This window comes from Pagrus major, chromosome 16, assembly GCF_040436345.1.
Source record: "Pagrus major chromosome 16, Pma_NU_1.0".
Classification (NCBI taxonomy): Eukaryota; Metazoa; Chordata; class Actinopteri; order Spariformes; family Sparidae; genus Pagrus; species Pagrus major.
Genome location: NC_133230.1, coordinates 19,851,770 through 19,992,196, shown reverse-complemented (window position 1 = coordinate 19,992,196; position 140,427 = coordinate 19,851,770). Strand labels below are relative to the sequence as shown.

The 140,427-nt window shown below is 41.1% G+C and overlaps 10 protein-coding genes across 11 annotated transcripts; 4 read left to right on the top strand and 6 right to left on the bottom strand.

The window, feature by feature from the left end:
* The first annotated feature begins 871 nt into the window (after positions 1 to 871).
* Positions 872 to 14,826, top strand: znf292a (zinc finger protein 292a). Its single transcript, XM_073483487.1, has 8 exons — positions 872 to 1,021; positions 3,999 to 4,153; positions 5,768 to 5,846; positions 6,207 to 6,342; positions 6,459 to 6,661; positions 6,998 to 7,134; positions 7,977 to 8,118; positions 8,264 to 14,826. The coding sequence occupies exons 1-8, from the start codon at positions 872 to 874 to the stop codon at positions 14,393 to 14,395; spliced, it is 7,134 nt and encodes a 2,377-aa protein (XP_073339588.1). The 3' UTR covers positions 14,396 to 14,826.
* A 1,292-nt stretch (positions 14,827 to 16,118) lies between these two features.
* orc3 (origin recognition complex, subunit 3) lies at positions 16,119 to 23,129 on the top strand. Of its 2 annotated transcripts, none has more exons than XM_073483488.1 (20): positions 16,119 to 16,283; positions 16,437 to 16,488; positions 16,602 to 16,699; positions 16,993 to 17,131; positions 17,454 to 17,558; positions 17,701 to 17,861; positions 18,296 to 18,429; positions 18,583 to 18,742; positions 19,356 to 19,469; positions 19,568 to 19,701; positions 19,833 to 19,896; positions 19,980 to 20,096; positions 20,212 to 20,291; positions 21,074 to 21,207; positions 21,389 to 21,483; positions 21,605 to 21,702; positions 21,799 to 21,940; positions 22,289 to 22,405; positions 22,628 to 22,707; positions 22,874 to 23,129. In XM_073483488.1, exons 1-20 carry the CDS (start codon positions 16,260 to 16,262, stop codon positions 22,977 to 22,979), a joined length of 2,154 nt encoding a protein of 717 aa, XP_073339589.1. In that variant the 5' UTR covers positions 16,119 to 16,259; the 3' UTR covers positions 22,980 to 23,129. The 2 variants fall into 2 exon arrangements, with proteins under 2 accessions (XP_073339589.1, XP_073339591.1); XM_073483490.1 differs by having other exon boundaries at positions 16,143 to 16,283; positions 21,392 to 21,483.
* A 501-nt stretch (positions 23,130 to 23,630) lies between these two features.
* On the bottom strand, positions 23,631 to 26,107 carry LOC141010411 (akirin-2-like). Its single transcript, XM_073483364.1, has 6 exons — positions 25,941 to 26,107; positions 25,424 to 25,603; positions 25,085 to 25,228; positions 24,819 to 24,968; positions 24,419 to 24,490; positions 23,631 to 24,258 (listed from the first exon to the last, which is right to left on the bottom strand). The coding sequence occupies exons 2-6, from the start codon at positions 25,599 to 25,601 to the stop codon at positions 24,248 to 24,250; spliced, it is 555 nt and encodes a 184-aa protein (XP_073339465.1). The 5' UTR covers positions 25,602 to 25,603; positions 25,941 to 26,107; the 3' UTR covers positions 23,631 to 24,247.
* A 1,306-nt stretch (positions 26,108 to 27,413) lies between these two features.
* On the bottom strand, positions 27,414 to 30,025 carry LOC141011080 (cannabinoid receptor type 1B-like). The gene is made up of 2 exons (XM_073484302.1): positions 29,810 to 30,025; positions 27,414 to 29,166 (listed from the first exon to the last, which is right to left on the bottom strand). The coding sequence occupies exon 2, from the start codon at positions 29,100 to 29,102 to the stop codon at positions 27,684 to 27,686; it is 1,419 nt and encodes a 472-aa protein (XP_073340403.1). The 5' UTR covers positions 29,103 to 29,166; positions 29,810 to 30,025; the 3' UTR covers positions 27,414 to 27,683.
* Positions 30,026 to 52,079: 22,054 nt separating this feature from the next.
* On the top strand, positions 52,080 to 55,547 carry LOC141010584 (peptidase M20 domain-containing protein 2-like). The gene is made up of 7 exons (XM_073483619.1): positions 52,080 to 52,496; positions 53,104 to 53,252; positions 53,338 to 53,480; positions 54,010 to 54,164; positions 54,479 to 54,605; positions 54,750 to 54,857; positions 55,030 to 55,547. The coding sequence occupies exons 1-7, from the start codon at positions 52,098 to 52,100 to the stop codon at positions 55,167 to 55,169; spliced, it is 1,221 nt and encodes a 406-aa protein (XP_073339720.1). The 5' UTR covers positions 52,080 to 52,097; the 3' UTR covers positions 55,170 to 55,547.
* Positions 55,548 to 58,226: 2,679 nt separating this feature from the next.
* On the bottom strand, positions 58,227 to 67,323 carry LOC141010823 (gamma-aminobutyric acid receptor subunit rho-1). The gene is made up of 8 exons (XM_073483937.1): positions 67,290 to 67,323; positions 66,353 to 66,420; positions 65,833 to 66,056; positions 64,898 to 64,980; positions 64,098 to 64,238; positions 61,816 to 61,968; positions 60,794 to 60,990; positions 58,227 to 58,529 (listed from the first exon to the last, which is right to left on the bottom strand). The coding sequence occupies exons 1-8, from the start codon at positions 67,306 to 67,308 to the stop codon at positions 58,227 to 58,229; spliced, it is 1,188 nt and encodes a 395-aa protein (XP_073340038.1). The 5' UTR covers positions 67,309 to 67,323.
* Positions 67,324 to 76,526: 9,203 nt separating this feature from the next.
* tonsl (tonsoku-like, DNA repair protein) lies at positions 76,527 to 88,212 on the top strand. The gene is made up of 28 exons (XM_073482839.1): positions 76,527 to 76,760; positions 76,875 to 76,970; positions 77,720 to 77,862; positions 77,999 to 78,182; positions 78,299 to 78,428; positions 78,569 to 78,740; positions 78,828 to 78,942; positions 79,060 to 79,211; positions 79,336 to 79,488; positions 79,695 to 79,820; positions 79,946 to 80,144; positions 80,234 to 80,289; positions 80,380 to 80,469; positions 80,581 to 80,653; positions 80,744 to 80,907; positions 81,159 to 81,282; positions 81,379 to 81,617; positions 81,735 to 82,221; positions 82,304 to 82,506; positions 83,530 to 83,636; positions 83,892 to 84,048; positions 84,233 to 84,311; positions 84,401 to 84,708; positions 85,973 to 86,144; positions 86,370 to 86,545; positions 86,638 to 86,711; positions 86,819 to 86,952; positions 87,970 to 88,212. The coding sequence occupies exons 1-28, from the start codon at positions 76,736 to 76,738 to the stop codon at positions 88,167 to 88,169; spliced, it is 4,338 nt and encodes a 1,445-aa protein (XP_073338940.1). The 5' UTR covers positions 76,527 to 76,735; the 3' UTR covers positions 88,170 to 88,212.
* A 4,590-nt stretch (positions 88,213 to 92,802) lies between these two features.
* Positions 92,803 to 96,072, bottom strand: LOC141010299 (antimicrobial peptide NK-lysin-like). The gene is given in 6 exon segments (XM_073483175.1): positions 92,803 to 92,841; positions 92,843 to 92,903; positions 93,064 to 93,218; positions 93,303 to 93,380; positions 93,961 to 94,046; positions 96,030 to 96,072. Coding segments are annotated over 6 exon segments (462 nt in total).
* A 1,551-nt stretch (positions 96,073 to 97,623) lies between these two features.
* Positions 97,624 to 99,118, bottom strand: LOC141011105 (antimicrobial peptide NK-lysin-like). Its single transcript, XM_073484334.1, has 4 exons — positions 99,076 to 99,118; positions 98,906 to 99,003; positions 98,685 to 98,768; positions 97,624 to 97,938 (listed from the first exon to the last, which is right to left on the bottom strand). Exons 1-4 carry the CDS (start codon positions 99,116 to 99,118, stop codon positions 97,756 to 97,758), a joined length of 408 nt encoding a protein of 135 aa, XP_073340435.1. The 3' UTR covers positions 97,624 to 97,755.
* Positions 99,119 to 102,426: 3,308 nt separating this feature from the next.
* Positions 102,427 to 132,086, bottom strand: stac (SH3 and cysteine rich domain). The gene is given in 12 exon segments (XM_073483957.1): positions 102,427 to 103,879; positions 105,588 to 105,725; positions 106,439 to 106,490; positions 109,448 to 109,545; positions 113,159 to 113,226; positions 114,198 to 114,279; positions 115,170 to 115,276; positions 115,443 to 115,524; positions 120,146 to 120,279; positions 128,712 to 129,027; positions 129,029 to 129,046; positions 131,852 to 132,086. Coding segments are annotated over 12 exon segments (1,308 nt in total). The 5' UTR covers positions 131,966 to 132,086; the 3' UTR covers positions 102,427 to 103,780.
* Between the last annotated feature and the right edge of the window lie 8,341 nt (positions 132,087 to 140,427).

Genomic DNA, 140,427 nt, shown 5'->3' with positions numbered 1-140,427 from the left:
TAGGGATGATGCTGGAGATGACATGTACTCTGAGCCGTGTGGAGGAACAAGAAGGACAGGAAAATCTCATCTTGTGGAAATACAGCAGAGATAAGATCTCAAATTGGTTTGAAAAGATGTTATTATCACCTTTGACGCAGGGTGCACTCACTTCAGATGAGGTGTGTGCTTTTAACTCAGCAGCTGCGGTGAAGATTTCAGCTTTTCAAATCAATTGTGGATCTTGGGGCTTTCAGGGACTTGGATTTCGCTGGACGAGCTGCATGGAGGTTTTCTTTCTTTCTTTCTTTCTTTCTTTCTTTCTTTCAAAACCAGTAGTTTTACTTGTAACTGAGTAATATTTCAGTAATGTAACTGTTCTGGTAGCCTGCTTGAGTACAGATGTTCAGTACTCTGTCCGCCACTGCTTTCCACTGGCATGGGGGTGAGAGGAAAATGGCTGAATTTTCATTTTTGGGTGAGCTTATCCTTTAACTAAGGACTGGAGTAGACCTGACCTGCACAAGACAAAAATGACTGGGAACCAGCTTGATACTTGGACCAAATGACTTGAGTCACATGTCTGCTGCCTGGAGGTCATGTCTGACCTGCAGTATCTGTGGATGGATGGTGTGTTCAGGGGACATCCAGCCATCCTGCGATCAGCTCATGAAGCAAACATCTCACGTCCAGCCCTGTATGCGGAGTGTGATTTTCTGTCACTGTAAGGTCATGGATGCTTTGTTGACATCAGGGGTGTGTGTGTGTGTGTGTGTGTGTGTGTGTGTGGAGCACACGGTGTGCTCACCCTTCCCCACCCCCCTGCGTGCGCGTGCGGGTGCGAGTCTGGCAGCGTAACATCTGTGCGTACGCGGTCGTGATTGTTGTGAAGATGGCGGAGGGGGAGACAGAGAAGGAATATGACACACGGAAAGCTATCGAGGAGCTCCGAGAGCGGTTCCAGGGTTTGACCACAGCTTTGAAAGAGAGCTCGCAGTCTCCGTTGGAAGCCTCGCTGCATTTCTGCCAGGAGTTTTGCCAGGTTAGCCCGTCCTCCTGCTGCTCATCCCGGGCAGCCTGCAGCCCCTCTGGCTTCCTGGCCGAGGATGCGCGTCTACGTTTGCTACAACAATGTAGCTAAGGAGCTAGCTGCCTAGCTAGCTGCCTGGCATTTCAAGATGGGGAAAAAAACTCCTCCGTGGTTTTCAGCCTTTCCCACAATGATGTTTGCCTCTGGCATGCACTTATGTGCAAAGTCTGACTAACCACGCGGGGAGAAGTCACGCAAATGTGCGCGCGCCGTGCTTGTGTTACTCGTATTTTCCAGGCCAGATAGCTAATAGCAGATGGATGTTGCTAGCTGTTATGCAGGGTCCCCCTGTCCTGTGCAGTGGTCATGCTGTGCAAAAAATGGATAGCTACGTTAGCGAGATTTTACAGAGCGATTGCATTGATAGCCACTGAATTATATGGTTGTGCCCCTCGTAGAAAATACAATTCAGACGTTATAACACTGCATCTCCATGCTGGTTTAAGTTTTAGCTTGGTGTAAAAAGGGGTTACTTTTGTGAAGCTGCTCTATCGTAACGGAAAGATCAATGATTTTTCCAAGGTGCTAGCCCAGGCCTTGTGCACTAATTAATCCAGCTCACCACATCATCAGCGGAGATGTTTATTACAGCCACATAGTCAGCGGCGGCGAAAAGATGTTGAATTGATGTCAATGTTACAACAAGCGATCTGTCTGCAGCTGGCTGAGATTTAAAAAAGGGAAAGTGTGGCAGCAGTGGTCACTGACTCCATTACACATCCTCCTCATTAATGTGCCCTGACCACGTAAATTTCACGCGAGGTCTCCGTTTTTACCTGATATCAGTCTCACACCGCGATGATTGCACCAAATTACAGTGCGAGTTGTTGGTTTGTGTTTATCTCACGGCTGAGAGCGATTCATTCAACTTTAAAGTTATTTGTGGGGGGAAAAAATGGGACGAGCCTCGGACTGAATGCTGTGGTTGTGTGCAGATGAAGTCCTGATGGAGATTTATCTCATCAGAAAATAACTGCAGGAATAATAAAAGTCACTCGGGGTGAAATGGATCTGCGTGAACATTGTGTGTGTGTGGAAGAAATGGAGGGACTTTTCAGAGATGAAGGTTAGGCGTCACTTGAGCTGAGTGAAAAGAAAAAAAGAGGGAGCTTTCTTTTTTTTTTCTCTTTCTTTCTTTCTTTTTTTTGTACAGAGCTGCATAACTTTGGTGCTTTGTTTGGTGTCCACATCTTGACTGAATTTTGTAATCAGTGTGTAATAACATGGTTAATATTTATACAAATTTATTTTTCTCATCCTTGATGAGATTTTTCTTTCTTCGCTGAAAAAGATTAACTGTGGAGCACCCAGAAAGCTTAAAGTTTCACTGTATAAATGCATGCTAAATTACTATCACATCTTTCAGTCCTAGTACGCAGGAATAAAAATCTCTTTTTCTCACTAAACATGTTTGATTTTCTTTATAGAGGAAAAGTCCCGCCCCTAGTGTAGTTTTCCCCATTGGACCTTATTTCGGAAAAATATTCTACTTTTAATTTGTGATTTATAATCCTGTTTGAATTGTGCCATGAAGTACACATATGATGTTGGTCAATTAAAAAAAAAAAGAAATTGCAATATAATAGATGCAAGTTGAGAAATGACTTTCTCAACTTGCATCTATTATATTGCAATTATTTTTGTAGTTTGTTGTCAGTTTGTTGCAAAGATAGTAAAATATAGTTTTGTGTATAATTGCTCAGTGAGCTACCTCGTCTCGCTCATTATACGTCACCAACACCAACATGGCCGTCACCTCAGCTCAGAAAAAAAGTGTTAGAAAAGGTATAAAATCAGAATAAATCTGGTCATACTGACAGCTGCAGCTTTGCCAAAGATAAGTTAGTCAGTTTTGTGAGCTTACTAATACACGGGACCAACTCTAACAGGTTTTGATGAGTGTTAAAAGAGAAAAACTTGTATAACGAGTATGCAAATGATGTGTAATTCATGACACAATGCAAACTGAATCAAAAAATGTCACTACCATACATATTTTTTTTCTAAAATAAGGCCCCCTGGTTGTCCAGCGGAAGGGGCGTGACTCCACCTCTCTATAGCCTCTATGATGACAAAGTCTATATTTGGTCTTTTTGCTACCATGATCAAAATTTGCTCGGCTTATATTATCGATAAAGGCGACATTATCATTTTCATTATCGATTAATCTATCAGTTATTTTCGGGTCTATAAATACAAAGTTACGGCTGCACGATATTGGGAAAAAACTGACGTTGCAGTAGTTTGGTTTTCTGCGGTTTGTATTGTAATATGAAAAAATATCTAAATTTCCTTTAATAGCTCTATTTGGAAAGAATTATTCAGTAATGATGGGTGATTTAACAAAGGGAGTGCATTAAAACATTTCAAACAACCAGAATGCACAAGCTCACAAGCAACAAACTCAGTATGCAATATAAGACTGACTTCTCTTGTAGATTAGTCATGGAAAATGAGAAACATGCGAGTTTTAGTTTTGTGCCAAGCAGCAAAAAAGTTTTTAGCATTAAGTACTTGAGTTAATTTGTCTTACTTGACACAGACAGCCTGTTGCGCATGCACATATTGCGATATTGATGCTGAAACTACATATCGTGCCGCTCTATATTAACGACCTATTGCAGTCTCCCAGTGTCGAGGCTGATGTCTCCAAATTGGTTGTTTTATCCAGACAGTTGCCCTAAAACCCAAAATTCAACTTACATTTATTTAAATTAGAGAAAAGCAGCGAATCCTCAAGTTTGAGAGGCTAGAAACATTTTTTTTCATTTTTGCTTAATGAAAGACTAGATATCAGTGATTAAATCTTAGATTTTTATTTTTTCCACAGCAGTCTGTCATTTTTAGCATCAGCTCAACTTTGTCTGCCTTAAAATAAATCAGTCTGAGAGTGAGTTAATTCTTATTGTAACCTTTTAATGTTTTCCAGGTCCTTGTGGAACATGCTGGCCGTTGGAAAACTGACGAGGATCCACTGCCTTTGCTGGAGGTCTACACTGTGGCCATCCTCAGCTTTGCTAAGGCCGCCTCCTGTCTCTCCTCCGAATGTGAAAACGCGCCACTCCTACTTGAAAAGTTAGCACTGTGAGTAGAAACACACTGCAGAGAAGATCTCTCAAAGTCCTGTAAAATTCATTATTGAATATTATACATAGGCCCATATATTAAAATTTTTTCAAACGGTGTCTTTATTATTAACTCGACTTGTATTAATGTTACACAAAAATGACAGAAATATAATGCTTAAACTAAAGAAGAATTTCACCGCTGGAAAGATGGCCCTTGCATAAAACTGGGCTGTCAATGCAGTAGAAAAGTGTAGATATGTTTGCAATTGGTGCAACATGATCAGATAAAACACAGGAAAAGAGCTATAGTGTTCCCTTTTGCTCAAAAGAAAAAACACAACGTACAATAACCAGAAGGCACTGAGAGTGATGTGTGGCACACTTCAAGGGCGGTTATTGGCTTTGGCTTGGTGTTGGTTTTGAAACAGGAAACAGCAAGGTGGATTCCTGAAAACACATAGTTGAGAAATAAACAACAAACAGGATTGGGTTCATATTTGATCAGCACTGCCACGTTTTACAGTCAGAGATTCTTCAGCATTCGTTTTAACAAAACAAGAGGCGATACTGAGGCCACTTTCTCAATCTTTCTTTATTGCAGATAAAAAGTATGATAAAATATGTTATTGAAAACATTTTTGACGAGAAATAGACAGTGTAGTAACAGATTCTGAGTTTATAGCTTATCAGGGCTGCCTAGTGTACACAGTTTGATCAGAGTTTAGTGGGACCCCCTCACTCAAGTGTCTCTCTCTCTCGATCCGACTGTAATTTTTGTGTCCGTGGATGTAGGCTTGAAAAAATGCAGAAGTACAATCTGTAGTTGATAAAACAGCCCTAAAATACACAATGTGCCGCTTTTTGCATCATTTATCGGGGGCTCTGGGTGCAAGCAAAATAAGAGAGATAAGTTTACCATTGTTCAGTTGCATCTATTTAAAATTGGCAAACGTCCAGTTTAAGTCTAAGCTTTCCTGTATTAGTTGAAGTGGCAAAGAGAGGGTTACAGGTTTGCTTTTGCAAAGTTTGCTCTACTGTCCCACTGGTGTCGTTCGGTTTGGCTGACAGTGATCCCTTTAGATATTACATGAAAGATGCACAATATTTGACAATAAGAATAAAAAAAAAAAAACCACATCCAAATCCCAGAGGAAATTTAGATATGAAAAGTTTGGAAATATGCTGCAAACAGTATTCAGGAGCACTTCAGCTATTCGCACAATGTGCTCTTGAAGCAGTTGTGGAGGCAAAGTCCTCGAGGCTGTAATACAGAACAGAAATGTAGGCTACCTCTTGGGGAGCTTCGACATATTTGGGATGAGCTGCACGCGGAGGTGCAGTGCATACACAAAATGAAGGGAATCAGAGGCAACAGTTATCACTGTCAAGGATGTAATTTAATTAATTATTGATCACAGTTACTGATCTAGCTATTCTGAGCTTTTGTCTTTACATATAAAAAAACAACAGTGACTAAATCAGCTTCTGATTTACACCTCTGTCTTTACTATATTCAAAAATCCCACTCTGGCTTCACAGCAGCACATTTCATGCTCCCCTTATTTTGTGTAGCGTGTACACATCCTTGACCTAAATGTGGCTTTAACAAATGACTGTGTTGGATTCGCAGGAGCTGTGCGGAGCTGCTGCTCTTACTGCCCCAGCATGTCCCTGGTGCCTTATGGGAGGAGTTTCAGTCCTCCATGAAGGTCAGTATCCCCCGTGCTGTTAGGAGACTTTTTCTGAGGCTTATCTCTGCAGCGATAAGCAAAGAAAAGCTGTTTTAGTTGTTAGAATGCATTTGGTTCGGCTCATTGTTGTAACGTAATGAAAATAAATGAGCTAAATGTTTGGATCTGTAGGTTCATTTTAGGTAATGCTCTGTTAATTGCTGCTTTTTTGAGAAATGTAAACCATTGAATGGTGACACAAATTCCTTCAAGTAACATAACAATTGTTATAACAATTACTTTAGACTCTTGACTGTAAATGACTATTAACATTAAAAGCATGACACATTGAGGTTTTAGTAATTTATTTACTACATATTTATTTATCTTCTGTTGCAGTTGGCACACAGCCTTTTGCAAGAAAGTGGGAGCACACAGCTTTGCCTGCTCTCAGTTCTGGCACAGGAGGATGGCGTTTGGTCCAACACCACACTAAGCAGCATCATGTCCAATCAAATCCCGCAAACTGAGCAAGGTTAGTTCTCACTTGTTCCTAACTTGTATAGTTGTAACTGCATGAGATTATAATTATTCAGTGTGTGTATGCAGTTTCTTATCTTTTGTCTCTGTCTTCTCCTTTTTGTTCCTTAGTTCACGAGTTTCTTGAGTTGGAAGGTCCCACACTTCTGAACATGAGAATAAAGCACCTAATCAAAGTGGACAATGTCGATAAAGCTGCTGTCCTTGCAAAGATATGCTCAGAGTATCCGGGATATGAAGGAAAAGGAAACTTCAAACAAACCTACTTGGTTTGCATCTGCATGACAAAAAGTCAGGAGCAGCTAATGGAAGAGGTAAGAAATGACAGAGTGCCAAGTGCACACAAAGTCATCACATCTAACACTTGATAATGTACCTATTACAGTTCTTACATCTTTAACCCTGCAAATTACCCAATAATACGACAGGAAATAGAAAAAAAATATGTTTGAAGGTGTTTTTATATTAAACAAATAGACTATCGGACTGAAAATGAACTGAAATTGAATCTAACGGCAAAACCCATTAGTCACTCATTACTTATTTGAGTTTTTAACAATAAAAAGGTCCGAACAGTGTGTCAGATAGTTATTTAATTTCATTTAAATTGACTGTGGCTTTATTTCTCTCTATCTCTCTCTCCATAATAGATTGCGTCAATAGACTGTAAAGATGCTCTTGAAATGATCTGCAACCTTGAGTCAGAGGGAGATGAGAAAGGAGCTCTCTCCCTGTGCTCTGCCTTTCTCAAGCGACAGCTTCTCCAAGGAGATGTTTATTGTGCCTGGTGAGTGTTGCTGTTTGTGTCAGATAAATACTCTTAAAACACTTGAAAAATTACCCTCAGGAATACAGTGGTCATGGAAATGATTAATTATGCAATTGGGTGAAGCAATCTCTGCAATAAACACAAAGTTCGCAGAGATACCGTCACTGTTGAGCAGTGTTGCAGATGCTGACTCTGAGTGTGTGTGTGTTTGAAGGTTCATGTCTCCTAATAGCTTAATACTTGAGGGACTGTAGACCGACTGTGAATGAATGAGTATAAATGGTTTGCTCTCTACAAGCCATAACCGCAACAGCAACGGTCTACTTAAAACTGTGCAAGTACATCTTTAATTTGTGTAATCGGAATATGTGTACAAATAAAACTGCAACAATCAGTCACTTTACTTATTTCTAAACTGCTTTGATAATTGATTTATCATTTACATCGTTTCTTTAAGACAACGTATCAAATATTTGATGGTTCCAAGTTGTCAGATGTGTGAATTAGCTGCTTCTCCTTGTCTCATATTATAGTGAAAGCAGTTTCACACCATTGGATGCGAAAATGTGGTGCCTAGTTGTCATACAGAAAATCCGTGTATGATTTTTCTGCATGACAACAAGGCACACCAGGTCCGGTGCAAATTATCTGTGGTGCCGTCTACCATTTTTAGCCCTGATTTTTTTGGACAAAAATCTATGCTTGATGTGAAAAGGCTTTAAGATGAGTGTTTTTTGGTCTTTGGACTGCTGTTCCGACAAAGCAAGACATATTATAATGTGATGGGTATTCAATGATTTAACAGTAATAAAAATATTGGTGAGTTTTTTTTTAACAGTTGTGTTTGTGATGTTTTCCAGGGAACTCACACTGTTCTGGAGTAAGTTACTCATGCGTTTAGAGTCGTCAGCTGATGCATTTCTTGGACACAGCAAAGAGATGGCTCTCCTCTGTAGAAGCGTCTGTCATATTCTGTTTCTAATCAAAGTAATCCAAAATGAGGTAAGAAAAATAGTCCACAGATTTGTGGCAGAACAATTGCTCATAACCATTCACACAAAGAATGACTCAGACTCTTAGGATACTGCATCTGTTAAAGGGATCTTAAAGTCAAGTCTTTGGCATTTATGTTTGTTTATTTCTGTAGGTTGGAGAGGTGGGGCTTCCAGTGTGCGTGGAAATGTGCATTCAAGCTCTGAAAATGACCACCAGTGACCACAAGGATAGCAAGTCTACCATCTGCAAGACTATTTCCTGCCTCTTGCCAACTGATCTAGAAGTTAAGCGTGCATGCCAGCTGACAGAGTTCCTCCTCCAGCCTACCATTGACTCGTATTATGCTGTGGAGTCACTGTACAACGAACCTGACCAAAAGCCCGAGGAGGACGGAAGCCTACCAGTGCCCAATTCTTTACGCTGCGAGTTACTGCTGGCCTTGAAGACACAGTGGCCTTTTGATCCAGAGTTCTGGGACTGGAAAACACTGAAACGCAACTGCTTGGCACTGATGGGCGAGGAGGCAGCTATTGTGTCATCTATTGACACACTCAATGACACAGACGAACAGGAGGTGGAAAGTGCACTTGGAAAACTCCCTGAATACAGAGACCTGGAGGATTTTCTGTTAACCACTACAAATGAACTCAATGAAATCACAGATGAAAGAGAAAAAAACAGAGAGGCTAAAAAACTTCGGGAGCAAGGTTTTGTGTCTGCTCGGTTCAGAAATTGGCGAGCCTACATGCAGTATTGTGTTTTGTGCGACAAGGAGTTCCTGGGTCACAGAATAGTTCGCCACGCACAGAAGCATTTCAAAGATGGAGTGTATCTTTGTCCTATTTGTGCTGACAGTTTTGAAAGTAGGGAGGTTTTAGAGCCACATGTAGCATCACATGTAAAGCAATCTTGCAAGGAGAGACTAGCTGCAATGAAAGCTGCTAGGAAGGTAACCAAACCACCTCAGTCGCCTAAAAGTCCATCAAAAAATACAAAAGTTGCTGCCAAGATGAGCATTAGTCCCGTTAAGATTGAACCCCAAATTGGCGAACAATTGGCCTCTCCTGTTAAGATAGAACAAACTACATCTGACACACACATAAGTCAAGACTGTTTCTGTCCCGTCAAAAACTGTTCCAAGGCTTTCAAATTTTTCCGAAACCTCATGGCTCATGTCAGATCTCATAAGGATGACGAAGAGGCCATGAGGTTTTTAGAGATACAAAAACAGAAGGTGGTGTGTCAGTACTGCAGACGGCAGTTTGTTAACGTAAGACATCTTAATGATCATTTGCAGATGCATTGTGGCAGCAAACCATACATCTGCATACAGTTGGATTGCAAGGCCAACTTTAACTCCAATTCTGAGCTTCTCATGCATAGAAAAACACATCCTGAATTTAAGGCCCAGTGCATGTTCCCTAACTGTGGCCAAGTTTTCAGTGAGGCCTACTTGTTGTATGATCATGAGGCTCAGCATTACCTTACCTACACCTGCCAAACTGATAATTGTGGCAAAATATTCTACTCACAGTCTCAATTCCTGTCTCACCAAGAGAATCATAGTACAAATGATGCAGTAAAGAGTTTGCCCATCACAAACCAAAACCCTCCTGTCACTCCAAAAGTACAACCACCATTGGAGAGCACCCCGAGCCTTGAAATGATTGATACAGATGCATATATGATGGAGGCGTCCAAGGCAAACACATCACCAAGCACATTACCAGAGGTTGCTAAAGATGCTGTTCCTGTGAGAGTGAAACACTCGATTGAAAGCATGCTGAATTCTGCAGGAGAGCTTGAAATACAAGAACCAGAGCAATGCTATACTCCTCTGACAAACCCCACTCCAGCACCAGCTGATGTGACACCAGCACCTGAGGCTCCTCACGCTCCCCCGAATGTGGTCGGGCAAGGTGAAATCCCTCCAGTATATCCTGTACCCAGTGACACAAATCCTGTGGCAGGTCAACAGGGAGAGGTTCTTGATAACGTCCAAGGCAATGAAACTCCCAAAGCGATTACACAAATAATTTCTCCAAGTCAAATCAAGACAGAAATTCCCTCTTCGCTGCAAGGATATCCTTCCAGCACGCCTGCTGTAACTGCTGGAAACGAAGAGAATCTGCATTGCTGCCCATATAGTGACTGTACTAGGGCGTACAGTACAAACAAAAGTCTGTCTAGGCATGTGAAGAAGCAACACCCTGAAATATTTGAAGACTGGAAATTGGCAAAGAAATATAACAAAGTGGCCAAAATTACAGCAAAAAAGGCACCAAGTGGGCCAGCTTCACCCAGTCCGTCTCAGAATGTGTGGAACAGGCAGTCAAATCAGCCTGGAGTACTATGCAACAAACAGGGGATGCAGCAAATGGATTACCAAACGGGATGTTCGACCTCACCTGCCCAGTGTTATCCTGGATCAATGGAGCCTGTGCCTATCACGCCAATGGTGAACCCCACACACTACCCTTCATGGGGAAGCCCAAATAATCCCAGCGGAATGATGCAGTCAGACGTGTCCCAGTCATGGTCTTCACCTCCAGTAAATAACTGCTATCCAGAAGCCTTCAACATGAATGAGTACCCATCTCGCAGCTATCCTCAATGGCAGGCAGACCCTTATCAAACCACGGCGTCTGTCCCATCTGACAGAGATCATTCGATGGCAGCTATGCATGGTCCCACTACGTCACACGCTCCTTCAGATTCAAGTTTGATGTCCCAGTATGTGTCAAGCTCTCTGATGCTTGACAACGGAGGGCAAATACATAATGGAGGGCATCAGTATGGACTAATGCATCCAGAGGGCAGTGGAGATACTGTAGATGTGAGAAAAATTAGTCCAAGTATGACAAGTCAGTTGGATAATGGAAACAGTCTGTCAACAATTGACAGCCTCCCTGAAGGAGGTTACCACACTCCATATGATCAGCGAGAAAACTCCTGTCATACTCAAGGCTCATCAGTTGATATTCCCATTAAATGTCTGACCCCAGAAGCCCAGATTGCATTAAAACCTTCACACGACATCATTAAAAGAGAGAATATGTCCACTCCTGGTTATGAGCCTATGGACAACTCTGTTGATGGCATGCTCAGTCCACCAAGTGTCACTCAGACAGACTTTCCTTATGAAGAGGGCTGTCCGAATGCTGACTGTGAGGCTGACGCCGTAGAGGAAAAGGCTAGTGACCCTGAAATGCAGAAAGGAAAACGCAGCAGGCTGAGCAAGCGAACCAAATGGCCAGCCATCATTAAAGATGGCAAGGTCATCTGCAGGAGATGCTTCAGAGAGTTCACAAGCACCAAGTCTCTTGGGGGTCACTTGTCGAAACGCTCACAGTGCAGGCCTGTAGATGAAATAGACCTAACGGCTGACCTGCCAACATCTTTTCTTGATTTTCTTAATGACCCCCATGTCCCTGACAATAACGTTGGAGTATTCAACATGTCAAATGGTGATTTCTCACAGGAATCTTGTAGCTTGACCACTTTGACTTCACCCATGGTGTTGAAACAAGAGCCCCAAAATACAAATATAATGGACTTTTCAAACTCAATGTCCATTACCCCTGAAAACCAGCAAGACAAGGCAGTAGAGTTGGCTAATCCAGCCCTCGCTGTACCTTATCAGGAGGATCACTTGATGGAAATCTCACATGCCTTTCAAAGGCTTGATTTGATTGAGGCTGCACAAGAGAAGATGCGGAGCGCTCTTTCGTTAGAGCAAAATGTCAGTCATTGTGTTCCAGCCCCTGAGATTGAAAAAAGTAAATTACTGAGTAAAAGTGATGACAAGCCCTCTGAAAAGGTACCCAAACCTTTTAAATGTGACCAGGATGACTGTGAATACTCATTCATGACAAAGGAGGCATTATTCAGACACTTGACTAAAATGCACGATTACTCTAATGAGATGATAGAAGAACTTAAAAGAACCCCATCCAAACTGTCTCCATATCCTTGTCAGATTTGCCCCAAAACATTCACAAGAACGACAGGTTTGAGAATTCACTATGAAAAAGTGCATCGATTGTCAAAGGCAGAGATTCAGAAGCTAAGGATCAGTGCTCGAAACAGGCGTGCATTTAGGCTTAACAAAGATAATACGCCTGTTAGCCGTGCACCCACTGATGCCAACAGCAGTCACACAACACAATCTGCCATGGTGTTAACTTCTATAAAACAAGAACCGCTTGACATTGCAATTGCACCTCAGACAGACAATGAGAACAATCCAGAGGTTCCTCAGATCACCTCACCAGGAGATTCAGTTACACAGGGCTTCATTCCTGACGCATCAACTGTTACACAACTACCATCACCTCCCAGCTATTTGACTGATAGGTCATTTGGTGAGTTGGCACCATCAGATCATGATAAAACCCCAGAGCGGCCTAAAGTGGCCGTTGTAAATAAGAGTCCAGATGTGAAACTCAAATCCAGAAATAAAAAAACAGAAATACAAGAGAATCTCAGTCCGGTTGGCAAAGCAATAGAGCAGCAAGGACGGTCAGATGCATCATTAAGCAAAGTCAAAGAGCCAAAGTCCAGCCCCGCTTCTGCATCTGCTTCATCCTCCCCAGAGAAACCTAGCAGCTCCAAAAACACACCAACGAAGGATGAGCTCCATAAGAAAGACAAATCTCAGAAAAGGTTGAGTCTCAAAATGTGTGAAACAGACGCCTACAGTCCATATAGACCATATCGCTGTGTTCATGAAGGGTGCACTGCCGCATTCACCATCCAGCACAATTTGATCCTTCATTACAGGGCCATGCATCAGGCAGCCCTGCCCCCCAGTAAACCTGAACCTGAGCCTGAAAAGACTCCTGTTAAACCTGTACAGGAGAGCATTCAGAGTATAAGCAAAGATCATGAGGTCAGGTGTCAAGTGAAAGACTGCTCAAGGGTGTTCATGGGAATCACAAGGTTAGTGCAGCATTACCTCTTACTTCACAAGTTTAGCCGTGACAAAGCCACCGCAATGATGGCCAGTATGACCATAGGGACTTTCAACTGTGATCGGCCAGAGTGCGCGCTCCCCTTCAACAACGTGGAAAAGTACATCGAGCACATTAAGAATTTCCACAAGGAAATCGCCATCTCTGAGAGCGGCTCAGTTGATCCAACTTTTAAGTGTGAGTATGATGGATGCGACCGTGTTTACACTACAAAATCGAACCTCCTGCGTCACCTGATAAAAAAGCATGAATACGTTTATGACCCTAAAACAAGTGACGGAAGACGGACTAAATCAGTAGGGCTGTTCGTGGCTGTTACTAATGGGAAAGAGAATGTGGAAAGTAAATTCAAAATGAAGAAGAAAAACACTAAAAAGAAAGATGGGAAGTCCATTGAACACTGGACTAGTTTTGGAAAGCCTACACTAAAATCCCACGAGGAGGCATCAGCCATGTGCACCAAGAAGTCCACCCTGCAGTACCCATGCATGATAATAGGCTGTGATGCAGTGGAGCGGGCTGAGAGAAGTATATTTAAGCATTACACCACTCATGGCCTCACAGAAAGATACATTGAAGACCAGAGGAGCCAGTTCATTTTCTGCAAAAAGTACCCGCGTGCCAGATTCAAAGACTCCAACAAATCAGAGGGGGCGTCAAGCTCATCGTCTGAGGAGACCGAGCCAGAAGAAGGCGAAAAGCCCAGTGACGAGAAAACAGATGAGCTGGTGGATCGAATAGGCCAAGAAGACAGCAAACTGTCCAATGACGATAGTGCAGAATCTCAAGCTTCCACTGGGACAGAAGGGGGGACTAAAAGAGGCCGTCCCAGAAAACCTGCACATCCTACACCAGCTTGTCCAGAGAGGATGCAGACCCTTAGGAATCGTACGACTGTTAACAGTTCCAGAGAGAACTCAAATCCTGGTACACCGACAGCCCAAGAACAACGTGACGACGGGGTTACGTCAGGGTCTTTCAAGCCTTTAGGACTTGAGGACTCTTTTCTTAAGTTCTTGGAAACCTCAGAGTCAACACAGACTTCCAAGCGCAAATTAAATGACAAATCTAGTGCTGAACTGCCGTCCAAAAGACAACAAACTCACAAACAGAAATCTGCAATGAAAAGCAAAATAACTGGTTGTGAAAATCTGGTAGACTTCAGAAATCCCCTGAATCTCAAATCAGCTAACAATGTCAAGATTGTCATTGATAAAACATTTTCAGACGGTGCTGATCTTTTGCTAAAGCAGCTACAAGACATGAGGCCCATAGTCATAATAAAAAAGTGGCTTTATAGCGGATCATAGCCCACTATTTTGTGTTCAACTCAATCTCACTCAGGATTTGAGAAGTTATGCTGCAGAATGGTTTGTTTGTTAATGCATCAGATTTCCAACTGATAACAGTCATGGTCACAGTAAACGATGATATGGCCTATTTTGTACTTAATGAAATATTGTCTTGGATGATTTTAAGTATGTATGTTAGCTATAATAACCAGGTAATCTATAGGGCATAGATTTTAGAAACATGTTTGTATTTATGCTTAGTACTGAAGATGTTTTTTTTCTTTTGCTAAATGGAGACTTTTAAAGAAAAACAATGTTTTTATATATCCCTATGGGATTTCAAGTTCTGTTTGTATTTATTTCATCCTTTTTCAACACTAGTAGACCTATCTGTAATATTTACATGTCTTCCACAAAGTGTTCAATAAAATGATACTGGTTTTTGTAAACTATTGTCCTTTTCTTTTTGTGTTCAATTTCGGATAGAAGGTAGACATATAATGGCCAGCATGTTATACCATTGCTAAATTTATGATGAAACACGACAGCAAGATTACTTAAATTAATCTTCTTGTCTGCAAAGTTTCTTTTCACAAAAAATTACACCTATCTTTTTGTAACTTTCTCCAGCAGTCTAGCTTCAGTTGAAATTCAGGTTTCAGCATACACTCCAAACAGGAGCCTATGGTATGAATGCAAATTAAAGACAGTAAATATTTTTAAAAAGGGCTGAATAAAGTCATGACCAGGTCCCTGTTTTTGTCAGAGCAATATTAGAATATCCATTGACACTGGAGAGATATAGATAAATATTAAACATGCCACATAGATTACTAAACAAATACAAATTAAACATTACAGTCATTTGAAGGTTCAAAGCTAATACCATTATATAAACTACTACTTAAAATACTACTGTTGAATATTATCATCAGTGATATAATGTAACTGCTCATTTACTCAAGTACTGTACTTGAGTACAATTTGAGATACTTGTACTTTACTTGAATATTTCCATTTTCTACTACTTCATACCTCCACTCCATTTTGGAGACAAATATTGTACATTCTACACATTACTATTATTTGATGACTTTAGTTGCTAGTTACTGTGCAGATTGCATGCTGCATCAGAACATATCTAAATGATTTATTTTTTTATCTATATATCCAATCCGATAATCAACCAGGCGGCTAATCAGTTGATACAAAATATACAGTATACACACACATGTAAATATATGTACAATTTAGTTGTACTTTTTTTTAAACCAAGCACATTTATAGCCAGAAAATGCCTTTTGATACTTAAGTGCATTTGATATCAGATGCTTTAAGACTTTTACTCAAATAATGACTTTCACTTTTACCAAAGAAAAATAATTTAACAAGATATCTTTACTTTTACTCCAGTGTGACTTTAGGGTGCATTAAACAACACCGATGATCATAACTTCAGCGTTAGGGAGCATTTTCCTACGCATGTCATTTGTGCACATGAATATTAACGGAGGGTGTTCAAGATCAGCAATGTTGACAAATTCCACCGCGGATAAAACAGGAGAGAATGGTAATGTAAAGAAACATAACGGAAGTTAAAAAACTTTAACATGGCTTTTCTTTTACACATGTTTATGATAGTTGATGTATTTTATCAAACCGGATAGCTTAAAATGTTTATGAACATTTATGAACATGCCTAACCAAACCTGACCTGAACACAACCACTTCCGTAAACGTCACTCTGGCGGGAAGTAGTAGCTGCTTTGTAAGGCGCTGCACAAGGAACATTTTAAACAAATAATTAGCCTTTAAACAGGCACAAATCCCTGACTGAAGTATCCTGAATACAGAAGTATCGTTACGTGTAGCGACTGCTGACATGTCTACTTCCTCTGTGTCAAAGGTAATGTGATATTCTCCCGTTATTCAACCTTATGAACCTCATGAAACCAACCTGAGATTGGGAAAGTCGTGAAACAACATGGCCACTTCGAAGTTAAGCGTCTGTGTAAAGTTAACGGGTACTGTTTGTAACGTATTACTGTTGATATTTCAGGGCTGTTTTGTTTTCAAGCCAAGTGCGAAGAAGAAAAAGACGCTCAGTTTGGGTGAGTTGTGATAATGTTTACAACAGAGTATCCACAGCAGCTGTAAATGAGCTGTCAGTCAGCTGACTTGAAATGTCCTCAGTTAGTCTCACTGTGATGCCATTCCTCCACAGAGGATCACTTCAGCCATGGCTGTGAAGGTGCTGAGAACAGTGAAAAGCGATTCAAGCTTTGTCAAGATCTATGGGACAAAATTAAATCGGACACAGAGGTAAGAGCAGATGTTGTTGTGTTGTTATCTAATGATGGTGTCATCATTAAACATGATGTGTTTTGGAGCTATCCTAGGCCTGTTAGTGGCCATCTATAATACAAAAGCAAAGCCAAAACAGGTTTCACCATTCAACGTTGACAGTGCATTATTGTAAACAAAACCCTCTGAAACCATGTATTCGTAAGGAGGCAGTAAACAGTATTAACTGTGAACATGGTCTCACAAACAATGAATGGATTTTATTTTTTTTAATAAAAACCTTTAATGACAATGTCTTTCCTGTCTGTAAGGTTTTACAGGATGACCTCAACAGGAAAATCTTGGACAGTTTGCTGGACTTCACGAGGAAGTGCTCGTCCACTCGCCAAGACAGCGATTGGGCATCACAGATGAGGGCCAGCGAGATTCCCACAGCGGCTCTTGTGCTCGGTATGTTGGTAACAGTGCTATCAAAAATACTGATATGTCAATATATATTGATTGTGAATATTTGGAATTATTTCACTGCTTATTTTCTGCAGTGTTGATATATTTGCACAAGCTCATTCTCTTCTCTCTGACAGTGAGCTGACATGAAAGAGAAAAAAAACCTAACGCTCATAAAAAAGTGTGATATTTAATGTTTTCATCAGTCTTTCTGCTGCTCTGTGCTACTAGCCAAGAAAAGAAAAGTCATCTCTCTTTATTTACAGTCTTGCTATTCAGGGTTTCTCAAAGCCTAAACCGTTATGGTGTCATACATCCTCCATAGGTGTGAATGTCCCAGACCATGACATGACCTTCCAGAGTTTGTCTGAACTGCTCCAGCAGTCTGTCACCCCTCATGTGGCCTCTGTTCAAGCCAAAGAGTGTGGAGGTAAGGGATTTGAATACTTAAAGACAATCGTCTCTTTGTATCTTGGAGTTTTAATGGGTAGTGGCCTGATAATTACTTTATCACGTACCCCCAGAGCAATTTGTGCTATTAAGTCTTTATATTGTCCACTTTATCATTTCAGCATTGAAGCATTTGATGAAGAGGGTCCTGGAGAGGTTGATGGGCACTGTTGTGACTGTAGATGATGAGGAAGAGGAGGAGGCTGAGCAGACCGGCACGCTCCACAAGAGTGTGCACTGCTCCCTCAGTACGCTCTGCAATTGGTACAATACAAAAACAAAGGTGGGACCATGAAGCTCAGTTAGTGTAAATTATTTTACATTTGCAATTAGGTAGAGCTGCAACCAACAGTTTTTTTTAGTATCGATTAATCTGCAGGTTATTTTCACTATTAATCATCTAGTCTATAAAAATGTAAAAAAGATTATGAAAAATGCGAATCACAATGTCCCAGAGCCCAGACTGATACCTTCAAATTACTTATTTTGTTCAACCAACAGTCCAAAACCCAAAGACTCTTCATTTACTGTCATAAACCACAGAGAAAAGCAGCAAATCCTTACATTTAAGAAGCTGGAACCATGATTAATCATTTATCGAAATAGTTGGCAATTCATTTTTGTTTAATCGATTACTCGTCCAATTGTTGCAGCTCTACAATTAGGTACACAAAGAGAGTTTCATCTCCTAAATGCAACATTTTCCCTGTATTTTAGAAATCCAACACTCCTGGAAAAAAGCGAAGCTCTCCTTCCAGGGATGATCCACAGCAGCCTCCCCTTGTAATTATTTTCAAGGATTTGGAGGCTTTCAACCCAAAAGTTCTTCAGGACTTCATACTCATCTGCAGGTAACTAGAAACTCTCAGTCCAACCATTTTAACTGCTTCTTTGTGAGTTCACTATCGCAGCAGCCTCCTCCTGTTTATGGAATTAGAAAACATAATATAGTTTTTAAAGATCTGTAAAGTTCAAATGTTAAAACGTTGCTCTCTGTTCAACAGCCGCTACATAGAACGTCTTCCACTGATGTTCATCTTTGGCATCGCCACATCACCTAGCACCATCCAACACATGCTGCCCCACTCTGTCTCGTCCCTGCTGTGTATAGAGCTCTTCCAGTCACTGTCTTGTACACAGCACCTGGCCACAGTCATAGACAAGGTAGTTTCACTTTCACTCATTCTTTACTCAAGTAAAAGTACAGACTTGTAAAAGTTGAAGTACTGATGCAACTTCTCTTACAAAAGTAAATATCAGGCTCTGAAACTGAATCAAAGCGTAAAAGTAAAAGGTTTCCCTCTGAGGGACATTTCTACCAGCTATTTCTGTGCAAAGCTAACTGAACCTCATGTCATATTAATATAATTCAAAGCCTATAAAACCTAGGCTTAAGTACTTACAGGTAGAATCAGTAGGATTAGTCCAAGCTGTTTGTAAAACGAACCAGAAAGATAGTTAATTGTTGAGTCTCAATCCCAGGAAGTCAAATACCAACATTTGTGTGTTTCCATTTAGTCACGTCTTTACGTCATTTCTTCTTGCTATGGCTGCCATGCGTGATATGCACAGATAGGTTGAAATCAGTCTTGTGATGTTGGGAAGGTGGCGTGCAATGAAGCAAAATAAAATATAGATAATTCCCCTCAAACACATTAAAACTAAAGAAATGAGCCTTTTTAGTATGTACAGATTTTTCTTTATTAGGCTGTTTTGTTAACTTTTAAATGAAATCCGAGGAAGTTAATCGCATTTTTTGTGCTTTATGTTCTTCCAGTTGATCCTGACACCTCACTTCCCTTTTAAGCTCAACGGTAAAGTGATGCAGGTGCTGATCAGCATCTTCCTCTACCACGATTTCTCAGTAAGAAACTTCATCAAGGGCGTTCAGGTACAGAGTGGCTTTGAAATACTTAACCCATCATGTGTCTTTTTCTGTAGATGTAATTCAGACATGTGGTAAACAAACTCTGCTTTGTCTCGCTGCAGTTGGCCCTGCTGGAGCACTTTCACTCTCAGCCTCTCAGCGTACTGTGCTGTAAGAAGAAGGACGCTCTGATTAATGTGATGCAGCTCAGTCACAGCAATTTGGAGAGGATCAGGCATCTGCAGTCCTTCAAGAGGTACAAAAACACACCATTAAAGTTAATCTCTGGGTAGATAAAGAATTGAACTTTTGTTTTGTAGTGTTTGGCTTATCTTTTCAAATATAAACCAAGCCTTTAAATCGAGTCTAACCTGCGTGTTTTTCCAGGTATGTAGAGAAGCAGGAACCTCAGGAACAAGTGAACCTGTCTACGGATGACGATCATTTAAAGGTGCATTCTTTGTTTTGTCTCTGCATTTAATGAGCATGCATACCTAGAAAGAATCTAACGCTTTAGGTTATTTCTGTTTTTAGGAGGTGTGTCAGAAGCTAATAAAAGACCTGCGCAAATACCACAAAAACTACTATCCCGTCCTGAGGTGTCTCCACACTCTGACCTCGTCTTTGCCTCGGTACCCCCTTGGAAAACAGGCAAGAAATGACTGCTTTATAATTGGTTAAAACAAAATTTGGACAAAGGTTCAAGTAATAGCGTCATCTTTTTTAAACTGGCTTGATGTAACTCTGAATTGTGTGTGTATGACAGATCAGAGAGCTTCATTTAATATGTCTGGAGAAGAATGTGTGGGAGAATGAGGATTACCAGACAGCCTTGAAGCTTCTCAAGTAAGTCTGGATATTTAACCTGTATGTCAGTAAATGGGACCAGCAAACAGGTGTGCCCAAATGAGGGGAGTAACAAATTAAATGTAGAAAACGGGTAAAAGAAACCAAAATTGAATCGTTTATGGCCAATTTTTAAAAAAGTAACAAATGAAAAAAACTCAGAAGTCTGCCTACAACAGAAAGAATAGATAAAGTGAAATTATGCTCAAAAATCAAAGTCTAACATCCTCCCTCCAAAAAGAAAGCACCCACTGATCAAAGGTATATAAGACGCACACAAGGTTGCAACCAACACACAGCACAGCTGCTGCCGTCTGGCCCACTGCCAACCTGCTAGTTAACATCGTCATGAATTAGTTGTAACATAATAATGATGTTGTCAAAATGCATAAAGACCCGATGCAAAGTATTTGACCGTAGAAATCTAGTTTACCTTTACGCTCATTTATAATTCAAATTTGGAAAACATCATCGATCTTAAAATATCCAAGTGTTATTCTTCTGTGTATGTCCTTCAGCCCACTTTATTTACACATTTCACCACCAGACGGCAACAAATCCATGGATATTTGGAGGATTATTGCTCCTCCAGGTGGACAAATAGCTGTCAATACACAGTAAAATAGTATTTGCCTTTGTTGTTGGATACTGGAGGTTTATTTTGCAGGAGCTCCCCTAAACAAACCAGACTTGAGTCTAACAACAACAATCTAGTCTAAAGTTAGCCACTTTGGGTGTGACTGTACCATTCAGTGTATCCCTAAACTGTGTTTTCCCTCCAGGATGCTGGCTAAGGATGAGCTGGTCGCTTTGCTACAGAGGTGTGTGGAGATTCTGCAGCCTGTCAAGTCGAAGAGGATGAAGAACGCTTTTCTCCAGCTGACAGACCTGCTCACCAAATTCAAGCAGATGGACAGTAAGTCGTGAAAATGAAGGCAGAGCATCCACATAAGGTTATTTTGTGTGTGTGGATTTTACTTTCCCCCCATTTTGCCCTGGGATATCCTCTTTTCTCAAATAATTATTGGGAAAAGGCAGTGGAAATGTGAAACATACATAACACCCCTTGAAAATCTTGTCTTTTGTCTTCTTATCAGCAGTAGCTGCTGAGCCTCCCCCCTGTGTGGAAGAACCCATCACCTCTCCAGTGAGGAATCTTCAAAAGAAAACAGATCTGTTCCAGCTGCAGAAGGTTTTTATGGTTTTATGAAGAATGTTATCGTCACAGCATTTCTTTGAAGAGATTCTCCACCTTGCTGATGTGTTGTAATACCTTGAGTCATAGATGATCTGGTTATTCCCATGTACTCTAGACGCTGCTGGAGATGAACGAGTCTCGGAGAGCCAAGAAACTGAGTCCGTTTGAGGTGCTGAGAAACGAAGCTCTCGAGTTTCTCGACAGTTTAGTGAAGTAATACATTTCACCATCCTGCTTTACCGAATTAAATTACATTCTTCAAAAATAGTAGAACTCCTTCTCGGGCTAACACCTCTCTCTCAAACCTAGGAGTCACCTGTCTCCCCCCGAGTCTCACACACTGAATGAAGTTTGCTACTACAGCTCTTCTGCCACTGTGAGACGCCACCTGAACGCTACACCTCGCACCTCCATTCAGGCTGCTCTCAGCAGTCCCTACTACTATCTTCAGGTACAGCTAGCCAATATTATTATATTATTAAGTGTGAAATGACCTTAACATGAGGAGAAGCCGAAAGTATTTAAGTATAGTGATAATTTAACTGTGCTATTATCTTAAATCTTTGGAAAAACACTTCACATGAGCCAACACATATTAACCATTAACTAGCTTCATATTAGCATGTGTATGTGTGTGTCTTCTTATTAATGCCTTATTAATAAGTTTTTCAGAAACCTCCTCCAGCTCAACACTCGGCCTCCGTCACCACTAGTTCTTTTATGTCGGCATCTTTTGTTTGAGCCCTGATATGCGTTTCCTAAAAAATCTAAAAATATGTCTTCCCTCTGTCTCTTGCAGAATGACAGCCTGAAGACTGTGGATGGGAGCGTCTCGAATTCTGCCCCCGATATCTGCATTGCGTACAAACTCCATCTGGAGTGCGGCAGGCTGATTAACCTCTACGACTGGCTGGAAGTGAGTTTATATGCTGAATAAATTTGATATTTGGCTGATGACGTACAGCACCTTTCAACTTTTCCTTTCAAAGTTTGACTGTTGGAGAGTTTGTTTTTCACTCTCTAGAGGAGGCTGTATTGATTCTGTGGATCAATGCGTCCCGTTATTGATCTGAAAATCAAATATTGGCCAGGAGTGGACAGGATATTGACATAATTGAAAACCTGTGCTTGCTTTCAGGCCTATGCCACGGTGGTTTCTGCTGCTGAGGGTAACAATCCAGATTCTGACAATTTCGGGAAGGTGGAGGAAGTCAAACAGTATCCTTCCATAAGTTAATCTACCAACTTTTCTCCTATCAGGGCCTTTCAGCATTACTTTGAGTTTTTGATTCCTTTAATTGTCAAGCTTCACAGTAGATGAGGTGTTTGGAGATTTATTTGAAATCCACAGTGAAGAAATATTGTTCCTCAGCTTGTTGTCCAGTGCCCGTTTCATCAGAGCTGTGTCCGAGCTCGAATTTCTGGGCTTCATCAAGTCTACCAAACAGAAGACCGACCATGTGGCTCGACTCACCTGGGGAGGCTGCTGACCCAAGAGTCCAAAAAGAAACCATACACTTCTTAGCATACACCTGTGGCTGCTGTCTCCTTACATTTAAGCTCTCATCACATTTGATTCATATTTTGTATTGTATTTTCCCCTCAAATAAAATATATCAGTAGTGCCTGATAATCGTGAATGTGTTGTTTTTTTTCCATAGCTGTGTAGTAAAGGGCAACTCCACCAATTTTACACATTAAAGTGTATTAAACAATGCTTAATACAAGTGTAACCCATTTTTTTAAACATTTATATTTGTTTTCACTCGAAACAACTGGTAGATGAAGTGTATCCTTATGGCAGGCCAACTTTGGCCCACGGGCCGTAATTTTGGCAGTCCAGAGCTAGTTACATTACACTGGAGAAAAGGCAGACATGTCTACAGCAGATATCAACAAAACTATCAAGATGGATAAACGGCAATAAAAGAGGAAACATGGAACGTTTTGGTTTTAAAGTGAACTTTCCCTTAAGAACCATTTTTAGGGAAAAGTCTGACTTTGACAAATCTACAAGAGGATCAAGATTCTGTAGTGTAGTTTACTTCACTTGAGCCAAGATTTATAAAATAGTCGAGGACATCAGTTCATATAATGTACATATACCATTGAAATGTCTCAATTGAACATGCCTCAAAACATTTCAAGTCTTAAAAGATTTTTATTGTTTTGTCCAATAAGATACATTGGTTTCAAAGTTACCAGCAAAATAAAAGTCAAAATAAATAAAAACACTGGTAGGGAGGGGAAAAAAAATCAAATTAGCCCACTTTATGCTCAATTTAAAAACACTGAACTGAGGAAAACTGCAAACTTATTCTCTCCGTTCAGCTGTGTTTCTTCCACTTCCTCTCAGATTGACCAGCAAACTTTAAGTAAAACTCTGCGCCGCTTTATCATATTTACATGTAACAAACAAGAAAACAAGTGACAAAGCCTGGAATGCTGGGAATCATTACAAAAGTGAGATAACTGTAGATTACACGTACAGCAGGAGGAACATAGGCCACTGGTAGAGATAGGGTCCATTAATTTACATTAGGAAGCACCTAGTTGCTTACAACAGAGTGGTAACAACTGACGAAGCTCCATATAAACCTTTGCCCAAAGACAGAAATATGGCACAGTAAGAAAAGTTTCATTTAAATTCGCTAAACTGAATCTCTTACAATGATGAGCTTTTTTTTTCCTTTCTTGAGATATCACATGACAGCTTGCAGCAAGAGAAGGCCGTCTTGCAAAGATTTCTGTGCCACACTCAGGAAACATCTGGAGAGAAGAGAGATGAAATAAAATACAGAAAAGCAGACTTGTTACTTCAAAGTTCAAAGGCGGAGCTCAAACCAAGATCCAAGACTTTCTCACACACAGGGTGCCAAGAGAAACAGGAATGTGGAGCCATAATTTTAGATGAAATGAAAGAACTCACAGCTTGCTGGTTGCTCCCCGAATCGTCGCATTAACTGATCATGTGTGAACTTCACAAAGGTGTCATATTGTTCTGAAATGTACAAGACAGGAAATCAGTTATTATTGTACAACTTCATGCCAAACCTTAAGGACAATGTGCATTGTTGGAATAAGACTCCTATTTTGTCTTGACTTTTTAACTATAGTACTTCTCACATTACCAACAACATTTATGTAGTCAGGGACGTAACGATTAATTGATTAGTTGTCAACTTGATTATTAGAAAAAACCCTCTCAGTGACTCTTCCTGAGAGTTTCCTTACCCACATCGAGAGTCTAAGCACAGATTGTATTGTACTTTAAGGCTTTTAAGGTGTTCTGAGTCATAGTAAAGTATCCTTGTTCCTTGTGTACCAACCTGCCAGTTTCGAGGTCATGGTCTCCTCATATTCCTCCCGCACTTTCTCTTCCCTTTCTTTCAGCAGACGTTCACAGATCATTCCAACTTGTCTGAGGGTGAATAATGGCTGTTCTTTTCTAGTGGGAGAAACGCCTCCAGAAGACGTTCCTGTACAAGTCAGACAGAAATGTAAGAATCGTGGTGTTTGGGTTTATCTGGTGGTATTTCTAATTCTGCCAATTCTGGACCAGTCTCCCCTGTAGGCAGTGTGTTACTCAACCAACCTGGCATGCTGGAAACATTCATAGTAGACGACTGGGATGGGGATTCTGGAGAATAGCAGCACTCTGACTGTTGGTAGCCTCCATCTAGATGCTTCCTCTTTTGAATGCGTTTGTACTCCTGCTTGATGCTGTTGAGGATTTGTTCTAGTGGGACAAAAGATAGCAAAAAAGACGGATAGGGGTCTATTAGCGAAGACAAAAGACAGCTGTCATGTTAGAAGTCCGCAACTAAACTTGATCACTGGTGAAGTTGGTTTTTTTCTGGTTTCATATAATGTGGTTAAACGTGTTGCTAATGGTCAGCAAGCAGGCCAACTTGGCCAACATTAGTACCACTACCTGCACTAAGTGTTGACGACGACTCTCCAAATGGCGAGGGCTCCATGCTAAGATACTTCCTAGGGGATGAGGATGAGGACGATGGGGACACGGGGATGCATCTTCGTCTTTTTGGGGACGTAGGACTCATCAGCGGATCGAAATCCATGGTCCTCTTCAGGGTGGCTCCACACGCCATGACTTCAGTTTGTCAAAGGGAGAAGGGGGGGTCAAAATACCGAAACAAGACAATAATGAAGCGATAACATCAGGTATTTCAGATAACTGCTAGCTATGGCTATTCTTTCACACGACTAGCTAACAACAGTGTGAAATGTTCCTCTTACATCAGTTTCCTTCCCTGAGGAATACATTCTGAGCATACTGCGCAGCTGAGGCTTTAAATATTTGCTAGCAAGCTAACGTTAGCTGTGCCTGCTAGCTAATAATCAAAAAGAAAACAAAGCTAACGTTAGCTTTGGCTACCGCTGCTAGAACTGTGCGCTTTGGAGTACATTTGAATAAAAGAGCTTATTACCTTCTGGGGAGAAAGTTGGTCTGTCCGACTAAGTTGAGCGACTCGTGTTGTTGTAAAAGTTGCTTCCAAAAAGTTGAAGTGACGATCCGCCGGCTGCGGGCCAACTGTCTAAAGGGGAGCTAGCTAACGCAACTTAGCTGCTTGTTTTTGATATGAGGCTGTCGGCTTCTCCGACTCGTGACGTCACGTGTGAAATACTCTGCAATGCATTCTGGGTCATGTAGTGAAACGGTAAACGGCGATAAATTAAAGGTTAATTAGAGCCCGAATCAATTAATCAGTCATAATTATATTTTTTAAATTTAATTTGGTTGCGAGACAACCTCAGTGTGTATTCAGTGATCTACAGCTCCATTCATTAGTGTGATCTGTCCATGAGAAATAAAGGACAATGGATGGATGATGTGTGTTTTATATCCACAGGAGGGCAGTGTTACACAAAAAAACACAGGTCTTAACAGCTGTGGGTACCAAACAGTCACACGGTGACTTAATTCGTCATAAATAAACATCTAGATTTGTTTATCTGAATCTAAAAGTATGCAGATTACTCAATAGTGCTTCTAAAATGTTTGTGGAAAAACATTTTCATCTCTGAAAGCCTTAAAGTCCTTAAAAATTCATTATTCGTGTCCACATTCAGACCATGGCCTGCGCCCTGCGGTCACAACAAGACTTAGCTTAGGGGCAAACAAGCCAAAAATGATTAGGCCCCTGGCTCTAACATAAATATAATCAACCCCTTTTTCTTTATCTCATGTGTACTCAATTGGCTGCAGGTGCTGATGTGATGTTTTGCTGGGATTTTACCATTTTATTGAGAAGAAAAGACACCAGATACGCTGACAAAATTAAGATAAAAATAGACAATCTTCATTTCTTTATTGAACTCATGTCCTTGCTTACACACACCGTCATGAGACACACCGGCACAATGGATGCTTCACAAGTGTAGCTTCTCACAAAACGCTGTCACTGTACCATAAGCACATGTGTAATAAGCAGCTATGTTACAATCCCGACTCACTACGGACTAAAGTTTTGATTTGATCAAAAAGCTGTTCATGTTTCAAAGTGTGACTCACCATTTTGCTTTGCAAAGTAAAAAATGAATAAATACAATAAATAAAGTAGAATAACGTTTAAATGCCAAAGTTTCACAATATCATGGTCTTACAGAAGCATCGATAGTTGATTTCAAATCACTAATGGGATGCTAGTTTTACTTACAAGCAGTGCATTGTCATTCAAAACTGACTTTTTTTCATGAAGGGAGACACAGTTTCACCTTGCATTACCACCACAATATTGCCTATGATGTGGAAAAAAGAAAAGGAAAGAACAAAACGGAAATGTTTTCTGCCTTAAAACTGAAATCTGCAACTTTGTGCACACTCAGACAGGAAAGATGACGGAGCGGAGTGTGAAAAATATGCCCTTGTGCCAACTGGTTCTTGTGAATGTGACTGTTGTTCACTGATAGAGATGAAATCAAATTGGCATTGTCAACCAGACAAATCATTTCTCAATAACAGAGTAAAGAAAGCATCTCAATCGTCACACTCCGCTGTAATAACATAGAAATATTACACATGTCAGCTTTAAAGCAACAAAAACTTGTTTTTCAGTTCTGTATCGAAGCCATTTTTTGGCACATTTCACAGTAACAGAGCAGTGCACAAGGAGGGTCGGGGATACTCTACAATATCTTCACAGTTGTATCAGAGCAGTGCAGCTTGTCTCTTAGACCGGCTCCGCTGTAGAAGTCTCAGTTCCTCCAGAAACAGTAACCTGGGCGACTTTTACTCGAGTCTTTCCACAGCCGGCTCCATCTTTCCCCGCCCCGCCCGCTGTGCCCCTCACACTCCTGCTGTTCCAGTCACTCTCAGCGCTGTTGTCCAGAGTCGACGACGCTCCCCGGCACATATGGCAGATGTTGACGAAGGCCCTGCGCAGGTCCTTGCTCCTCATGGCGTAGATCACAGGGTTCACGGTGGAGTTGAGCAGGGTGAGCATGCTGCAAAAGGCGAACACAGTCTTGATGAAGTCGTTCACCTTACCAAAGAGGTCGTAAACCATGATGGCTAGAAGCGGGCCCCAGCAGATGATGAGGGCCACCAGGATCAGAACCAGGGTTTTAGCCAGACGGAGGTCCATCCGGGCCTGCTCGGGCCTCACTGTCTGCACTTTAGTCCCCTCTGCCGTGTACACAATCACACTCCTCTGGGAAGTGCGGCTCAGCATGCGGACAGCATGGTTGTGGGACTTCCAGAGGATGAACATGTAGGCGTAGATGATGAACAGGACCAAGACGCTCGTCATCCCGATCCAAACCATCAGGTACTTCTGGTCGATTAGAGGGAAAATGTCTGAGCAGACGGAGTTGAGACGCTTGCAGTTCCACCCCAGCAACGGCAGCAGCGAGAACACAATGGAGATGGTCCACATCACACTGAAGGCGATGACTGCTTTAGTCTTTGTGACGATGCGTTTGTACGACATGGGCCTGTGGATGGAGATGTAGCGGTCGATCGCGGTGAGAAACAGACTGCCGACAGAGGCAGTGAAGGAGGCGATGACCCCGGCCAGCTTGAAGAGGAAAATACTGGGGCTGTCCTTCCTGTGCAGGACGTGAAAATCCAGGAAGCTGTAGACAAAAATGATGCTGCCTATCAGATCAGCCACAGCCAGGCTGCCTATGAAGTGGTAGGATGGTCGAGATCGAAGCGTCTGGGAGTGCAGAATCACACACAGCACCATGAGGTTCTCCAGCACCGTAAATGTTCCCAGGGTGAGCGCCAAGATGGCGATCACGAGCTGCTGACCAGGAGAGAGGATCATAAAACACTCCATGTTGTCCACCATGTCCTCCCCGCACTCGCTCTGCACAGAGGTGCCATTACTTAGCAGAAAGTCTGAAACGTTGGTGGGGAAAATGGGAGAGAGTCCGCCGTAGATGACCTCCTTATTTCCAGGGACGACTCCGGGGAAGGAGTGGCTTACCGAGGCAAAGTGAGGTTTCTCAAAGTTGAATCTGCTCTTGATTAGAGTCGAGTCCATGGAGGGGTCGTCGTAGCTGGCGTCGTTGGAGCCGAGATACTGGACGCCTGTCGTGAGCGTGCTCATTGTGGTGCCTGCTATCCTGTGCAAAGCCAGCTTCATGGCTGGTTTGTGGCTAAGGAGATGCTCAGTGGAGAAACAGCATTAGACCAGCGCAAAAGGAGATCTATGAAGAAAAAAAAGGAGATTTTTTTCCCATAAAGAAAATTATTAAACACATTAAATGTGCTGAATTGAATTCTTATAAATATCTGAACACATGAAGCAGCATCGGTGTTAATTAATGAATAATATAGTGGAAAATGGATTTGCTGCTGGGAGATATTGGGGGAATCTGTGCATCAGCCAGCTGACTCCAGAGCAGATGCATCCCAGACAATAGTGGGAAACTGAACAGTTGATGACAAACCTGTGCAGCCTCGGGGGAAATCATTGCATTAAGTATGTAGGACAGCCAGGCTTTCTTATTAATTAAAGGAGGTCATTAAGCATTAAGCTGTTTTTTTTCCTCAATAATCATTGGATTAATTGGGCATCAAGGGAGAAACAAGATTAAGAGCGCACATGTCTTGTCTAACGATCCATTTTACACCTTTGATGCCAGTGATGATAATATTAATTATTAACAATCAAGTTTACACGAAGAGAAGAAAGAGCAACAATGCAATAAGACATGACCCGTCGAGAATGAGACAGTTTGGATCAAAACTATGAGAAGAAATAAAAATGTCAGAGAAAATAAAAAACTAACACGAGGAACATTTATTAGAAAAGTATACAAAATAAATAAAAAAATTTAAAAAACGTACCTTGATTTTCTCAGCGCAAACATCTTCCCTCGATCCATGATGATCCGAAAAAAATAATACTTCAACTAAACTGGGAGTAAACCAGTATGTTGTTGTTGTTGTCTCCACCAACAGTTCACTCAACTCCTGGAAGCCGGCGTGAAATGTGAATAGTTGTTGTTGTTGACGAGTTGTCGGGGGATTTGTCGTGTGTTGGCTCCCCAGGCACTGTCAATGTCAAACACAGTGGAGGCAGACATGTAGCCGGTGGAGAGTGAGTGTTTGTGGGAGCGGGCGGTTATAAGGCTGCTTTTTGTGCGCCTGCTGGTCACGTGGTTGAGGTGTTGGAGCGCAGGAGGAAGTGCATCCATCCACACCTCTTTACACGGCAGCCCAACAGCTGCTGCAGGCGACACACGAACACCAGCCTTGACCCATGAGGTATAATGATTATATTATTTCAATAACGATTTTTAAAAATGTTTTCTTCTGAAGAAATCTATTATAATTGCGTGTTTTTGTTTGATTTTTGTTTATTTATTTATTAATTTTTACCCCAAATAGGGAAATATTTAAAGGTTCATTGTTCAGCTTTATTCTCATTACGCAGTATAGGATTGTACTTGTTTATTTACAGTGTTGTTAAAAGCAGGCTACCCAAAAGTCACACTTGAGTAAAAGATATCCTGTCAAAATATGACTTTGGTCAAAGTAAAAGTCATCCATTCATCTAGTGCTTGAGTAAAAGTCTTTAAGGGGCACTGTGGAGTTTTGGAGAAGGAATTCAAACTCAGAATTTTAATATCGACAATATTAATAAAGTAAAAACACAAACTTAGACATATTTTTTCCCCATAACTGAATAAACAAGCTGCTCTCAGAGGATAATAAGGTCCCCAGAACACTGTTTGAAGCTAGAAAGGTGGCAGGGTCCGCCACATATACAACAACAATAACAACAAAAAAAACAGTATGAAATTGTGTTGTCCTTTAAGGTCAGTTTGTTTATTCAGTTTATTCAGTCGTGAAAATAAAGAGTTGGTTAATTTAGTTTGATTAGGCATACAAAAATTATACATAGTGCACCTTTAAGGTATCTGCTATTAGATGTACTTAGCAATAAATAATAAAGTATAAGTAAAGCATCTTACATAATGTGTCTTTGGGTCGACCGATTATCAGCCTGGCTATTCAGCTTTTTTTCCTTTTGTTGTATTAATCTGATAAAATTATAATTAAAGTTGTGATACTGTGGCTCTGATGCAGCATGCAAGCTGCAAAGTAACTAGTAACAAAAGTTATATAACAGTTGTAGGTGAGTAAAAGTATGGTATTTGCCTCCAAAATGTACTGTAGCAGAAAGTGCTCAAAATTGTATCGTACTTGGGTAAATATACTTCACATCATCGCTGTTTATATGTTTATTCATATTTTTTAAAGCGGAAACAGACAACCTTTTAATGAAGTCCATCCGTTCACTCCTGTTTTGCCTCAGTTCCTATCGCTCTCCGTCTTCGCCCTCTGTGCCTCCTCCGTCAGCGTGGGTTCTTCTTTTGCAGTGTAGAGTTTCCACAGTTATTCCAGTTGTTCCACCGTTACCTGGGAATAGTGACTGGGGAAAACCGTGTCTCTTCCTGTTGTTCAATCACAGATGCGCATCCTTTGAGGTGTAATTTGTCCTTAACTTTTGAAGGAAAAATCGAGTCCGGCGGCAGACTGCATGGCACAGTGAAAGCGAGGTTTGTAGGGAACCAATGGGCAATACGGGTCATTTTTCTACAGCCATTACACTTTGCAAAGCATATAAGAGCATCTAAAAGTAGCACTAACACTGTTGCTGATACTTCTATATGTTTATTTTTGGTAGCCGGGCATTTCCTTATAAGACGGTATTTTTACATTGTAGTATTACTACTATTACTTGAGTAAAAGATCTGAACACTTCTTCCAATGCTGCTTTTAGAATATGAATATTACAGTAACCTCAAGCTGATAGTAAGATTAAAAAAGACACCGTACAGCGTGGGCGGCACAGTGTTGCAGGCGTCAGCACTGTTACTTCGCAGCGAGAAGGTTCTAGGTTCAAACGCTCCGGCTGGCTGGGGCTTTTTTTAAGAGTTTGCATGTCTGCGTGGGTTCCCTCCAGGTGCTCCGGCTTGCAACTTACAGTGAGCATGCAAGTTTATATGTGTAATTGTGACAATTAGACCTTGGGACAATTTCCAGCTGTATTTGTGATGACAAAAAACAGGTATTTTTGACAAGTCGGGACATCTGCAGCTGTATTTGATGCGACCCAAACAGGTATTTTAAACCAAAGCGTGATGTGTTCCTAACTGGTTGTTGTGCTTGAACCTAACTGAGCTACCTAAATGTGTTTCAACACATCCATGTTTTGCAGAATTGTACATTTCTGACATTTATTCTGGCAATTGGGTTTCCAGTGTCAGCTGGGAACAGCTCAAACCCTCGGCGACCCTGCAAATATAAGTGGTTCTAAATAATGGAAGATGGAACGTACGGTGTAATTTTCATGCAATTTTAAGTCACATTGCGACTGAAAGTCCATTCTGAATATCCTCCACTATTTATCTATTTATTTACTGCAGTTGGGGGTCACATGCACACACTATTTAGAGTCCTTTTCCTGTCCTGCGCAGCTGCGCAATTATTTCCACTATGCACTCCCAGCAGAGCTATCTCCCAAATTACATGTATCTTGTTGTGGAAAATACATGACATTTGGCGATGCAACATCATGAGAAAACAATGAAAGGCATTGCACATGATGCCAGTGCCTCCAGTTTTGGCAGAACAGAAGAGGCTGAGGAGTCATCCAACTAATTACTGAACACTTGTTATGCTGTGCTTGAAGCAGATTCAAGCAGCCATTGATCACTAGAGCATATCCAATATGTACATTTTTATTAAGATAGTTTACACTTAGTGAAACATCTTATTAATGGCCGTTGATTGTGGAATTCCTCTGTAATCCTCTATCTATAGGTTTCATCGCTCTGTGATGTTTTTCAGGGTAAAGTTTTGCTGCGACTTTAGCTTGAAAGCAGCATCTATCATCTCTCAAAGCAGGGGGCAGAGGAATCCACAATCCACATCCATCATAATAATTATCATCAATATTTCAGTGTCATCCTCACCAAAGCGTCAGCGAGAGAGACAAAGCTGTCTGCGCTGACAAAAGGCCTCTATATACGACTGTAACAGCGAATCGTCAATTTTTCTAAATCCTCTTCCACCATGTGGGCCGTGCAGTTATGGGAGGCTGCTGCTATTGTTTCACGTCCATCTGTCTTTGGTGCCGAACATTGCAAGTTATTTACAGTGATTGATTTCTGGGAGGATTCCTCATGAAAAGGCACCACAATGCATCTTGTTAAATATCGATCCTCCTCAGTTTACAGTGAGTGGCTGCCTGCATTATGAAATCATTTCTTTCAGACTTCAAATCCTCCGAAATAGAGACATTTCAAGCAAAAACATGTGAATTAAAAGACATCTTGATGAGGAGATCATTCTGAGGGAGAAGTCACTTGTAAAATCAGAGAGCAAGAGCCATTTTGGTGATCGAAATGTAGTCATTACACACAGCACGTTGCAAGACAAGACACTAAAGCAGGCTGTCTGTCTCTGATGTGTTTGTGTCGAGAGGTTGGAAAATGGGAGAGTGTGGGGAGGGAGGGTGGGAGGGAGGGAGAGGAGGAAGAGATGCATAAATAGAGAAGGGGAGGAGGTTGTGGCTGAACACTGACAGCTCTTAACAGTTTCCTAATCTGCCACTTCTATATTCTGTTCCTCCCCAGCTGGAGGCACTTCATGTTGTAGCCATGGTGGCACACCAGAATGAGACTGAGCTCGATTCAAATCAGTTCAGCGAGAAAAAGCCCAAAATGTGATGTTTACTCAATTTATTCAATTTACACGTTTCCCCAATCTCATGCACCGAAGACTCGCGTGCATCGTCACCAGCTAGCGTCAGTCATCAGCCGCCTGCATGCTCATTATTCACTTCATCAAACAATTAGATGGATCAACCTGGCTTCATTGAGCGAATCAAAGGTGTTTGTTGATCCCTCTTACCAAAGACTTTTAATTGAACAAACAACTCCACACCCAGGAAGTATCATCAGAGAAAATAACAGGGAGAAGTGAAGTGCGGAAGTTCCCCATCACGTCTCTCTGCTGCATCAGATTTCCAGGACAGATCTTCCTCGCGGGGAGTAACAGCACAGCAGCGAGGATGAAGAAGTTGTGACTTAGTGCCTTCTGTGAGCGAATTTCATGCTGGAAAGAAAAAGAGATCAACTGTCTCCGAAAAATACCAATAGAAAAAGAAAGACGGAAGAAAGAAAGAAAGAAAGAAAGAAAGAAAGAAAGAAAGAAAGAAAGAAAGAAAGAAAGAAAGAAAGAAAGACTATATAGATGAAATGATAATTGTACTTCCGGGCATGTATTTGAGTATTTAACTAAACTATTAAAGGTGCTATGTGGAAGCGGATTCCATTTCCAAGCTAACGTTAGCTAGTGTTGCGCATTGTTTCTTGGCTGAAGAGTGTGTCTAAAAGTCCCGTCCTTCAGATTTTCCTGGAATAACTTTCCTTCAAATAGAAATTAGTCCACATGTTGTTATAGGCAACAGGGAGAGCTGGGGAAGGTTTTTAAAGCTGGGGTCGGTAAGAGTCACGTTTACAAAAACAGGATCCAAATGCAGGCACGGAGGCGTGCAGGTTTACATCACAAAGCGAGCTTTAATGAGCGCTGAACACCAGTCCAATAATCCAAAATTAGATAAACAAAAAGGCAGGCAACAAAAAAGCTGTCAACAAAGACAATCCAGACAACTTCCACAGAATAAAACAAGAAACAGCTAAACCAAAAATCCAAAGCATGACAGGGAAGATTGTGCGAACAAGCTCAATTTTGAAAGTAACCGAACTATCAGCAAAAAAGCCACTCCTCCAAAACTCAGCAGGGAGATGTATCAGCGGCTAGATCGCTGTGTTCAGCGAGCTCTTGCAGCTCTTTTAGTCTAATAAAATATATACAAAAATGACTTCTGATAATTGCCATAATCATAAAAACACAGGCAAAATAGCTGTCACAAACATACCTCAGTCTGAAGAAGGCTCCCTAGTCCAGCAATAACTGCTCTTTGCTGTGGGTGTATGTGCTTTTTGCTAGCCGTGTTAGCCATTGTGATGGCCACAGGCACCGGATTTTTCCATTTATTCTCTGTGCATTTGATTTATTCATTGCTGCCGGGTGTTCAGAGGTTCTCTACAAATACAACGAAAAATGTGCCTCTAAAATAACTTACCAAGCCCTTTAGATTGTGTTCTAATCCGTTGACACACTGGCAACACAAAGCGATTAGCGCATCGAAATTGCTTCAAACAGTTTCTTTTAAGCTTTAAACAATTTGAGCGAGTTGATTAGTTCGATTCCATGAATTCCCGTTGCAGAAATTAAGGCTTTTGCAACAGAGCAGACAGAATAACAACATAATGGTCAGTGGGTAGAGTCCCCTTCATGCACCATTTAGTCATATAAAGACCTTTTTTATCTCAGCAGAACACAGCGGTAATCACAAAGACTTAGCGGGTGGTTCAGTGAATGCTCACTTGTGCAAACACTATGCAAATGAACGCTACAGGCACAGATGAGTTACTCAGGCAGCGGCGCAGAGCGTCAAATCACAGCTCCGTTGAACTGTTTCTCTTAGTGTTATTCTTCATGGTTTTCAGGTGATACAGTACCTACAGCAGTAGCCTTGTGGCCTCAGAGGAAACTGCAACCCAGAACAGCGATGATCTCTGCTCGCCTCGCAGTGTCAGTGGACTGATTCAGAGCCAGTTAATAATTCATTTGCCCTACACCCAGCTGCAGAGCTGCCGAGACTGACGAGAACCCCAAATGGACCTGACTGCCATGAGACCAGCAGTCACCTGTAATCACATGGCAATTTTCTGTCGGGAAGAAGAGGAGTTGGAAAATTGAATTTATTTTTAGCTGTTCACTACCTTTTATACATGTCTTTTTTCTGCTAACACTCAGTGTTTGCAGTCCTTTAGCACGACTTAATTACTTAAACCTGAAATCACTGATCTTTGGGCACCTCTGGTATTTAATGTTAAGTTGATGTGTGAACTTTTTAGTAAATTTCCTGTTTTGACTTTCAGCTGAAAGGAGCACCATTGGCTTTCTTCTGAAGTTGTGTTTCTGGCCTCTTAATGAGTGTTAATTCCAATATTCAGTCTTCTTTTAGCTCTGTGTTTGTCTCCATCAGCTCCTGAGGGAAATGTCTGCCTCTTTAGTCGCTAAATGCTTGTTGCGCTGGTGCTGCTCCTCGAAATTTCCATCTTCATGGTTGGCGAAAAATTGTGAAATGACAGAAGAACAACTTGAAAAAATCAACATCACTTTAATAAAAGTAATGATAATAACAAATCGGATCCCAAATACCCACAGCACCTGAGTACATGTGCTGTACGTCGTGACTTTCCACCGCTGTTGCATGTTTGAGCTCGACTCTGACATAGCTCTTCCATGAGAACATTTTGTACCGACCAAGGTAACTCACGCATCCTTATTCTGCTCCCTGCATCATGTTTATTCTCCTATTACCGGCAGAGGCATCCAGCAAACAATATCAGAGTGCACTAACATCCCTGAAGACTTTCTTTCATCACAGAGATACTTTGTGTCTGCAGCTTTTAGCTTTATCACACGATGAAAAAGACTCCACAGCAAATGAGCTGGCACCGAAGAACAAACAGCTTCAAAGTGGTTTGAAATGTTTTTTCCCCTTCATTTCTTCCTCATGCAGTTATAACATTAGTAACAAGTCATTACAGTGCATTTATTTTAATACCTCTCTCTGCTTTTAGTGCAATGAGAGGAATTTAAATGCAAAGTAAGGGTTTGTCAAAAAAAAGGTACAAGCGTACAGATTGCAGGAAAAACGAAGCACACAGTGTGTCAGTGAGTCCAAACCCATTTGTGGTAAGCAGTACAGTGCAGTTTGACTTAATCTTTGATGGATATTGGCATGTGTTTTGCCATCAATTGCACATGAACCATTAATATTGATTGTTGTGGGATGTCTGTGTACTCATCAGCTTTAAGAGAACAAAACCAAAACTGACTAATGAAAGGAGAAAAAAAGGGCTCCAATTTCTTAAAGTCGTTCTTCTCCCTTTTTAATATTTGGCATTTTCCCTTGAACGTTCTATTAAAGCCTCCCCACTTTCATGTACAAAAATATGTCTGCAAACAGATACATTTAGATTTATTGTGCATTCAATTATGAGAAAACTCTTTAACGCAACAATCTATGAATATTTCATTTAAGCACAGTCCTCTGGGCAAATATAGCAAACTACAGGGGGTTGAATAGAGTCTGAGGGTCAGGATGACAGTATCACATAAACTGTATGCCATGGCCTTGTTCATAAAAGGTTGGGGTTAAAGATGAACAGGTGGCAGATGACATTTCAGTGACATTTCAGGGGAAGTTTCAACCACCACTGCAGGAAACCGTACTAGTACTTTGTACTTTGTACTTTGTTCATCTCATTTTTTAAGCAGGGTTTTAATTATGTGAGCTTTCTTTTCTGAAAACCAAATAAACATCTGCAATTGCGTAAAATGAGCATAGTGTAATGTGTTAATTGTGATTTTAGGTAGTGCTTTGTTTAACTGGGGCTTTATTTTGTAAACACTTCTTAAAAATGTCTTGAAAGTTTCATGGAAAGAACTAAGTAAAGAGATCCTGCAGAGAAAATATAGAGACTAACTTGATTGATTGTTATTTTATTTGAATTGTGTGGATTTTAAAGGTCCAGTGTGTAGGATGTAGTGGCATCTCCTTGCAACCTTCCTCTTCAGTTGCTGCTAAAAATGCAAAAATGTGAAACATTTGCACATGCAACATGTAAAACACCCGTCTCTAGAGCCAGTCTTTGGTTTGTCTGATACATTTGAACCTGGAACACCCTGAGTGTGACATTAGAGGAAAATGGCCACCGTGTGAATATGGTCAATGGAGAGGGCCTGCTCCCTCAGTAGATTTTCTAATTTCTTAGTTTGTACATCCTCTATTCCTTTCCTTGCCTCCTCTCCTCAAGTCTTAGTCCCTCCCACCTGAGATGTGAGGCAAGGAAGAGACACTAGAAGAGAGGAGTCGAGGGAACAGGCATTTAACAAAATGAGACATCTGCGCTTCAGAGCCGTGTATTAAAGCAGCGTCTACTAAATATGGCGCGTTGCAGAGCTGCATCATCTCCCTTAAAATAAATCATTACACATCGAGGGAGTGAACCTTGACAAACTCATCTATGTCCGCCTCACAATTTAAAACACATTTTCGTAGGAACGCTTTGTGCGTCTGGTTTGTTGCGTCTTTTGCACCATCGCGTGGGCTGTAAGTTTGTTGATTGTTTATTGTGACAACAAAAGACCATTTTTGATGTACTGTAAGGTCAACAGGCACCAACAATCAGCAAACTGTCAGTAAAGAAGCAGATTTTTGAAAAGTACCAGCTCATAAAGACAGATTTGATTATAATCCTTGTCAGGTAGAGCTCATATCTCCTCCTCCTACAGCTATCACAGCCATCTGGGCTGGAAAATAGATTGATGGCTACAGAGCATAAACAGCCCTGCTGGCAGCCAGCCACCAGCCATCATGCTGAACTTGGCGAACAGAGACGATGCCTTCACTTTATACCTATAAACCCCCCGCTTCTTATCACTTCACAGCTTGTGACCTAATTGACTTCAGGCCTACACGTATGTGGACTAAACTTTGAATCATCTGTGGATATGACACAGCAATATATTACAAAACCAGCATTAGTATGTGATATAAAGTTAAGGCGCCAGAAGTTTGAGATAGAAAGTAAAGACACTTTTAGAAATCATTTCAAACTTTCAGCTATTCACGTTTTCTGTGTTATTTCTCTGCTGTGACTTTTGTCAAATACTCATAAGTGATTCGGATGGAACAAATATTTTTCAGGCTGCCTTAAAATCTCTAATTTTCTTTCCTTTCCCTGATTTGTTTTCCACGCTGTGCTTGCAATATTATCATTAATAACAGCGAGGCCCTGCAGAGAACTCAGACAATTATCAATCTTATTTCTGACTGGGAAGCTGAGAAGATTGTAAAAGCTGCACCGTGCCTTTGTTAGTGTTTCAGGTGCGTCACCATGGAGACTCTGCTGCACAAGGTCACCTGGCTTACACCAGTGTGTGCCGCTGTGCGTTTAACTCTGCAGAGACTCTGAGACACAAAAGAAGTAATCCACAGTTGGTCTGATGATAGTGTCTTTGAAAAGCAGCAGATGAATGTGTCGTGTTCAGTTTCTGTTATTATACGGGCCTATCAGCACGACAGGATTGCTGTCATCTTTCAAGCTAGATTGCTTTTTCTTTGCTGATTGATGCTGTGTGCCTGTTGGCCTGTCATCCAAACGCCTTCCTCTGCCATCCCTCCACACCGTGCGGAGCCCGAGATGTACAGCATTACTGATAAAATCATTTCTCATCACCGTCAGTGCGATTATTATGGGATTGGGGTGCATTTTGATAAGCAGGTTCACCTCCATTCATCTTGAATTATTTGTTTGCAACATGTTATTATATTTCTGTCAGTGGCTCCTTGTGTAAATTCTTTTTTTCAGATACATGAGAGCGACAGATCAAGTTATTATGTTAGCTGCTCAAGGCCATGGTGACACACTGCTTTAAACACTTGCACGCGTAGAAATATTTATGGTACGTGTGAACCCACTGTAATGTCATCTATTGGTTTGTGGACCACCACAAAGAGTTAAACAGTTTTGCATTATGGCCATCGTTATCTCTGTTTTCTAGGAGCTAGAAGTGATCATATTTGGACAGGAGGGTAAAGCGGGAGGAAATCCTGATTGGACATTCCTGAGAACCTGCAGGCACGCCCTGGTTGTGACCAAGCGGGAAACTCCTGGGCTGAGAATTGAAGCCAATGCCAGTGTACCAAAAACTGCAGTTCCTTAAATAGCCACTCAAGGCTGACTCCAAAAGCGAGTCAATCCCCATGATAAAATGCCCAGCTTTACAGCAGAAATAAACATGTGGTTTAGATACCTATGGGTGGCGTCGTGGTGGCTCTGTCCACAGTTATACAGTCATTGGTTGCATACCCTGCTTTATCATCTATTTCACTCTAAATGGGACCATAAATGACAAAATAAACATCACGCTGTATTGAAGAAGACTTGAAAATAAAGACTGAGACCATAGACTCATTAGGAAACTGTTTAACTGAGGTAATAAATCAAGTGAGAAGAGGGTTAATTTTCTCATAAGGTTGCATACAATGTGAATTATTTTTGAAACCAGTGGAGTCGCCCCCTGCTGGCCATTGGAAAAAAAAAAAAAGCTTTAAGGCACTTGTGCTTTGACTTCACTTTTCAGACCCCAAAGCTCCGTAAATGTTTTATACAGTCAGTGGTTTACAGCTTGTGTGCACCATGTGACCAAATAAGAGTCAAAGAGCATAGTAAACATTATGCAAACAGGGGCTAATTGTGTATCTGTTAAGGACCATTTTCAGCCGTAGATTTGGGGCTCTAGTGTGTATCTATGTCCTCAATAGGCCTACGTGGAGTTCAATCAAAATAAACTACAATACCCATGTTCATCGTAATGAAGGAACCTGGCAGCCAGTGCAACAGTGTGGCTCATTTTTGTGATTTTAATTGTTTTTGGCCAACCATGGCACTCTGTGGCACAGAGGAAGAAGCTAAATCGGGCTTTGGCCACACAGACTGTAATTGTCAGGAGGTTCAATTCATTTTTGGTTTAGTTGGTCTTTTTATGGCATTACAATCTTTATTTATTATTCTAAGTCACAACACAAAACTTGTTTCTCAAAAAGAGGAATATAAATACACACCATGTTGTATCTGTAGGGCTTGCCTCAGTCTCTTCTCAGAATATAAGTAACATTAGGAGGCATGTTGTATTAGTTTTGGGGTTCACACAGGTTCAACCCCCATCAGTCTCTCTCAAGAAATGGTCATGGATGAGGTCAAAGGTCATTGCCACCAGAGTCAGGAGTTCATTGTTAAGTTGTGATTGATTAATGATGTGTCAAGCAGCAACACCTGTTCCTACAATGAAATCAGCATTTTAACTGTTTCATTTTCTGATCATCTCCCGAATTCAGATTCACTGAATGCGACGCTTTCATGTGCATTTCACAGCTTGCTTTGCCAAGAGTGTGTATCTGTGTACGTGTGTGTTAATGTGCGAGAGAGTTAGTGTTAGGATGTCTGCGGCATCAGAGAAGGTGTCTAAATCATTTCTTTGATGTATGAGCGCTGGGAGCTTGGGACCGAAAAGCCTAATATTACATTATCAAAGCCGACAGGTTTTGGCTATAATCATTAGAGAGAGGAGTTCATGTGAAGTCTTAATGCGCGCTATAAATGTATTAGAAATGATTTGTTTTTCGTCTCATCTTTGAGGTGTCATTACTGTCCAAACAGCCATCTGGATGTGATTTTAAAAAGCTAACATTAACACTGATCACAAAATAAATGCTAAAGTATGTCTTCCATTTTCTTAGAATAGAGGTATAATAATGTTATCTACAAAAAAGCTTCAAAAGTTCCCTGTCCTTGTCTTGTTTTTATTTTTTTATGTGTGTTTGTGTGACTTTGTATGCTACTGCTCACATCAACAATGCCTCTATTTGTATGAAAATTGAATTTTTATTCATTCCCAGAGAGTTTTTGTGTGTGTGTGTGTGTGCAAATACAAACCTACAGGGATGCCAGCAGCATGACCTCCAAAAGGAGGACACCTATCATTCAGTCCTGAAAAATAGCCATAGAGATGTTGAAAAGATAAATACAGGGGGGGTTGGAAACAGAATTGCAGGGGAGGTTGGAAGCGGTAGTTGATAAAAGCTAGGCTCTGAAAGTATCGCCATTTTGTTCTGTTTGTCTCCTTTTTGTTTTCGAAGCCGTTTTACCTTGAAACTGAAAAAATAGAAAAAAAAAAGAAAAGCGAAACAGCCTCCTGAAAATACAAAAAAATCTGGTAATTGTCAGAAAAACAAGGCAAAACACAAGGTTGTTTATTCCACTCTGAAGGTACAAAGAACATAATTTTTCTCCAAGATCTGACAGTCTCAGAGTGAGAAGTTTATTGTGAACGTGGCGCTGGACCGTGGGATCATTAAAATTGAAAGGGTTCATCTCCTTGGGAGCTTGAACGTGCTCTGTCTATGCCATCTGTTCTTTAGCGTGAGATGCAAAGTAGATGTTTTTACCAAGCAGACCAGTTTTACAACAGAGTGTGTCACAGATGTCAGTGTTACGTTAGATAAAAATACATGAATGCATGAAGGTGCAGTACCAAACATAGTATAAAGTGTGACAGAGGTCCATGTAGGGAGTCGGGGTGGATGGATGTATCGAACACGGGACTTTCCTCCAGGGTTCAAGTCCTGTGTGAAACCAAAAGTCAACTTGGCTCATTTTAACTTACAAATTTAAGTAAACTTAACTAATGACAAGTACCATGCACTTTTCCTAGAGATGTGGACCAAAAGATGTTACAGAACATAAAAAACACTTAATGTACATTTAACTCAATAACACAAATAATGACGGTTCAATTGCTGATTGTTTACACACAAAACACAAGACAAGAGGCTGGAATTTAACAGGAACATCACGACCACAAGTCAGATACACAGCTGAGGGTCCTCACCGGACACGTTTAGTTGTTTTTTTTTTAATGACATCGATCTATTTTTTTGGAGGGATAATCAGTGAAAGCAGGAAACATTTTTCACAATAGGCTTCATATCTGACACTGCTGCTTCTTATTTTAATCAGGCTGTGAACGCCGTCCTGTGGTGAGTAACTTTGCCTCCACATCCTGTATGATGATTATCTGATTGTTGAAGGCTGAGTTTATGATATCAATCAAAGTGTGAGTGAGTGAGTGAATTACAGCTGCAGCAACTTGCAACTTGCAACTTGTTGTCTTTTATTTTTCTTTATTACGTCATCTAAACAGGTATTGCAATTAAAGCACACTATTATATATATTATAATACTGCCAAATTATTGGACCACCTATAGCTGTGTTGTCCCTGTAACAGTAGCAGGAGTATAGATCTATTTATTGAGTTCACCAAGTAAGTAATGTAAATATCTAATTAAGTTTCCTAAAGCATGCTTGTAAAGAGCAAAAATCCAAACCCAATGCATTGTATTTGTCTGTCTGATAATTGTTATTGTTTCATATGGTTTGCGTAAACAAAATGTTATGGGATAATAGCTTATAAATTGAAACACCATGTCACTCAGACACATCAGGATGGTTTAATCTCCATCAAACGTGCGATCAAAACAAATGTAAAACTGGCGAGAATGATTTAGCTTCTTGTGACAGAATCTTTCACAAAATCTAATTAGGCAAAAGCAATTTCATGAGCGCACGTTATCTCACTTCAACTATTTCATGCACGCAAAGATTTCACTTCTCAGCTTCAGAAACAGGACCTCTGGGCCTGTAGGCTGCACGGTAGAAGCAGGATATGTGATAAATTAAGCTAAATCAAATCTTTGCAGAGTGAAGTTAATTAAATTTTACTCAAATAGGTACAAATCCCATCACTGAGCTGAGCAGAGGAGCTTGATCGATGAGATTCAGGTCAAAACCAAATTATGTACATCGTTGTGTCATAGAGGATGGAAACCTCTTCTTACAGCGAGGTCAGTCTCTATTATCAGGATCAGCCATTTGTAATTGAGCACGTTTAAAGGAACAGGTTGACATTATGGAAGATATGCTTAATCGCTAACGTCAGCAGCCTTATATCAACATTATATCTTGTTTATACCAAAAAAAATGAAGAAATAAAAAAAGTAAAATGAAATAACTTGACAAAAGGCGGCCAAGTGGGCAGGCACTAAAAAAATACTTGCCTTTCACTGTCTCTATCACCGTCTACCATGGGCTAACTTCACCCAATCATCACCTCACCAGCGTCTAGATCACTCCCTTCAGTGCCGTCTCTCGCTGCCATGACTTCCTCAGAGGACACTGATTGGTTGGACGCCTGTAGTTCGGCCACAAGCACTAGTCAATAGTCTCACATTTATATGGTAACTGGTTGAATGAGCTTAGCATAAACACTGTAAACATGGGGAAACAGCTAAAAACTAAGCTAACCGGCTGCTGGCTCCACTGTGCAGACATGCAAATTGTATCTTCTCACACAACTGTTGGCAAGAAAGCAAATAAGCACATTTACCACAATGTTGACCCGTTCCTTTAGCCTACGATTTATTATACAAGAACATTAATACAACTTTAAGTGTCAGAGGAGGACACGCATCAAAGCTGGTTTCATTGAGGCTAACCTTGCAACAGGGCAACCATCACAAAAGACAACATACCTCTGGGCCTGTGGTAGTACAAAGAATCCAGTTGTGTCAGCTGGGGTTTAATTTTTTTTTGAACGCTTAAGTATTATTCATGCACAACAGGTCACAGGAGTCTGAAAGGAATATTAAGTATATTCATTATTCAGGAGGAGCTATGAATCCGACAGAGCCGTGGCAATCACATTAGCAGATAAACACAGAGGACAAGGAAGACGCCTACGAGTTCCCGTGGGAGAGCTTCCAATTAACACTCAAGCTTTCTCCCTGACATGTTAGCTGGCTCGAGAATGTGAAGAGCTGGGAGACAGAGTGCTCAGGCATACTCGGAGGGAACGCATAATTTTTTAAAGGTGAAATATGTACATAATATATATGGTGAAAATTATGCCATTTAGGTTCCAGAATTAAGACACCAGAGACACTTTGAATTTATATTTTTCTTTTAGATAAACAAGACGTGCATGGTGTGATCAACCTTGACCTTTTTAAGTCATTATTTCTAAGAGCTTTTCCTTCTTTTCACTCTTTAGTCTCAGTAGCTGTCTGTCTATTCGAGACTGAAATATCTTTATTACTATTTAATGGATTGCCAAGGTCCCCCCCCCCCCCCGGCCTAGCGCCACCATGAGGTTGACATTTGCTGGTTTAAAGTGACAGCAATAGACGGCCACAAAAGTTAGTCCTAAAACCAGGAAATGATTTAGCATTTTTGGACAGGTTCCCTTGTTTTAAATAAGTGGGTGTTTTTAACGGGTTTTTGGTTCATTGTAATTACTTTTCTTCCAGGTTTCTGACCAAATACCTGCAAAAACGATGATATTCCTAAAATGGTGAACATTACCTGCTAAAATGAGTGTGTTACCAGTGTCATGAGCACGTTAGCATGCCTGTATTAGCATGAGCTCAACTGCGCCAGCATTCTGGCATGACTCTTCAGTAAGTCTTACTCTATCAAAACAATCAGACAATAATAATACAAATGAAGTCTATTTAAAGCCTCAAAGACATTTATTTTTGTAATTTTGATAATGGTAGGTGACACTGGCCAAGTTTTAGTAGTTCATTTTTAATTAAAAAAACTGCCTAATGAGTAGGATCCTCTTTATCTACCTGTTTCTGATCAGCTCTCTGTTTTGCTTCATCGTCAAACATAACCGTGGGCAGATCTACTGTTCTGACGAAGCAGTTTCCCTCCTGCTCCTTTGAAAGCGTTGGAAAAAACTGACATTTCTCTTGTTGTTGTCTGTGGCCTTTTCACTATTAGAGACAAACACTGATTCCCACTTGATCTCTGCGTCATCTCTGCAGACTCTTGGCCCCTCAGTCGCCTGGCATCACCACAGTCTATGTTTTATTTAAACGCTTTCTGCTCGTGGCAATTATCAGCGCTGGGGATCCTCTGAAGAGAAGAGAGGGGGGCGTTTTTTTTCCCTCCTGTGGAGCAGAAAACTGAAATTAATCCTGCCCCTCAGGAACGCACAAAATACATTTTGAAGACTACAAATTAAGCTTATAGTGAACCGAGGAGAGTATCAACCTTGCAAATGCAATACATGTGGGTCATATGAAAAACAGGCTAAGAAGCAGTCTCCTTTGAACTGCCAACTGCTCCTTGGTTTAGTAGTGGTTTTCAACAAGTCTCCCCCTTTTCAACTACAGCTTCCTCTTACTGATGTAAAAAGAGGTGTCATTTAAACTTTTACAAACCTAAATGAGGAATTAAGCACTTCAGTTCACTTACCCTTTGTCACCATGCCCTCATGATGCATTTGTTTTTATTCTAAAAGACCATCCAGCACAACAACTCAGTCAGATCACATTTTCAAATCTGCACTTCAGCTCCACTTTGCACACACCCTGCTGATAGCGGTTTCCTCTGTGGTTCGAGGGACTACTTGTACTCCCACTGTTCACCACACTGCCCACAAAGGCTGATGTTATTGAGGCAGACAGCAGCCTTTTCAGCGCTGTCAAACAAAGAAAGGGCACCGCTACGGCAGTGCTGCCTCTGAAGCAGCGAGGGCAGCTGTGTGGACAGACAAGAAAATATATAACCATAACCCAAAGACAGGAAAAATGGGCTCTGTTCAAACAGTAATCTAGGTTTGTGTATATACTGGGACATCTTCACTTTGCACTAACTGCTGTGATGTTTTCGGACTGTCTGGATCTCTTTTTCCATATCCTTCAATAATGGCTTCCCCTGCCTGTGCAGACTATCAAGTTCTTCCTCTATCCATTACAAACAAACACTTAATGGGTGTTGCAACCCGAGATGAGAAAACGTGCCACTATCTGTGTGCCAGAGGATTTTTTTTTTTCTAACAAGGGTGTTAGGAGCAGAAAATATGAACGTTTTTATTAACTGCAAATGAGTTGAAGCAGTAATAAACATTTTTTAATTTAAGCTCTGACAGTGTAAAGAAAATATTTAGACACCAGGATGAAGCTACGTTTCCTCATAAAAACAAGAACAAATGCTGTACAGTGTAATCCCACCCCCACTCCACCCCCTGAAGATGCAGGATGACTTGATAAACCGAGGTGTTAATGTATTCCAGCTTGGAGAACGCAGAAGCACACTGTGTGCACTGATGTGACATTAATGACACAAACGGGACTGTCAAGTTGCACATTCACCCACACATGCACACTCACAGTTCTGAGGCCCGCTGGTGATATTTTCCAACTACCGAGCAGCTTTCTGTGTGTGATATCGACTGGATTTCCGGGGGTCTCCTCTAAGGGTGCGTTTTTGTTTGATAGTGATGCTGACAGGACAGAGCAAGCACGACTGACACGTTGTCAGTTTCCTTCAGTCAGCTGGAACCTCATGTTTAAAAAATCAGGCTCATCAACAATTTGTCAGGGCTCATATTTGTCTGTTGGAAGCTGGTAGAGTTAAGGTTAATATGAAAGTCCATTTATTCCAGGAGAGAAGAAATAAGATGAACACTTCAATACGCTCAAATAAAAGTATATTCAAATGTCTAGCGTGGTTTAGAAAATGGTGGCTCAAGGACATAGTTTTTTCTTTGCAACAATGGAGAGAAACACATAATAAAGGAAAAGTTCACCATAAAAAATGTTATTCAGTCACTGAGAGGCAGCATTCTCCTTGAAGTAGATGGGGACTCGTTTTGGAACGTAAAAAAACAGCTTGATCCAAATGTCTGGAAGCCCCGAGATCCCAAAGTGATTTGGAAAGATGTTATTTACACTCTCGCGCTGTCGAGTGTGCTGACCCACCTCAAATTGGGTGTGCTAACGCTTTTAGCTCAGCGGCTACAGTGAAGATTAACGCTATAAAAGTGTTATAAAATCGTGTTTTCAAATCAATTTTGGATCTCGGGGGATTCTGTAGACTTGGATCATGCCGGATGAGCTGCATGCAGCGATTTTATATATTTTTCAGTTGTTTTTTTTTCACATTTTAAAACAAGTCCCCATCTACTTCAGTTATTTAGCAGAATGCTGCAACATTATTTTACCGTGAATCTTCAGAAATGTTTTGTGGGATGAGAAGATAATGATTTTTGGGGGAACTTATCCTTTAAGCACCAGGGTCTAGGGTGTTTGCTTGTTTGTTTTTTTGAGCCTCGAACACAAAACTTAATTTCCCGCATTTTGGTGAATTTTTATACACAAAGTGTTGCCTTCTCTCTATCTATTTATGGTGGAAATGTCTTTTGTTATGGAAAGGGAAATGCTATATTCAGGTGCAAGTTGACAATTCATTACATTGTGTAATGAAACGCAGTGAGGCTCTCAGGCATTCTGTCTTGCTTTTCTCCTCTCGATCAGCTTGATCATTGTCACTTCATTTAATTAATTAATTAATGTAATGTCATTCATTGTTTTCCCTTCTGAGTCATGTTGGCATGATTCACTCCTCTGTCCTCTTTTATTTTAATTCATTATAAACCCCTGGACGTTAATAGCTCATTTGTGTCTCAGCCAGATTTTTTGCTCATGTTCAAAACTCTTCTGCACATCAAAACATATCCCACATATCTGTGTTCTGGATTGATTTTTAGAAATATTGAGCAAAACAGTTTTTCTCTTGTGCTTTTGAAAGTAGATCAATGCTGTGTTACACAGTGTGAAATTGCCCAACACTGTGAGCCATTAGCTGAAATTGTTGCGCTGACAGGGAATGTGAAACTTTTTGTTTTTGACAGTTTTTGAGAAAAAAACTGTCCTAATAAATCAACGCCTGTAACTGTGTTGTAAAGTTTATTTGATTTGTAGTGAATTGGCTACTACAGTGGTTCCCAACCCCCACAATGGGACACAATCAGCCCAGTCACCAGGACAAAATGTTGGCAGATAACGATTCTGCAAACAACAGATACATCCAAATGTGTGCTTGTTGTAGACTATGTACCATATTGACATGTAACCAAACATGTCATGTAATGTCACACATTACATGTTTATCACATGACTTTCACATCGGGTGGTGGAGGTGAAGTTGGTGGAGTTACAGGAGGCCATGCTGCCAAGCCAGTGACCACAGTTAGAGTCTACTTTTCGACATTTGTTGGTGTGACACCATCCAACAATTTCCAGCCGTGTTTGTGGCTACAAAAACTATTATTTTAAACGAAACCGTGATGCTTTTCTCCCCCTTAACAAGTGTTTTTTGGTCTTAATCCCAACCACAGCATTAACACAGGGTTGTGACATAGGAAATATTATATAAAATTGCACCTAAAGAAACTTGTGTGGTTTTGCAGAAATGTACTTTGCCAAAAAATATTCTGACGACTGACGTAAGATGAATCTGAGGGGCCTCCTGATGATTAACAAGATATGAACTGTAAAAAAACACATTTCAGACAATTAATAGACCAAAACAATGAATCTATTTATCAAGAAAATAATCAGCAGATTTATTGACGATGAAAATAATTGTTAGCTTTAGCTCTAGTCCCGGGGGGAATTTGAAAAGTTATCTGTTTTCTGCTATAAGTGATTAATAATGACATCTAGCATTTACAAAAATCACTCTGAATAGTTCAGCTCTTCATAATTGTGGAGAAACCTTGAAAGCCACAGCAACACTGCTGCACATGCTCACAAATGTTTTATCATGAGAAATGTTTTTTTGTCATCATGACTAACATTTCATCCGACTGTTAGATGTGTGCTTCCATAGATTGATGCTGAGGTAGAGGCGCAAACACATTAGTATGTGTCCCACACTTTGGCTGTGACCACACAAACAACCACCCAAGCAAAGTCTGTCGTTTGTTACATCTCCCGGTTCAGAGACATGCTGTCATCAAGAGCACATCAATTCATCGAAGCTGTCAAGCTAGCCTTCCTTCGGGGCGTCCTGCTGTTGTGACGCCTTCTCGCATATATCATAAGTCATGCATCACTCCGGCTTGATGTGATGCCTAGTGGCTCAACCTAAAACATCCACGCTGCTTGAAATATTGAGCGCTTGTTACCTCATGTGCCATGGGGGCAGACAGAGGCTTTATTTGTCCACTCAGTGGGTGCAATCACTTTTACATTTGTCAGAGTGCAATTGTTTTCTGTTCCTCCTCTGAGCTGGTGTGGGTTTTACTGATGTACTATTTGAACAATCACACACACACACACACAAAAATCTCCTCAAGTTCCTCGTTTGTGGAAGCACTGCACGAGGCCAGAAACATGTGTAATCATGTGAAATTAAACACATGCTCTCGGGGGCAAATCCCTGAATAAGACAATGACTTGACACATGGCTGCCTCCCTTCGATGTCACTTAATTGATGCACAATGGAGAGTGTCAGCGTCATCGGCGGGGCGTAGAGTGAGCTGACAGACAGGCCATGTCAGGAGGCAGCCTTGGTGTCAGCTTGCCGAGCGCTGTTCAACATGTCTCCTCCTGTGACTGACAACCGCCCCCAATTAACCTACAACTCACATACAAGCAGAAAACACATACATGTACACCTGCTCTCTCTCACACACACACAGACACACACTCGCTGGGTGTGTGACAGCTGTAGAGTTATTCATTCAGCGCTAATTGACCTTGTTTTTACGGGGCCAGATCCCAGTTCAAGGGAAAGCTTTGTTTGCTTGCTGCATGTGTACAGTCATCTGAGTAGCTACAGGCAATGCACAGAAAATAAATAAATAAAATACCCCCTAGATAATATTCAAGGTTTTCTTCTTAAAGGCCCATTCATTGTCTGCTTGCTGAACTGTTTAAGATAGAACATGAAACGCAGCAGAATACTGATTTATTTTCCACTGCAGATTTAATAAATGCAGAACTGTGTGCAAAGGGAGACTTTTACCAAAGTGTGTCACTCTGGGTCCCTCTAGTGTGCTAACAGACTGATGGGTAAAGGATTTCAGTCCCAGCCTCCATTTACTGTCATTCACTGCAGCACATCACATGTTTTATCTTGATGAAAGTAAATCCCAGTGGAGGAGCATCATTTTGACATATCATGCAAAATTATGGATGGGTTTGTCTCTGATTATGAAGCTTTACCTTTACTGAAGTCTTGTAGTTGAAGGCTTCAAAACAGAACGTGAGAGACTGATTCACGCCAGCAGATGGCGACCCGGCTTCATAGAGGCTCAATTAGGAGCTTAACATACTTTCCCCCTGTTTTCTAATTTTCACCATACTGCATTAAGGAGGAAGAAAGCAGTGTGTGGCAACACTTTATTTCACAGAGCAAAAAATGTCAAGAGAAGTACGTGTCATATTTTATTGAAAGTTTCCGCAACATTTCCAGGAAACTTCCAACTGCTTTCTGCTTAAAAGGTGCAGTGAGAATTCAAAATTAACTAAAATCATCAACAGGCTGGGAAGAAATAACAGTTTGGAAGCTATGATGCCTGTGTTGCAGAGATATCTACTGAGGTTAGCATGCTAGCCAGTTAGCCCCAGCCTGTCCCAGTCCAAAGCTCCTGTGCTGTCCTATCCTGGACCGCTAGATGAAAGGCTAACCGAGCTAACTAGCTAACGGCAGCTACAGTTAGCAGCAGTTAGCGGTTGTCCTGATGATATGCTGCCGCCTGTTTGTTTTCAAGTATGAATTCGACAGGTGGTCAGTTCTTACATACTGCATCTTTAACTTGTACTGATCATGCCATTTTAACTTGTGTCTGTTTAACTTCCCCTCGGCAGGCCTCTGAACTGAAGTGAGTGGTTGCACATTGATTGAAGACACTGACTGATGATTTATATCCACATCATTGACCATTTTCAATGCTTTTTTAAATAATTTAATAGTTTAGGATGTATTATAAATCCCTGACATGTATGAACTTAATATTTGCTGAAATGTGCACAATTCTACAAATGAATAGACCCTGAGTCCCGGGGGGAATTTGAAAAGTTATCTGTTTTCTGCTATAAGTGATTAATAATGACATCTAGCATTTACAAAAATCACTCTGAATAGTTCAGCTCTTCATAATTGTGGAGAAACCTTGAAAGCCACAGCATCCATTTTTCCATTATATATATATATATATATATATATATATATATATATATATATATATATATATATATGTATATATATGTATATATGTATATATGTATATATATATATATATATATATATATATATATATATATATATATATATATATACATATACATATGAAATTAAATGGTTTTGTTTGTTTTATTTGTAGCTATCTCTTTATTTTCTCCTCCTCAGCACATGCCGAGTTGTGTTCCTGTATTATGCCAAGTACTTGTTGTTTGTAATGATCCTGTTCAATAAAGCAAAAAAAAAAAAAAAAAAGAAGAAGAAAAGAAAAAAAAACCTTCATGTTGTCAGTACATCTTCGCGCAACCCCAAATACACATGGACAAGCGACAGCGGATGAAAGACGCGGTGCAGCTGTGCGTCGACGCGCACAAAGAGGAGCTGCACAGTCTGAGTCGGGACATCTGGAGACGACCCGAACTCGCTGGCGACGAGACGCATGCGCACGACAGGTTGGTCCGCTTCTTCTCTCAGGGCCAGACATGGACGGTGGACAGTCACTACAATCTACCGACCGCATTCAGGGCCAGCTGGGGTCCTGTCGGCGGCGGGGAGGGCGAGCCGGCTCTGAACGTGGGCTTCCTGTGCGAGTACGACGCGCTGCCGGGTATCGGGCACGCGTGCGGGCACAACCTGATTGCGGAGGCGGGAGCTGCCGCCGCTGTGGGGCTGAGAGCCGCTTTACAAAACCACACTGAGCTCCCTGTCCCAGTGAAGGTAACACGGGGACTCATGTCACACTCACACAGACAACACACTGTTCTGATGATTTAATAAAATCCCCACAAACGCTTCAGTCAGCTCCTCTGAGTCTGACTCAACAAAAGCTGCTCCTGCAATCTTTATTTTATAGCCTATTTAATAATAGAAATGGATAACTTGTGCATAAATGTAGGCTATTGTTTTTTTTAATTAACTAATATCACTACCATAGGCTGCATAAATATTTAATTACACAGATGACCTGATAACAAGCTGTGCTGATGAAACGTTGTTAAAAGAAATGCAGATATTATATATATTTTAATACATCTTTTTTATTGTACTACCAGATTGCTTTTCTAAACAAATTATTAGACATTACAGACAAATGTGTGTTATATTCCTCAAAGTTTGGCAGGAAACTAAATTTATGGAAGCTAATTTCTGCCATAAAAAAATGAGATGAAAACTTGCATGGTTAGTCATAATTAATAAGTCAAAAAATAATAATGAACAGTTTATAATGATGAGATATTATGTAAATCATTTAATTAAAAGTCATAGTGATGAGATTCAGAGTCCAACACATGAAAATGACTGTATTAAACACTTTCTAAACCAGATAACTGTTCTGGGAACTCCTGCAGAGGAGGACATCGGAGGAAAGATCGACCTCATCAAGGCCGGCGCCTTCGCCGACGTCGACCTCGTCTTCATGGCTCATCCAGCTCAGCAAGATGCGTCCTTCCTGCCCTGTGTCGCGCTCACTGAGCAAGTTTCTTTTCATATGGATTCATAACTTTCAAGCTCCACTGACTACATTTATCTGTTAACCTGCTGTGTTGATGCTTCATAGGGTGAATGTGAAGTACCATGGGAAGGCATCTCATGCTTCTGCGTACCCTTGGGAGGGAGTGAATGCGCTGGATGCTGCTGTGCTGGCCTATAACAACCTCTCTGCTCTCAGACAGCAGCTCAAACCAGAGTGGAGGCTTCACGGTGAGGCAGGAACTGCGATCAAAGTTCATTCTGAACAACTCGCCTCAAAGTCCATTTATATTCAAACCGTCATCGATGAGAAGTCAGCTGCTGAGGTCTTGTCCTTGGTATTTTTTCTGGGTTTTTCAAAAGTTTTAATGTATAAATTCCCAAAAATGTTAAATTAAAGTGACCAATTGTTAAAACTAGCCTATGGCACAGGACAATTCAGCCATTCATTTAACCCTTCCTTCAGATCAAACACACGATAGACTCAGGCCTGTAGCTCGGTATCCTCAATGTCCCACAGCCACCCTAATTTTCACCTATAGCCTCTAATCTAACATCATTTTGATGATTATACATGACCTCAGTACTTCTAGGATCCTGGCTACGGCCCATTTCAAAGGCAGAGGTATGTTTATCTCTCTGTTGGAAATCTGAAATAAAACACATCCTTGGCACGTAAACCCACACAAATTGTGTAATTGTACAACATTATGGATGCACGCCCTCTTATCCTCCTTTGTGTTCTTGTTCTCTTCTACAGGCATCATCAAACACGGAGGGGTGAAGCCCAACATTATCCCTGCCTACACTGAGTTACAGTTTTATATGCGCACCCCGCAGATTCGGGATCTTTGTGACCTGAAGGCCAAAGCCGAGGCTTGCTTCAGGGCTGCTGCTGTTGCCACGGGCTGCCAAGTGAGCTTACCTAAAAAACATTGTCTTCCATTTGTTCCCCCTCAGGCTGGACACACACTATATCCCTGATGTTGAAGTTGACTCCGCTGTTATGTAACACTGCCCTTTATAACATATTCCTATAATTATGCTCCGAGCGACGTGCTGCTGTTGCGTAAGTCACTGTTGTCTTCAGGCCGCTTCTCTCCTATGTCTGCACTTGCTTCAGGCAGGTTTACCTCAATTTACAGAGCATGCACAGAACTCCGTATACTGTGTGAAAGCAATCTTTTTCTATGTTGTGTGCTTACATTTTATGATTGTGTTTCCTTTAGGTGGATATAAGCTACCCGACCCATGACTACTGCGACATTCTGCCTAACACTTCACTGGCAAACCTGTATGAAAACAATGGAAAAGCTTTGGGGATTCAGTTCCAAGAGCAGCCAGCCAACTTCTCTGGTAGTGGAAAATTGTACATTGTGCAAAAAAACACAAAAACCCCAGGACTGTGATCCCCCCCCCCCCCCCGCAGATTGTTTTTTTTTGTTGTTCACTGAGCCAACAAAGAATAATCATCACAGTGATTTTATAATTATCTGGCAGGCTCTACAGACTTTGGCAACGTATCATACGAAACGCCAGGTATCCATCCTTTCTTCTATATCGGCACAGACGCGTTTAACCACACCGAGGAATACACCGAAGCAGCAGGTACGGCAGCATGCGTCTATTGAGAACAGATGTTGTTCGTTCTAATGAAACTGAGTTGCATCAGACGATCATCAAACGTTTTCAGCCCTCACCTCTTTCCAGGTCACTTAGTTTGTCTGTTTAGTTTTCTATTTACTGACTGCTTTTTTTTCTTTTTTTTTTCTTGTGCCAGGAGCTGAGAAGGCCCAGTTGTTCACCCTGAGGACAGCCAAAGCCCTGGCTATGACAGCTGTGGATGTAGTGTGCTGCCCTGCTCTGCTACAGCAAGTGAGGGAGGACTTCAGGCTCGCCAAACTGAAGCTGGAGAAATGACTAGAAGGCAGCGGTGCAGCCTCGACAGCTCCATGAAAACAATGACTTGATTAGTAAGAGTTTGAGGAAATAAGTAGGTGTTTCAATGGCTAATTTAACATCTGGTTGAAAACCCTTTACTGTGACACTGATTGATATGTATTGTTGTGTATTACTGGAGTAAATAAATAAATAAATAAATACATCCAAAATATGTATATATTTATGCATAAAATATGCACTTCCACTGTAGAAGTGCCTGAAAGCTGAATTATTTCTAATGGCCAGTAGGGCGCGACTCCACTGGTTTCAAAAAGAACTCCAGTGGTATGTAAGCTTATGAGAAAATGACTCCACTTCTTACTTGATTTATTACCTCAATAAACAGTTTCCTAATGAGTTTTTGGTCTCAATTACTAGTTTCAAGTCTTCTTCAATACAGCATGATGTTAATTTAGTAAATTATGGCAAACGAGACTAAATGAAGAACGAGACAATGAAGACAACTCACATGATCTCACGCTACTTTAGTCTAGTGGCAGAAATGATATCAACAGGTCCAAATTTGTATTACTCCAGTACTTTGGTTTATAACCAAGTACCTGCAAAACTAATCACATGTACATCATCCTCAGATGCAGTCCATAATTAGTGCTAATGGGCAAGTGTTAGCATTTACCTTAAAGCACCACTGTGCCTACACTCTGAGTTGCTGGCGTGACTGTCGTAGTTTTGTTTTTAGACTTGAAATGTTTTAACTGATGATGATGGAGGTGTCATTGTGTGTGGTGCGATGTCTCACCCATTCAACTGCCCTAAAATCTTTGCAATCTTTATATCAAAAGGCCCAATTACATGACCTGATCAGGAAGTGGCATTGCTTTGAATTTCCATTGGTCTCTTTACCCATTCAGATTTCTGAGCATGCTTTCACAAGCGCACACGGGTCGATTAAAGACTTGGATTCCCTTGGGAGGTCACAGATGTGCTGGAAAATTCATGTCCCTGACATCTTTTTGATGCTTTATCCCTTTCATGTCTTTCTGCTGCAGTGAAGCCTTTGTTCATGTTTTTGAAAGGTGATCGTGCACAAAGTCTGAATTGTCACCATGCCCGTTATTTGGATAAAAAACAAAGTCAAAAGAATACAGAAACATCCTTCAACATAATGCACACTTTTGATTTAAGGAAGCAGAGCAATGGTTAAAAATGGGCTTAATGTAATACACATCTCCCTTTACATCACATGTGAGCAGTTAATGGTGTTACAGAATATGCAGTTTATATGATTTGGTATGAAAAAGCATCAGCAATCAGACCTCTGCCAGAGATAGAAGAGAAGCAGCTGGTAGCAATCCAATGTCTAATAACTGTGAAAGCTCATCCTCCAGCACTGTTTAAATATACTGTATAAGTGAGCGGGAAGGAGGATAGATAATTTGGGACTTTAAGGGTCATACCAGAAAAATGTAGCCGAATGCTTCAACTGACATGAAGTGTCTGTTTGTGTTTTGTTGTTGATTTTAATGTCATCTGCAGAAGCAATATTCAGAAAAAAAGCAATAATCAGCCATGCATCTCATTCCATTGCCATTTGTACAAACTACGTGTATTACATGTTGTTTAGCTCTGTAGCTCTGCTTAAATCATTTTCACATTCTCAGAAAAACAAAACATTTATTAAACATTTTGCCATATATAACATTTTTCCAGAGTTTAACTTAATATCTGTGTGCTTGGTCATTAAATTGTCATAAACCACCAAAGGATATTTTTAATATATCTTCTGCTGAGCAAAGTAGAGTTGTTTCAAGCTGAAAAAGACAATAAAACTAGCAACTAACAGGTCACAGTGAACCTCAAAGCCTCACAACACCAAACAGAAGGGATGAGCTTCAGTTGTATTAAAAAAAGAAGAAATAAGGACGTTTAATAAAAAAAAAGTCAATACCATAATCAGTGTCTGGGATTTACTAAACATATACTTTTTTACATTTGTGATTTTAATAGACTGCATTGTTTAAACTTTATCAAATCACACAAATGCAATGCAGGAAGTAGCTTGACAGCAAAAATAATGGCATTGATACAAAGATCACAAGAAAATACTGAATCATAATAACGTGCTGCAAAAGAAAAAGAATAAGAATAATCTGATTATCAGGTTTTTAAAGGAATAGCTCCACACAGATAGAGATGACAATGGCTTTCTCACCAGGAGTCAGATAAGAAGACTGATACCACTATGACATGACTGACCAGAAAATATGTAGCCACAGCCGGGAGGCGGTTAGCTTAGCTTAGCACAAAGATAGGACACGGGGAGACTCAGACTCTGTCTGAAGGAATCAATGTACCAGCTGCTCTAAAGCTCCCCAATTAACATGTTGTATCTAGTTTGTTTAGTCCACACAAAAAGTGAAGCCTTTGTGCTAAGCTAACTGCCTTCTGGCTAGTAGACAGCTTTATATGAAACAGACAGATATCAGAGTGGTGTCAATTTTCTCATCTAACTTTCCACCAGAAAGCAAAGAAGTGGAACTATTCCTTACCAGTTTTTTTTTTTTTTTAATCACTGATTGTCAAGTATAGTTCATGAGCAAAAGAGAAGAAATCTGTCCGTACGTTGGCAATGTCAGAAATCCATTTTTTTGAGTTCACAATATCAGTTTTGAAAATGTGGTCAAAGATTCACTGCATCAAGAACTGAAACGTAGCTGAGTTCAGCTGCACAATTGCACAGGTCCATGTTTGTGCATCTCTTCTCTGTGCAGTGCCTCCCCAGACGACAGCAATACCCAAACGTCCTTCCATCAACAGCACAACAGTTACAAAATGAAACCACATAGATCTGATGGAGTGACGAAGCCAGCGACGATGACTGTCCTGTTTGTCATTTTTAAACTCTTCAGTTTTAAGTGGCTGGGTCAAGAAGGCAGTGGTCCCCAATCTGTCAATGGTCCCCATGCATCTTATGAGCAGTTTGTCTGTCTGAAAAGCATCAAATGTGATGTTATTTTCCTGCTCTTGAACAAATGAGTCGCAACTCTCACAGAGGATCTACTTCTGCATCCCGGGTTATGAGTAGATGGACCAGTAGATGATGTTAAAGAGGATGTACGCTCCAGGAAACACAACCCTCGAGTACTTGTCTATGGCGTGTGTGTCTATCCAAATGTTCACGTAGCCTCTGGATGGCTTCACCTGGCCTGTGAGCTGCGGGTCATTCAGTGCCACCTGGGCCAGCATTCGCTCCTGGCGGCCGCCGTTCTCTGGCATCCCATAATTCCCTGTGGTGTTTATATCCATAGACCCGTAGCCAGTGATCTGGGGGTCGATCATCATGTCGTCAGGGTTGCCAATGCCGCATGTACACGGCAGCTAGAAAGGAGACAAAAAGTCATTTTGAACTCTGCTTATTGTAAACGCCACATTCTGTAAAGTCATCCAACAAACTAAAACATAAATACATTCGTTTTTTTTTGTTAATGTTTATTCTTTTTGCACACTGAGGGCATTTAATAGCTTTGGCATGAAACATTAATAGACGGATGTTTGTGCTGGAAATGTTCCTCGGGGTACGTGGGCAATTTGGCTCCATATGCTGCAGCATTTGGCAGATGAAGAATAGCAGTATAGTACACAAGCTGTAGTCCCAGAAATAATTTCCCAAAGCCCCGAGAGCATAAAGAGAGCCAATTTAGAAAATATTTATGTGTTTATTGGAAATGGGTATAAATTATTAATTCATGTTTCTACCAGTTTAGGCATATTTAAATGTGTAAAATACTTTAATGTAAAATCAGGTCAGCGGTGTCCTGTGTTGACTTAGAAAGTGCTATTCATGTGTCTGTCTCCTTTCTTGCTCTTAATGAATAAGTACTTCTTATTTGCAACTTTTAGGACATTTTAATCACCCCATAGAGAGCTGGAAAATTAAATGAACTCCATAGCTTTGGGTTTGATTTTAGATTATCTTTTTTTTTTTTTTTTTTAAATAATGATGAATTTTATTTAACCTTCAACCTTTTACCACCCACTGTTCCACATGTGTGACACTACTTGTATGTAGCAGTTGAACAGATTGCTTGTGCAATGGAAATCTACATGAATGTGAACATGTAATTTTGTGTCTGAGTTTATGTCGAAGTGACAAATGGGGACAACATTTTTTAAAAACCGGTCCCGCTGCAGCCATCAAACAGGCTGCGATGTAATCCCTGTGGGTAATTGCGTAGCATCAAAGCATCAAGAATTAAATCCACAGAAAGTTCTTGTTTTTGCCACTGAAAGGCTCAGATTGTTATTCTCAGGGTGTCTGACAAGGATCCCAACAGAGATAGGCTTTTTTGATAAAGAACAAGATCCTACAAACAGCTGCTCGCCAAGGCCACCAGACTCCATTTACAGAAACAGTAATTTAACGATGTAAAACACACTTCATTCAAACTCGACAGAAAAAAGAAATAAATAACACCAACACCACCTTGGTTTGTCTTTCCACTGCTCAAACAGTCACTAACTTTGCTAAACTTTTTATTCACTGCATTAGATGTGAAAATATTCTGGCTCCACACACTGTTTTTCCCTGCTGCTTCTCTGATGTCTCCGCCCTCTGTCTCGCTCCTCTCTCCTCTGATATTTTCACATCTAAAGTCGTAAATCAAAGACAAACGAGACTCGTGATTGTTTGAACAGTGGAAAGATGTTCTTTTAAAGAATTTAAATGCAGAGTGCTTCACGATGCTAAAATGACTATTTCTCCAAATGAAGCCTGGTGGATTTCACAAGAGCGATACAGCAGCTGTTTCTGGTTAAAAGAAAATGACATTACCCTTTGCCAGAAAGGTCTATCTCTGTAGGGATCCTTTCCATTATGTTGTCAGACACTTACAATAACAATCCTGCAAGGATTACACTGCAGACTTTTTTTATGGCTGCCAGCTTCAACAATGTTGCTCATTATTAGACCAATTTCAAAAATTGTTGTTGCTGTTTTTTGCCTAGCACCTGTACCTGCACCTGCTGGATGTATACACTATCTATCTAAAAAGTTTGCCCTGTTAGAAAAGTACTCCAGGTACTATGCACAGCAGATACAATATGTTGTGGAGTAGTTTTTAAAGGGTTAAACTATTATAAATGTAAAGGTTATGATGTCCTCTGCATGGCTCCAGTATATACAGTTTGTGGTGAGGGGAATCCAGGGAAAAACAGCATCTAACAAGAAACATATTTGTTGCGCAGTCCAACTATTTCAATTAATAATTCATGAAAAACATCAGAGCAACATTTGCCTCTTTAACTTTTCTTGCAAAACAAAAAAAGGAGGAATGAGCCACTCGCACATGCATTATTTACTCCCTGTATGAAGAAGAAACACTCAAAAAGAATAATGCTGTTTACTTTTAAAGGGCCAGAATCCAACTAAATGTTGTGTAGCTCTAGTTTTTGCGAAGAAGACGCTCGTTATTGCAACACTTTGGCCATAAATTGGCCAAAGAACCCTAGCAATGCTGCTCTGGAGTGTTACATTTTTAAGAACTTTATGTCTTTAGGAGCAGAAAAGCAGACACTGCTTGTAAATCATTAAAAGATGAACACCTAATAGCTCCAGAGGAAGATCAGATGAAAAAAACACTTACTCTCTCCCTTAGTTTCCTCTCTTTCCTCTCTTGGACGGTGGAGAGGTAGTTGACTGCCGCGTACTCTATCACCGACAGGAAGACAAAGACAAAACTAACCCAGAGGTAAATGTCCACTGCCTTGATGTAGGAGACCCGCGGCATGGAGGCGTTGACCCCTGTGATGATGGTGGACATGGTCAACACTGTGGTGATGCCTGGAGTAAAAACACACAAACACATTAGTTGCAGCAGAGCTTTTATTTAAGGTATCACTAGGTTGGGACGCTAAAACCAAATGCTATAAAGCACAGAAAGGGAACATGAGACACTTATATTTTTTTCATTTTGTGCTGCCACAATAGATTTTAATGTGTATTGCGGTAACAGGTCTGTCTCAGCTGCAGAAAACAGACTTATTGACAGGATAGATGCTTCCTTTACGAGAGTCATAATCCAGAACTTCCCTGCTCACTATCTCTGCCACCAGTTCCCACAGGAAACATGGGATGGGTCATGGGATGTTTAACAGATAGAAAAGCACAAAAACCACACCATATTTTTGCTGTGGAATTTATTTATCTGATTTTTCTGTCTGTTTCCAGACATTATGCTAAGATAAGCTAACTGGCTTCTAGCTGTAGTGTCACATTTACCGTAAAGACTGGTATCCATTTTTTCTCATTAAACAAATAAGAATATTTCCCAAACTTTTGCCGGATACCAGTGTGGTTGACGATCAAACAATAGGTGAAAAGTTGACCCAATGACACACTTACATTTAAAAGTGGATAAATTAATAAATTAAATGGAAAAGTAAATAAATAATTGAATCAATAAAAAGTTAAATACAGCATATTAATGTATTTATTGAGTCATTTATTTATTACTTTATTTATTTTTTATGTTGGCAGTTTCAGTCCTCCATATCCTACATGATGCTACTTATTTTCCCTGCATACTCCTTCATTTTTCAAACCAAATGATCTTTTAGTAGAGCTAAATTGCTTAGGCTGAGCTCTGAAAATGAGCCTCCATCCTACCGAGTGGTACCCTGGCAGGGACGGCCCTGCGGTCGATCCAAAACGACACCCAGGACAGCATGACCATCAGAGTGGCAGGGAAGTAGGTCTGCAGCAGGAAGAAGAAGATGTGGCGCCGCAGGGTGAAGTGGATGTACAAACGATTGTACCAGCCTATGGAAGAGACATATCACCGTTACACACACATTGTCACATGTTCGCTACTGATACACCATACACATGCTCATAGCAGGGGTCGCAGCTATTGTGGCAGCAATAGATAGGACACAAAATCCCTTTTATGCTTCAGGTTGCTCTTCTGAGCTAGAAGGTGATGTGTGGTAATAAGAAGGTTGCACAGCTTTCACAGTGGCTCTCCAGCAGCACACACAAGTGGTGGGCAGTAGTTAGATTCATTTCATTTCGCAGTAAGGATTAAATATTAGCACAGCTCTACTTGGTGTGACGTTCAAGGGACATCGATTTCATGTAAGGAATAGTCGATCCTTTAGTTGGAAAAGGCTTATGAAGTAAAATGAGACGCATTGAAGCTGTAATTCTTTGTGATGTAGTTATTACATGCTTGATGCTCACATTTGGTCCATTTGCATAATCAACTCAGTTTCGGCTTTATAACAAACTTCTGCAGCTAGGTTTCCATCAGTCTGTGTCTCTGGGTCCTGGACTTCTTACACAGTTTGTCAGAATTAATAATAGATTTTCAAACTCATTGACCTCTGAGACGTGTCCTCTCACTTCTGCTCTACTCATTATGCGCAGATGACTGTATTTCACACGCTGACTCAGTGAAGATGACAAAGATACAACGCTGGTGGGACTGATTTCCTGTAATGATGACACTTATCCTGTAGCCTGGTATGACAAAAACAATCTGGAAAATCAACAAAACGAAAGAAGTTGAGGTGCACTTCTATAATCGTCAAAAAGAGCTTCTAACACTAAAGATGTTTTAGATTTAAACTTGAACTTAGTCTTAAGATCACATCTGTCGGTGTACCTAACCCTTTCACCCTTGAAACGATGCAATCAGGCATCTAAGAATAGATTTCGTGAAATATAAATATGGTGTCTTGGGTTTGGGTTCAAATCTTTTTATATGTGTTTTCAAACATATTTGTGAAGTGTCAGGATTATAGTGGATAATGCAAAAGCCCCTGACAACCATAGGTTCAAGAATTGTTTTAAAGCCGAGATCACAAGTTCATTATTTATAATTATGAATTATTCATGATGTAAACATCCTCAGATCAAATCAATAGGTAAAACATTCAAATGGCAGATGGTTTGCTCTGAGACTCTTAAAACCCACCACACAGGAGTGTGCGTATGTAATGGTACTCTCTAATGAAGCTCATGAAGTCGTTTTCTCATGATAAATGATGTCATTATCTCGTAAACCAAAAATTGTTATGCTGTGAATGACATAAAGAACATAAAGACTATTGCCCATGACCGTTAAGGGCCTCTTTAGGATATAGTAGAGAATATTTATGCATATATTTTTCTTTTGACAGTCCTAAGGTGTTGATTTAAGGACTAAACAGCAGGGTTAAAGAGGTTTAGGTCGATTCATAGCAGATGCTGAGCATATAAAACCTTGCTCAAGCAGGCTCTGAGAAATCCATGTGTAATTTAAGCACCTGTGTTATTTAAATCTTGGATCATCTTAAATTGACGGCACCTGCCTTGCCATTTACCCCGTCTATAATGCCACTTTAGTCAGGAGTCCCAATGGGCCACAAAAGATGGTAGTGAAAGTAGGATTGTATAAATAACTACACATGGTTTCCTGCTTCATACTTAAGAACAAAATTGGTTGTAAGTCCGTTTTATAACAAAGGTCATCAACAACTCCACCACCAGTGAGAAAAGAGCTCCCCGAAGACTATTCTTACTAAGAAGTTTTGCTGGGTTTAAACTTTGCAATGTTACAGCTCTACAATGCAGCAATAAAAAGTGTGCTCGCTTTCTCATTAAATGTGTGGTATAGCAATCCTACAGCCCACGAGAAAAAAACCTGACAGACAGAGTCGTGCACATGGCTTCAAAAATAATTGGCTGTGAACTCCACACCATTCCTGAATTACACAGTACCACATCTACATTCAGGGGCACGGTTCTACAATTTTAAAGGACTCCTCTCAAGCCAGCCAGCCCTCTGTTCAATCGGGTTAAAGACTCCAACATATTCAGACCAGAACATCTCATATAATAAGGCAATACATGAATACTGAATCTTGAATCCTGAATATATTAAAAGTGTGTGTTGTGGATTACAGCACCTGTGCTGCTGTAGAAAGCCAGCTTGGCAGTAGTGTGAAACTTCTGGATGAGGAACTGGGACAGGGATATTCTGTCATCAGTGTTCAGGGATTCATTGCCTTTCTTCCAGTGCAACATCAGGTCATCATCTGTGTACGCATCTGGAGGGGAAAGACGTAGAAGTAAATTAAGTTAATGTGAACAAAATGTGTGACAAAGAAGATTTAACAAGACAAGACTTCAATCCTACAGTAAGTCCTCTGATTTTGTGAGTCCTTCACTGGTAGAGGAGCTGAGAGGATGATGCTAGAGGAGAAGGTCTTCACAGGAATGCAATGTATTCTGTTGGAAGCATCGATGTGCTAAAACATTCATGGCATGTTGTATCTGAGAGTTCATGAGACAACTGGTGAGCAATTTGACATTTGAGCCGGAGGAGTAAAGATCATATAGAATCCAAAATGGAGGTGAAAAAGGAGTAGGAATGTGGTCAGTTAATACCGCTCCAACCTGGACAGCAAATGTTGTCTTTGTTTTCTTATACGTTAGCGGCCCTTTCTGTGCAAAGCTACCTGAACCTCACATCACATCAATATAATTCAATGCCTATAAAACTTAAAGGTACAATCAGTGGGATTTGTCCGAGCTGTTCATAAACGCACGACGAGGGTAGCTGATTGTTGAGTAAAGGAAAAGTCTAATCAAGGCCATGAATATTCATACGAAAGTGGCTCAACAACATCATAATGTCTGATGAAAGGATGAATACGCATGTTGTCTAACTGAATTATTTGTTCACATTTTTACTAAATCCACTCACAGCTCTCAATCTCCAGCGAACAGGTTTGGGTGTCCAGAGGGAAGCGGCTGAGGTCCATGTTGCACATGGCAGTGACAGTGACCCTGCAGGGGGAAAAACAGTGACATGAACAAAAACACACACTGTATTTATCTCAACGACACATTTTTGTGTATATGCTGATTCATTAGTCAACCAAAGCAAAACAAAGGAAAATATTTTTTTCCTGTTATTTATGTTTTCCTGTTGTTGCTGCTTTCCCTGCAATTTCCCATCCAACAGCTTGATCCCTCACTGTCTTTGTGAAAATGAATTTGTTCATAAAGCAGAGGGTGATTAAAATTGTGCAGATCATCATTGGTACCCATCTATGGAGCAACAGAGATATCTGTGAGGTCAGGTGTCTGCATGGAGCCCAAAGGATATTAAAAGACAATATCCACCGGAAATATCCGCCGCCGTACCACCAGAATACAGAGCAGCTGTTCAACTCGTCCTCCGCACGCCACCATAAAAATTACATACATTTGTGGAGCATAAAGGGACGAAAACTTGCATTTAGTTGTGCAACTTTGTGTTGGAGAACAAAAAATAAATGGCCGTTGAGATGACAGGCCTGATTAAATAATTGTTGAAAAGTCCCTGCGGTGAACTGACAAAAATCACAAGCTTTTGGCCTCTTTCCTCTTCTGATGAACTTTCACACATTCGTCTGCTACACTGATTACAATTATCAAATGATGCTGAAGTGTTATTCCACAAACTGCATTATCAACCCGACCTGAGTATTTCTACTGACCGCTATGTCAAGTGGTGCCTCCTCGTGTTGTTTCTCAGTGTGTGGCATGTCTCTGTTGTAAAAAGCTTTTTTTTATTGTGATCTTTAACATTATTTTTACTGTTTAACTGTTTTTTGGCTTAGTTAAGAGTACACAGGCTCGTGCCAATGTGTTCACCTGAGACTGTAGAGGACGTTGCCGTCGGGGTAAACCCTCAGCATGACGTTATCAGTTGTGGTGTCGTGGATAAAAGAGCGCTTGGAGTGGACAAAGAACATGTCAGGAACCCAGATCTTCTTCACCAGGCGGCTGTCGAAGGTCATGCTCTGGTTGTTGGTGCTCGGGAACGACAGCCGCTCGTCCTTCCAGTAGTGACGCAGGTACAGAGTCATGGTGAAGTCCTACAGGAGGAAGAGAAAGCGTGGTACAGTGGTGGAGGAAGTACTCAGATGTTTATCAGCTACATAAAAGTTGTGTTTGTGCAGTAAAAAATCCCCCCTTATTGATATATTATTACCTGTTGCTTGTTTATTGGTTGGTTTGTGAGCAGAATTACACAAAAACTACTGAACAGATTTCCACGAAACTTGGATGGAGGATGGATCTCGGCCCACAATAGACCCTATTAACTTTTGGGACTGATTCAGGAATTTCTTACTTTCATGCAGAGCCTTATAAAAGTCTACTTCATACTTACCATATCCACCTCGGAGATGGTGTCCAGACTTTCAACCTGAACATCTACTCCAACAGGAATTGGAGGACCTGAAAGAAAATGGAGCAGGTAGAAGAGTCAGCACGACCATTAGAGAGACGGAACCTTTTTGCTTTGGAAATCACGTTTCTAAAAAACAAAAAAGCAAAAAACAAAACAATGAATCACAAAAATACAGAGCAGCTGCTTGCATCACGACTGTGCCGGTCTGGCTGGGATTCTAGTTTTGACCTTTTTCAGGCTTCCTCCTCTGCATCATCATCCACCGATAGTAGACAAATACAATTAGGTCACGGTAAGTTGATGCAGCTGTGGATGGAATCCAGCTCTGTTTTCCACATCCAGCTGCTGGAAAAATGGACGCAGCAAAAGGAGGCTGCGAAGGTCACTTGGTGCGTTTTCAGCAGCAGATTGTCGTGTGATTAAAAGTGAAAAAACAGCACGTGTTTCTCTCCTTGAACTGAAAGCCCTTGTGGCTGTTTTTTTAGTTGAACACAGCTCTCGTGTTTGTGGTTATTTGCCTTAAAAGACGAATAGAAAGATAAAGACAGCTAAAGGGATTAGGAATGTATATATTTCATTACCATCTTCTTGTAAAACAAAAGCCTTTTTCTCAGCGTAATCCTACAGTGCACAAGGATGACATCAAATCCCTCCAATGTACAGTAAAGCAAAAGACGAGTATTAACACTTTACTGAGCTGCAATTGGAAACTCCAGCACAGCTTGCATGGACGGTATCATTAAGATCTCCAAGAGCTTAATGCTTATAGGACTGTTTGTCCCAAACCAATGATCACTGCGTGAGGATCTTATCCGACTTGACACACATGCATCGTCGAACGCATCCAAGTTGCAATCGTGCACCAGGCATGTCTGAGCAACATAAATAAAACACAGTTCATTTAAACACTCCTGACCTCCGAACGCTGGCCTCATGGTGAAATCGTGGTCGTCTATTCTCAGGAGCTGCTCAGATTTTGTCATCGGAGATTTTGTCATGTCTGGACTTCGTTTGTAAATTGGGCTGTGAAACAAGAAAAGGAAGACGTGAGACTAAGAATCCTGATTACTGTGATAATGTTTTAATGAATTCATTAAGATTTATAAAAAAAAAAATCCACTCACCTTCCGGATTTGTGACCTCCACCCCCATCCATTCTGGTCTCTCTTCGTGACCTGATGGTTAACAACAGCAATTAATAAATTAATAAGAGCATCTGTCACATATAGCAGCAGCTCTAAATTTATTTTGACTAAATGACAATCCGTATCTTAATGACCCATGCAATTAATAGAAAACCCAGCAATTATGATAATCAATCAATTAAGTCATTTTCTGAAACAAAAAAGCCAAACACACGCTGGCTGCAGCTACACGATATCTCTGGGATTTTGGCTGTTTCGTTAGAAAAAACAAGCAATTACAATCTCACCATGGGCTCTGTGAAATCAAATTAGGCATTGTTCAGTATTTTCTGAGATTTAATAGACTAAAAGATTAACTGATTGACTGAGAAAATAGGACCCATAATGAAAATATGTTGGCTGCAGCTTTCAAGTTGAAGATAATGGTTGTCATTTTCAAGACTAAATCTACACGGGTTTAAAGTAGGAACAGTTATTTGAGACTTTTTGTCTCGACACTTCTCCACTTCTCACTTTGCACTAAGAAGATGTGGTACATCCTGTTACATCACACACATTTGATCCACAAATCATAGAAAGGGCAAAAGAGCATTTCAGCACCACAGCCACCACTTTAGAGAAAGCCAACTCTTCCCTGTGTCAATTTTCAAGAGGGTTGCCTCTGGTGTTTAAGCAGCCTTTTCAGGCCACGCACAGACAGACAGAAAAGAGAGGGAGAGAGACACAGAGGGAGGGAGGGAGAAAAAAAAAGAAGAATTCCAAAAACCCTAAAATGGATTATTAGAGTAGAGCATGCTGTGACAGACAGGGCCAAATCCCTGTGACAACCACAGAGATGCATTTAGGAAATACCACAGAGGAAGAGAGAGAGAGGCGGGAAGAGATGAAGGGACTGCACGGACACAGAAAACAACAGAGCAAAATATAACTGTGAGAAGAGGGTTTCTCTGGCTGTCGCTATTCTGATGGGCAATGGGTGCTACTTGTCCCCGTCCATACAGCAGCTGGTTCCTAATCCTCTTGGCAGAAATGCCTTTCCAATCCCCCTCTCTGCCTGCCTACGCCACACAGCAGACCGCCGCCTGTCTGCACACACACTGCTCTGTATCGCCCGATGCTGTTTCTGATCTGCAGCCACGGACCTGCATGCATTGCAGCACAGCAGGGGCTGCATCAGGGTTAATGGGCCAGATTTATGCACATACTCGAAGTCATTCTGTACACATAAAACTATGCCGCCATAAAAATGGAGAGATAAGCCGCTACCAAAAAACACAAAAAAGGGGGGTTAAAGTTTACAGCCTGTCTGGTTGTAACAGATGGAAAGGATGTAGTGATGTGTTTTAAGACTTAGCCTTTACAAAAAAAAACATGACACAGGCCGGCAAACCTCTGTTAAAAAATAAAATGCATTATTTCCACTTTCCATTGTCCATTTTCTCAGTAGCAGTAGTAGTTTTACTTCTCAATCCACATGACCTTTTTGGCATTTTTTGCACAATTAAAGGGACTCTGTCGAACTTCTGCTTTGTGCCGGAAGCAGGTTGTTAGCAAGTCGTTAGTTTTGCGTGTTTATGTGGATTTAGCTGCTGCTTTAGGGGTTAAAAAAAAGGGGTTATTATAGGGTTATTAGGAAGGGAGGGATTAAGTAAATTTAGCTTTAGTAAAGGTTAGCTGTGGCTATCACGCCAGCTAAGTTGATTTGGCTCTCTTGCTTTGGCTGCATTTACCATTTGGGTCACTTTTTTGCTGTTTTGTGGCCACTGCACATTCAGCATTTTGTTTTCATTGAAAGTTTACATTTCTGTGTTAAATATAAATGGTAAAATAAAAATCAACAAGTGAGATTCTGGTCTCAAATCAGTTTGTGCTAAATATGTCACTAGCTAGTTCAGGTTCCTGCAGTACTGTATATACCCATGATATTGACTGGCGCTTTAAATTTAGATTTAGCTGACTTTAACAGTTTGTATTCTTGAGACCTGCAACTATTTTGATAACTGAAGAATAGTTTTAGTCATTTCACAGGCAGAAAAAAAACAACAGATTTGCTGGTTTTACCTTCCATCTGCTTTTCTTTGTCATACGTGATAGTAAACTTTGCGTCTATATTTAACAGGCCTTTTTCACTATTTTCCAACATTTTGGTGACAAACTAATTAATCAATAAATCTAGAAAATAACAGATTGATTCGTCCCTCTTGCTTTAGCTGCCTAGTTGACCATTTGGTTTGGTTCTGAGCTGTGTTTTGTGGTAACTGCACATTTAAAATTCTGCTTCCACACAGAAATTAAACATTTCCGTGTTATATTAAAAAAAACATATGGCAAAATAAAAATAACAAGTGAGATTCTGCTCTCAAGTTTTGTCTAAACATGCACAGTAGCTGCTAGTTACTGCATTTTGGCTTTCACAGCAGTATGCACCCGTGATACTGTGGGGTGCGTTTAATTCGGATGTGTTACTTATTTTCTATCCTTTAGATGTTTTAGTGGGAGTGTTAAAAAAAATAAAGCAGAAGAAGGTGGGAAATCAATAAAAAAAACAACAGAATTGAGCAGAAAAACCAACTCATCCAGCGACCACTTGAAATTATCCTTCAAACCTCATAAAGGTTCTCTTCTTCCTCCTCCTCAAGGCAGCGAGGGGGAGAAAAAAAACATCTAAGTAGTGAAAACTCCCACAACCCACGCCAGCAGCATCCAGCCGCTTTTGCAATTTCACACTCAAGAGAGGAGGAGTGGAGCGATGAGAAACGGGGAGAAGAAGAGTTCGACTTCTGCATAAGTATAGGGAAATGTTCCCTCTGCTCAAAGAGGAAGGATAGATTTACATTTGATTTGTATTCTCAGACTGCGTCTGTCAGCAGAGAGAAGAGTGATGTGAGAGGACTTTAAACTAGTTGGGGGGGGGGGGGGGGGGGGGGGGGGGGAGAAGCAAAACAGTGAAGCACAGATTTGATAACAAGGCGACGCTGGTGTTTAGAGATTACAGTGCAGCTTTGAGCCACTTGTGCTTTCTGTCTTTTGAAGATTTTCCACAGATGATTACGATTGTGCTCCTCTTACTTACATACTTCACGATCATCTCAATCACCTTAGGGCTGAGATGATCACGTTAAGTGACTGTAATTTCATAGAGGATTGTTTGGATTTAAAAAAGACAGCTTTAACCTTGCCCCTTCAGTAAGATCGCCCCTGCCTTGTCATGCACTCTGACAGTTTAGTAGATACATAACATCAAACACGTTTATCTCACTCAGATGGATGAGAATCTTGATCGTGAGCAGATTGTTTGACATCTCCTCTGATCTATAAATAACAACAGTTATAGCATGGAAAGTGATACTGTATCTAACGGCAGAGGGATTATGATTTGACAGGGTTTGTTTGAATATCTTAAGTGGATGCGAATCATTCACTGCTGATAGCGTTTTGAAGCGTTCAGCGCTGTACGTTGCCTGCTTGGGGTAAATCTTATCATCTTAACCAGAGATTAATGCAAGGACAGTTTGTGACTTGAGGTCCTCGGGCTAACAGTTGAACTGTGCGCTGATATTTTGACAAGAGGATAGTTGTGTTTGGAGATGTAAATGCTGGAAAAGGGAATTGAATCTACACTGGTCATTTTTGGGAGACTTTTGACAGAAAATGTGTCTTTGTCATTTCATGTCTCTTCATTGGAGCGTTGTTTCTCTGCACATGCGGCCATCTTAAGATGTTAACATTGTACTAGGATGAATCAAGTAGTTGCTCTACAGGCAGCAGATTAATAATAAATTATTTTCTTCTAAAGCAAAACATTTGGTGGCTTTTCTTTGTCTTTTGTGATCATAAATTGAACATCTCTGTAGTTTTGAGGAAGAAATTTTAATCAGAAGAGAAAGATATTCATTGACTGAAGTTTTACATTTTTCTCTTTGCTTTCATGACTGAAAAAACTGAATAAGCTTTGTTGTTATGTGGCGGACCCTGCCACCTTTCTAGATTCAAACAGTATTCTGGGGACCTTATTTTCCTCTGAGAACAGCTTGTATATTCAGTTATGGAAAAAATGAATATTTCTCAGTTTGTATTATTACCTCATTCATACTGTAAATATTACAATTCTGAGTTTGAGCTTACTCTCCAAAACTACGTAGTGACCCTTTAAGTTTTGGACTGTTTTATCAACCAAACGATAAACTAATTGATCGGGGAAGTAATCAGCAGATTGATCCAGTGCCTGGATGCAGACCTGATGTGTTATTTCTCTGCTCACAGAGCTGATATTGCTCTCTACAGGTGTTCAGAGTCACTCCAAAGACTAAGTCTTGGACAAAATAAAATTATCATGCTCTTACATTCAAATTAATTATGACAATTTTGCATTGACAGCAGTGCTTTCATGCTTCAATCACTATAATAATGAGAAAATTAGCAATTCTAAGTCAAAGCTGGTTTTGTGGTGTAAAAGCAAACATTTCTTCCCCTGATCAGAGCATTTGCTGCTTTTCTTTGACTTATATGACAGCTAACTGAATACTCTGGGTTTTGGACTGAACAAGGCACAGTAAGCTGGCACTATTTTTACGCTGTTTGAACACATTTTATAAACCAAACAATGAATCAAGAGAATAATGAGCAAATTAACCGACTATGTACTTTGCACTTCTGACAAATTTGCAGTGCATGTTCAGCTTCTCAAATACCTACGTGATCCTACATCTGCTTGTCTTTATGCCCCATTCTGTGCTCCAAATTGAATTATTGTAAGTAATGAGCATTTCTAACATGAGTCATAAAAAGATAACAACGCTAAAGTCTTTGGTCAAACTGAATTTGTAGTTTGGAGCACTAAATGTCACATTTCTATTTAAATCAGTCCTTTCTATTTAAATCACTTCTGTCACATTAATTCCATCAATAATATGTAGAACTGAGGACGCTTTAACGATTCCCCGATCTAGTTCAGTCCCGACTAAAACATTCAATCCAATGGACGCATTAACAAGGCAGCAATTAGCCTAAATAATCACCTGGAAATGACATTGACTACAACTGCTGCCAGCAGGGAAAACATTAACTGGCCTGCAGCAGTTGTGGGGCAAGAGAACACAGCATTCACCAGTAGTACATAAATAGATGTGGGGATTTAGGTCTCCCTCTCTCGCCGCTCTCCAATCTGCCGTCTGAATAAGTCTGTTTTCAGAGGGGGAGGGAGCAGCACAGGTGACACAGGAAACACTGGACAACATCGTGTAAACCTAAAAAAACATCTATAAGAACATAATCATGAATTAAGATGGCGATTTTGCATCAAAAGCTGAATTTAAGCCTCCAATAAAAACATGCACTCCAGTGCTTGTCTTTTGTGACTCCTTTGACATTACCTGCTCTGTTTGTAGGTCTCCAGCTTGTGACCCCTCGACTGGGCCATCTTCCCAGCTGCGCCCGCGAGCCAAACACAGAAGAGCACAAGAACAGCATCCACCTGCATGGTTCACATTCCCCAGAGGACGGACCTCTCCTGTCAGTCAGAATCTACTCCCCTCCAGGGTTTGGAGCACTCTGCCTTCCTGAGACATTCCTTTCTCCAGCGCCGGAGCCGATAAGAGGGAGGAAAAAACAGCAGCAGCAACAGCAGCAGCGGCTACACTTGGCTATTCTACGGCCTGAGTGGAAAACATCCTACGGTGCTTAATCTCCACAGTGGGAAAAGCAATTTTGACTAAACCCATAAATCCTTGAGCGTCAGATGGTACAGATTTGATCCCTGCAGCGGCGGATGTGCCTGCCTCTCTGTGCTCTGCTGTGCTCAGATATATCCTGCACTCTGATGTGCTCTACTCCACTTTGCACCGCCCAGAAACACCAATTCTCACAATGATGCAGCGCGCTCATTTGTAAGGTCAACAGTTTAGAGATACAGGCTCGCAGAGGCTGAGAGGTAGCTCTGCGTGTGTGTGTCTGATGCAAAAAAAGGATTCTCGGCTCCTCCTGATGCTGCAGTCTCGAGTGGCATATCAAAAATGTTTTCACGCTTTCAAATCGGCGTTTCTGCTCGTTGGTGTCTGCAGGATTTCAGCGTTGCTTAATGTAAACTTGGACAGTGAGAGCAGGTTTTTTTTTTATCATTGCGGAGTTATTTTCTCGCTGGAGGCTGTGGTGTTTTTCTCTGTTTTTTCTCAGGGGAGTCAGAATTGGGAATATTTTTTGGATGCTCCAGAAAATGAATACACAGGTGGTGTGTTTGCAAATCCATTTGAAACCAGGCCAGCAGAGTTTTTAAACAAGAGATCTACAAATGTAGAGCATTAAGAGGATGTATAATATGAAATAAAAAGCCCAAAAAGCAACTGACTTTTTAATGTTTAGAGTGTTTTTTACACTGATTTGGTCCTCTGTTTTTACACATGATGCATAAAAATACTACATGCAGTTTGATCATCGCACACTTACCAATCAGAGGATAAACAATCGGTGTGTTTATTTCTGTTGTTTAGTGAAAAATAGAGGCTGCACCATTATTTGTCTGCCAAAGCGTGCTGTCCGTCTGAAAAATCCAATCAAAAAAGGTCTCAGCCCTGACGTCACCATCATCCAGGCCATGTGTCAGCCTTTTTTTTTTTTTTAGCAGACTGAACAGTTGGATTATAAGATCATGAATTTGGGTTAGCTCCATGGACGTCAATCTGAAAATTGGTGTAAGTAATGTTAGGCATTGTTTGTGTTTCAGATTTGTAGGTCCTTTTTTTAGAGTAGTCCCACAGAGCGGGCGGATGTATCAGCTACCGAGTGCGCCAACAAACAACAAACTATTAGGAATGTGCTCTTTCCTATCATAATACTTTATAATTCCTGTTCCCCAGATGTAAGAAATCATGTTTATTTGGAGCTTGACCGATATAGTGGTTAGCCAATAACACCGCCGTACCCTATCACAGATATATCAGTATCGCTGTATATACTGCATGATATGTACTTAATATATATCCTGGTAAGTTTACTGTTTCAGTCCGCTGATGTCATTTTGGACACTAAAGTTTACCGTCAAGCGGAAAAACAGACAGCTTTTCAACTTTACCTCCTCCACTGTTACAAAGACAGCCAACCTTAAGAATCCCAATTTGACCTAAAAACCTCAATCTCAGTTTTATGGAATATCAGAGGAAAACATCTGGTTGTATATGTAAGTGGGCAGGTTTTGTTACTTACTGATCTAGTAGAAATAATGACGTTTTTTCATATCCAGGTCGGGAGGGGAAACACATATCAGTGTCGGAACAGATTTTGACACAACACCGGCGCTCTCCATCTTGTGAATGCCTGTCCACTCTTGTTTTACCTCAGTTTCTATCCCTCTCCCTCTTTGCCTACTTTGCCTCCTCCATCAGCGGAGTTCTCTTTGCTGTGTAGACTTTACACAGTTATTCCAGTTGGTTCACCGTTACCTGGGGACAGAGACCGGAGAAACACAATGTCTCTTCCTGTTGGTTGCACAGTGGCAAACAGGCTTCGTCAACCTTCGTCTTTCAATATTGAGCATGGTGGCAGACTGAAGAGCACAGTGAAAGTGAGGTTTAAAGGAAACCAACCCCCCCCCCAAAAAAATAAATAAATAAAATCCTGCCTTCATTACTTATCTTTGTCACGTGGTTGATTTACATTTATACATATTGGCCAATATACCAATATCGAAATGTTTCACTCCTGAATATCGCTATTGGCATCGGCCTCAAAAGTCGAATATTGGTCAGGCTCTAGATCATGATTTTTTAAGGGGGTTTTTTTCCCGTGAAAATGAAAACTGGGATGCAAAAATGATTATTTCCCAAAAAAATGGGAAATGATTACAAATGTAATATCGCTCAAAATAATCGCAACATGGTTTTTAATCAAATCATACAAGGATATAAATGTTATAAGTTACAAACAGACAATAATATCGGCCATGATAATATATTGGTCGGTTTCTAATGATTACAAGCTGCTACATATTTTATATATTGTGTTTTGATATGAGTCACTAACAATTACAGTGGGAATGGTAATTTTTGCATTTCATTTTCACCAACAAAAAACAATACAAAAAATTAGAAACGATCATGTGTGAGAATTAATTTGTAATGGTAGGCCTATATTGTGATGCATTTAACATTTGTCAAAAATATTGCAGCTCCTGTGATTTAGATATATAGCACTTGGTCATCTTGTGATAATGGCATATCTAAAAAAAAAAAAATCTATCAATTCAAATACTCTAAATAAATATATCTATATCTATATCTATCTATCTATCTATCTATCTATCTATCTATCTATCTATATATATATATGTATATATATTCAGAAAGGCTATATATATATATATATATACAGCCTCTATCTCTGGCAGGAATGTTCCATTCCAGGTGTTTTCAACTGAATCATTGAATCAGTGTGACTAAGGATTTAGATGCGATCATTTTCTTCAACCTTAGTTTAGGAATTAGAGAGAATCTTACCTGTTTACCTTTTAACCTGATTGGCTTGACTTGGCCCAGTTTAGTCACTACTTATTACTTCTGTACAGTCACAGTGCGTTAAAATGCTCTCACAGTGTTGTTCTACAGCATTATGTGTCTAAAATATGCGTTTTAACAACAAGAGTTGTAAATAAGCCATAGTTTCTATGTAGAACTACGTCACTCTCTGGTGTTAGCCAATGAACGGTCAGCATTTATCGTGGTCATTCTTGTGCCCTGAATTCAGTCTGTTAGACTGACAGGCACACGTGTCCTTTTCTGTACACCAGCCATTTAAATGTCAAGAAGTCAGATGCGATATGCCAAGAGCTCGGTCACAGCAGATGATCGGGGCTGAGAGGGCAGACTCGGAGACACGACCTTTACATCCTAATGAGTGAGGCAGGGTTTGTGCCTGAGAGGCACCCACCAGGGAAAAGTCGATCTCATATGATGCAGTGAGGTGATTGGCTGGAGCGGTACTGGCGCGGGGTATTGTAAAGTTCAGAGCCAGAGGAAGACGACGATCCCTGAAGTGTTTACTTTGTTGAGCTGATCAGTGACACATCAGACACGATCTGATGTTATGACAGCGAAGACATCGATGGACAAGCAACACATCTATCCGTGAAAAGCTTTTAAAGTGACGCGCGCTACTGTTGTGCCATTTCCTACCAGCTGCAATTTAGCTAGCTTAGCTGCTAGCCGCCAGTGCTCCGACCTGAATCAACATGAGCTCTTCAAGGGAGATAAAACGTAAGTATTCATTCGCTTGTACGGTGTTTGCAAGTCGAAAAAGCCCCTTTATTTCTCTGTGTTTACAGTGTTGTTAATGACGTACAGTTTAATGTGTGATTACTACGTATGCAGAGCTGCAGAAAGCAAAGAGCAAAGCGCAGAGCAGCAGCAACTTAAAAGAGGAAGCTAACATCTGCAATCTGCTTGGAGAGCTGCTGTCCAGAAATGGTAAGTGGTTCATAATAATAGCAAATGATCACAATATTGTACTGACTCTCCAAAAAAGAAATGTATAATGTACAATAGGCATAGACATATATATTTGTAAATAGACATGACTCCTTTTAATTTCAGCCTGTGTGCATATACAAAGTATACATGCATTTATTCACAATAACTTTACATAATAAAGGTCATGCTTGCTCCTCGATTTCCCTCTTAGTGTGCATTTACAGTGGTTTAAATATCCCCTGCACACATGCATCAATGCAAAGGAAAAAATCCCAAATGTGTGGCTGACATGGTTTTTGCAGACAGAAGTATAATTTCCAAATTAAGATTCTGCAAATGGCTTCTTTTCCTTCTCCAGAATATATTAATATGCAAATATTTCATTTTAAAAGTTAAACTGTTGTTTAACTGCCTGACGCTTTAGTATATGTCCACTGGATGCTTCAAGTTTCCACTTCAGTCTTTCTGAATATTGGACCAGGACTGCCCTCCAAACTATTGTGTTGAACTCTGCAGATACATCATTCCACACAGTGAAGCTCAAACATTCAACTGTAGCAGAAAGAAGAAAAACATATATGTTAAATACTGTGTCCTATTTTAAAACTTCTCATTGATCCTCTTTCCCATTTCTGTTGAAATTGCTTCTTTTTTTTGCTTAATCCCAGCACAGTTGACACTTTTGATTTATGCCTTTTTAAAATTTGAATGAATGATTTGTCCCGTCTGCTCCTTGTTTAAACCAGGTAACTACGAGGCTGCCATCAGCGAGCACCAGCAGGAGTTGGCTCTCTCAGAGGTGCTAAACGATGTCATTGGACGAGCTGTGGCCAATCGTAAGATAGGAGAGTGCTACGCAGAGATGGGCAACATCGATGCTGCTTTGAAAGTGAGTAGATTGGAGTGCTTTATTAAAGATTCATTTGTGGCGATAAAACCAATTCTTCAAGATCTTTATGATAGTGATTGATGAGCAAGAATGTTACCAAAGCATTTAAGGGGTTGTGTGTATGTTTCCTCTTCAGCACCAGCGGCGTCACCTCGACCTGGCTCGCTCTGTCAGAGATCATGCCGAGGAGCAAAGAGCACTGGCCACTATTGGTCGAACCTACCTATTCCGTTATGAATCGGACCAATCAAGGAAGAGTTTAGAGCAAGCAGAGGAAGCCTTCAGGAAGAGCCTGGCCATTGTGGATGACTGTCTGGAAGGTCTGCTTGTTTGTATCCTCTGGGATTTTATGAAGCCTTTTAAATTATACTACTGCCCCTATAGTTTTTGTATTGCCTGTTCGTGCTAGCATTTTTTTCCTTTCTCTCACCTCTAGGTAATGTGTCAGGGCGAGAGATAAGTGAGATGAAGGCGCGTCTCTTCCTCAATCTCGGTCTGGTTTGTGATCATCTGGGCGAACCCAAGCGTTGCAGCGAGTTTATCAGACGGAGCGTCTTTATTGCAGAGTAAGTATCCTACTAAACTTTATCTTCATGTCAACACTCAGGGTGGAACATGGGTACTGGCACATACAGTAATTGCACTTTATCAGTCAAAAGCTTCCCATTGTTGCTAATTGTGGTTTCTACATTCTTATCCGGTAAAGGAAGAGTGAGCTGCTGGAGGATCTCTATCGTGCAAACTTTAACCTGGGCAACATCTACTTCCGTAACGAGCAAAAGTCTAATGCCGTGCGCTGCCTTGAACAGGCCAAAGAGTGTGCGAGGAAGATTAAAGACAAGTTCAGCGAGAGCGAGTGCTTCCACTGCATTGGCAAGGTATGAACTCACTCTTGAGGAAACAATAGCTAAAATAAGTCCATTTGTGATCATGTTTAGGAACCCCTCCATGACATTCATCCACAGGTGCAGCTGTCTCTGGGTGATTTTGTAGCGGCTAGACGATCTCTGAAGAAAGCTCTCTTGCTGGGTTCCCAGCAGCCTCTGGACAGGCAGGCTGTGAAGAAAAATTTCAAATATGGTGAAAAAGTTATTTTTGCTTATCCGCTCAGTCTTGTTGATTATTTGTATTTAGTCAAAAAGATTTTTTTCACTAAGGCAGCTGAGTTGATGGCATGTTTTTGTTTGATTTTCACAGCGGACCGGGGCTGTAAATTAGAGGAAGAGCTCGGGGAGGATCAGGGCAAAAGACAGAGCTCCCATCAGGCCGTGGGGCTGGCAGAGCAGCTAGGCGACCTTTACTGTAAGGTTTGCTGCTACAGCAAAGCTCTGGATGCATATCAAGCTCAGGTAAAGATTGTTTTAAAGCGCCTAATATTTGCTGCGTTTTAACTCCTCTCCAGTTTGGGTTTATTCACATAACAGTACGTCACCACAATTCATTATGTTAATCTCTGTTGTCTATGTGGTGTAGCTAAAGGGGGCTGAGGCTTTGGGAAAGCCTCCCAGGGAGCTGGCTGTCATCCACGTGTCCCTGGCTGCGACCTACACAGACCTGAGACAGCACAGCAGGGCAGTGGAGCACTACAGACAGGAGCTGGCTTTACGACAGGGCAGCTCGAATGAGGTATGCATGTGCTAGCTGTATCTTCACCTAACATCACTTTCTTGCTGGGCAGTATATCAACTTTCTTAAACACTTTTAGGGCATAAAAAAAAAAAAAATCAGAATATATATACAGATATATTTTGTGTATCGCAGTATAGCATAAAAATATTGTCTTGATAGGTTGTTATACATGTAAATAAAACACTTGTCTGTGTCTGTATCAGGAGTGTAGCACTTGGCTGAACATCGCAGCAGCTCAGGAGGAGAGCGGCTGTTCTGTGGAGGATATAGACGGCAGCTACAGTAAAGCCTCACACTGTGGTCAAAAGTCTGGGCAGGCCAGACTACAGGTGAGCACGAACAAGCAGCTGAAAGTTGCAAAAGCCTCCTATACCATGTTAAAGAATAATACTATGATCACTGTGCAGATACTTCAGATGTCTGAGCATCAGATGCTGTGTATGACCGCCCACAGAAACGCGTGTTGAGGCTCTGGCTGGCGTCCCAGAGACGATGTGGCTCATCGACGGCAGATGACACCGAGGCGAGGCTGCAGGAGCTGTGTGCTGCCGAGGGCTGGAGGCCAGACGGGAGCGATGGTGAGGAGGATGAAGAGGAGGAGATGGAGAACAGTGAACCTCTGGACGATAGTGACGTCGTCCTCTCAGACTCAGGTAGACATTATGCCCCGCTGGCATCTCTAGACAAATGTCTAATATTTAAGTTATTTCATGTTTGCCTTGTGTGACTTTTCATATTGCAGACGATGATATGGAGGGTTATGACAAGATGGTATCAGGAAGGAGAAAAGCAGGAAGGGTGAGTCACATATCAGTCACTTCTCATCTTTGTTTTCCACGTCTTCAGTGTTTCACCCTCGGCCATTATTGTATCAATTTCCTTCTTTAGTGGAACAAGAGGAACGAGAAGGGCGAGACATCTCTGCACAGAGCGTGCATAGATGGAAACCTGAGGCAGGTCCAGTATCTGGTGGAACAGGTGAGAAAAACAAGACTTGTGGTTTCAAAAAATACTGCAGTTTTTTCATTGGAAATGTGCAAAATGGAGACGCAAAGATAATTAACGATCACCTGCTTGTCTGTGTGTCAGGGTCATCCGGTGAACCCCAGGGACTACTGTGGCTGGACTCCCCTCCACGAGGCCAGCAACCACGGTCACCACGGTAACTAATTTGACCCCTTTAATCTCGTTTAAAAGTTGTTTTGTGAAAATGAAACAACCTCGCTCATCCTTTTGTCGTTCTCTCATCCAGAGGTTGTAGCCTTGCTGTTGGAGCGCGGCGCTAACATCAACGATCCTGGCGGCCCCTTATGCGACGGAGTCACTCCTCTTCATGACGCCCTCGCTTGTGGCAATCTCAAAGTCGCCAGGCTCTTAGTGGAACGAGGGGCTTCTGTCACCCAGCGCAACTCAAGGGTAGGTGGGAATCTCTGAGCATGTCACAACTCAATTTGATTCAGATTCAGAGGGCTATGATGCGATTAGAAAACTATGATCGATGCATTTTTGATAATGATAAGTTTAAAAAACAATGGGGTGATTTTAAAATGGGGTTAAAATCACTGACGGCTAATATTGAAATCACCATGACTCCCCGAAATCAATAAATCCTGTCCAAATGGGGCTAACGTGTGCATCTATCTCTTGCTTTCACCTTCCTCCCTCAGGGTGAAACCGCCATGGACACCCTCCGTCAGTGGCAGAGAACGTACAGCAGAGAGTTGGACCAGGACACCAAGCAGGAGTGCGTCACTACAGAGAGACTGCTGAGGAAGGCGCTCACAGGGGGAGGTGAGGCATTTGCATTGTCATAGAAGTTTATCCTCGGTTCGCCTTTTAAACATCCTTTGAAACCCTCTTTTCCCCACTTATCTCTGACTAACACAGTGCCTGCTGCTCCAGCCCCAGCCAAGCCTTTCGATGCCCTGCAGGACAGCCAGCTGTTTGATGCTGAGAACTCAGAGCCACTGTTGTCCTCTGGAGGGGGCTGTTCCTCCAGCCAAGACTGGCCCTGCGCCAGGAACTCAGAGGTGAAGGGAGTACCTGCCAGTCCCAAACGGTGGCAGAGCAATGGCTCAACACAGCGCCACAGAGCCAGAGGGACCGAGGCTGCTGTCCTGTATGGGGTAAACATAATTGCTCCTTACAAATACTTTGGATTCATTAGGATTATACAAACTCTTTCTTTAGGATTCTCTAGATTTACAATTACACTTCATGTTTTATGTGTACACATTTCTTAGAATAACAGCAGCTCCTCAGACGACAGCGATACTGACTGCCCGGTTAGTCCTCTCCGCCCCGTCCGCTCCAGAAGCAGTTTCCCAGCAGCCCCGAGTCAACAGGAAGCTCCCCCAAACAGGGAAACCAACTCCATCCCAAACTCAGGTCGGGAAAATGTCAGGGAGGCTCCTGCGCCGTCTGTTTTTGCGCGAGAGGAGTACCAGAGCGCCATCCGAGGCTTAGGCAGCGCCAAAAGTCGTCTCCAGGGTCTGACGCAACCTCAGTTCTCCAGCACACCTGCTGTTTCAGCCAGCAACAAATCGGCCCTGGTTCCTGAGGAGGAATATCTGGCTGACGACTGGTTGGAGGATGACTTGGAGGAAATCCAGCCGAAGAAGAAGAGAAGGCTTAGAGAGGAACAGAACGGGATTAGAGGGGAGGGCGCAGCCTTGTCGTCAGCAGCAAGAGGTCAACACATGCACATAACCTCTGACACGACCTCCAGAGGTAATGATTTCACTCTCTTAATCTGTTTTACTCCACATTTCTTTGCTTATTTTACCTACATTTTGCTCTTCTTCTACTTCAGGCTCTGCAGTTCCATCCTCTTCCAGCAGGGGTCTCTCTCTGAAAAAGAACAGCTCCCTGAGGCCTCACCAGGTCAAAATGACTCAAATGCCGGGGATGGTCAGGTTGGGCCGACGAGAGGTCAACAGGTCACACAGTCCCACAGTTACAGATGATGAAGACATGAGACCGGCGACGCCTCCGCCTCCACAAATACACATGCAGGTCAGGAAAAATCTCTGCATCCTACACTTTATTCTGATGGAGTCACATCTAGAAAAATGCACGTCAAAGCAGTATTTCTTGCCTTGGACGAAGAGAAAGGTAACATTCCTTAAGAAGGACTAATTTCAAGTTCAGAAGAGTCGAATTTCAGAGAGAGATTTCACATTACTGATTCAGTGTTGACATCTGCCAGACGATTATTAATATCACAGGGAGCTGTAACTGGAACGTCATTTTTCAGGAAACTGTCGTCATTCTTGATTAACTTCACACAGTGATGAATGTGCTGGTAAATGAGAGAGGCGATCAAGAAAGTAGCTCCATTTTAAGACACTGCCGCAGACACTGCCGCAGCCTGATCACCATCTTATCTTGGATCTTAACCGCCTTTGTGTACTTTACATCATGGCTTTGCATGAGTAACATCGCACAGTTTGTGTTTCAGCATTTGCAGAACTTTGTCTTGATTTACTTTTCAGGATTTTGATTCAACTTTAGGACTTCTTCACAGATTTTGGTGAAACTGGATCATAATTTATGGAGAAAGTATAATCTGGGAGCTGCCCATAGACATATCCTAGTCTTGGTAGAGTGTGCACTGCACACATACATTCATACACTCCCATACATTCCTCTTCCTCATCAAAATGTTGTGCAGACATTACCCACAATGCCACAGCAGTCCTGTCTGAGATTTGTGTATGTTATGTAAGTAGCTGCTCGTGCAACCTGGAGTTGCTCGCCTCGAGCAGCATGAGGAGCAGGCTACAGATGCCCACGAGGCCCCAGTTTTGTTTTGCTCGCTTTTTTTTCATTTTCAAGCTTCTGCAGACTGAACCAAGCTGTCTCAAATGACATCACTCAAGGCAATTTATTAGATTTCATGCAGCTCCGACATACAACTTTTTTCATAAATGCAGACTCCCCAAGACTGGTTAACACACTCTGATGTGGTAATTTGTAGAATTCCCCTTTAAAGAAGCCAATCCATTTTGCTTATATGTATTTGTTAATGTATTTCAGCCTCCAGCTCACACTTTGGCTGCTCCCATGCCTACATCACTGCCTCCACCAATCAGAATGAGGGTCAGAGTTCAGGAGGATGTTTTTCTCATTCCAGTTCCACAGAGGTTGGTATACTGTATACAGTATGTCATGCTATTCATATGAATGAATGACATTGTTGTCTATTTTCTTCTATACTGCTGCTAAAGCACTTCTGATCACATTCTGCTACAACAGCGGCACCACTGATGTGCTTTTTTAGATTTAGTTATTTATTTATTTATTTATTTATTAACCACTGGAGGATTTACTATTTGACTCTTAGCACCATACTGGTGTTTTTGCATGTTTACTCTCATCCTCATTGCACTGTGCTCCAGTGAGGCCGACTCCTGCACCGTGTCGTGGCTGTGTGAGCAGGCCGCTCAGCGTTACTACCAGAAATGTGGCCTCCTGCCTCGCCTGTCTCTGCAGAAGGAAGGCGCTCTGCTCTCCCCGCAGGACCTGCTGCTGGCAGTCCTGCACACCAACGAAGAGGTGAGGACAGATGTTAAGAAATGCCCTTCACAATAAGTGAACTTGAATTGGAAGAAGAATAGCTAATTTTCACATTTAAAAAGCTAGAACGAGAAAGTGTTTTGGCACTTTTGCTTTAAAAAGTGACTGAAATGATTAATTAGTTATTAAAATAGTTGGCAATGTTTTTGTTTTCGTGTCTTAGGTCCTGGCTGAAGTTTGCTCCTGGGATCTCCCTCCTCTCCCTGAGCGTTACAAGAAGGCCTGTCAGAGCCTGGCAGTGGGTGAGCAACACAGACAAATAGACCCAAACGCAGACACACACATTCTGACAACCCATCCTGGAGCATAGCCTCTCTTTGTCTCCCTGCAGTTGAGAACAAGCGTGTCACCCGGCTGTGCGAGGCGCAGGACGGGAGCTCCTCGGTGTCTGTGTGCGGCCTCAGCTTGGCCCCCTCCTCCCTCAACCCGCTCCTTCGTGCCCTAAAACTTCAGGCCAGCCTCACCGAGCTGCGCATTTCTGGCAACCGTCTCCACGATGAGCTTCTTCCCGAGCTGGTTGCCACAACAATCACCATGCCTCGGCTTCGGCTGCTGGACGTTTCTGCCTGTCAGATTACAGGGGAAGGGCTGGAGAAGGCTGTGAATGCTTTAAAGGGACTGAGCCATCCGGCATTTCCGGTAAAGAGTCCAGCTGGAGTCTGTTTTTCAGTCCACCTGCTGTCATCAGTGTTTCCTCTGTGATTTAATGCAGCTTTTAAAGATAATTTGGTCGTACAACTGTCACTGTTTGGATCCAGATCGTGATGAAAATTGACGATGTAGTTAGTTTACAGCAACCTTAAAGGTTAAATTCAGACTAAACCACACTAGAATCTCAAAGGGTTAAACCTTAAACCATTTGTGTGACTAATAGCTAGTTCAGACCGCCCGCCCATTTGGAGGTGATTCATGTCAGTGGGAATTCCTGGCCACTCAATTCGAATTTGAAAGTGCGTTTTGCGTCAAATGCAAACCGACACAAGAGGACGATGTCAAATCAAGAGAGTCAGAGTCACCATCATAGTTGATGGGCAGAATCTATGCTGCTACTAGCAGAGCAGTATGGACGATAACGCATAGAAAAACAGCCTGTGGATGGTTTTTTGAGGGAGACATCAGGAAATTCATGCTGCCACGTTAAAAAAAACAGCATACCTATTGTTATGTACTAGTTACTGATGCCTATGTCGTTACCACAGCAACCTATGCGGACAGGTTGGTGATGTCTGAACACAGAAATCCAATCTAATCACAACAGATCTGACCTGAGAAACTAAAGAAATCTGATTTGCCTGCTCTGATTTTCTAGTGGTTGCAGTGTTGTTGCTGTTGTGGCACACTGAATTAAGTAGATGTTAGGTTAGATTAAAGCACACGGTTGATAGCTTTGGTTTTGATGACACTTTGCTAGCGTATGAACTCAAATCACAGCTCCTCCCAGTGTGATCTGCTGAGGGTGTCACAACCCACAGTGTTCAAACGGTCTGTTCAAAAAACATGGACATTTTTCTGTCCCATCTGAGAACGACAGGTCGCCCATTTTAAAGCTGTCATTTTACCTTTTTAAATGTGAGAATTGCTGGTTTACCACTGCCTGGATCTGTTTTTTTGTTATTGTGTGAACTGATTGCCAAACTAACGTGTTGAAACAACAGACTTACACAATAACACAAACTGAATAGCAGCTCTCACTTTCTGTGACTAAAATAACTGTTGCTGTCAAAGGAGTCTGATGGCTTTGAACAGAGCGATAGAGCAGATCTTTCTGTCTGTCCGTCCTTTCTATAATGTTGTCAGACACTTGGAATAACAATATGTAACAACAATATAATAATATATAATATATAACAATATGAATGTAATTTAATAGAGTAATATTGCTGTTTGTGGTCTCTTCTCACAGTGCCTGGAGGAGCTCGACCTCAGCATGAACCCGCTGGGTGACGCTGTGTCTGAGTCCCTGTCCTGTCTGCTGTCCTGCTGCCCTCTGTTAGCCAGGCTCTCTCTGCAGGCCTGCAGCCTCACGGCTCGCTTCCTACAGCAGCATCGACTGCTGCTGGCCAGCGCTCTGACAGGTGACGCTCAAACAGGCCGAGTCAGTGTTTAGCTTAACTGAAACGCCACTGAATGTTTACATAAGATGTTGATAGAGCTCTCTTGAGTTTAACAAACAGGAAGTGTCAGGATTTCTAATTGGCTAGAAAGGAGAGTTAGAAACAGTACACATTTAGTGATACTACTATGATGTTTTGGGCTTTAAAATTAGTAAATAAATCTTTTAATATCCTCTGATCTTTCAGGAACAGGACACCTGAAGTCTGTGTGTCTATCCCACAATGCACTGGGCTCCACTGGCTTTGAGCTGGTGTTGAAGACTCTTCCTCTCCACTGTCTCACACACCTGGATCTGTCCGCCGTGCGCAGGGGTCCTGCTGATTACCTGCCGCTGGAACACCTCACCAACGTCCTGTCACAGGTACACACACGGATCACGTTCTGCACTATGCACACAAATTTAATACAAATGCCATTCAGAGCAAACATATGAAAGCATTTTTCTCCTCGTAGGACGAGAGTTCGCTGACCCACCTGAGTCTGGCAGCAAACGGGTTGACGGACAGCACTGTAGCTAGCTTGGCCAGGTGTGTGTGTTTGAGAAAATGCATGCATATGATTTCCGTAAATCAAAGCTTTTCACAAAATCATGCTATTAGTGATGATATTAAACTTAAACTTTTTGGACTTCCAGGTGCCTGCCGTCATGTACGACTCTGGTGAGTCTGAACCTATCAGGAAACCCGTCTGTAACGTCAGCGGGACTTCACAACATCCTCAACTCCCTCAGAGAGGCTTGTCGACCTTTGACCCTACTCAACCTTCAAGGTACGTGTGTGTGTGTATGTACACCATACAGAACAGTTTCTTACAAGCAAAGTTACATTCACAAGCTATGTTTCAATCTAATTGTAAAGCGGATTTGAAGCACACTTTTGAAATGTCGCAAAACAATTTACACACATTTCCATCAACAGGAACTACTCTTACTTCTGTTTTCCTGACTAAACAGGAAATTACAACTGGCTCCTTGTGAATTCAAGTTCCTCTCCTTTACCGAACAAAGATTAGCTTAATTGCCTCGTTAACTCTTCATAAACACACTCGACATAAACCAAATAAAACTCACCAACACAGTCTGGTTTGTCAGTCTACAATCACGTGGTTTGGTCAAATCAAATCCTCAATTCACAGAGTAAGATGTAAAAATATTCCAGCTCTACACCCACAGCTGATGTCTAACTCTTTGTCGCTTCTTGTCACTGCACGCCTCTCCCGCTACAGCCTGTCGTGTCTTGTCGTCCCCGAAGTCATAGTCTTGGTCAGAGGCACTGTAAATCACCTCTGTACTGTATCCTCTGTCTTCAAACTGTCTTGAGTCTGTCCCTGTTTGTTGTCCAGCCGTGTTAACTCTCACGTCAGGCTGCAAAATCCAGTTGAGCTGGGCCCCGCCGCCTGCGGTGACTCCTCCTGTAATCCAAAGTCTTGGTCCAGGCGACCTCTAGGGTTGCTGGCTCCCAGCTAACTGAGCCGTGAGCTAATTAGCCAATGAAGCTAGCTACAGCCAAGGATAGCTAGCAAAGAACAGCAGTTGTTGGTAACTCTGGTGATATGCTGCCCCCTATGTTTTTGGAGCTACCTTCGAAATCAAGCAATATTCTTGCAAATTACACCTTTAAACTTTCGTGCCCATAAAGCTTAATGAATTTGAATATGATACATTATAGACATGTGCTTCATAGAAAATGTTCCCCCTAGATCTTTTTGTTTTCTTTGTTGTAAAAGAAAGACCAGTGGGAGAATCAAACATTCACTTTGAATTCTTGCTTGTCACTTGGCCCTCAGGTTGTCAGGTGTCCGGCCCCTGGGACGCTGCAGGCCTCGACGGATTGTCAGAGCTTGTCCAGGATCTCCGTCTTTGCTCTCAGGGACTCAACAAGCTGGACCGGCAGGCCCTGAAGCAGAGCTGGGACAGCAGTCGGTCACGCGGACGCTTCATGGACCGAAACTGCAAGTGCCTGCTGTCCGCTGCAGCCCCCTCATGAAGAGGGAGCAATGAAACGAGATGATGGCAGATCTTCATCATGACACTAAGTAGCTAACCTTGTTTCATTAAATCACATCATGTTTATAATGAGGGTGCTACTCTTTTAAGGTTGTCATCAGTAAGCAGTGATAGCTTCAGGCTGCACAATTAAAACAAGGACATTCTGTGTAAATAGCTTCTATGTTTCATGTGTTTTGTACGCCTTATTTATGTGTATGTGTGACAGTTTGATGTGTTGCAGTGTGCTTGTGTCATAATGCACATTTTTTCCTCAACTCACTGAATTATTAAAAAAAAAAAGTAATTAAAGTGATTTTTTTTTTTTAGTGGCCCATTTTTAATCTGTTTAATCTGAGTTCTTTCTGGTTGACCAAAAAAAACGTTTTACTGTTTTTTTCACATGCAGCGCTGCAGACTGTCAGCTTGTGGTTAAGTTTAGAAACTAAATGTGGTAATACGTGCGGTGATAGGAATGTGCTCTCTGTTGCCCGCATCCGTCTTCAAAACATTCTGACAATGCAGCCATGCCTTCTCAAGTTTTGCAGTTTCACCACGAGGGCTGCCAACATTAAAATTGAATTATTAAATGTGATTGGAATTTCATGCTCTGTATGTTTGTGCATATATATGGCAAAATTAAATGTTTTATTTAAAAATGCATAATTACTGTCAAAATGAAGGTTAAACTGTGAGCTTCACAAATGTAATTTTCAGTGAACCTTGAAGCATAATGCAGGCACTATGGGAAGAAAAATTTGAAAATTTTCATTTCAATATTCAGTTCAATACCTGAGCTTTAATATGAAGTTTGAAAGTAAAAGCTTTAAGGTTGAATTATGTCTGTAGCTTAGCTAATTTCTAGTGAAACTGAAATCCTTGACAATAGAGATCTTTTCAAAAATCTGTTAAAGTCAAGACCACTGGGTGAGGTGTACTATCCAACCAACTGAAATGCACCAATCAGAGGAAAGAGTCTGCCTCTTCAACATACACCGATCAGGCATAACATTATGACCACCTGCCTAATATTGTGAAGGTTCCCCTTGTGCAGCCAAAACAGCCCTGACCTGTCAAGACATGGACTTTAGACCTCTGAGGGTGTCTTGTGGTGTCTGGCACCAGGGTGTTTTAAAGTGGATCCTCTGGGTCCTGTCTGTTCGGGGGTGGGGGTGGGGCCTCCATGGATCAGACCTGCACCAGCACGTCTTACAGATGCTCGATCAGATTGGGATCTGGAGAATTTGGAGGCCTGGTCAACACCTTGGGCCCTTTATTGTGTTCCTGGAGCTGTTCCTGAGCAGTGTTTGCAGTGTGTCAGGGCACATTGTCCTGCTGGGGGGCCACTGCCATCGGGTAGTGTTGTTGTGATGAGGGGGTGTACTTGGTCCACAACAGTGTTTGGATGGGTGGTGCGTGTTCACATGAATGCAAACACCCAAGGTTTCCCAGCAGAACATTGCGTTGTGACAAGATGATCGATGTTATTCACGTCACCTGTCAGTGGTCTTAATGTTGTGGCTGATCGGTGTATCTTCATATCTAAACGACTAAATGGATCAAATTGCTGATCACTCCAAAAACAGTTGCAGCAGACCAGCGACAAGCGAAGCAGACTTCATCATACTGTCACAGTTTGGTTAATCTTAGGCAAGAAAACTACTTGGTTAAGTTTAGAAAAACATTGTGGTTTCAGTTAAAATAACTATGTTAACTTCACTTACGTACGTGACGTCACTTTACATTTGTGAGTTCAAGTAACTCACTGCTGACCTGTGGTTTCAAACTGAACACCAACAGTGTTCAAACCAAACGTCCATCCCCAACCACCTCCATATGTGGACTTTGCTGCTCACTATACAACTTCACCCCACTTTGTATTTACTGCTATAATAATACGTATGGCCACTAGAGGTCCTCACCCAACAAAAACTGTAAATATCATATTGAGCTGTTTTCATAGTCGACCTAATTTGTTGTTTTTCTGATGACGGGATGAGTATATCAAATTTGGACCTTCCTTCAAAATTAAGTTACGTCACGAACAAATTGATTGAATTGTTCCATTTTAAAGGTGTTATTGATTAAATTCAGCCACATAATCTCCCCCATCTGTTGCATTCGAGTCACAACAACGCTGTTGTTCGAATCATCTGCCCCCTCAAGTGATAGCCAGTTTGTTGTAGCTAACATTGCTTACACCAACATCAAGATCTGAAATGTGAAAATGTGTTATTTTTAAGAATGATTTGTATACATAAAAATTTTGACCATGACCATAAATAAAGGCGCCTCTGGACTGACCTTTATAGTGTAATTTGCTATTAAGTAAACCCTAGCGCCTGATATATACAATGTTACATGTATATATTTTGTTATCGTCAACAAATCCAATCAAAAGTCCAAAACTAACAATATGTTAGTCCATCTCTCAATACTGTCACCATGTCTGTGGGCCCAAAACCAGGAGCTGCTATACTGGAGACGTCATCTTCAAAAACATGTCACAAACACAAATGTTCCCTAAAACGGCTGGGTACTGTAGTTTTCAGCTCATGTGACTGCAACAGGAGAAAATGGAAAATGTTGTAGGGTTTATTTTTATTTTTTGGTGCTCCAATGGGTAGCCTGACAACAATCAGATATGATATGGTAGAACTATAAGGGCAAGAGCCATTCTGCTGCCCGAGTACTTTTAGTTTCAATAGTTTAAGCACTGAGTACAAATTTTAATGTAGGACTTTTACTTGTCAGAGTCTTTTTACAGTGGGATATTTCTACTTTAGTTAAAGAACAAGAAATGTTTGCCACTGACGCAAGTATGCTACAATGAGATGTACTTCACACAAACTCCAAATAATGGTTTTAGCTTTAACATTGCCTCTGGGTATTAACTACCCACCAACATCCTGTCAGAGGAAGGTTGGTGGTGGGTAATGGTTGTTGGTTTTCAATATCTCTCTGACTTGTTTTTTTCTTTCAGTTTGAGCAAATGTTTTCACCACTGATCTTGAGCGTCTTGCTTTTGCCTTGTGTCTTGCTTACCGATCAGCTGTTGGTCTGACATTACACATCACCCATCGGCCCATCTTTAAAAAAGCTACAAACCACAAGGAGAAGTTTAAATTCACTACTTTTTTATTTGCCAGTATAATGAAATGCAGTTTGTTACTGTTTGTGTGCTGAATGTATTTTGCAGTGTCCTTAACAAAGGTTTTTCAAAGAACCACAAAGACACGTACGTGTGACAGATTCATCAACCACCCTGTTGTGTGAGCTCTGTAGTCACACCATCAACATGGTTGTATCACTTTGAACTTTCAGCTTTTTAAAACATCAAGTTTTCATGTAAAAAGGTTTCAGCTTATTTTTAACAACATTTTTTAGGGTTTTTTAAAGGTTTGTTAAGAAAAAGTTTCAAAGTTAATCACTAATATGTGAATTTATGAGATTTAAATGGAAGTACATATTCCATTTTTAAACTGACACATTGTCCAGTCTGACAAACAATAGTCATAAAAAGAATCAAACGCAAACGTTTACTGATATCATCTGCACAGATACAGAAATAGACTTCACCTTATCAGACTTAGCAAAGTAAATACAGTTACAAGACAGAAGTGCAGCAAAGTAAATGCAGTGATAAAAAGAAAGCTGAAAGAGATCCTTAAAGGCACAATATGTAATTTCTGCTGCTAGGGTTCCTTCAATCAAAATAAAACAAAAGACATTAGTAGCGTGGGATCATAGTGGGATGCATATTGACTACTGCAACAGCATCCTCTATGGCACACCATCCAAACTCCTAAATAAACTCCAATACGTCCAGAACTCTGCTGCTCGCCTGCTCACCCGCGACCACATCGCCCCGTTCTCCGGAAACTCCACTGGTTCCCTATCCCATAATGGACCGAGCACCTAACCTGGGGTGACAGAGCCTTCTCAGTAGCTGCCCCCTCCCTCTGGAATTCCCTCCCCAAACATATCAGAGACTGTACAGACCTCATTACCTTCAAAACACTCACCAAAACTCACCTTTTTAAAACTGCTTTTAATGTATAACTTGTCTTTTTTTCTATTTTTAGTGTGTTGTTTTCATTATTCTGCTTTTTAACCTGTAAAGTGTCTTTGTGCACCCTGAAAAGTGCTATATAAAATAAATGTATTATTATTATTATTATTATTATTATTATTATTATTATTATTATTATTATAGGAGATGTTGTCTTCATTGATAGACAGCCACCATTGCTGATGCAAATCTATCTACTTGTCTCAGGTGGAAATAGTTATGGATAAGGTGGAGTATATTAAAGTTTCATTTCACATTATATTTAGTATCATTTGCTGACTCTCCCCCTCACTCTCCGACGTATAATCTGATGTTTACCCTTAAGTGACAGCGTCATGCAACCAAATGGAATGCACCCTTTACAGATTGCAGATTTCTCTGGGTTTTTACATTGTTGTAAAAGTTTAGGACAATAAATACACAACTCAACAAAATATTTAAGCTTCAAGAGATTTAATGCAGAAATGTTACATGTTACATATAAGATTGTCTTTAATCAGAAACGTGCTGAGTGTGTGGTCGGTGACCACAACATTTTTTTTTCTTGCAAATTCAGGGCACTTTAATTGTCATCCATGCACACAATTTCAGGGATATTCAATCATTTCAAATTTTGCATCCGCATCGCTTCGGTAAAAGAGCAGGTTCACCAACTCCTTTGGCCTAAAGAGATCAGAAAAACAGGGAAAGTAATCAAAATAATTCAAATGTCATCCAGGATAAGAAATGTTCTCTATATATTTGGAGCAACAACTGGAAAAAATTAAATAAAATAAAGTTAGTATAAGTAAAGGAGTGTGTGTCGTTAAGTCTGGTGACTCACTTGCAGGCTCCGGTGTTGACACAGATCGTCCTCACATCATCGGTGGTCGTGAGCTCCTCGATCAGTTCTCCGAGGTGCGCCTTCACAAATTTGCGGCACAGAGCCTTTAAAAGGCCGATTTCATTGCAGACGGAATTCAACTTTGTTGTCACGGTCTGTAAAAATAAAAGAGTAAAAATGGCAGTATAGATCTTTTCACAATGCCTTCCACCATCAGTCTTAAAGACATGTTATTTTACCTCTGCGGTGGCGTTTGGTCCGATGACTTTCTTCACCTTCTTTAAGGCCCACTTGCAAGCCCAGCAAATGCCTGGAATCTGAAAACATAAAAGTGACACCTACATTAAATACTAAGCACAGGGATGAGTCCTAATAATAACACTTAATATTATGGAAACTCTTTGTGTGATGGGAAAATGTTAAATAAGCAGTTGTTGAACAATAAATGGTTTATAACATAACAAAATATATAGTTGTATTACAGTTTACTGCACTGGGCTGGGAACCACTACCCCAAGGTGTATTTAAAGTAGTTAACACTAGCCTTACCTCGAGCTAATAAACAATCTAATAGTAAAATATCATAATGCGTCAACCACAGGGGCCTTTTTTCTGCAGAATGAGTACTTTTGATACTTTAAACACAGCTTGATTCTGTATTTTAAGATTAAGTAAGATTTTGAATGCAGGAATTTTACTCATAATAACTGTAATTTTATATTCACTGATCAGATCTGATAAGCCAGTTCAGGCTGGGATAAGAAATTAAGTCAGGGTTAAAGTTTTGATTGGTTTCAGGCCCTATGTCAAGTTTAGATACAGAGATGCAGCAGACAGGCAAGTGATGCTTTGTTGATAATCCCTGTAATATAAGATTGTTTGAAGCAGCCATGTTACCTTGCCGACCTCGCCAGAGATTTCTATGTCCACCTCCTCCTGGTCATCAGTGTTGATCTGAAGGGTTCTCCCGTGGACAGTCCAGACTGTGAAGAGACAGAATGTTTAAGCATAGTTTACATGATAAAGACAACTTTTATAGAATTAAAACACTCTGTAGCCCACCGCAACATGTCACGAGGATGCACACAAGGAGGACCGAGGAGTTTTCCATCGCTGGCAGTGAGTGGTGATCTCTGAATGCATTGTGCCTGGTGCTACGTCTTTTATACAAGGCAGAGGTGAGGGGCTTACACTGCAAACACTCCTACAAGTTTTCAACACGGAAATTCAAACTAAAGTATCTGGTGGTCGTGCAGAAACTTGTCTGTGGTTTTGATGAGACCACACTCAAAGACCTCCCACACCTCCCACTCACCATGACAATTGTCTATTCCAGTCAGCGCACAGGAAACATGTGTTGGAGCCAGTGTTTGTGACACTAAGCTTTCCACATCACAGACAGAGAAACCCTAATCAGTCATGTGTGTGAAGATTAATATTGTAATTTTCAAATTGATGCAAACCACACTATGTGGACGTGTTGTTTCCCTTCAGCTGAAAGCTCGTTTGGATATGAATGCAGCTAAAAAGTTGTTTTTGGTATTTGTGATGCTGGTTTTAAATATTTATAAAATATTTCATGACAAGCAGCTTGTGAGTTTTTTTTGTGGTTTTCAGCTTGAAGGTTTATCCCTGACTTTGACAATAGTTTGACAAAGAAGACTGTCTGCCTCCATGCTAACAGCTCTGTGTGGCTGTAGGCATACCTGTGCTCTGAGCTACACGCTTATGTTAGCATGCTAATATGCTTAAAGTCACAATGCAAACATTTACCAGCTCTGACTCAAGACAAAAGACACAAGTCTGTGTGTGTCACAGTTTCTCATGTCTGTGTGAAATATTTGGATTAATAAAAGAGAATGAAATTAGAAAATACTGATGTTGATGAGTCATATAGCAGCGTGAGTAACAAGAGGGCTGAATTTCTAACTTTAAATTAATTAAGTCTCTGTGTGTCACAGTTTCTCATCTCTGTGTGGTGGTTTGCTCTCTCCCTCACATCATGTTTTAACTTCAGTGGAAAACTCTCCTCCTCTTCAATTCGGAGCTCCAGAGACCTGACGACAACTTAAAGACAAAAATGTCTCAGAAAGTACTTAAAGTCAAAGGAAAATGATGGCGGGCCTCATGGTCGTTCTTGTTGTCTCATCAGAGCTGACCTCAGCTGCTCCTTCTGTGGCTTTTTATACCAATTTGAAGCTTCTGTTATTTTGCTTCTTAAACACCTGATCAGCACTAAATTTACCACAAGACTGGTGCTCGCAAAAAGTCAAACACTGCATTTTTTTTATAAGTTGTACCACGTGCACAACCTTAAAGTATTTTTATAAAATACTTTTTTAAAAACATATATTGATCTCCATCCGTGTTTATGGATTAAAACAGGTATTTTAGGCCAAAACATGTTTTTTCCTGACTCTAACCAAGTGGGTTTTGTGCCTAACCCTTACCAGCTCATAAGCACAGCATTGTCACAACATGAAATTGAACCTAAAGAAAAATAAAGTTGCAACATATCTGTGGTTTGCATTATTGTAGTCAGAAAACACGTTGCACACTCTGGCTCCAGATGCTTTTCTCTTTTATTAGGATGCCTGTTCGGCCCTCAGGACTTAAAGATTAACAGTCACTCAGTTTTTTCCTACTTTCAATGGTACAGAGCAGTTAAAAGCACCAAATTATTTTCAGTGATATTGTGGACAAAAGCATGCTTTATATGAGGCAACTTATATGTCAATCAATCATCAGTCATGATCACTTGAGTCACCTTTTCTCTTCCCTTTGAAAGAGGCTTTATTGTTTTGCATGTTTGAGTCATTTTCCTACTAGACATGATGGCTTCACAATGGTCAAATGGCCGGTTTAGGCCTTTACCCTTTCCATAAGCAACCTGATGAATAATACATTTATCTTTAAACCACATCCGGATGTTTTGCATGTGCAAACCCTGCTGACCCAAGCCTTACCGCTATAGCGGGGCAGGTCTGTAGGTGCGACCCCGACAAGCATGCTTCTACTTCCGCTTTGCAAGTAAATGCACACAGTGCAGGCAGTTATGTGACCATGACATGCTGTCACTGTGAATCATCTTGCAGGTTCACTCAGTGAGTTCTCTATCAGTTTTCTGCTGACAGTAAAAAATGCCATCAGCAAGTACAAGTTATTAGTCTGTCTTCCTGCTTCACTGAAACAACATTTAAGGTCAGGACACACACTTCATGTAGCCTGGTTGACACGCACGCAAACGTTTACTGATATCATCTGCACAGATATAGAAATACACTTCACCTTTACAGACTTAGCAAAGTAAATAAAGTTACAAGACAGAAGTGCAACAAAGTAAATGCAGTGATAAAAAGAAAGCTGAAAGAGATCCTTAAAGGCACAATATGTAATTTCTGCTGCTAGGCTTCTTTCAATCAAAGTAAAACAAAAGACATAGGTAGCGTGGGATCATAGTGGGATGCATATTGACTACTGCAACAGCATCCTCTATGGCACACCATCCAAACTCCTAAATAAACTCCAATACGTCCAGAACTCTGCTGCTCGCCTGCTCACCTGTGACCTCATCACCCCTGTTGTCCAGAAACTCCACTGGCTCCCTAATCCATAACGGATTCATTTCAATACTCCTCCTCACTCAAAAAGCCCTCCACAACCTTAAGCTGAAAGCTCGTTTGGATATGAATGCAGCTAAAAAGTTGTTTTTGGTATTTGTGATGCTGGTTTTAAAAAAAAAACCTCACAAGCTGCTTATCATGAAATATTTTGCAAATATTTCATGATAAGCAGCTTGTGAGTTTTTTTGTGCTTCGAAAGTTGTTCGCACCTTTTCAGCTTGAAGGTTTATCCCTGACTTTGAAAATAGTTTGACAAAGAAGACTGTCTGCCTCCATGCTAACAGTTCTGTGTGGCTGTAGACATACCTGTGCTCTGAGCTACACGCTAATGTAGGCATGCTAATATGCTTAAAGTCACAATGCAAACATTTACCAGCTCTGACTAAACACCAAGTGAGGCTGATACTGTGTTAGCAGCAGATACCTAAAACATTACATTAATTGCATACCGGTAATTGCATTATATGAATTTAGGCAGTGATGTAATAAGGGAAAATCTGGATTCCTATGAAGCGAAAAAAAATCTTAACCTCCCAGGTATAAATTACCTTATAGAATTATTTAATCATATGGCTGTTCTGTTGTGATGCTCAAAATAATTCATCCACAGTTTAAAAGCCACTTCATTCATAATGTGAGCACATGGGAAAAAGTGTTTTAATTGGACCACTGCGTCACAAGATGTAACTGCACAGTTTGGCGAGCATGTGAAATTGGGTTCAAAGCCTGGCTCTCATCCTGGTGGTTTAGATTTAAGTCAATCGACTGATCAGAGAAATAGCTCTTTACCAAGCTGAATACATTACAGATATACAGCGAGGAAAACCAGCGTCTGAAGCCAGGATATGATCACATCTAACTCTGTGAAATAAAGGTTTATTTCAACCAAACCAGAGTTGGTGACTGCTGGAACAAGCCAAAGAAAGACAAGCCAAGATGGTTCTGATGAGTTTTATTTTGTAATTACTGCATGATGAAATAAGCCAATTCAGAAAAGCTTTATTGCAAAGGTAAAAACAATACAATATCCACACAGGATAAGTGGAAACATTACTGGTACACTTCTGAACTATCTATAGACACGTGACTTGCAGAGTTTCAGTTTAACACATACATTCCTGGGAGAATCAAGGCTTTCTATGGCATTAATCAGTTTGGTTTTGAATTTTGTCATGATCTTGTTGCAGGCAATTCTGAGGAATCTAATTTTCACCCAATTGCAGGCCTTGTCCAGCAGCTGTTGGATTTTGTCCTTCAATGAAATACAAATGAAACATTGTCAGATCATAAGAATAAATGTTTATCAAACATTATATTATTGTAAGATGTTTGCTATACGTGTTGTTTTCCATGTAAGAACTACCCAGATTGTCTTCTTACAAAGGACATGAGCTGTGAGTAGTTCAACCTAAAAATTAAAAGGAGACCCTGAAAAACTAAAGGTATCCAGAATTTTTTTAAAAAGTATTAAGTTGAATAAAATAAGGATTTTGTGAAATACAATTTTTGCTTTTCTTTCTTATCTCTCTGTCATCTTGTGAGCCCTCAGATTTATCTCGGGACCCCACGGTCATGAACGTCAGCTGTAAAGAACACTTGATACAGTATCCTACAGGATTTTGTTTCAGCCCCAAAAATATGTTATTTGTTATTTTCCCAACCTTTATCTGCAAGAAAGCCACAAATGTTCTTCCATAGCACATTATGACAGAATCAAAGGGAGCTTTGGAGTTAATGGGCATGTTTAATTTACCATTTACTTATACATCAAGTTAACTGAATTTTCATTTTTTTATCCTTTAAATTGACATATTGGAAGGTAAGACTTATAGCTGAGTTTGTGATGAAGAAAGGATATAATGCATGTGGGATAAGGACAGTTTAAGAGACAACAAAAGGAATAGAGTGTCTCAAGTGTTCTTCAGGGAGCCCCAGTCAGCCCCAGTCAGCCTCAGTCAGCCTCTTCCCTGCGTATTAAAGTATATTTTGCATTGATACCTTTGAATGATCACTCCCCAGCTTCTCCTTCACTTTGGACACGATGAACACACAGCCCCTACAGGCACCTGGGAAAGCTGCATCCTGAAATATTTGGATTAATAAAAGAGAATGAAATTAGAAAATACTGATGTTGATGAGTCATATAGCAGCATGAGTAACAAGAGGGCTGAATTTCTAACTTTAAATTAATTAAGGCTGTGTGTGTCACAGTTTCTCACCTCTGTGTGGTGGTTTGCTCTCACCCTCACATCATGTTTTAACTTCAGTGGAAAACCCTCCTCCTCTTCAATTCGGACCTCCAGAGACCTGATGACAGCTTAAAGACAAAAATGTCTCAGAAAGTACTTAAAGTCAAAGGAAAATGGGGTAAATAATGTTGATTTCTTACTTGCGGAGAGCAGGAGGAGAGCGATGCTGATGGCGGGCCTCATGGTCGTTCTTGTTGTCTCATCAGAGCTGACCTCAGCTGCTCCTTCCGTGGCTTTTTATACCGTTTTAAAGCTTCTGCTATTTTGCTGCTTAAACACCTGATCAGCACTAAATTTACCACAAGACTGGTGTTTGCAAAAAGTCAAACACTGCAATTTTTTTATAAGTTGTACCAAGTACACAACCTTAAAGCATTTTTATAAAATACTTTTTTTAAAACATATATTGATCTCCAGCCATGTTTATGGATCAAAACAGGTATTTTAGGCCAAAACATGTTTTTTCCTGACTCTAACCAAGTGGGTTTTGTGCCTAACCCTTACCAGCTCATAAGCACAGCATTGTCACAACATGAAATTGAAGCTAAAGAAAAATAAAGTTGCAACATATCTGTGGTTTGCATTATTGTAGTCAGAAAACATGTTGCACACTCTGGCTCCAGATGTTTTTCTCTTTTATTAGGATGCCTGTTCGGCCCTCAGGACTTTATTATTATATAATTATTTTCAGTAATGTTGTGGACAGAAGCATGCTTTATATGAGGCAACTTATATGTCAATCAAACATCAGTCATGATCACTCGAGTCACCTTTTCTCTTCCCTTTGAAAGAGGCTTTATTGTTTTGCATGTTTGAGTCATTTTCCTGCTAGACATGATGGCTTCACAATGGTCAAATGGCCAGTTTAGGCCTTTACCCTTTCCATAAACAACCTGATGAATAATACATTTATCTTTAACCACATCCGGATGTTTTGCATGTGCAAACCCTGCTGACCCAAGCCTTACCGCTATAGTGGGGCAGGTCTGTAGGTCCGACAAGCATGCTTCTACTTCCGCTTTGCAAGGAAATGCACCCAGTCATCTTGCAGGTTCACTCAGTGAGATCTCTATCAGTTTTCTGCTGACAGTAAAAAATGCCACCAGCAAGTACAAGTTATTAGTCTGTCTTCCTGCTTCGCTGAAACAACATTTAAGGTCAAGACCCACACTTCATGTAGCCTGGTTCACACACACACAAGTTTCTACTAAATGCTTTTGTTGGAATAGTAAATTGAAGTCTTCAAACAATCCAGACAATTACCTGTTTTTAACAAGTCAAAACATTAGCAATGCAAAACAACAAAAGGTTGTTTTAATCATTATGATATATTGTTATACACCACCATCTCCTGAGGGAAATATCTGACTCTTTTACTGCTGAATGCTCTGCTATGTTCAACAGCTAGATGCTAACTGTGTCTGTCAGTAAGTGAACAGTGTACTTAAGTCTGTGGCTGAAACCAACATTGATAAGAGTAGAGAAATAGAACCAAAAGATTGAGGTGGAGGTTGATTAAAACTCTGTAGAGCCGATGGGAACTGCAGTTGAGTGATAAAAATCTGTGGGTTGGTCAAAAAAAGCAGTCTCAGTTATTTGTCCCACTGTTCACATGAAAATATTGATTAGTGCTGCTTAAAGTTGAGCTTTTACACAGATAAATAAATGCTACTGCTTAGCACCCCGTCTCTTGTTAGCGCCCTTAGAGAGTTGAATGGTTCTGGATATTAGTTAGATTCTAGTTGTGGGTTGGACTATTGCACGGTAAAAAGGTTCTCTGTAGAACCTCTTAGGGGGGTTCTGGGAGGAACCTTTCCAGAGGGTTCTAGGTGTAACCCTTTATGTTGGGTTCTAGATAGGACCATCTAAAATGTTGCCAGGGCGAACCATTACAACAGGTTCTACCAGGAACAAAAAATAAGTTCTCCTTTGGGGACAAGCCGAAGAACCCCACATGGTTTTAGTTAGCACTTGTATTTCTAAGAGTGTACACATAACCTCAGCTCATGCAGTGGAAGTATGTAGTGTAATTTCCAAAGTCAAGTGCGTCTATCTAGCTTTATTTTCTCATACTGATTTTTTAGCTTTGTTTTTCCCTGTTGTCGTGATACACCAACAGGCGGTGCCAGAGTCAAGTATCTGAGCGTGGCTGGCGTCCTGCAGTGATGGCAGAGTGTGTGTCAGTATACAAACAGTGCAGACACTGAAAGAGTGTTTGTGACTGTCTCAACTCCTATCGATAGCCTGCGCCCCCAGCAACAGTTTTAACATGCGGGCAGCTGGTTAATGGAGCTGCTGAGACCTGCGGATCTCTCTCATGGTGGACTGCAGGGTGAACAGATTGTCTGCTCAGATGGTCAGGTAGATCAAATGTGAGGCTCACTGAACTGTGAGGCGAAGAGGCGAGGAAACATCAGGTTTTTAAGTTTTGGTCAGTCTGGCATAACAGAGAGCATATGAGCATAACCTATTTCAAAACTGATGCATGCACTCATAAAACACTTAAAATAAACGGTAACACTTTATAACAACATAGTTGTTTATGGTTAATTAAGCTTAATAGTTATTTCACTGTTAACAAATGTTCTCTGTTAAATGTCTTATAAACCATTTATTAAGCAATTGTTTCTTCTAAAGTTGCAACTGACATTTATATACCTTTACAATTGCTTAATAAACTCTATTGGAGTTGGATTGTGTTCATTAATCTTCATGTACATTTCAGTAATGTACAGTTAACTGATGCCACACAGGATTAATAGAAGATGGTTGGTCTTTCTTGCATCAGGATGGGCTCTAATGCATTCATATTCATAATAAGACATGATCAATAGCACGCTAAATTGATACATGTAACATTATGACAGCATTTTAATTTCGTAATGACTGTGTAATTGAGAATGTGTTGTGGTAAAACTCAAAGAATCCTCCTCAATTGTCTTGCATTTGACAATTTCATTTGGATTTTCCAAGAAGTGTAAAATTTAGCATTAAGAGCTTTTAGAGTGTATGGAAACTGAGAAATAAAGGCGTCTCTGTGCTTCATAGTCATATGTTTTCACGTCTCTCCCCACATTTTCAGTCTTCACCGCTTTCTTGCTGTGAAAATGGATTTGGTTCACTCAGAATAACTGAGTCACAATCCAGTTGTTTTCACTCGCATCTAAATCACATCATAATATGCATAATTGCATGATGCACCATCTTTTTGGGGGGCCCACTTGAGCGAATAATGAGCTTATTATCGATGGATAATTAATAAGAACAAGAGGGAAGAGAACCACGATAGAAATTCAGGAATCATTCTGACGGAAGGAAGACGTTCAGGAGGAGAAAGATGAATTGTTATGTTTGTGTTTTTATATAATTAACCGCAATAAAAGTAAACATGTGGGACACCGTAACAATCATCATAACATGCTTTTGTTTGTTGTGATAAAGAAGAAATTTTAATCTTGTATGTACAGTATGTACAATATAGAATTCTTGGACATTCAACAAAGCCAAGTTTCAGTGCAGAACAAACTTTTGGAGATATACTATATCTACTATGATGCAATACCTTTCCGTAAAAGCACTCGACTAGAATCTGTACGAGAAGTGCTGCTCAGAACCGTCCATGCCCATGGAACCAGGAAACCACATGAGAGTGATCACCTTTAAACCAGCCAACGATCATTTTCTTACATGTTTCACTGTGTTCACATTCCCAGCAGAGCACATGAGCTCTGATCATAAAATAATTTCCAAGCTGATTATATTGGAGCTGTACCTTCTCATTCACGTCTGTTTTACAGTGATGAATGTTGTGAAATCTTTGAAAAAAACAACCAAAAAGAGAGGAAATGAATAAATCAACCAAAAAAAAACTTTGTAAGCCTTAAAAGATAAATCGAAAAGATTTCGTTGCACAGTTCTGTATCCACTGTAACACAGACTAGAATAGTTTTTGATTCTAATGATGGTAAAAATGTATAATAGTCATCATCATTGAGTAAAATCCTGGATAGAAATGAATAAGAAACCTGGGGAGTATGAGGGCGATATTTCTGAAGGACCACTGAGAATTTCTGAAGTGTTTCTGAGGAATCTGTCAAACTCGCCCACATCCCTTTGTTGCATCGGATGTGCACTGCTGTTTCTCACCTGTTGTGTAGTTCTGTCATAGGAGTGTAGCTGTACTGTAGAGGATATACAGGAAGTGATTGCTTGATAGATTTATGGGAGATTTGAGGCTTCAAAGAAAGTTTTTCCATCGCCTTCTGACATCATCATCATTTTGTCGTCCAAAATAATCTGATATTTCAGAGCCTATTGCCGACTACTTTGTATTAAAAGCTTAAAACCTTTTGCTTTGAACACGTATGTAAAAGCATGAGAAACTAAACTATTTGTAGGAGGAATGCCATTGTACGTACTGAAACCTTGAAAAATAAATCATTGTATTAAGTGTTTGTTTCGTTTTCTTTGGCTTAAACAGCCAGCCGGCAGTTCCACTTTCAAAAAATAAACAGCTCGTAGCGGAATAAAAGTCTACGGAGGAGAAAAAACACGCACATCAGCTCCATAAATTAAATAAGATCCAGTGAAAGAGAGATCTCCTGCCTCTGTGTGTCAGCATCTCTGAGTTGACAGGGAGTGAGGAAGGTACACAGTCCTCATTGATAAAAACCAGCATCACCTTCAAGTCCAAACTCCAACTCTCTGATGAGGCGAGCTCCCTCAATGGTTTCTTCTGGCCATTTTGTCGGTTCAGTTTCCTCCTCCTGTGACCTCCAGGCGGCTGATCCTCCCTTCCCTCCTTCTTTCTCTCCCTCTCTCTCTTCATTTCACTGAGAGTTTGTCTCAGATGATTTCCAGCACGTCACACGGCACAAAGCCTCTCTTCTTTCCACTCTCCACTCTGATAAAGCCGCTGCGTTCGCCCTCGCTGCTCACACAAATCTGAGGGAAAAGAGAAATGGTTGAGCCAACGCCAGTTTGATTGATATTTATCTGACTGCGTAATATAAAAAACAGGTTTAGGCAAATAAATCAAAGCAGAGATAACTCTTTTTGCAAATAAAGCCTTGAAATGTTTCCAAGTCCATACATTTGACCAAATTATGAAATGTCTTTTTTTTTTATTAGGGTTAGGCCCCTTGGTACCAACTGAGGGAAATCTACGGTACACAATGATGTTTTCGACAAACGTTTAAGACAACAGCAACAGTTAAGAGAAGAGATCGACCTCAATCCCATCTAAGTATGTAAATTTCCAGAAAATGTACATAATATCATAAAAATTGATTTTGTTATTTCAAGTCTCACATAACAAAAGCTGTACACTGTATCAATATACTGTATTGCCCAGCTGAAGTGGAGAGGATTGCTTCATTTATCACTATCATTTCATTTAAAGGTGATAATGACGAAGGTGCTGTAGTTGCAATTAGGACGTTAATAACATCGTTAAAGACGAGACAAGTAGTGAGATCCTAAATTTATAATTGTGTTCAAGAGTCACCTTGAAGGAGAGGAAACAGGAGACGGGTTGAGGAATAAAAAATGCTTTATTTTCGTTCTTTTCAACTCCTAATTTCACCCGTTGACCCTCATAATAGACCAGAACACTCTGTGTTTGCATGTTTGCTCTAAGTACCCTCAAACATCTTCCCCTGGGTGTGCGCGACAGGAAAAGAAAGGCAGCGGGTCACAGACTCATCATGTTTTCGGTGGTTTCATCTCCACTGGGGGTTGCTTGCTTTAAGCCTCTCTGAGTCCCAACATGCCCTGGGAAGCATTGTGGGAAAAAGGGGGCCTGATCTGAGTACAGCCATTATGCCAAAATGCTAATGTAATGGTAACCCTTGAGAGGGATCCTCTGTCGGCCGACTCCAGTCAAGCCTTTCAGTGAGTTAGTGCATGTGAGGGAAGAGTCGCTTGAAGTAAGAGGCGACGTGGGAGCTGCAGGAGGGTAATAGAGCTGCTGGATAATGTGATTCTGATGCGCTGTAATGGCCGGGGTGTGATCGTGAATTAAACACAGGTGTAATGTGGAAATTTTAATGTCCATGATAAAGGTCATTGCTTACCTAAATCATGATGCAAGATTGTGCGTGGGATCGACCGTGCCAATGTTTGGTCTAAATTAATCCTTCATGTGTTTGTCTTTGTGGCTCCAAAGTCAAACAATTAACCCTTAAAAACAATCCTATCACTATTGTCTGATACAGAATGTAAATTAATCATAAACTAAGAAAAGTAGCCTTCTTTTTAGCTTGATTGCCAGACATATTTACTTTTGTCTGGCAGGTTTTGACAAGCTTCTATTCACAAAAGAGTGCAGTTTTCTTGTATTGATTCTTTTAGGGGGAATAAAGTTGATAACTTACATAATTATTTTTTGTATTGCAAGTTTTTTGATGCAATCAACTAATATACTGTAATTTACAAAAAAGTAAGTACACAAATATGAACTAAAATAAACGCCTACATGTGTATTTTGGGCATCGGATGCGACAGTTTAATCACATAAAATCTACACACATATTGACTTTAATTTAAATGTTTACTGGGCAGCATTCAGCTTCTTGCATCTTGTATTGTGCTGTGAAGATGCTCACACACCATAAAAGCCCTATATCTTATCATTATAAGGTTTATACACTACCTGTCCCTCCTTCAGGGTGATCTGGCCTTGTTCCTTACAGCCGATGAACGTCCTGTTACACTTGAACACTTGATCCTCTGCCCGCACCAGGTGAGCAAAGGCTGCTGGGAAGAAACCGATCCTGTCCTCAATTACCCCCTGAAAAAAAAAAATGAAAAAAAAAAAATCATCTAACATGAAAACAGCTGACACGTGGAGCGGCTGCACAGAACATAAGAGGATTACAAACCCGGTGTTTTCCTAAATGATTAAATCCTTGAAAAAACCAAAGGGGTTCTGTTGGTTACAGTACAGAACACCTGTGTGAAGTCTGATTTTAGATCATACTACTAACCTGTTACATAGATAGAAAAGAAATACACTATATTGGTCTTTAAATATGGCACCTATACATTGAATGCTGGTGTTACATCAGTGCTAATGTTTGCCTCTTGACTTGTTAAAGTATCCACTGTCTAAAGACCAAACCGGCCAGATGTCTCTGTTTATCTACAGCCTGTGGAGAACAACAACAGTGTTAGAATGCGTGATGAGTTTCTCCATGGTCTGGTGGCAGCCGGCTGCCTCTGTACAGTCACGCTTTGGCCCTTTTGTCTCCCTAATTTATCTGTCATGCATTTGTGTCCAGAGGCTGCCTGTTGCCTCGCTCCTATAATTTACAGCTCGACTTCCTGTGATTTATCAATCCATTTTCTTACATTGGCATCTTACGGGCTTTGTGGAAAACACACATTATTAGTAAAGCGGACAAAAACAAAATCATCTTTGAATTCGGCACCTTTGAAGGTTAATTATTCTTATAAAAGAAAAAGCTTTAGATGAGTCATGTAATATCTTGGTCCCGTACCTACCTTCCACCAGTCATCGTTGGAGTCGTCAGCCAATAAGATTCTGTCTCCCGCTCTGCAACACAGAGCGAAACAAAGGAGAAATTACTCAAAAGGTTTTTTCCTTCTTATCTGCATGCTGGTATAAGTCTAATAGCGTAGAAACAAGTAGCTGTGGGCTCCTCTTGACCCTCTGTGGTGATTTGTTTGAACACATTATGCACCATGTACATTTCCATACATGCCCCTCTGTAAAACAGGTAATATAGACCCACCTTAGCCCTGTACTTTATGGGTACATGTTTATGAACAACTTACAACAACTAAAATAAATCAAACTAGTACACAAGCAATCTGACGCAGGAAATTGGAAAACAGTGATACTGGGCAATGAAATTGATGAATTTACTGCTTATAAAACCAGAAATGATACAAGAAATGAAATTACAATTCAAAAGCCTTTAGTAATGTCAACTTATTGGCATGATAGCATCTGAAGGTATGAAGTGGGAAGACAGCCGTCGAGTCTTTCGCCATCAAAAGTAGATTCATTTAAAGCAGGTTGGAAAAGTGATGCACGCAGCCTGTCAAGCTTTAGATATCTCCACATATTGAAGATCTCCTCTCTACTTGATCTCATCTTCTATACGTATGATGTGTAATAAAGAACAGGAGAAGTTGTTTGCAGTTTTTTCTCTGCTTTGAATGAGATCGGATACACCTTAATCCTGTTTGCTGTAAGTAATTCTTCTTTATCCAGGAAACGCATGAATCACTTCACCCCATCGCTGCATGTGCCATGATTGCTAGCATCTGTTCAAGGCCGTTGGCTACATTTCACCAATAAAAAACAAAAGGAGCAGCACAGTCGAGCCAAATGTTGGTTTACGTAATATCCCTTTTTCTTCGTCTTGTGGTTCAGTTACGACACTGGCTGTCCTTTGCTTAGTAATTCTCACCATGACTCAGAAAACGCTGTTTGTTGTGGGTGAGAAACTGCTCAGCACCCGATGTTGTAAAATCTTCCAAGGTGACGAAAACAAAGTAGATTCATGTTGTTCAACATTCACATTGTCCGTTAAACAACAACAAAAAAAAGAACAGTGGGTATTTAAAAAATGCAAAACTCATCATCATTACAATCACCACATCGCAGTCGCAGGTAATCATGTAATCAGAGCATGTGGCGTCAACTGGAAACTAATCACGAACTGATTTTCCTGCCTAAAATGGAAATTGAAGCTTTTCATTAGAGATTCCATTTTCACCTCATTTGAGCTTTATGTGTTAGTGTTTGATGTATTGATTACTGTCTGCAGCAAAACCCTGAGGAGAAAAAAACTGATGTAGGCTCTCATAAGAGATGAAATATGAAACAAAGCTTGGTGAACTTTGTGCTCAAGTATTGGCAGTCAGGGAGCTGTAGAGATGAAGTCAATGAATTTTATATCAAGCCTGGCGATTGAAGTTTTTCTCTACCAAAGGGAGAGGAAGGAGGAAGGAGGAAGAGGGAGGGAACAAGTGCACCTTCATATCCTTAAATCCTCACAGGATTTCTGTGAGAACCAGGAGTAAATGGGTACTTAGGCTGAAGGACTGCTCATGATGGATGCTCTCTTTCCTGGGGGCCTATTTCATCAAAGTGTGTTGCAGATGATGCCGTAACAATCACGGTTAAGGCATGGGATAAAATCTGTAGCCTGAATTCTAGATCGTATTGAATGTAATAAGACAGGCTAGACAGAAGACAGCTGTGCGTTCTTTGGACACATTGGAGTCGTGTTTCTGGCCACCTGGCAAATTAAAGTCCAATATTAACTTGGTTTTAGCTCTGTTTTTGGTCTCTACAAACCCCTGGGGGAAATCTGCGAGTCTTTAGCTACTAAATGCTCCATTATGTTCAACAGCTAGTTGCTAACTGTGTCTGTCAGGTGCTGAACAGGTGGTCTAATGAGGGTTTTTACAGCTTTTTCACTTCAAAACAGCTGCCTGTCTGAAAATGACGACATGAGAGTGGCGAGAATTAACCAAAACATTAAAGTTGTGGGCCGAACAGTGAAAAAATGAGCTGAAATTGACCATTAAGCTAGTTTCACTGTACCACTGGCACACTGTCTACCAATAAATGAACTTCTAAAGACTGTGTGTTTCTCTGAGAATAAATCCAAGAGGTGAGATTGACTGATATTAATAGACCGTAGCGGCACTCACACAGGTACGATTAATGAGGCCACTCCAGAGAAATAAGTCTTTAAGGACCATTACTTAAAATGAGGAAGCTAATTAGTTCCATTTGTTAATCTATTCCTGTGCACTTTGACGTCTACAGCTCTCAATACAGTGATTATATAAGATAAAAGAAACACGGAAAACACTAATTAGCAGACAACTGAATTTGCTGGCGTGAAAAAGCTGATGAATATTGACAAGGAGCAGACAGCTCTTCACCAGCGGACTCTGACACCTAAATTAAACACCTTGTCCACATGTGTACTTTGTGGGTGTGTGATCGTGTGCCTTGGTCTTGGTGTATCATAGGACTGTATATGGTGAGATTGACTGACACAAGTAGTGTGATTGTATGTCACTGTTTTTTGGTTTGCTTGTCTGTTCTTGCAGACTCACATGCCAGTATGTGTACATACAAGAGCGACATAACATGTTTAGAGCGACTGTACAGGAAGTTTATTTTTGTGTACAATTCCCATAGGACATTGATGCAGGATGCCTTAACTATAACAGTGACATTTATAATTGTACAATTCTATTCTATCCAGTTGTCCTCCTAGAAAGACTGCACAGATAATGCACAGGAACTTGATTTAATGGTCCTCTGTTTAAGTTTTATTTGTTTTTGTTATATATTTGGAGAAAAAAAAAAGACCCAGATCAAAAAATCAAAAAAAGTGAAATGTCTTCAGTCAGTCAGCTATACTGTCCCCTGACAGCTGATGTATAAGTAATGACGGCGGGTGTTGTAGCCAGATTTCTTAATTACATGTGACATGTGAGTTCTAGTACTTGTAAACTAACCTCATCTCCAAGTCGTGGCTGTCTTGGGGAGTGTAGCTGTGCAAGGCCACGTAGGTGTTAAGCTTGAGGACGTCTTTCTGCAGCTGGCTCTGCTCCAACTAGACACCAAACACACATGGACATACATAAACACACACATTTGGTTTTGGAAAATGTGGCTGACAAGTCAAACAAAGCTCATAGACACACAAATACAATGCAACACCATATTCTGTATTGTTATTTTTCTCGCAGTCCTGTCTGAAAATGGTCTTCTGGCATTCACATAGGCAGGAGAAGCCCTTGTTTACAGTGCACTGATAGACCGTGGAGATGCTTAAGTTGTTCTGCAATCTGTTCCTTCTAATCCTCCGTCAACATGAGTGGGAGAAGAGGGACCGGGCTTTCATGAACGCTCAGGAAGTTAAAACAGGACAGGGCTGTGGGTGGGGAGGAAGTTGTCGGGGACGTGTTAGCACGATTAGCGGGGAGATGCACCACATCCTGGCGCTCTTCACACCTGCTCACGAAACTGGTGGGCGTTTTTTCATCACCGATACCTTGCGCCTGAATCCTGCCTGCTGCGTCCCTGAAATCCCTCCAAATGATAACTTGTCCTGTTCCTTCATAATGGAGGGGAATTTTGCCAGAAGCTATGAGAATAGCTTTTTAAGACACACTAATGGCTGTTTTTGCAAGACAGCAGGAGAATTCGCCATCTTCCTGGCGCTGTGGTAATGAAGAGAAGTGTTTCTGGTCTTTTGTGGCTCCCCGAGTGTCACCCATGTGGACTGGCAATGTGTCTGATGGATGAGTCGAGTTAACTGCGGCCACGAGGCAAACTGCCTCTGTGGCCTCAGGGTTCAAAGCAACAAAATCAAGCAGTGGCAATCTATTACAGCTAACTAAGGGCTGCTCACGGGCCTCGAGAGGCTCTTGGTGCTGTGGGAGCCTGAAATACTGAATGAGAGGTAGGGCAAGGCCAAGATAACAGCCTCCTTTTGTAAGTGAGTTATCAAAAAAAGAAGGCAATAATTGAGGTGAGGGACAATGTGTGAAGAAAAAAATGGAAATCAGAAAGAGTTCATGCCTTTAAATCTGCAGTAACTGTTTGTTTCGCCCACTTGGGGGTAGCAAAACAACCTGTAAACACTTTGACATACTCTCACCTTGTTCTCATGGTGAGCACGTTAGCTAACAGCTGCCTATTTACATATCTGGAAGACGCAGAGCAATATTTAATTTGTGTTTCTGGACACCTGGCGATTGTAAGTCCAATATTCACTCTCCCCCTCGCTCTGTTTTGCTCCACCTGCTCCTGAGAAAGATATCTGGTTATTGAGCTGCTAAATGCTCCACTATGCTCACTAACTAGTCACCACACTTTGTCTGTCTGTCTGTTGGTGATGGGCATTTAGTGTTTATTGTTTGTTCAGAGATTTCTCTCTAAAAACAGCTGCCCGCTGAAACTGACAACAAAGCCAAGACTGTAAAGTTGTGGGCCTAACACCAAAACAATGAGCTAAAAGTCAATAAAACGCCCCATAGAGCCGAGAGAAACTGCAGAGTCAGGTCATCGTTTTTGGCTTTGACACTACGAGCGACACCTTTTACACAAAACATTGTCATTGGATCCACTGATCCATCCAGCATCCAAAAATATTGATTAGTGCAGCTTTAAGAGTTAATTATTCCATTAACAGTAGTTTGGCTGTTGGACACATGTTATACTGGAGACACAGAAGCTCCATCAAATGAACAGACAAACAAAAAGAGCGCCACCTACACCAAAATTAAGCTTCCAAAAACCAGAGAATCCGACCAAAAAGAAATCACAGCTTGAGCCAGACTATTTTACTGTCAATTGATCTCGGGTAGTTTAACACTAAACCTGTAAAGTGTGAACAGATGGGGATCCTGCGTGTGACTGCGTGTGTGTCCCAATTGTGCGTGTGAGCCTCTCATCTCAAATTGGACTCTCGGTCTCTGGTGAAGAGGCAGTTTTCGAGCGTTTTTCTCCTCGCTCATTACCCCGCGGAGCCTCCATCTGTCTGTCCGCCAGCCCGAGCTAATGGACCTGTCGGCTGACAGACAAACAGCCCCGCTGCCAGCTGTGCTCGGTCCAGCCAGATAACAATTCACTTCAGGTCTGTCCCCTGAAATGGAGAGTGCGGCTGCTATATTGTATTGCAGAGAATAGGTGTGTGTGTGTGTGTGTGTGTGTGTGCATGTTTCTTTGTTTTTTGCCTTGTATGGTTATTTGTTCATTTTTGTGTTTGTCCAAGTATCTGTGGTCTTTTTCCACTGTTGACAATGGAGATAAACATGTTAAACTATAAAAGTAAACAGGATAGATGGCAGCCCATCGAAAATATGTACAGAGAACATTGATACTGAAAGCACCTCTCCCACAAATCCCACCATGGGAGCTGAAAAAGACCGAAATCTGCCCATGAAATATTCATCGGGGGGGGGGGGGGGGGGGGGGAGAGCAAGATATTCACAGAGGTTTAACCTTTTTCTTTCACGATCATGAATTTTGCACAATCAGCACTGCATCTTCACTGCAGGGGAAAAAAACAGCAGCACAGAACCCAGAGCTGCAGATCCAAACATCACTGTAAGGTCAGGCCTTCTCTCTATCGGTGCAGGCCAGTGATCGTGTCAGCTCGGGTATGATTTGTTACAGCAGGAAGAGAAGTTTTCCATCAAAGTCCTGGGAAATTCAGCAGTGACGATGGAGGCGAGGGGGGGTGGGGTTAATGGACACAGGAGGGACTGGCTTGGTATCAGTTCTCAGAGTGACCAAGCAGAGTTCAGGCAGTGGTCAGTGAACGGAGTTGTTCTCAGAGGTTTTGAGACTGCACCACTAACACATTACTGTAAGAATCTGTGCAGCAGAATAAAACTAAGAAACTGAGGACGAATGTAAAAGTGAAAGGCTGATTTGGCCTGGCTAGCATAGCATTGGTTTTGAGAGCAAGTGAAAGAAAGATGCACCATAGTTATCTCTGCTAAGAAGGTTATGTTTTTACCTGTGTCCCTTTGTTGGTTGGTTTGTTGGTTTGTCAATGGGATTACACAAAAACTACTGAACGGATTTCCAGGAAACTTGGATGGAGTATGGGTGTCGGGCCAGAATAGACCCCATTAATTTTTGGTGAAGATCTGGATGTAGGGACAAATCAGGGAATTTTCGTTAATTTCTCTGGGAATAATGCATGGCGCATTTAGGTGGATGGTATCAAAAGGGGACTGTTGGGCGGAGGTATGCGCTCTTCTGAGTGCAATTGAATACTATTTTTCTTTTTAAAACCTCATCATAGTGGTGAGATAATAATCTATTTGTGAGAATGGTGAACTTTGTTTTCCTTTTTTCCTCAGGCTGTGAACACTCTGCCAGGAAAAAGTAGTTTTAAGTTTATGACTTATCGGATGTGGACAAATCAGAACCCGACCAAGTGACAGGCATTAAGAATAATTATAATAGTTAGATAGAAATAGCCAGTCTTCTCACTGATGCTCTTGTTTGTTTATGTAGGTCACAGAGAGGCATCGGTATTAAATTGAGACGGTTACATAAGCAGTTTAAAACTCCTTGTAGTACATAATAATTTTGCAGAAGTAAGAAAGCAAAGATAATTTGAGTTATTCTTATTTACTTTCTGCTTAATTCAGCCCGATTTGTTGGCATTAATAAAATACAGGTGTTAGAAGAAGTTAGTTTCTTACCGCCAAATCCTCAGGTTTCCTCTCTGGCTGGTGGTAATGCTCCGTCCCGTTCTCAATGACTGTGAAAACTGAAAAAAAAACAAGAAAGAAAGAATAAATTACTAAATGAAATCAACAACCATTTAAATAAACAAGCTGCAATGTTGATTAGATTACATGTTGGAAACATAAAAAGGACGATATCTTTGCTATTTTTTAACCTTAACAGGAAAATGGAGACAAAAGTGGTGTCACAGGAGTGGCACCACGGGAAAGATCATGGGAAAGTTACTATGACGTCAAAAACATTGCAATCGAGCGGCTTGATTATGACTTATCTTGTCTGCAGTTATAAACATTGGCTTGATGTCTGCCCTTAACCAAAAATGTTACCAAAAACATGATGATTCATAAATATCTATACTGTGCCAAATATTCGAAGACTGCGTTTCATTGACCATAGTTGTCTTTTTTGCAGTAACCCACACGCTATCAAAGAAACTAGAGCAGTTCTGTGGCCGACATGTGGCACAGGCCAAGAACGTACTCTTTTCTTCTTTTGTTGGGTCAGGTGCTACTTTCTGATGGGAGCAGTCCAGCAGCATTGTAGCCAAGCTTCAAATAGCTTTTTCAAATGCCAAGGTCTACCTTTGTATCTTCGTAATTCAGCCTTCACCAGTCAGAGTGAATGCTCCAGATTGTAAAGGGTCAGTGCCTTGCCCCGTCACTACATAGACTATTGTGTAGCTCAAATAAAACCTACCCACCATTAAATCAAGAGCTGCACACAAAGCAGATCAAAAAAGGGGTCCAAACGTTTCTATAGGCTTTTTTCTACAAGTGATTCTCTAGCAGGTTCACAGCGACACAGCAAAAAGGGCGATTGCACTTCAGTGGAAAACAGTAAAAAACCTAATTCGCTGGTTCATAGGAAGAGAATTTGATGTTGCAACCTTCTCATACTCTCTTGTGGGAAGAGAAGTAACAGTGTGTGTTTTTTCCCTGTGTCACTACATGGCTTTGATCCAGACGCACACAGTGTACCGCAACGGACACTCACCATCATCGCTGTGTTTTCTCGACAGCTCCTGCCTGCTGCTGTGAGCCACCACTTCCTCTGGAACTTTATCCAAGTCGCTGGTCTGCAGCGAGTAGATAGAGCAGAGAAAAATTATGATATAGATAGACAGAGATAGACACAGCAGTATGGAGATAGATGTAAATGATTATCAAGCCCTAAACCCCTTTATCAGACCAAAAGGGGACAGATTCTTTAGATTTCTGGGCACAAAACTAGTTAAATTCATCTGCTTTCACAGCCTAACCGGCTACTCCAGAGAAACCTGTGGTGTAGCAAACATGCTGTTTCTAAGTCTACATTTGGAAACTATTATCATAACCCCTGTTGAGATCACATTGTCTCTGTGAGCCTGCAACGACACACACACACCCATTCACTAACAGCTGCACAGGACAGGACAGGATGGCCTGAACCCAACAGCTTTCAGATGTCATCATAGGGAGGCATGCATCCAGACTGCACGTACAGCTTAGCTTACATTAGAAGTGATAAGCAATGAAAGACAGATTTCCTTGCGCATTACATACACAGAAATGGAAAGGAGGCCAGGGAGTGTAGCTCTACAATCAGTCGAGTCCATCTTCAGAGTTGTAACATGAGTGTTTGCACCGACATTTTCCCTCATCACCGCCTGGGAAAGACTGCCTTTATTGGTAGTGTTTACAGCCCCGCAGTGGCAGTATCTATCTAGACCATCAGCTACACTATGTCTGTTGCAGTGGGACAAAATATAAGAAGCATTATACTGAACTGTGATAATCTACAAGTCGTCACATGTGTGCATGTGCATCATGGTGTAACACAGAGATGTTAAAGCAGGAGATATAAAACTGAAAACCACTTTCTTTGTGTACAATTTATCTGTGTTCGGGTTTAAACAAAGACGGCGACAGTATTTAGCGTTAACAGGATAAAAACAAAACACAACCAGGCATGATAAATGTCTCTTACCGAGTTTCTGTGTGGAGACTCAGAGCCGCTGGCCCTCTTGGCCTTCTGTGCCAGCGATGTCCCAAACCTCAAGGCCTCATACACAGGGTCCACCTTATTGCCACAGGCTTTAGAGGAGAAATAAGACATGATAAAAGCTGATGGCAAATAAGTGTTACCTGTAAGATTCCAGGACAGCCATGCAGTGATTTACAATATCATAAAACCAGGTAGGTAAATCTTGGAAAGCTGTGGAGAAGTGGTTCTGAAAGACTGGAGCTTTAAGCTTCTCACCTATGGGCATGACTTCTTTAATGCAGCCGTACTGTTCCTGGATCAGTAATGGAGAGCTGTAGTACCGCCGAAAGCCTTTTGGCTGAGGAGAGACAGAGAGAGGCGACAGACATTATAGGCAAAAATCGTCATACAGGACCACAGGCAGCCGCTTGACACTGAAATACTGAACGTAACTCTGTTTAGCTGATCGTTTCTGAGCACAACTGACCTCACAGAGAAAAAGTTCTCAACACTACATGCATTGTAAAACAAACGGAATGGTAGAAAGTTCAAGAGAGACAGACGGAGGGTGGGAGCGAGACAAAGATGCTAAAGAGGCTGTTTCTGTTTACAATATGACGTCAGACCCTGTCCACACACAGTACTGCACCACCCCGAGGCTGAGGCGAACCTTAATTCCACTCAGTTTTAATGATTTTCAGTCGATTGTTATGTTTAAATCATGCGTTACCATCGTAAATGAATAGCTAGTTTGTTACATATAGAGTTGAGTCAGTTCAGGTGGTCCACTGCACCTGGCGAGAACAAACTGGTGTTGAAGTCACCGTCTTAATTTATCTGCTTGTCGTGTCCACCTCCAATCTCTCGAGGCCCTCAAACATTTATCATTTATACATCCATTACCTACCTAGCTTCCTAGCCAATCAATAGTTCCACATCACTTTTGAATCCTTCTTAAGAACAGAAGAAACACAGAACATTGAAATTCTCCTCAATCCCTGCAGACATGATGTCATCTGCAGCACACCGGGTAATGATTAATGTATATGTCTTCAGTTTCTCTCTGTTGTTTTTCCTGGAAGAAGTCCTGGATAATCATTCACCCATTTAATGATTACATTAAATAAGATTAATGTTTCTTGATTACAACAACCTTCACTCTTTACTGAACAGGCAGTCAGACCTGAACCTTTTTCTCTGTTAGTTTACATTTCAAGGATTCAAGTGGCAGGTGGTGAAATCTGCATCGCAAATCAGTCTTAATTTTTCATTTGACACTTCTTATGATGAGACGGCTAAAATAAGCAACCCTTGAGCTCTTCAGGCTCATCTGAATAACTGAGATGTCAGACTTTCAGGGGGAAAACTCATTTAGGAAAAGGTGAAAAGAGCACACTTGTTGGGCCCATCTGGTTCATTTGGCTACAAACAAGAGACACCACTCACTGACGCTGGCAGTGACTTCGTGGACCACACTGATGTTGAGACAGATGTTAAAAAAATCAAATCAAATCAGGTAAGCCTTTCTGTTGGGGGCAACTTTTGTCAATTTTTTTAGCACATTTAATGATCTACCTCCAAAGAATGAGTGCGAGCCGCTGCTCAGCGACAGACTCTTGTTAAGCGAGCTAACCCAGCAGCACAAGGAGACCAGCGACGGCAAACAGAGGCCGCGGAAACAAACAGAATGCTTTTCATTTTAGCATTGTTGCCTCACAGCAAGAAAGTCCTGGGTTCGAATCCCGCTGAGACAGGACCTTTCTGTGCAGAGTTTGCATGTTCTCCCTGTAGACCGCCCACTGCTGTTAAATGCAGAGCACCAGTTTCACCATGTTGTACATTGTATGATATGTGATATAAATAAAGATTCTTCCTCTGTCAATCACTGAATAAACTTTGAAACTCAAGCTCAAGGCTGCCTTCTTACAAGTGTTTTAAAAAACAGTTTGTGTTGTGTAAACTGGGCGCCAAGGAAACCAAAATAGAGAGAAAAACTGGATAGTGATTGCCCATTGTGATGGTGTCATGCTGACAAACTGCATCCTTTTGCTATTGTTGGTGTGAGCGTGATAAGCATTATCCATAAAAAAGACTTGTGAGTGAATCATTTAGTTTTCACCAGCAATGCTCTGAATCAGTTAAACTACTAACTGAATCGTGTCACAGCTGCAGATTTAGTGCCTTGCGTAGTATAAGCACTGTAGCAGGGCTCACCTCTCTCTGGTTAGTAACTGAGAGCGTTTCAGGAAGTGACTCACACATAAACTGACACATTTTGATTATTAATCACGTTCGATCCGGATTGGCAGGTTTCCCAGAAATTCCAAGGGGTCAACCTTTGTTAGCTGTGACCTGTTACTAGATACGTAACTAAAAATCCATCTATTTTCCTTTACAGAGCCTCTGAAATACATAAAAACAGCATAATTAGCAACATTTTGCCAAAGCTTATAATCAAGTAATGTTATGTAACCAAGTAGATGAATCACGAAAGCCTGCGTGTTAAATATTACTAATTTGTTATGAATTAATTGTCACTGTTTCGTGGCGCTCTGAAACCTAATAAAAAGACACCAGTCCTGTGGTTTATAAAGATTCAGAGCATGAGGTAACTTGCTCTCTTTGCTGAAGGGTTCTCAAGCCAAGAGAAACAAGCATGGCTGCAACGTGTCCAAGTTTAGAGTAAGTTGAATTTAGAGCTCTACTCCTCTGGGGGAAACTTCCCTTTTTATGCTCGACCTCTCAACCTCATTTTCCACTCCTGAGAGCCGATCATATCTTCGAGCCTCATCCCTCTCGTGGACAGAAGACGTCACAATGGGGAAGGAGAGAGCGTTATTGAGATGGGCCTCCTTTTTTCTTGCTCATTAACAACTATTTCAAATTTCCTCAACTAATTCCAGCCAAATTTCTCAAGGGAGGTGTAGTCGAACACTGTGGAGGAACAAGGTAAGGTAGAAAATCACACATAATATGACCTGACAGTGCTACAGTCTCCCTCTGTTCAGTGTGGGATGTGTGTGAATGACTAAAGACTCCCAGTTCAGTCCTGACTGCCAGTTTGCTGGACCGCTATGGAGTTGAAAGCATTTTCTTGGCGCTGGCTTTCCCTGGTGTAACTGCACACTCACTAGTAAAGACACTCAGCCCATCCCAACTCCACCGCCAAATGGTCTTATTGTAATGCAGGCCCACAGATGGTTAGGGGTGATGATGATGGTAAATCATCTCATAGACCCCGATCTCAATTATCATCGCCAAATAATGAGGTGACGCCCCCAGAAAGTGTGTTACAACAGTCAATGGTATTTAAGTTGGGGGGTTATTACAGTACAGGGTCATTAACTCTGTCTTATGAGGTAATAACGATGAAAATCTGACTTAGTAACTCTACCGACTATGAAATAAATTCCCAGACTCACTCAATGAGGCAGTTTTCGCTCTATTTTTTTATGTGGCACGTTTGAACCTGACCAATCAGCTCCTGCTGCACTTTTTGGTTCTGTTGTGGCTCCCATTTAGAGCTCATTAGCAGCAAAACAGCTTGTATGAAATGACAGAGGGAAGCAAATTTCTCAAATTAAAGGATCTTATGTATTTACTGCCAAACAAAACTCCAACGATGCATCTCACAGACTTTGGATAATCATACAAAATGACAGAAAAATGGAAAGATGTCACGTAAACCTTGTATCTCCAGCTTTTCAAGGACTAAGAAAATCTTATTTTAAGGTTGACCAAGGTTTTCCAGTTAGGTTTTCAAAGGGGTTAACGAGACTACCAGGCTGAAGAATTTCCTGAACTTTCAAAGATCACATATTTTATTCAGAAAGTAAGATTTTTCCATGTCTTTTTGATCATAAAGCAGACCTAGATGTTACATGAGTTTCAGAAAAGTATCAAAAAGCTCATTCCCATAGTCCGTATTCAGAAACTGTGCCTTTGAAAGTGCCATCAGGACCTCCGTAACGTTGTGAACTGTACAGTCACCACCCTCAGTTATGCCCCCAGCAAAAACACCGGCAGAGCTGATGCGGAAGTATGTTGGGTGGTGCTTCCTCAGGCCTGTAAAGATGACCTATCAGAGCACACTACTGGACTTTTCAGGAGGGGGACCTTGAAGAGACAGGCACTAAATCGGATCACTTAGACAGAGGGTGAATAGAGGTGCTGCAGCAATGGACAGCATGAGAATAATAATGTGTTTTTTGGACATTAAAGCATTTAAACATTTTCTTGTAGACACCCAAGCAAAATATGAATCTGAACATAAACAGAAACAAAAGAAAATATTAACAGGCTATGGCAATGATAGCTTCAGTCTCTCGCTCCAGTATACTGTGTGCCAAACTATTCACTTTTCCATTTTTGTGATTCTGAAAAGTTTTCACAATCTTATTGCTTCTGCTAGTGATATACAAGCTGAAACTGAACAGTTAATGATGTGATAATTATTCCAAACACTATTTCACATCCCCTAATTTGACAAGCAACCAAGGCTCAACTAACATATTAAAAAAGAGACATCAGGGCTGAGACTGTGAAATGCCAAACACATCATAAGACTGTTGCGTGTTGGTGTGACATCTTCAATAGTGGTTATGAAGCAGCCTCAGGGTGATTGTATTGATCCTGATCTAATGGTTTATGCTGGAGGGGTCAGCATTTTGGCATTACTATTATCTAACACTCAGACAGACAGAGTGATGATATAACGATGATGAGGACGATGACGAGGATGGATGGTGGTCACAGATGTACCAGCACACTCACACATAGAGTGTGATTTCTGAATAAGCACATTCTGGTGGGAAACGGTCAGACAGCCAATTCTAATGTGTCTGTTTTTGTTGCTAATGACATCAGTAATTATATTCCTGAGGCTCAGAATCTCCCAAACTGTTGACAGCAAAGAGACAAATGTCCTGTCTATATATCATGTCTCGATGTCTTGATTTATTCTGTGTCATGCATCTCACCAGTTTGCCCATGCAGCGCTGCTGTCCGACTCCGTTCTCACATTTGTGGTGGAGGCTCATCTTGCAGGCTTTGCAGCGGAGGCCGTGCTTTGCCGTGTTCCCCGCCAGGAACACCACATGCTTGGCTGTTGTACCTGATACACACACAGAAAAGAGGCAGCAGGTTCAGATCTATCAAGTCAGGAATTGTGCTCATGGTGTTCCCAAGTGAGGAGACAAAGAGGCAGAGGTAATGGAAACTATTGGTCAGAACAACATCTCATTCATTTATTCATTGTCTTTGCACTTGTATTCCTAGCCAGAGTTTCTGGAGTCTTTCCCAGCATGCGCGGGGAGAAACCTGTGAAGCGACATGTGGAACATTTTAACAAGGACAAAATTTAGCAAACGCAACACATGATATGCACTTCTGCAAAACCATTTTAACCAAAGGGACTGTATTTGAGCCAGCGCTATCTCCGCCATGTGAAGAAAAGCCAAACTGGTGCTCGTGTGCAGCTCATCCTCACTTATTAATATGTGACTCACAGTTGCTGGAATAAATTAAGATTAATCTGACTTATTTGTGAACCAAAGTTACGCAACATTGCAACTCCAAACGTTCAGCCTGTATGTGCGCATTTGTGCAAGGAGGTGTGTGAAAGAGTCATGAATATGGACAGAGACAGATGAGGAAAATAAAAAAATGAGAAAGATAGTTTTGTTCGGGGTGAAGACAAAGGTGCTGGCAGAGAAAAAAGGACACATGGCAACAACAACAGATTGTATCATTGCGGCTCAGTCTTTAATGAAGATCAGTGAGCTGGGGTTCTGTTACTGTGTGTGTCACGTCACAGATTTGATTGTGTAAAGTAAATATGTATTTGATAACCAAGACGGTGGTCGCTAGATTTGACCTGCTCAAGCTCAGCTGTTTGTCAAAAGTTCGGGTGCGTTAACTTTTAAATATTTAAAAGATCCTGATATTACTGTCTGGACCTTGAAGCATCACAGACCATATTCCTTCTCAGAGCAGCAGAATCCTAAAAACTGGGGTTGGGGCCGGAAGCTATCATAACTCTCCGCTCTCTGCTCTCCTGAAACTGTGTATGCTTGGAGGTAGTGGAATGGCCGGAGCTTAAACATCGAATATTAACTCTTGAAATAAATAGGCATGAAAAGACTAACTGAGTTCAATAACAAATACGAAGGGTAATACTTATCAACCATTAACCAATTGCATATTAGCATCATGAGTTGTTTGACACTCAGTAAACGGTAACTAGGAGGTATAGAAGTAGTAGCTATAGAATATGGAATTAATAAGCTCTTTTTAATGACTGATAAAAAGCTTAAATGCTACTAATATGCATGCGAATGAGAAATTAGTTAAAGGTTAATATGTGTACCCTAGTGGAAAGTGCATGATCCTCAAAAAATATGAGAGGAGAAACGGGTTCCTGAGAGGATAAATTATTCCTCTGTGTTATACACAGCATGGAAAAAAAAACACCACTTACAGCCAGCGGTGGCCATTTGACATATCATTTGACAGCTATTCCACATTAACAAGAGAGGACAGTATTACGAAGTCCTGGTGCTGTTATTAGTCGTAGTCTGGCAGCTGTGCACTTCTGGCTCTTTATCGATTTATCAATGAGCACGTGCCCAGCTCCGGCTCACTCTCTGCATGTGAAAATATGTCAATGCAAAGGATTCATTGATCAGTGAGCGCTGAGAGCACAGGGAGAATACCGGATCCAAATTTCATCGCTGAAAGATCGTCAAGTTTGTTCACAGTTGTCAGGTTGTGTAAAGTTTGATTGTGCGTTGTGACAAGCAAATAATGTCTGCATTTCAGTCCAGATTATCCTCAAAAACACAGCATATTCAGTTTCGATGAGCAGGGTGGAGAGGTTCAATAAGCAGACTGTACTGTAAATGTGAAACCAAGCAGAACACCTGATCCCCGAACAACACAACAACAAACACAGGAAATAATGTGTACTTAAGGTACAAAGCCCCTCGTGTGTAGTTTACTTAGCCAACACGGGGGGAAAAAATCTCTGCTTGCTCTTCACGTGCTGTAATTTGAACTGGTGTCACGGCTATGTGGAGCTGGCTAGCAGTGGCGGCCACTTGAAACTCAATAATGGGTGGAAAACTGGATCTGTATTCCTCATTTAAAGCCCTTGTGTTGCTTGGCTGAGCCTCGCTGACACAGAGCTGGAGTGGACTTAGTTAACCTGAGATGGAAACCGAGGGAAATGTGATCCCGGCCTCATCGGTCAGCAGCAGATCACCCCAATGACAACAACAGCAGCAGCAGCAGAGACAATAACTTCCAATTTTTAGGTCACTCTAAATCAGGTTGGCTGATGATGCTGTCTAACGAGCACTTGGAGTTTCATCCTCCTTCAGGTCAGCAAACAATGTCTCTATTGCATCTTTAAAACAGCCTGACCCGAGCTCTCGTCCGTCTCTCTGGATGCACAGGAAGCCGAGGCTCATTCTCATCTCAAGCTGTTGTTGACTAGAGGGATGTTCCTAACAAGTGATTTCCCTACATGGACTTTAAATCTGTAGGATTAAACAAAAACCATTAATCACATTCTTCATTGATCAAAACTGTATTTTAAATGCTGCTGAAATGTGTTGATTTTGTGCGGTGCCTTATGAACACTGCACATTATCCTCCAAAACATGACAACAACTCCATTCCATAACATTTAGAGAAAAAAATAATCAACATAGCACACGATCTGACTATAACAACAGCATTTGCGTTGGGTGAAAGCAATCACATAGCAAATACGGTAGAAAATAATCAGACGAAGAATTTAAATACGTACATTAATCAAATCATAAATAAAAATGTAACTAAATAGTATTTCTGATGCCGAAAAGCAAGGGTAGCAACGTTAAATCGACTAGTTTGATTAGAAGAAGAAACTGACATTGTCGTCTTCTTCCAGTAATGGCTGGGTAATGACGTTAGTGCGTCTAGGTGCTTTTTCCTCCAGGCACAGAGAGTCCAGGGCCTAAAGGCTTCTTCACAGCTGTGGGGAAAGTGAGCGACAATGCTGCTCTCTCTGGCATGCGCTCTTACTTGGCTACTCCGCCTTTAAAGCCCATTATTCATTTACGCTACACTAAAGGACAAGACTCCTGCCAGATGTCCCATACCTTCTTCATCTCGCCTCTTATTTTTTCCCACACAATCTTTCTCCCTCAACTTCCCACTCTTCCTCCCCTACAGAATCACTTTTACGCCGCATACTCTCCTTACAATAGCCACACATTGATCCATTAAGCCTCTGTTCTCACTTCACGCCTCCTGGTTTCCTGTGCAAATAACCTTCATCGTGACAATAACTCCTCCACCTCCTCTTCTTCCTAAGCTCCAACAAAACACTGACCTGAACAGCATTATTTAGTTTATTTGCAGATGTTTCTCCCACGGCCATTAGATTGTTTTTAATGCTGAAAAACCCATTTCCCCATCTGGAAAATTAAAGAAATAAGGCCTAGAATGCTGACGACATTGTTATAGTTGGAGTATGTCTGTTTTTATGTATCCATCTGCGATCAGGGGACTTCTAAAATGAACTGTAGAGAGAACAGATGTAACGTGAACTGTTTTTAGAAATTAAATTCACAACGGGCAAAGATGTCTGTTTATCTGAAGATCTCTGTCCTAAACGTGAGAGTTTAGAGGCTTAACTGTCAATCTGTCAAATGGTACCATATGTCTACACTTTTCTGGCAGTGAAGATGCAAAATAAAATGTGAACGTGTGCCAAATTTTGGGACAATCTATCCAATAGTTGTCGAGACATTTCAAACAAAACCTTATGGTGGCATTAGAGGAAACTTCTCTGGGGACCATGAAAGTCTGGACTGAGATATTTCAGTCTTGACCTAAGTGGCGAGCCGACAGACGGACCAACTCTGCCATCGCTTGTCGCCAGCGCGGCTAAAAGCAGCTTCCTGCTGTTTGAGTCTAGTACATCAGCACCTTCAAAAATATCTTTCCTTCAATTTTTCAGTGACTGACGTGTTTCATCTGACATTTTGCCTCCACTGGCACTCACGCTGTTCGACATTTTACAATGCATTATTTGATTCGAGTGCTGGTGAGAGAGAAATTTTCAAGACGCGGCTGACATTGTCTGCCGTGTCTTGGATTGTAATGTTAGAATAGATAAATGCAGTATCAAGTGGAAGTGCAAGGTCGTCACAACACACGGCTGTTGAATCAAACAGCTGGCATTCACTTCTTTCACAGTCTCAGACACTTAAGTGCGTCTCAGTAGTATCATAGAAAAGCCTCAGTTAGCACCACAGCAGTATCTGTATACTGTTCAACCTTGACCCCAAGATTAATTTCTCTCTGGGAGCAACTAAACCTGTTATGTGCGTCTTGAGGATTTCACAGCACAGATCAGTGCATGTTAATCAAGTGAGATTACTGTCTCATTAAACCTCAACTTGTCTTTGTAATGAATCAAGGAATTTGGAAGCTTGATTTGAGGTGTATAAGGGATTTTAAGAGTTACTTACTGTCTAACCCCTCAAAGTTGTTGCAGGATATTAATATAGTAGTAGTAATCAGTATATTAGACTAATTGACAGTGATATTTTGTAATAGTAGCTTAAATGTGTACTGTCTAATCCTCCCAGCTCTATCCGTTGAATTTGTTACGTAAATTCACAACCTAAAAGCTGCAAGTATTTTATTTTTTCAGCCCCAAATCATATTACACCCTCTGCCAGCCACAAACAACCCTCCCATTCACTCATGCAGACGTTTAATTTAATAAGCCATTTGCAGCAAGGACCTGCAATCAATATCTCAGCATTAGCGATTCACAACGAGGGCACCTATAAACAAAAACTGCACATTGCACATATCTTTAAGCCCATGTAATAATGGAGAAAAAACATGGCTGAAATAAAACAGGAGCCAGAATAACCTTGGAAAAAATAAAGGAAAGTGTTCTGAATACACTTCTTAGTTAAGTTTCAATGTCTGCCCAACATCCACACACGTGTTCCCAAGTATCATCATCATCTGCTTCTTTTGTCCAAGCAAACATATGAAGTGTTGAGTTGTTATTTGATGGCTGTAAACAGAAGTTGTTGTTGTTGTTGTTGTTGTTATTGTGTGCGGTCACCAGCAAGCATTTAACAAAAGCTGAACAGGAAGGAGAACATGTGTTGAGCAAGTTGGGATCTGAATAGCAGTGTTGACGTTGCTCTTTGTAGCTGTCGTAGCTCGAAATAATACATGGACGTACAAACAATATGCTTGATAATGTGTTTATTGCCCTATTAAGTATTTAGTGATCTGGTTTACTTAAGCTTCATCTATGAACCTAATGAATAAATCAGTGAGCACTACGATATAATTCCATTTTTATAATGGATGACACATTTCATTTGTTCAGGCTTCTATATAATAAAGGATCCTTCTTTAGGAAGTATGTGGGTGTGTAATACGGAATATTTAAGAAATTAAATGTTCGGTAGAGACCTATGCTAAATATTTTGTTGAGTTTGTACTAACATTATCCCAAATGTCTGCAACCCATGTTTAAACCCAGAGATCTGCAAAAATGTGTTAGCGATGCATTTTATTTGGTCCCCCGTCTCTATAACTTCGAGGAGAGTCAGAGAGTGACTAAATGTAATAAAAAATTGAGTCACGTCAGATAGATTTTCAGCTGCAATGGTGGTTATTTAACAATGAGGACAACTCCCACGATCTTGCGCCACTTCACGACTTCACTTTTGTTTAAACTGTTTTGGTTGAGAGACTTAAAGCGGCAGAAATTATATCTTTTATACTAAAAATGACGCATTGATAATGACATGAGGGTATGGGGTATGATTAGGTGTGAATATTCACTGGCCTATTCGATTAAACTTCATTCACGATTCAAATTCATAACAATTCTCCGTGCATCATGATGGAACTCAGTCTGTCCTCAGATTTCTATATAACTGCACACAGCTACTTTTTCATCATTTAATACAAGCAGTAAGATAAATCTGACTTCTCTTTTTATTTAGAAAGTCCTTCTAACAATCAGACTACAATAGTCTAAAATATAAAAATTGCATCTTTCCAACACCAGCATCTGTGTCCATTATTATCCATTCTATGTCTCATTATATGAAATATTGTATTTGTTTAAACGGCATCTTTTTGTCACGTCTGGCTGTGTGGAAACTGTTGTTGCAAGTCATAGATTCATAAAGGCACAAAAGTATTACAGACATTTTTCACCTCACAGAAGCTTTTCTACCATCATCAGTACTATAAAAAATAATTACTGCACTATTTTGACTCCATGAACCTTCAGCAATTTGTAATGAATGGCCATTAGGATTTAATAATCGCAGTATGCTTGTAGCAGCAGTTTGAGTCCCCTCCACTCCACCACGACAGCTCTCTCTCTCCTGTGTTCTGCTCTTTGACTCTGGGACACTGAGTCAGACTTTGACAGCACAATAACAGCTTATTACACACACACACACACACACATAAACACACACGCAGACACACACAGATAACCTCCCTCCACTCTCTCTCTCTCTGCTGTGGACCACACTGTGTTCTCATTAAAGCAGGACAAATGAAGAAGAGGGCAGCATCTTTTGTCATGAATGGACCAGAGGGCTCTGCACCTATCACAGGGCCAGGCAGACCTGACATCACACTTCCATTATTAACAGACCACTGGAGGACTATTCGAGGCTTACGCCACCAGACGCGCCTCACTGGCCACATAAAAAACAGACCAGCAAAAAACTTGTACAGTATAAATGTGTTTTATGGTGGGATGAGCTTTAGTTTTAATTGCATGGTCATACATTCAAAGCCACCAGGTTTGTTGTTGTCCTCCAACCTAGCGTGACCATGTCCGTGCTAGAAATGAGAAGAAAATGAAATTTCTTAACTGTATTTCATAATCTTCAGGATGGAAACGCCTCTAAACAGCACTTATCATGAGACTCTAATTCTCTGTTTCTTGTCAGCAGGGTCGAATCTAGTGAACAACTCCATGAATTCAATCTACAGTACGTGTTTGTTTGGTTGCTCAAGAGCACTGTAGACCTGTGAGTGTGAAGGTTTAACCAACTGACAACCTGCGTTGACTGTTTTGGGGTTTGTTTGTTTTTTTTGGCATCTTTGTGGCCTCAGAAACCAGCTATAAACACAAAATAGATATATATATATATATACATATATTGTTCGCAAACAGTTGCTTATTGATACATCCAGTAGGTGTGAAGTAACATCTTTATTTATTTAGAGTAAAGACTAGGTCTAATATTAAATCTCCTTTTAGCTCGACTCTCCACCAAATATCAGTCATTTTAGCTATTAAACGCTCCACTGTGTTCACCAGCAAGTCACTCACTGTGTCTAACTGTATGGTACAGGTGGAGCTTTTTGGATGAAAACAGCTAACATGCTAGAAATGACACAGATGAGAACTGTCAGAGTGAACCAGGGGAGCTAAGCTGAAGCTGAAACTTGCAAAAAAGTCCCAAAGAGCCGAGAGAAACTGCAGATTACTGTGTTTTTATCACTATGACCGACGCTTTAGGGAGGCACAACACACACTGTGCATTGGCTGATAATTTATCAGCCTTGTAATGGGAAATTCATTTTATCTGCTATCAGCCGATAATTAAATCATAGCTGATAAATAGAGCTGATAATATGAAGCCGAATTGCTTTCACTGACTGGACTGACAAGAGCAGCATCTACACTTACAAGTATTTAAAACAAGTATTTTTAATAGCTGACAGTGTGGAGAGCAGTGTTTATTTCATGTCAAGCAAAGAAGAGAGTTTTGACTCAATCTCCCAACCAATAACTTTTGATTTTCTTAGTTTAAAATAGGGAGATCTCAAGCTCTGACTTATGATTAAATACAGGACAAAAATACTTTCTTTCAGTTCTGTAAAGGAAATCAAAGACTGCTGGCAAACAGCTCAAGCACTGGTGTCCCTCCACTGTATATGTGCACATTTACATGCTCGTTTCTTAACCCACCGGTCTGACGTCTTTTATCTGCTACCAAACGTGGTATCAGGGGCTTGTTGAGCAGATGGTGCGGGCAGCCCTTGTCATTATCATGCTGCAGAGGCCCTGATATATAAAGACTTAGCAGTCCCCGCAGTACTGATGGCTAACAAGGAGGAGAAACCTGAACATCTGTTGAGGGGAGAAAAGGTACAGGAGCTGGCACGGCTGTTGTTGGCTATCTGACACCCCGGCAGACGGATGGAGGGAAGTGGCTTAGTGTGCAGGAAAAGGAGGATGAGAAACTTCAGTCACATGTCAGCGGGTCAAGTTGGATGCGCAGTGTAAGGCGTCTAACTGTCTGAGTGTGTTTCGGTACTTGTGTGTTTACAATAACTGGATAAAAACACAGTATTTAGCATTTTTAGGAGATTGCAGCCTCCTACATCCTGCTGTCTTCATACCATACGTGCATTTTTATTGTTTGTTTATTACTCTCTAATGTAAATTCCGATCACACTAGTGAAGGAGGGAGGTAACCATACCTACGATCATGTGGTTGCAGACGTCACAGAACGTGGGCTTCTTGAAGATGTGCTCCATGAAGCAGTGCCCCGCCGAGTCCACCTGCAGCGGGTTGCGTGACTGGGAGCGCGACGTGGGAGGAGGAGCGCTGGGGATGGCCGGAGGGACCGGAGGGATGGGGAGGTTGGTGGTGTGCGGCGGGGCCATCCCGATGTTGCAGAGATGGCCCGTGCTGCTGCTCACGTCAGACAGCAGCTCCGTCTTGTTGTCGTTGCTGTTTCGGAAGAAGTTGTCGGCGCTCTTGCTGCGGATGCTCTTGGTCTTGAAGGACAGCGAAGCGCTTGAGTCTCTGCAGCTGAAAAAAGAGAGAAACAACGTTGAAGAAAAATGGATGGAGGAAGGGGAAAAGAATGGAATAAATAAGGGAGAGGATGACGGAGGAGAGAGAGAAATTCAGAGCAAACTGAATGAGATGGGGTGTAAATTAATTCCTGTTACAACCTAAATAGATCAGCAACTTAGCCTGTAAAACCTTCAGGTGATTTCTCTGTGTCCCATGGCTGATAAAAAAGACCACACCACTTGGGGCAACTTATCATTGCTCGGTGGAAAACCTTCGAGGTTCCCTACCTGGAAGGTAATGTGATTTCCTGGTTAGGGCGATGCATCACATCAACACTATTTCTCACACGCTGTGCTGCCGCTTCTGGCTGCAGCTTCTATCAGTCTCATTAGTCTCCTCTTTTACAGTAACACTATTCATAACACTTCACACTGACAGCTCGTCGTTTAACCTCTCAGTGTGTACTTCCTCCTCTGTGAAACTCACTTAATTCTGGGCTCAAACATGCAATAAAGAATCTCTAAGCTACTGTAATGTGATTTTACAGTTCTGGTTTCTGGCTGGTGCTTGGCTGCAGGTCTCTTAATGAGGAAATAGATTTTATTTTAAGTAATTGATAGGGTAGGAAAGGACTCCTAATGATCCATTATCTCCTAGCGCACTATACAGGCCTGAATATGTAACTGTAAACATGTGAACACCTGCGGAGAGTACTGCTTTTTCTGCCGCGTGCCACAGTGTCACAGTGTGACAGTTTCATTCAACTGATTTCAGACTGGGGACACTACTATTATGAAATGCCAGACTTCAACTACAAAACAATGGGTCGAATAAACACACATACGTTGTTAACTATTTTTGGCTAACACGCCTGAGCAAATTATCTAGAGAGCTTCTCACTGCAGCTTTGGTATGGTGAAGATCAATCAAATCCACGGGTCACTCCGGAAACAATCAATCTGGACCCTTTCTCTACCATTACCACCCACGCACAGGAATGCACACACACACACACACACACACACACACACACGAGCATTATAGCACACACACTCTGCTGCAACCTCTTGTAGTTACACACCCTGGAACGATAAACAGTGGTAAAGCACAACAGTAATGTTAACTAAATAACTGCATTAGATGGATGAGCTTTTTTTTTTTTTTGCTGTGATGGTAAAGGATGCCTCACTTCTTTCCTGTAAGGTGGTTTTATGTCATTAAAATAAAAGACAATCGCAATAAATAAAGCTCTCTCTGAATGATCAAAGTGAGGAGATGTGTGCATGCATCGAGGAGCTCATGCTGTGTTTGATGACACCAAATCTATGTGTTCTACCATAAAGCAGGGAGGGTTAATGGGGGCTGCGCTGCGTAACGCAAAACAAACTACAAAAAAAAAAGCCAGTTATTGCATAAGCTTATATATCAAATCATTCAGGAACAAAGAGTGCGCTCTACAAATATGGGTGATGATGGAATAAACCTGCTGTGGCATTGACTTCACTGAGTGATCGATCTTAAAAAGCAGTAAAAGTTGTAACATGAGACAACTTTTATCCTCATGTACATGCAGGTATGACTGGGATCAGCAGTGCGCTACAGTTCGCACAAGAGTGGAGGCTCACCTTGCGCTTGTGATGTTCAGGCCTCACAGTATTCTTAAAGGAGGGATAAAAACACAAACACAGCTTTACTTAATGGTGGTAAACTCTACGTATCCTGTCTGTACGAATGATCAAACACATTCTTAAGTCACTTTTTCCTGTGGTTGTTTGATGACTGCGAGATGTTGGAAGTGAGCGAGGTTGTTTGGCAGAAGCTTTTAAAAATGGTGTGAGAAGCCAGGAGTCTCTTATTATTCCCAGTGACCAAATGTGCCAGAGGAAGAGCTCACATGCCGAAACAGTGCAAACGAAGAGGTCGCCTCTGTCTGTCATCCCAGCTGCGAGTGAGAAAACGGAAGCAAAAGCTAAAAAAATGGAGAAAATAAGAGAAAGAGTGAGTCTCGTCTGTCCTGCACGAGAGTTTTGTGGACGGGACAGGCGAGCTGCTGTAGCCATCCACTGCCACGATGACGAGTCCAATATTCTACTGCTAATTGTAGTAGTCTGGGCAACATGTGGCCCACATAGATGGCAAAACGCCCGAGGCAGCTGTGGATCTCTATCACACAGCCTACTTTTTCCTACATCAGCCACAAGTAGAAAGTGCCAGCCCATGTGCCACTTACTCTCTATTAATAATACAAAATAACTTCCTTTACCACTACAGCACACCATGAATCTGTTTTAAAGAGCCTTTCGGTTCATTTGAATACCAGTTCCTATTAGTTATAGACGCCTACCTCAAGAGAAAAACACTATGTTGCTGCTGAAGCACCTAAATAGAGTGTATTGTGCTTAATAGTGAGTTTAAACTGAACTCATCTGTATCTAAAGGTTGTTTTCTTATGTGCTACAGTGTCATGATGTTATTCTGATGGTATTCCAACACACTGAGGAGGACTGTCGTACCAAAAACGAGTTTGTTTTCTGTCCTATTTGTACATCTGATGATATTCCTGAAGTCAGGTATGATATCCTCTCTGAATTCAGTCAGGAGCTGAAGGCTGGTCAGTGTGGGAGTCAGTGATAAAAAAGAGTTTAAATACATGTTGTTCTTTTTGGGAGCTGATCCCTGTTGAGTCGATTTTATGGCCATGTTGACAGAAGTTTGTTTATCCTGTTCTATTAATAACAGTTGGTCTGATGCACAGAGCGATCCGACAGTGTATCAGTCTACTCTGGTAAATAGTGAATATTAACAGGAAAGTCCTACCTTGGTTTCCTGCTGGCTGGCGTTTGCCGTCGGGGATTTGGGTGTCTCATTCTGGTCCCGTTCGTCCTCTTTGCCCCCACTTTCGTCCTGAATCATGTTGGCCGGCGGGATCATCCTCCCTTTCTGGGTTCTCTGTTGCTTAACTGTTTGTTGAGTTTGTTTCAACCCCCCAAGCTGTTTATATCGTTCCCATTCCTCTATAGTCACCGTGACCCGAGGACGAGAGGAGGAGAAGTCATCCAGACCCGCTGCTGCTGCCGCGAAGAGGAAGTCTGAATCTCATCCACCGACTGGAAAAGATAAGGAAAATGTCTTGAAGAGGCTGCGAAGGAAGAGCTTCCAAATCTTAAGTTGGAAGTCAGTCCCGTTCGGCTTCAAAGTGTCTCGTCCTTCTAAAGGTGGCTCTCGCGTTTATTGTGTCGTCGTGCGTAATGCTGCCAAGACATCTCCAAGTCCACGCTGCGCGCCGTGCGCCGCACACTGCCAGTACTCTGATGGGCGGAGAGCTGTGAACGACCGAGGGAGGGAAAGATGGGGAAGGAGGAGAAATATGACACAAGGACTCTGTCCTGCCAAAACTCAGATGGAGGACACTCAGGGAAAAGCACCCATATGGTCAAATTGAATCACTGCCGAATAAAAAGTTAAAAGATGTTTACGAGGGTGGGTTACATCTTTTCACATGCGTCTTATTTCCTGGGCTAATTATTTTTAGCTTCTATAGTTTTCTCCTTCACTAAGTAACTTTAATCGTCCCTGTTTAGGTAAATTGACATGGACTGGGACAATGTTCCTGAAATAAAGTGAGTTTGATAACTAAATAATCACATTTAGGAATAGATAGGGTGCCTTTATTTGACCAAAATGAAACTGAATTGTTGGGAGAATTCCAAATTTTGAGACTTTTTTTCTCAAGACTTGACTTTCTTACCGTGAGTTTGCTACAGGCAGTTTAATGTATGTCCATTAAATATAGGCTAGCTTGGATTAAATAACAGATAATGAGTGATAAATAATGTAAACATCACCTGGGGACACAGCTAGGGCTGCTGGCTCAGTCCAAAAGGAACAAGAAATCCACCTGCCAGCATCTGTAAAGCTCACTATATAATAAACACATTATTCATTGGGACAATAACCGTCTCAGAAAATATCACAGTTATCAGTAACAAGTTTACTAATAATGGAATGAAACAGAAGGGATTTTTTTTTTTTTTTGGGTCGAACAAATGTTTTATAATCATTTCTCCAAATAGGCCCTAATGGCCTCACAGACATGTAACATGAAATACATTTGAAATTATTTTTTTATTACACTTATGGTTAGATTCGATAAATGGTTAAATTCAATATGGTTGAATTCAGTGCTATGGTACACCTTGGAAACTGTATACTGCGGCAACCCTGATGCAAGAGTGGTATCAATATTCTCATCAAACAACATGATAACGTTCCTTCTGTAATGACCCAGTAACTGTTCCTTGCGTGACTGTATTGCATAGGTGTACTACTTATACACTACTCAAAATTAATTGGGGATATTGGGATACCGGGGACCAAAAATATTCACAAAACACAAATTAAAAATGCAGATATATCACGGAATAAACAATCAAGTGAAACTCTTAAATATCCCTAGCTAATTTTGAGTAGCACTCTAAATCTGAGTCACATAACAAAACAAGGTTAATCTTATGCCCCTCAGTCCACCACTGCAGTCCATTATTAGATTAATCAATATGCTCGAGGGTGTATCTGTTGAAATTCACTTTTCTGAGAGGATACACTCAAGAGTCAGACAAGAAAACAATGGCACTATCGTACAGGCTATATTTACGCATCGATAAGCCATTATTGAGAAAATAAGCAACATTATGACACTTTACCTTTTGAAGTGAAATATGAGGTGTCTCACCCGCCTCAGATGGGATAGGCGTGATGCCCGCTGTAGTGATACATCACACTGCCTCCCTCCAGGCTCCCCTGTGATGTGATGTCCTTGAAGTTACATCGCGGGACGAAGGAGGCAGGCGCCAGACTGCAGCCTCCTCACTCTGACAGGAATGCAAACACCAGCACGGTCCCAAGGAGTGATTCTACATCCAGCTCAGATCATAAGGGATTCCCTTCCCAAAACCTCCCACATGCTACATGCTCTGAAATGAGACTCAAATCAGGGAAGTGGTTCAGATAATGTTAAGAATAATCACTTGAGCTTCGCTGTTTTATAAGGCAGCTATCATTTTAACAGACTGTAGTTTACCAAAAAACTGTGGATGTGTTATTTTGACACTCCTCTGCCACTTGTGATAAACAAGCTCTTCACAATTTACAGCATCACCAAAAAGCATCATCTGAATGACGAGTATTCAGGGGCTGAGGATGCATCTAGTGTTAAAGAGCCACACATCACAGGAAGCACCGCAGAGTGATCGAAGCAGAGAGGGTGACGGCATTTACATCTACTGTTTAGTTGCCCTGTGCTTGTTTAGTTTAGAAGGTGTGAATAATGAATTCATAGTTGCTAGGTTTGGGGTATCGCTGCAAAAGTAGTAGAGAAAATACAAATAATCGGACACTCAGGACAGATGTTGTCACCTCCTGTTCTTGTACCCGTATAACTTCTAAACTAGGCCCAGTCAACAGGCTCTGGATGAGCAAAATTTGTAAAATTATGGGATACAAAAGCAGACTGTACATCAAGGAGACCACAAAGACTGGGGTGGTGAATATCTGATGTAGGAAATAATGTCATTGAAATGTAGGCCTATTGTCAGGTGGAACTTGAATTTACTAAAATGAACCTCAAGGTCAGGTTTACTCCCTTCCTCCATAGCTTTTACTGTAACCATATCCGGGTTAACTTCTTAGCTACGGGGCCCACTGCATATGCAGAGTTTCTCCCGCTGGCCCCGCCTGGGAGTTCCCGCTCGGCCCATAGACCTTTCACTGTGATGACATCACAGATTATGATGGTGGCCTATAATGAAAATGCTTTTTGGGCTACAATACCCCCAAATTGCCACCGGGCAAAACTGGAAGAGAGGCTGAGTGCTGCCCTATAATCAAGGTCTATTATACATTAATGCCATATTCACACAGCGGCCATTTTCCTCTGGCATCAAGTCCTTGAAACATGCTGAATCTGAAAAATTGTTATTATTTCACCGCTTCCTCATTGTTCAGCAAGTGAAAAGACAGGACAATTACGGGGGAAATCAACATATTTGAAAAGCATTAGCTAACGTTAGCATTCATTCACATCCTAGCTAACGTTACTGTTCGACAGTGTTACGTGTTACTATAGTAAAGTTGAAATTGATCCTAAAATATCAATGCACATCTTGGACACATTCAGTTAAACCTGGAAGTGAAATGCACCGCATGTAGTCAAAGAGTAATGTTAGCTGGAAAGTGACTGCTCTGTAAATATGTAGCTGGAGCCAGCGGCCAGTTAGCTTAGCTAGCCTGGCTCTACCTTTCCAGCTTACTAATTAAAAATGCGATATCTCGTTTAGAAACTGAAGTCTAAAAATGGCCTATCATGGTTTTACGAGGGGTTACGTGCAAGACTATTTTCGTTGGCTCATTTTGAGACCAGACACGAGTTATAGTTGTAGGTTGTCACGCCATAGCCCACCACCTGGAGGGTACACAAGACAATCCCCCCGAGTGAGTCAGTGAGCCAGACAACCACAGCATGAGTCAATGTTGCATTTGTGCATGTATGTCCATCTGTGTGTGTGTGTGTGTGTGTGTGTGGTTACTGTGAATCACGTCAGCAGGAAAAGCCAAATGCATGACCAGAAGCCGGTAAAGAGAGCTAAGTGTGAAGAAAGCGGGAATGAGAGACCATTAGAGAGAGAGCGAGAGAGAACATTATAATTTCCTCTCTCAGCTGCTGCTGGACCATCGCAGTGGAAGGAGGGCGTGAAAAGATGAGAGAGGAAGACGATTGGACAGAAGACTGGAGGGATAGGGGTTAATTATTCCAAATGAAAGGTTTCGTGCGAAGAGCCAAGTTGTGCAATTTCATGGCTCAGAGTCCGCAGTGCTTTCTTACATATATTCCTGTTTATAAGCAGTGTCAGAGCAGTCCTCTTTAATAAACTGTTATATGGCTATTTAAGACAGAAGTGCGACCTCCTCCATTTTGTTCTAACCTTGAAGTCTTTCCTCTTGTTTACCTGCCACCGGATAAGACAGCCTGAATAATATATTTGAATTGTTTAGCAGATTATATCAGTGAATACATTCCATCCACGCAGACATTTCCATTTGGGAGGCTCATGGTCAAACTTCCCAGAAACGATTTTCAGTTTTGTTTTTGTAACCTGTTCTGGTCATTTTCCCTGGTTCCTTTGAGATCTATTCACTTCCACATGGAATATGATTCATCATGTAAATAGCTGCAGATCTGTTTTAAAGTCAGATTGTCGCAGAAACCAAACAGACTTTATTATGGCTGGATTTCTCCATCAGCAGTGCGCAGTGCAGACTGTGGGGAAGCTGTACAGTGTATCTATAGATTTTTTTAAAAACTGAAGTTGTGTTTTTTATTTCCTGCAATAAACCATTACGTTGTCAGGATCACACCTGTGTGATTTACGTCATTTACGCGTGTGTGTGGCAGAGCCGTTGATGAAGGTGTGTATTTTAGGATGTGCTGAAATGTGTTACAGTGGATCACTAGCTGTCTGCAGGTTTCTAACACAGAGTTGTAAGTGGTTGTTATACTGTTTGGGCACGTCACTGCATATGTAATGAATTCACACGTTAATGTGATGTATTAACACACACGTCACTGCAGATTATTGCTGTCTTTGGAAGATTAGCAAGATCTCCAGCTACCTGACCTGTTACTGGATTAATGCATATTATACATCTAACATCCAAGCAAGACTAACTTAATCATTACACTTTTAAGGTAACTATTTATATGCACACTATGCAGTGTGATTAGTTGTCAAATCATAATTGTTTCTGAGAATACGATCTGTCCTTTCAAGCCATAATTTCATAAGGTCGACCTATGATTTGTAGTTCATCACCCAAATCTCAACATTTGGGTTAGAAAAGATTACTTCTTCTTGTAAACACTACATAGCCTGAGCAATTTCCGCTCATTGTGTCTCGTTTACCAAGAAGTTATGAAATCCCCTCTCGAGCTTTGTCACACTTACATGTGCCAAACTCCGCATTTTGCCTCTTTCTGGGAGGTTCTCAGCTACTCTGGCAGACTCAACATGTCAGCCAGTTATTCTTGGATTGTATTTCCCTGCTCACACACATGGTGTTGGCTTTCTGGTGCCAAGAAGAAGACGTGTTGAATCCTGTCATCAGCGCGATCACATTCAGAGCAGAAGCAAAGCGTTGATTGAGTAGTTAGCGTATGGTTGTAGGTTTGTAACCCCCGCCAAGGATGTCGTCTGGCGATGTTTTCACCCGTGTCCATTTGTTGGTTGGTTGGGTTGTCAGCAGGATGACACAGAGAGTACTGACTGGATTTCCTTGAAACGTGGGTGGAGGATGGTTCCCGGTCAAGAGTAGACCCAAATAACTTTTCCTATTAAAAAGGGTCAGGTAGGGATGGACTTGGCGAGGATATTGATCGGTGTTTATAGTGGTCAATATCGTTTGTGCTGAATGTGAATTTAGCCCCCGGCCATGCAGCTACATGTCAAAGCAACTGACTGACAGACTAGCAGCGAACACAGCCAGATTGCTGCCAATATGACGGCAGGGAATATAGTACCAAGGTGGTTTTCATGCTTGTTTGGGAGGATAGGATATTATTATTATCACTGCATCGGTGGAGCTTCTGTGCCATGAATGCTTTCTAATTTAACACTGCAGCAGTTCTATAATTTATGGCTCATCTATCGCATTTCTGTCTGTAAATGAATAACTTCAGAGCAAACAGCAAACATGTGAAGCATTATAATAAAAACTCTGATTTGATCGTATGCACTGTGAATGAATGGAGAGAACAAAATGAAATATGAAATGGTTGAAATGGCCCTTTAATGGCTGTCATCTAAATGTGTAAACTGTTAATGTATTCTCTTTGTCCTCAGCTGAAAGCAAAACTGAAAATGTTAGCAATTAGCAATGACCTGGCCTGACATTTTACACACACACACACACACACACACACACACACACACAGAGAGAGAGAGAGAGAGAGAGAGAGAGACACACAGACACACATGTCCCAGCATGTGTTAGCCTACAGTAATTGGCAAATGGATTCCCTTAGAACCAAGGCTAATTAGCTCACCTTATTATGGGCCATCCTAGGAATAGTCTCTGCAGGGTACATGATAGAGCCAGAGATAGGAGTATATATATACGTGTGTGTGTGTGTGTGTGTGTGTGTGTGTTTGATAGAGAGAGAGGGAGGGAGAGATTTCAAAGTGAAATGTAACTTTCTGAATCAACAGATGTACTGATGATGAAAAAGATTTGGCAAAGACAAATTATGCATGAAAATTCAAAGTACTGGGCATCCGGTGGCCCAACAAACCTATTTTGATTCAAACCATGCAGGGGCCTGTGTTGCATGATGAATGTCCCTCTTTCTCCCCATGTTTTGTGTCCTCATTTTTTAAGTTAATAATCCTTAATGACTTCGACTTTGTTTCAGTTCAAAATGACAGCAAGTCACATTGAACGGTTTTACATTTTTGAAGGAATTCCTATTAGATAAGAAGAGCAATCCGCTCTCAAGTTTGCCTATAGGGCTACACCCAGCAGCCTGTTAGCTTAGCTTAGCTTAGCATACAGACTGCACATAGTGGGAAACACAAGCAAATCATTTTGCATTCGTGTGGTCTTTAAAAACGTTTTTCTGACTGGGAAATTCACGTGAACAAAGTCCTTCACGTTCAGGTCGGAAGGACTCCGAAAGTTGTAGAAAATAATGGCACAGCAGTTGCCGAGTTGACGTCATATGAAGCTGAAACATGGCGGACAAAAGTAAACGTTGGGCTGATGGTAAGAAATGTTTATCAAAATGTATTGCATATCAAGTTTTGGCTCACGTGTAATCTGTAATATGGTATTTTAGGTTGTAACCGTTGAACACCCTGAAGGATAAAATGCAAGACAACTTCAGCAAAAACTTTTCGCCATCCATGTTGCTCCCACATTCAGACTTGACGCACATGAACACACTGAAGACGGAAGAACGACTTCCCGACTCTGTAAGTGGGACCATCTGAGGAGCATGTGATTACAACGTACTGTGAAGAGCAATAGGCTGCATCCAAATGTCCGGACTTCCCTTCCCAGACTCGTGGACTTTGCAGGCTCATTCACGAGGACTCTGCAAGTGCAGAAGGCTGTCCAAACCCACAATTTATTCAGTCCACATCAGCCCTGAAGCAGACTTTCTGCAGACTTCCAGAGTGTGCGATTGGGGTGCAGACTTCAGTGGACTTCACTGATATAATTACCCATGATTCACTGCAATACGGATGTGACGTTCCTTTTTATTATCGTCGTCTTTAGGCCTGTCCATCAGCAGACTGTAATAGCTTTGCAGTCGCACGCCCTCACCGCTTTGACGTAATGTGCATGCGACTGAAGTCTGAGAGGGCTCAGTGTGGAAGTTCAGATGGTGGACATTTGGATTCAGCCTTAGACGTGCTGGTAGGCACTGCCTGGCAATCACACTATGACCACAAGACTCTCTTCGAAGCTTTTGAAGGAATGTGGATGACAAACTATTCCTTTAATCACCATCAACGAAATCTGTTTGTTTTTTGGTGTCTGTGTGTAGACAAGCAGGCATTCATATTTGTTTTTGTGAATACGGCAGGTTGATATTAACGCTCTAAGGGTTTTGAAAATGCTGACTTTGTCACAGTGTGTCTATAATGATTCATGGCGGTTCAGCAGCTCGCAGGATCTCACACGTTTAAGGTGTAAAACTGAGATGTTGAACATTCTGTCCGCTTTCCTCACTGCACACCGATCGAAGCGAGTGCTGCTTTTCAAATTGAAGCATCATTTTTTCATCACTTTATTTGACCCAGTGATGCACCGCTGACTCCCTCTGACCATGTAACTGGTCTCCAGCTGGTCATTTCCAAGTCTTGGTGTGTGCCAGTTAGAGCAAATGAGCCGGCAGAGGCTAAAAACAGCACAGAGAAGCAGCTGATCCGCTGAGCAACAAGAGCGAGGAGGGGCGACCTACTGTCAGAGATGCATTTTTTTTTATGTTCAATTGTTTATGATCCAAACATATTTTACAAAACAAGCTCAAATTCCTTGAATTCCTCCAGTGATTGTTGCAGGAATCAAGTTTACTGAGTAATCTGAGCTTATAACAGATGCACAGAGGAATATATGCATTATATATAAAGAATAGGGGGCCAGAAGCCATCATCTGACTGTTGTGTTTTAACAAACTTTCTCGGACACATATCAAACATACAACAAATGTAGAATCACCAGTCTTCTATTCGCACAGTTGGCCTGTAGCGAGATGTTTTATTTATACCATGGGTTGGTTCAGCCAAGCAATCTGATTTATTAACGACCGGTTCCAACCGTGCTGCTAATCCCCATAA

Bases quoted from the DNA above. Each gene is read 5' to 3' on its own strand.
- znf292a (XM_073483487.1), top strand. From the start codon at position 872: ATGGCGGAGGGGGAGACAGAGAAGGAATATGACACACGGAAAGCTATC. The intron at 1,022-3,998 runs GTTAGCCCGTCC...AATGTTTTCCAG, and splicing joins TCTGCCAGGAGTTTTGCCAG to GTCCTTGTGGAACATGCTGG. The intron at 6,662-6,997 runs GTAAGAAATGAC...TCTCCATAATAG, and splicing joins AGGAGCAGCTAATGGAAGAG to ATTGCGTCAATAGACTGTAA.
- orc3 (XM_073483488.1), top strand. From the start codon at position 16,260: ATGTCTACTTCCTCTGTGTCAAAG. The intron at 18,430-18,582 runs GTAACTAGAAAC...TCTGTTCAACAG, and splicing joins GACTTCATACTCATCTGCAG to CCGCTACATAGAACGTCTTC. The intron at 19,897-19,979 runs GTGCATTCTTTG...TTCTGTTTTTAG, and splicing joins CGGATGACGATCATTTAAAG to GAGGTGTGTCAGAAGCTAAT.
- LOC141010411 (XM_073483364.1), bottom strand. From the start codon at position 25,601: ATGGCGTGTGGAGCCACCCTGAAGAGGACCATGGATTTCGATCCGCTG. The intron at 24,969-25,084 runs GTTGGTTGAGTA...TGACTTGTACAG, and splicing joins GAATGTTTCCAGCATGCCAG to GAACGTCTTCTGGAGGCGTT. The intron at 24,491-24,818 runs GTTGGTACACAA...TGTACATTTCAG, and splicing joins CATGACCTCGAAACTGGCAG to AACAATATGACACCTTTGTG.
- LOC141011080 (XM_073484302.1), bottom strand. From the start codon at position 29,102: ATGAAGCTGGCTTTGCACAGGATAGCAGGCACCACAATGAGCACGCTC.
- LOC141010584 (XM_073483619.1), top strand. From the start codon at position 52,098: ATGGACAAGCGACAGCGGATGAAAGACGCGGTGCAGCTGTGCGTCGAC. The intron at 52,497-53,103 runs GTAACACGGGGA...TTTCTAAACCAG, and splicing joins AGCTCCCTGTCCCAGTGAAG to ATAACTGTTCTGGGAACTCC. The intron at 54,165-54,478 runs GTGAGCTTACCT...TGTTTCCTTTAG, and splicing joins CTGTTGCCACGGGCTGCCAA to GTGGATATAAGCTACCCGAC.
- LOC141010823 (XM_073483937.1), bottom strand. The intron at 66,057-66,352 runs GTAAGTATGAAG...TTCCTCCTGTAG, and splicing joins CCATCTCCGAGGTGGATATG to GACTTCACCATGACTCTGTA. The intron at 64,981-65,832 runs GTGAACACATTG...TTCCCCCTGCAG, and splicing joins AACGTCCTCTACAGTCTCAG to GGTCACTGTCACTGCCATGT.
- tonsl (XM_073482839.1), top strand. From the start codon at position 76,736: ATGAGCTCTTCAAGGGAGATAAAAC. The intron at 80,470-80,580 runs GTGAGAAAAACA...TCTGTGTGTCAG, and splicing joins TCCAGTATCTGGTGGAACAG to GGTCATCCGGTGAACCCCAG. The intron at 82,222-82,303 runs GTAATGATTTCA...CTTCTACTTCAG, and splicing joins CTCTGACACGACCTCCAGAG to GCTCTGCAGTTCCATCCTCT.
- LOC141011105 (XM_073484334.1), bottom strand. From the start codon at position 99,118: ATGAGGCCCGCCATCAGCATCGCTCTCCTCCTGCTCTCCGCAA. The intron at 99,004-99,075 runs GTAAGAAATCAA...TTTGTCTTTAAG, and splicing joins TCTCCTCCTGCTCTCCGCAA to CTGTCATCAGGTCTCTGGAG. The intron at 98,769-98,905 runs GTGAGAAACTGT...CAAATATTTCAG, and splicing joins GAGCAAACCACCACACAGAG to GATGCAGCTTTCCCAGGTGC.